General features: G+C 43.8%; 6 protein-coding genes across 8 annotated transcripts in view; 3 read left to right on the top strand and 3 right to left on the bottom strand.

Moving 5' to 3' along the window:
* ctsf (cathepsin F) overlaps nt 1–2,101 on the bottom strand; it is a 10,831-nt gene extending 8,730 nt beyond the window's left edge. For both annotated transcript variants that reach the window (XM_030107905.1, XM_030107896.1), the window contains exons 1-3: nt 1,713–2,101; nt 777–887; nt 192–273 (exon numbers count right to left, since the gene is read on the bottom strand). In XM_030107905.1, the coding sequence (XP_029963765.1) occupies nt 192–273; nt 777–887; nt 1,713–1,964 (445 nt within the window). In that variant the 5' untranslated portion in view covers nt 1,965–2,101. The remainder of the gene's footprint in view (nt 1–191; nt 274–776; nt 888–1,712) is intronic.
* Nucleotides 2,102–4,507: 2,406 nt separating this feature from the next.
* Nucleotides 4,508–14,380, top strand: aup1 (AUP1 lipid droplet regulating VLDL assembly factor). The gene is made up of 12 exons (XM_030107771.1): nt 4,508–4,704; nt 8,162–8,299; nt 8,778–8,928; nt 9,283–9,470; nt 10,328–10,400; nt 10,757–10,830; nt 11,147–11,213; nt 11,574–11,676; nt 11,792–11,929; nt 12,047–12,186; nt 13,330–13,418; nt 14,015–14,380. The coding sequence occupies exons 1-12, from the start codon at nt 4,664–4,666 to the stop codon at nt 14,058–14,060; spliced, it is 1,248 nt and encodes a 415-aa protein (XP_029963631.1). The 5' UTR covers nt 4,508–4,663; the 3' UTR covers nt 14,061–14,380.
* Nucleotides 14,381–17,099: 2,719 nt separating this feature from the next.
* Nucleotides 17,100–21,163, top strand: fnta (farnesyltransferase, CAAX box, subunit alpha). The gene is made up of 9 exons (XM_030107784.1): nt 17,100–17,272; nt 18,266–18,351; nt 18,447–18,561; nt 18,813–18,917; nt 19,005–19,131; nt 19,274–19,422; nt 19,553–19,615; nt 19,949–20,141; nt 20,231–21,163. Exons 1-9 carry the CDS (start codon nt 17,145–17,147, stop codon nt 20,396–20,398), a joined length of 1,134 nt encoding a protein of 377 aa, XP_029963644.1. The 5' UTR covers nt 17,100–17,144; the 3' UTR covers nt 20,399–21,163.
* Nucleotides 21,164–30,638: 9,475 nt separating this feature from the next.
* tmem271 (transmembrane protein 271) lies at nt 30,639–32,095 on the top strand. The gene is made up of 2 exons (XM_030107797.1): nt 30,639–30,810; nt 30,909–32,095. Exon 2 carries the CDS (start codon nt 31,081–31,083, stop codon nt 31,870–31,872), a length of 792 nt encoding a protein of 263 aa, XP_029963657.1. The 5' UTR covers nt 30,639–30,810; nt 30,909–31,080; the 3' UTR covers nt 31,873–32,095.
* Nucleotides 32,096–50,077: 17,982 nt separating this feature from the next.
* LOC115401383 (GPI ethanolamine phosphate transferase 2-like) lies at nt 50,078–128,248 on the bottom strand. Its single transcript, XM_030109530.1, is given in 14 exon segments — nt 50,078–53,747; nt 59,653–59,816; nt 64,999–65,308; nt 81,545–81,736; nt 84,632–84,653; nt 84,656–85,034; nt 92,012–92,296; nt 92,890–93,107; nt 99,149–99,361; nt 109,810–109,948; nt 116,302–116,490; nt 117,855–118,064; nt 127,379–127,584; nt 127,808–128,248. Coding segments are annotated over 14 exon segments (2,904 nt in total). The 5' UTR covers nt 127,962–128,248; the 3' UTR covers nt 50,078–53,524.
* Nucleotides 128,249–130,977: 2,729 nt separating this feature from the next.
* LOC115399876 (translation factor Guf1, mitochondrial-like) lies at nt 130,978–138,266 on the bottom strand. 2 transcript variants are annotated; one of them, XM_030107545.1, is made up of 18 exons: nt 137,871–138,266; nt 137,642–137,753; nt 137,257–137,405; nt 137,014–137,094; nt 136,862–136,939; nt 136,701–136,784; nt 136,558–136,622; nt 136,258–136,461; nt 135,885–136,024; nt 135,644–135,767; nt 134,702–134,834; nt 134,276–134,419; nt 133,396–133,529; nt 133,212–133,313; nt 132,480–132,599; nt 132,372–132,408; nt 132,116–132,278; nt 130,978–131,005 (listed from the first exon to the last, which is right to left on the bottom strand). In XM_030107545.1, the coding sequence occupies exons 1-17, from the start codon at nt 138,018–138,020 to the stop codon at nt 132,144–132,146; spliced, it is 1,992 nt and encodes a 663-aa protein (XP_029963405.1). In that variant the 5' UTR covers nt 138,021–138,266; the 3' UTR covers nt 130,978–131,005; nt 132,116–132,143. The 2 variants fall into 2 exon arrangements, with proteins under 2 accessions (XP_029963405.1, XP_029963395.1); XM_030107535.1 differs by lacking the exon at nt 130,978–131,005 and having other exon boundaries at nt 132,092–132,278.
* Nucleotides 138,267–144,179: the final 5,913 nt, after the last annotated feature.

Here is a 144,179-nt window from a genome sequence, read left to right as displayed (position 1 = left end):
ACCCTGGTCAATAAATTCTATTAGAATGAAAGAATATATCAAATCATTTTAAAGCTATCTGAATGACCCAGCTGTGTCGATGCAAAACAAACTGAGGAAAGTTAGACGTTCGCTGTAGGCTATAGCTGTGTTATTAAAGTGACAGAAAGTCACTGTGCTTAAAAAGAAGATGATTTATGGACTTTACTGACCTTTAGGCTGGCACTTCTGTTTGAGCAGTGTAGAAGTGCCCTGCCAAGGAATGTCCCACACCTCAAACATGCAGATCTCAGTCTGAAATCAACAAGAAATACATAAGAATATATACGATGGGGTAAAGAAAGTAGCTAAACTTTTATAATATGTATTAATTAAGTGAGAGAAACAACATAACACATTTGTAAGCTTTTTGTCAACAGCTCTATGGAAGTTCCACAAAAATGTGTTTTGTTTTTTTTTGTTGGTGTTTTTTTCCTGCCTGTCATGAAAATTAGAAGAAAAAAGTAAGTTTATGTGTCAGAGTTGCATAAGCATGCTTAAAGAATTATGCTTCGTGTCACTAAGTCAGAGTCAAGTCACAAGATCATCCGGCAGCTGACTTCACTGCTGAATAATGCAAAAATATTCGGCTGCAATAACAGATCAATGCTCAAATGGAAGCACGCGCAAAAACATTCCAATTGTCAAGGGTGTTGTTTAAAAACCACTGCCTATTTTTACACACACACACACACACACACACACACACACACACACACACACACACACACACACACACACACACACACACTCCCTACCTTGAGCTTATGTGACTCAGGATAAAAGTCACATGTCCTGAGCATAGCAGTCTTCTTACACTGAGTGTTGCTCACTTCCACTGTTAAAGTGTATTTGATTCCTTTGACCACCTGGAAAACAAACAAGCAGAAATGGATTTTGTAAATACAGAGGAGAACATTTTAATCAATCTTGAATCAAGCGTTCCATAGAAAAGAATACAAGATAAATACTTTATTAATCTCAGGAGAAATGTCTTTGTAGTACAGAGCACCAATGATAAATAGAAGTAGTAATATCAATGAGATAGAATTAAAATAAAATAAGCAATATTTAATATTAACATGTACAAGCATGGATTAATGAAAATAACAGAAAAACGCAACAAAAGACTGTTTACAGGAAAGTTGTAGATCAGATGTTTATCGGGTGTTAGTTCATTTTCACCACCAGTAAAGAGTGCATTCAGGTCACATTCGTGCAAGTTCATGTGTTTTGTTGTTGTGAACCCTGAATGGTCCTGCAGGCTGACTCTTTGTCCTGATAAACACCAGTCAAGCTGAATAAAGCAGGTTCCTGCGCAGTAATGTAACTTCCGCCCAAAATAAAAGCATGACTCAATCGGCTGTTTAAAATCATCTATGGATTATATAAACTCGTGATATTATAGATATCGATCAGCTTACAGATAGAATAAACTTAGTGAATGAGTTTTATTTTAATAAGAACACAAAATGTTGCGTCTCACTTTCGGGCTTGTACTTTTATTCTGAAGGCGAAAGGCCGTTTTCCGGTCCAGGGGAGCTCACAGAATTTAATCTCCCGGTCTGTCTGTTGTTTACACTCTTATAGCGATGTTATACGTGATTAAATAACTACAATTTAAATATCGTGTACATTACAAGAATGTAAATAAACAGAGGAGCTACTTTCGCCGCGCCGTGTCCCGCCTGTACCTGTTTGGTGGCGGAGACGAGCCGGCTGATTTTCCGGAGGTGCATGGCGTTGGAGCCGCGGTTGTATCGCTCCTCTGCGAAATCCAGAGCCCTCTTCAGGCCGGGGTCGGACTCCTGCAGCCGGATGGGAGAGCCGGGAGGCCCGAACAGAGGCCGGTCCAGGTCCTCGCCGAGTCCGAGCACAGCGCCCATCACGGCGGCCAGGGCCAGCCACTGGATTACAGGACCGCGGCGGCGGCGTCCGAGCTCCATGTCGTCCCGCTGCGAGAAGGACCGAGCTCCGGTCTGCCCGCTTTATAAACAGAGGGCGGCTCGGTTCGTGGAAAATAAATCGATCTGAAGTCAGCAGTGCGGTCAAACGGCTTGTTGCCAAACAAATGTAAGCGGCGGTGGGAGGAGACGAGCTTTTTATCCAGTGGGCGTGTCTAAAAAACACGCAGACTGCGCGCGCCTGTTATCCAGCAGCCATGCAGCTATGCATCTGTAATAGACAGGAACGACAACAATGCAGATCACATGGCACGCTGGGCACAGGTAGAGACACATCACTGATTCAGACTTCCAGGGCAACATGTAGAGAAAGCTTTTCTTGTACAAAGGCTAATATTTTGTCTTCTTAAAGGGATTCAGTGTATCTTCAAACATAAAAAAAAAGAAAAGAAAAGAAAAGCTATGTCTCCCTCCTCACGTCGTGCAGGTCTTGCAAACTCCTTCTCATCAGGGACAGATCAACTTTACAGTTACCATGAAAGGGCTTACAGTGTCTCTGCACTGCAGTTTGCCTTTTAGATCGCTTATATAGAAATATATACAACCACATATTTCCATCAATGCAACTGAAATAACTTAAAATAAAGTCTTTATTTAAAGTTACATGCCCATTGATCAGAGATGTTAGGGTTTTTCTTTCTTGAAGCCCACATCACTGTGCTTTCTCAAAACTGTATCAGAAGACAAATCACTTCTTTTGCCTCTGTCTTTTCCCTCTTCATGAAAGTTCCCCTTATTTCTTTTGTCAATTCAGTCAACTGTTAGAAGCCCACCGTGGCACTCTACAGGTAGGATTATATCATTCTGCTGGTCACAAAGTCCACATGTATTTGTATGTTTTCACTTGGCAAAGTGCAGCAGCACTGACTTTCATTTCAGGGCAACCATTTGCTTTTCAAGTCCTTGTGGACTAGCCTCGTAAACCAGCCCCACCCATTCATATCCACATTTGGATTTTGGAGCTCCAGCTCCCCAGCTCCAAAATCCAAATGTGAATGAGGAGTGGGCGGGGTTGGTTTACCAGGCTACTTGTGGATCACATGCAGGTTTGAAAACTCAGATTTGGCCCACAGGCCTTGAGTTTGACTTGTATGCTTTAGTGAAGTCAGTGCAAGGCCTGTGAATCTCTTCAGGCACCCAGTTGACCTCCAACTGCTATTTCAAACAAACAAACAGACAAACAAACAAACAGACAAACATAAGGCAGCCAACTGGATATCTCCTCTTCTCAGAGACAACAAAGATAGGAAGAGACGGAAGATTCATGATGATGTTTGTCTTACTAAATGTTACCTCAAAGATTTGTCACTGGTTTTGTTGTCAATAATGTCATGTCATTTGAGCAGGTGGATATATAATCAAGAAATGCATAGACCAAGACAAAGTGGTATAACAACTTGTTAAAGCAACACATTCTCTCATTTCACCACTGTCTCTTGTTCCCTACCACCACCACCACCACTCATTTGCGCTCCAAATCTCACATCCTATTTGGTAGGTGTGCTTCTTTTTCCACAGCAGATGGCAGCAAGATGCTAGATTGGAGCTGATGAGGAAGAATCCCAACCAGTGCAGGCTGCTTCGCTGAGATCAGCTAAATGGACCTCAAGTAAGAGGCCCCATCAAAATAAATTCCTGACACATTGCAATTGCTGAACATAACATCTATGTAAATGGGCTGTTTCATATTGTGATTGACATGCTAGCCCATGCTGGAGGCCCCCTTCAGCTATCTATCATCATCTGTGGATCTCAAAGTGTTTTTCATTAACACATCCCCTAAAGTATGTTTTATTCCCTTTGAAGGGAACACCTCTGCTAATGGTGTTTTACTGTGTTTTCACAAATAAACACAGTATTAGTCACAATCACCCCTCGTACATATCTATTCTGTGTAGACTAATGATATACAGCATGAATAAAGTATTTCTATTCTATTCTGTTCTATTCTATTCTAAATTGGATGCAGCATTTAGAAGACAGATGGAAGGGTGTATAATAAAAGAAGCGCAGCAGTTTGAAGGAAGTGTGTTGGACTGTTGATCATCAAATTCAGTCCATGTTTAAGCGTGACCTCAATTCAACAGTTCAAGCAATGGAGCAAAATTAAATGCTCATAATTTTCCACAGTGGGACAATTCAAAAGTTTCAATCTCATTAAGCAGTTTAAATTCTACAGACAGTTTAAACTGATGCCACAAATTGGTGTGCACATCAAACACCAGATGGAGACAAACTACTGTTTGTGGCTTGTTTCTACTTTTAATCGACTTTTATCTTGAAATTAGTAGAACTACATTGGCATAATAAAACACGAAACACAAAACAATTTTTCCACATAAGTAGAGGCTATCCGAAAGTATTATAACAAAGTGCATATATATTGAGTTTTGGGGCAACAATTGTGCACAATTTCACTGATTTAACAAGGATTGTAAGCACATTGAGCCATTAACACTTTTACTGCAGAGGAGTGTTTCCGGAAGTCGCATTGTTATTTCCGGAACAGGCTAGCACTGCTAGCTGATGAGCACATCTGTTGCTAAGCTAACGTGTTTCACCACAAGCCTCACACAGGAGGAATAGTTAACCAGCTAATTACCGCGACATGACGACAGTGCCGCCGTGAACGGTATGACTAGTTTATATCACGGACTGAGGCTGAATTCTTAGCGGCAGACATGGAGACTCGGGGGATTGAAGACATGTTTGACTTTCGTCGGTAAGTCAGTTAGCATCGAGCTAACGCTGAGCTAACGGTGTAGTTAATCGGACGCTAATGCTAATTAGCCACATCAGCGTTAGCACTCCTTTTTTGGGAAGCTTAGCTTCAATAAATCGATTCAGTGCATAACATCTGACGGTTGTTAGCGAATGTACAAGAAGCATATAAACGGAAAGGATTCCATTAAACGACGAAATATTCCTCAACGAAAACATTATGACGCTAACAGTAATTGTATATCGTACATAACAGCTAATTTGAATATATAGCAGTTCACGAAGCAGAAATAACTAAGTTTTCACCTTTTGATACCCACAAAAGAAGACTAATGACTCGTACGTGGCGTGAACGAATTGATCATTCGCTATAGATTTACGTGATAGAACTCAATTTTCATCAAATATTGTGGTAATGGTCCATGTTTAACTGACGGGGGATTTATGGCCCGTTTTGAATCAAAAGTGACGTTTCCTGGCAAGTCAACCCATAGATGACACGTGTAATAAAGACAAAAACGAAAGTTGAGGTTGAAAGGGGGACTGAACTTGCTACCATTGTTGCAGACGTTTTCCTGAATGAGGCTCTGCATTTTGATTCAGTAGTTTGCAGTCACCTGCAGGTATGCTTACATTCACCCCAGGAATATTGTGCAGTTGTTATTAAACACCAATACATTAACCTGTGATCTCCCAAGCTGGGCTTGCTTCAGTCTCATCACTGTGCATTATGTATAGCTACACAAAACAACCCCTTGAAAATTTTGTCTAAATGATGTGGTTGATGATTTATCAGATAGCTTAAAAGTAGGGTCAATGTCCACGTTTCTTCACTTAAGTTATGTAATGTAACCAATTACCAAAGTAAGATTTAGTCAACACTGAAAGCTGCGTCCTTTGTGATTACTATGAGATATCCAGAAATGGCAGCACAAACTGTTTGTGTTTGGGAGTGAGTCTTCAACCATCAAGTTCAGTTTAAATCACATGAAGGAAAATAAGGGCACTGCTTGACTAGTCTTCCTGATGTTTTCAGGGCGATATCATCACTTACAGGATTTTTACAGTTTAAAAGTTTGTGTTATTTTACAGTGAAATTTACTTTTTTAAATGAAAAAATCCACTAAACTATCTTTATTCACACTGTTGTACAGTTGAAGAGATGTCTTTGATGGCAATGCAGTTTGTTTTGCAGCCTCATTCCTCCGAGAGTACTCTAGTTTTTTGTTTTTTTTTGTTCATGATATGCACTGACTGGCCACATTAGTCACACTTTGCTTTTCACTACCAGATGCTCTGAGATTTGGCTCCATATTGCCTTGACAGCAATCATCCAACTTCTGCAGATTTGTCTGCTGGTCTGTTTCAACGTCTGGTCTCCCACTTAAGCACATTTCCACGGTGCTCTGCTGGGATTTACATGTAGTGGCTTCAGACCAATGAAGTCATTGTCATGTTTAAGAAGCCTGTTTGCCACAATTTATGACAGGATTCATTACTGCGCTGGACGTAGCTATCAGAGGAACATTATTTGTGGTCATAGACAGACAGAGCATGGTTAGCAACATGGTTCAAGTGGACGGTTGGGTTTGAATCCTGCCCAGTTATTACTAATGACAATAAATGTCCCTCGACACTAGGTCTGCTTGATATCAGGTGAATATTAGAGGTGTGCTGATACATCGATTATTAGATTAATCGTGATGCGACACATAATGATTCGATTACGATTCATAAATATTTAAAATCGATTATTTTTCATAATAACTAGACGCCAGGAGCACGGACGCCACTTGCGGAACTAAAGTATTGTTCCTGCGCACCACCCGGACATCTGTAGTGACGGACCGGTTAATATGGCGACAGCTAGCTCTTTAGCTACAGTAACAGAGTGTGAGATTCATTCTTCTGGATTAAAAGCTAGTGCTAAATGCCAACGCTGCTTTTGGTAAAGAGAAAATCATTCAAAGTTCTCGTCCACAACATATTCATCCAATAGATATTCGTCCATTTTACGCTTCACTGGAACAAAAAGCACCGTGTAGCCTCATGTAGCCCCGGAAACAATGAGCCGTACTGCGCATGGCGCGGCGCCGTAAACAAAGCTTTCAGTTCAGAGGTAAACAAAACAACCAAAACATTTATCTCTGTAATATGCCTGAAAGAAGTCCAGAGGCGTTTGGCAGCGTGACGATGTTTATTCCAAGAGCAGGGATCAGAAACATGCGTTAGCATCGGCAGTCGAAAAAACACGCACACAACAACACTGCAGCTCCCGTAGCTCCCGCTGACGTCCCACCACCGCCTAGACATATAGACATAGATATCTAGATGTAGGTGTCTAGATATGCTGCACGCCAAGTAGTAAATTCAAATTGCACATATATCTGCATATATGACATATCTGCTATTGTTTGCACTTAAGGGAGGTAACTGTTGATCTTTTGTCAACAGGGGCAGCCTTTTGTTGTATTGGCTCTTTAGGCCACAGCTACAGGCACAAAGTTTATGCCATGGTTGCTGATGGACCACTTGACATCAATAAAAAATACTTTTTTTGAATTTGTTTGATTACTTTGATTTATGTATACCGAGAAACAGCTGTACATTGTTTCAAAGTATGAAACAATGTACAGCTAACATTAAAATCTGTTCGGATAGTAAAAGGCTACAATCATACAATATTGCCGCCCCAGCTGCCGAACAGGACAAGGGGAAAAAAAAAAGATTTATGTATACCAAGAAACAGCTGTACATTGTTTCAAAGTATGAAGTGGGCACTAAGTGAGGGGGGAAAAAATGCACAAAAAATCATGATAATCGGTTTTATCATTAATATCGTGATAATCGTTGAATAATCGAATCGTAGCACCCTGAATCGTAATCGAATCGAATCGTGAGGTGCCTTAGATGGCACACCCCTAGTGAATATGCAAGAATCTTAGCAAGTAGTGTGACAGTATGATTTTTGATCAATATAAGAACTGGAGTAGATCATGTTTATGTCCTTTAGCTTTGAGATTTGTTCCTCCAAATAACTGTACTTTTGCATGAACACACCATGCATTAAAAGGTCAGTTTTCACAGTTCAGTCAGTCTCTTCGAATATCCCTATTGTAAATATTGATATCGGGATATCAATACGTTTGCTATTGTGCAGCCCTGCTTGGCACCAATAGGAGTATTCACAGCCATCGATATAAGGCGCGCTTGGTCCATGCTTTGAGTGTTTTACCACATTCTGAGGTGACCATCTGCTTGTAGCTGTAGCTCACCACATTGATTATTGGACTAGTGTCATCTCTAACCACTGTGGTCATTCTCCTCTGACCTCTTGTATTGTTACCCAGAGAACTGTTGCTCTCTGGGTATTTTACCCAACTCTGTTCATGCTCTGTTAAGCTCTGTTGTGTATTACAGTATAATGTTTTAACCTCTGATTATTTTTCTCTGCGCAGGTTTCCCAAAGATGCCGTAATTCTTCTGCTCCTGCTGATTTACTTTCCAGTTGGCATCTGTTTGACGTTAATACGGATTTTTGTTGGAGTGCATGTGTTCCTGGTCAGCTGTGCACTTCCGGAAAGTTTTGTCAGAAGGTAAGTAAAGCGGTGATCTCCATTCTGGTTGTGGCATCAGTTGCTGCAGTAGCAGTTGCATTTATGGTGTCATTATTAATGATAAGGTTACCAGTTATAATTGGGTTTCAGATAGTATGAAAACATCTCAGGGAAACATTGGTTTTTATGATTTTATTATAATGCCATTAAAGGTAGTTGATCTTTGGGTTTCTGTCATAGTTTCACACTTTGTTGTATTTGAAAACATCATAAGCTCTAATAAATACATATTGCTGATCAGTATGATGCGTTGTTCCTTCAATGTTGTGGTAATTAAAGGTCATTACTGACCCTTGCACAATGCATGTAAATAAAACATAAAACAGGATTTAATTCTTCCAGTTGGAGAGGATTATGTATTACACTTTAGGGTTAGGATGCTTATTACAATGTGTACCTTGGGTGTGATTATTAAGCTGCCTGGTGTTTACATCCACTCCTCCGGGCCTGCCTTCAGATTTATCGTGAGAATTATGTGCTCGGTCCTGGGGATGCATGTGCGACAGAGGAACCCCCGCTCCAGAGACAAGAACACCAAACTCTTCATATGCAATCATGTGACAGAGTTCGACCACAACATAATCAACCTCCTGACTGCCTGCAATACCGTGAGTGCTTAACTTTACACTTTGTCCTTGCTGAATCTGTTCTGCACTGCGTGCCTGTAGCTGATCAGGCTTTCCCTCGGGGAAAGATTGCAACATGCTTCTTGCACCAGTCAGTGTGAGTCGCTGCCAGCACTGTTAAATACAGCTCACACTCCTCGGTTTTAAACCTGTGTTATGATGACAATGACTGGATGAATATCTGTGTGACTGGATTTATACTGTACAGACCAGAACATCGACGAGAAATGGATTATCAAGTCAGGGTCAGGAACTACTCATGTTGTGTTTTGTATTTGATATTTGACTCTTAATTTCAGCGATCGGATGACCTTGTTGTTCTCGTGTGCTCCCCAGCCCCAGTTCGAAGGCTCCACAGGCTTTGTGTGTTGGGCGCGGGGCTTCATGGAGGTCCACTCAGCATCCGGACACGGTGCGATAGGAGAGTCTCTGCAGAGGTACTGTGCCACTGAAGGCACTGCGCCCTTGCTGCTGTTTCCTGAAGAGGACACCACCAACGGCCGTGCTGGTCTCCTCAAGTTCAGGCAAGTCCAAACACTTCTGTCGGAGGATTTCGTGCTCTCGTTCTTCTGGTTGAGGAAAACACACTTCTGTACTGTGTGGAGAAACAGTCTGGGCTGCATTACCTGGAAGTTTGACCTGCTGTGAGCCCAGAGCCTCCGTGCACATCGAAACAGTTTTGGCATCACACCACTGACTTTGGTTGTAAAGCGAAGCGGTGATTTAATGAAGCCAGCCATAAATTATCATTCCTCTTTCAGCACACTTTGAGATAGAGATGAATTACTTTGGCGGTTGATTCTCCACTAATTTCCCCCTGGAGTTGGAGGGAAATTAGTGTAACGCAATGAAAACTGCTCCAAAATTGATTCATTCCTATCATTAATGCGAAGTAACTCACATCCAAGAGTCAGTGTCTTTCATTAAGAAACATCAGCAGAAAAGGCAGGAGGTGAGAGAACCGCCGTGCTTTTATTTAAAACCGAGTTTGTAATAGACGCAGTCACACACCTTCACATTGTTTACTTCAATCTAACCTTTACATTCCCTTCCTGTTGCTGCTCACAGGATTTGGGATCCCTAGCTCTCATGGTCAGAATGGGTTTAAAATTAAAAAGCTCCCAGAGTTCACATACACAGCAATATGCAAGTTCTGGATCCTGAAACTTGAAATTACTTCATAAAATGTGGCAGAAGCACATTTGACAGTTTTACACATATTGAGAAATTTAGAATACATTTTTTTAATTTTTTGTAGATATAGTGTAATTTATGGGATCAGAGTTTTTATATTATTTATGAAATGTTAACCTTGTTCTTTAAGTTTTCTTGTAGAATGCAGAATGAACGCCATAACACCCAGAATGTTCTCTCTCTTCAGTTCTTGGCCTTTCTCACTGACCGAATCCATCCAACCTGTGGCCTTACGAGTGTCCAGACCTTTTATTTCTCTGGTAATATAATTCAATTTGAAATCAGATAAATGTTCACAGTTCAGGGAAATGTGTTTGTGTGTGTTATGTAACCAAAACATTCGCAGGAATCCATTTTGCCTGTGTGGCTGTGTGACAGTGTGACTGCGCTTCAGTGGTATATCATGTACCAGCTGTGGAAAGTCACTGCTGATTAAGAAAGATGTGCTCCAGGAAGCAAAATGCAGCAGATCGCTGTGTGCTTTCTGTTTATTTATTGATTTATAAGAAGTTACAGGATAGTTTTGGTCTGCAGGATGCCTCCACATGTTATCATGAATGCAAACTCGATATAATAAATGTAATCGCTGACTGTCGTGTCTTTTCTCACCCCACAGAGCACACCAGAGTCCAGCTGGCTAACGGAGCTCTTGTGGACATTTTTTGTTCCGTGTACAGTGTATCATGTAAGGTAGTAAATAATTTATGTCATTATTTCTCTCTTTTTTCCCCCCCCTCTGAAGGTAAATCTTGATGCTTGCAGTCAGATTTTACTTTGTTTGTGTTGCTTTGGTTGTGAATTGAGCTGGTCGTGTTTAGTTGTAGATAATGCAAATTAAAAACGATGAACTAATAACCTGGACTCCGTTACTTTAGCCAGTAAATAATGAAAATTGATTTAAATGGCTTTGAATTAAATTTGCAGACTCAGTTTTTGATCTGGTCTCTTGATACTTTTTCCACATTTCTGCTGCTGCAATTGAAATTTCTTCCTGTTTTCGTTCCAGTTGGCTCCCATCTGTATCCAGACAGGAGGGCGAGTCTACGCAGGAGTTTGCCAACAAAGTCCAGGAGGTACGGACTGTGTTTGCCAGCTCACTCGATTGATCCGAGTTTTAGGACTATTTACCTTTCAAAAGGTTGATCACAGTTTAAATAGACACAAGGTCTTCTTTCTCTCCAGCGAACATTTCTGAAAACACCAGACATCATTCAGATATAAATGCAGTTAAACCAGCCAGTCATGATTTAAAACAAACACGATAAACAGCTGGTGAAGTTGGTTCAATTAGGCAAACGTGCAATGACAACGTTAGAGTTTTGCGTAACGTAGTTGTCGTTATGAGCCTGTTACCCTGTTCCTGGAGTGTGTTGTAGTTTCCAAATTGTTCATCAGTGTCAGATTGGTGAATTTTCTTGTGTGTTCTCCTGGAGGTGCTGGCTGGTGAACTTGGCTTGGTCTCCACTAAAATCACTAAAGCTGACAAAGCAGAGCACATCAAGAGGAAAAGACATACGGTCCCACAGACGCCACCCAGTGAGGACATTTTACATTTCACACTCTGCAGAGGATCCACTTGAATTTCTTGAAGGTTTAAGCTGATCTCACTCTTTTTTTAATTCTTTTTTGTGTGTGTGTGTGTGTTTTGTAGATGTCACGTCTAGACCCATCGGGTTGGGATTCATGGTCCAGAGTTTGGGCACAGACGATCACAGGCTTGATAAAATGGCTCAGCAGGTGAAGGACGTTCTGCCTCATGTTCCACTGAGCGTCATCAAAAAGGATTTAGGTAAAACACTTTTTTCAACTTCTTCACACCCAAACACCCTGGATTACATTTCCCCAATATGCTGCACATCTTTTCAGTCGCTTTCAGCATGCTGACACTCATGTCTCCTCTTCACAGCAAAAACCGACTGCGTTGACACCACCATCACGAATCTGCTGGAGAACAAGGAGGAAGCTGGATTTGAAGCAACAGGGACGTCCACGTTTGGGGCTTCTAGAACGAGCTCTTACTCATCTGGTTCTGCTACAACCTTAAAGGTTTGACAAGTTTTCAGCTGTCTTAAAGGGGAAATGATCATTCCTGCTTCATTTTCAGAACATTTCAGCACGTGGAGGATTTTTCTCATTGGGTGGTTGAGCGACTTTCTTTTGTGTTCGTTGTAATGATTTTCTTCTGGCCCTGTGTGTGCCGTCTCAAAACCTTTGACTTTGCATGACTTTTGAAGCTCTCTGGAATGCCAGGCGCCCGTGTTGCATAAAGTTGTGCGTTGTACACACACCAGTAGCTGCTTCACTTTCACAGCACAGTGGGAGAGGAGACACTGAGGCTGACTGGGATCAGCAAACAAGTCTCATCACCTTTTCTCATTTCTTTCACATACAGAACACTAACGAACTTGACTTACTGTACACTGATCAACTGACATATTGGCAGCCTTGTGCACGCTGCCCTGTGGCAAATAACCCTTCAGATGTGATCTGGGAATATTTGTGGGGTACTTGGTCTGTAACTAGTATTTAAGGTATAATGGACCATTTTCTCGAAAAATTGGAAGCCAAACGTCTGTTACTTGCTTTTTGGAAAAACGCTCATGCGCCAGACCGTCCTACCTGCTCTGCTGCTCCTACGAGCTGCTTGACGGCGTGACGCAAGCATGTCTCCAGCGTGATTGACATGTTGGAGGACCAATAGTTGAGACTCGCATCACGCCATTCATTGGCTAAAACATCGTCCATTATACCATTAAGTTAGAGGTTTTGTGACATTCACTGACAACAGAACTCCAGGTTTCACAGCAGAACTTCCCCTGAAGCATTGCGCTGCCTCTGCTGCTTTGTTGGCGGTCCTTTCAGAACCAACTTTACAATCTGCAGCAGTTTTTGTTCTGGACCCTGTTACCATTTTCCTTCTTTCTGTTTAATGGAACCACTTTTGATTGATGGTTTCAGCGCTGCTCTGGCCATTACAACCCGACTCTTATCACACGTGTTTAGATCCTGGTAGTCTTATTCACTTCGTCCGTCCGTGGTCATAATGTTAAGGTTGATCGATAGATCTCCCAGAAGTGAGCATGTGCTGTTGCTGAAGAATCAAATATAATCACTTAAGTTATCAGTGTAGCACATTAATATGTATTCAACTGCTTTTTTAATTAATTGACTTTTTCCTTTCTTCCATAGTCTGCTGCCAAAACGTTTGGGAAATCACCAGCTGACAGACATCTGTCTCTTCAAGAAAGAAAAGAAGCGCTGTATAACTTCGCACGAAGGTATTTTTATTGAGTCATTTTGAGTAAGAATCTAATAATGACACGTTTATTTACAATATTAAAAATACATTTCACACAAAGAGGAACATATAGCATTGCCTTTAATCACCCAACGGTAAGTCAGGTGTCTCTGGGTCCCTCCTGACGCTCCTCGTCCGTCCTGTTCATGCTAACCCGACGCCTCTGAGAGCAGCTCGAGCCATCTCATGAAGCACAACATCCTGCCGCCGTGCAGGAGTCAACAGTCATGCAGTATTCATTTCATCTGAGATCTGCTCTGGATGTGTTTCCCGGGCCGTCGCTGTTGCTCAGTACTGATAACACGCTGCTGCAAAGCAGCAACAAGCAGTTTTATGTAAAAAGCAGTTCAGAGCCCACAGAGTGAAATCCAGCCTGTCGCTCAAAACATCTGCCATTAAACTCAGAAATAAAGGATTGTGTTGTGTTTTGAATAAAATGAAGTGGTGGTCAGAGGCAGAGCCAATCAGAAACAGGATGCTTTGGAGACCCTGTTTTTTTTTTCATGTCCGTGTGTTTGTGCAGCTGAAGTGAGATAAATGACTAAAACGCAGTCGATTCTGCTTTCTCTCTTCTAGACGCTACATCGAAAAACACGGGCTGGATCATGAGGACAGTCACTGAGCACACTTCAGGTCAAGCCATCATGGAAAGCTTGTCGGAAGCATAGTCAATTTGCATAGCGATCTAATTTTAAGGATGATTTTCTATCCTCTCCAGCAGTCATGTCAGAAACCCCCCCCCACACACAGATTTTGTTGGTGACAAGTATTCAGAACATGTATAAGTTCAAGGAATGGTGATTATGCATGTATTTCATTCTTCATTCTGGCCGACACATGATTTTGATAACAGTTTGTATTATGATCCACTGACTGTGAATCATCTATTTATTTTTATAATGTCCAGAGTTGTCGATGAAAATAAAGTTCAGCTTGACCTTGCTTTCAAGACCTTGTTTCAATCACGTGTGAGATTTGCTCTTTCTTGTGTCTTCGAGGTGTTTGTGGTGGTGACTGTGGCGCTAAGTATTCCACAATTGTGTAGACGGTTTAAAGAATGGGTGGCCCAAAAAAATAAAAATTTGTGCTCCACTTTGTATTTTAAATCATTATATTTAGGCCACACAGCAGTGTCCTGCTCTCAAGAGGGTTGTGCATGACCTGTCTGAGTGGCGTTTGCAAGTTTTTCTTTTACATTCTCCAAAACACAAAACTCCACAAGTGGTCGAGAAAAGATAAATGGCTGCATGGTCAATTAGAGAAATGCAGTTTTTCCTCCAGGTCTAACAATTACCTAAACCTGCCACAGGAGGGAGCCAAATACTACAAGGTATTTATAATTCAGAAGCTTCCCAGGAGTCTTTTATGACGGTTCTGTCCAAATTGTTTCTGAACAGGACTATATTCTTGTGCTGGTGTCAGAGTTCAGTGCCATCTCTGCTAAGTTCACTGAAAACCTTTTCGAGGTTCTCAGGATTTAAGGCTGGTGGATTCAGGTGGCCCAAGCAGGGGATGAGAAACCTTGGTATTCTCTTCCCCAACGCCTTGGTTGATATCATCACAGTGAACTTTGACCCTCATAGAGAAGTTAGGTGTTGATGTAAAGCGATGGTCATCACTATACTTGTCTTTATGGGGTAAAGTTCATGTTGTCAAAATGAACTGTATTCCTGGGATTCACTATCTGCTTCAACCTCCCCCTTTAGAAATTACTGGAAGTTAAGTTGGGCTGAAGGACAGAGCTGCCTGCTGGGAGTGTGGTCAGGATGAAGGTCCACTGACTCATGTTCTATGGTCAAGGCCCTGGATTAGTCACTGTTGGAGGAAGGTTCGTCATGCTTTGTTCATGTAGTTTGTGTTCTGTCCAGAACTCTGTTTTGGGAGACAGTCCCGTGCTGTCCAGTTTCCCAGAGTCAGTGAAACTCCGGACACAAACTGTGAACATGAAGAGATCATAAAGAAATGTAGACGACCTGCTTCTCAGGACTGGACGACTGAACTGGGCAAAGTGGCTGCTTCTGGAGGAATGACAAAAATAAATAAATAATGTCAGTAATTTAAAGTCTCCAAGAGGAATGAAGGTGGACAGCTGAAGTGTGTTCCTAGGTGGGAGGGGCATGATGATGTTTTGCATTTGCAAACCACACTGAGTCTGTGAATTGTTCAGTGTGAGTGTTGTGTGTTTGTGAGGTTTAGGCACAGTTTTAACTCTGTATTTTTACTCCATATTTGTGCACTATGAATTTTTCTCCAAACTCCACTTGGAGACGCTGATGTTTCGCCTCTATGGGAGAAGGAGATCGTGTGCAGGGAGAATCTACGAGGCTGGAACAGTGACCTGCAGGCCATTGATGAACAGAGCAAGGACGGTAATGAAGAAGACGTGCAAGCACAAGATCAAAGTAAGCATTATTAGGATAATATTATCTGCAATATTATATTGCAATAAAAATAAATAGGCTAAAATAAGACATGTATGTCATGAAGATTGATAATGATTAATATCACCTTTAGAAAATAAAAATCTTATTATGACAACATTGAAATTATGTTGTGAAATGGACTCGTTCATGGAGTTTTACAGCCTGCAGCTACAGATAGTAAACAGGTGGTTCTAGAAAGAACATGGAAAAGTGTTTTTGTCACTTTTTTTTTCTATCTGTAACATATGAAGTGGTGAAATGGTGCTGTGACCAGCTGCAGGTTTCTGATTTTGTTGTATATTTCTTTCTCTTTGCTCGTTTCATTTGAAACAAATGGAAGTTAACTTAATCTATTACACTTCACTTTTTTTTCCTGTTTTGAAAATTTAAAAAATAATAAAAAGAAGACAAAATGTTCTTTGGGGTTTATTTTTCAATACAGATGCATTTTTGCTGCTCGTCAGTCATTTCATGTCCATTTGATGACCAGCTACTCTGGTTGTTTTCGAGACGGGGGTCCTGACCCGAAAGAGTGGCTTAAGAGGAGCCGTGGAGCTGAAAATCCAGACTATTATTTTTACACTAATAGTTCTGGTACCCCCAATAAGTGATGGATCAACATGTCTTTCTCTTTTCTTTTCTTTTCTTTTTTTTTTTTTTTTAATAATCCTTTAATTGACAAACATACAGACATTTTCCAGGAGTAGTAATTCATTGTCTGATCTGATATTTCATGTCACATAGATGCTAATACTACTGTGGTCTGTTGCAAAAATGTTAATACAGCTGGTAGTATCAAAAACAAAATGAGCTGTCAGAACAAAGCAAGAGAAAAGTAGCACAATAATATGTTAATTCTACGGTGTGTAAAACTATGTTCTTATAAATGTTATGAATTCATATCCATATGAATAACGTCATAATGGGACCTTTATTGAAACTAACGTGGCAACTGGAAAATCCGAGCTTTAAAGTACTGTTTCAATCCACATTATCTGGACCGCGAATGTTCCATCTCAAGATGTGTATTAACCACGCACGTTATGAGCAGTTCTCCTAGGACAAATGTGTGGACTTTAACATAATAATCCAATATAATACCGCATGTTTTATTTTATACAAGCTAATGGTGAATGCTCTTTTATCTAAAGGAAAAGAATTTGATAGAGAGCCATTACTCCCGACGGTCCGTGAACGCGTCAGTCCGCCCCACCGGATGAGCCGTCAGTCAGTTCCGAGCTTCAGGAAGGAACCAGAGCTCCGGTGGAAGTAGCCTGCTAGCCATGTCATCCGCGGAGGAGGCTGCAAACGAGTCAGGAGAAGTCAAAGAAGACAAGGAGTTTGATGTAGAGGCGGAGGACAGTCTCCAGAACGACTACGGCGTCGACCCGACTCGATACATCTTTTACAGGTCGTGTGTGGCTCCCCTCTCAGAGGCTAAGTTAGCCTCGGTAGCTTCTTCTCCCTTATGAACACCGAATCTGCTCATATTACTGTATAACTTCACAGATTCAGCGAAGCGCTCGTTTGATTAAAGTGTGTCAGAAAATACGAACAACCGTGTTTTTTCAGTTGAAAGTCAACGATTTAGAACTGTTAACAGGATTATGTACAGGATTAGCGTTGTGCTAACATGAGAGTTCAACCTCCAAGTTTCTGTTTTCTTTCTTTTCTAAAATTATTATGTTAATACACAGTATTGTATTATTACACATCATATAAACCATATTTTAACGTGTTACACCAGGCTTGCCATTATCGCAGCAATTTCAACTTGGAAGAACCAGAATTAGTGTAAAAGATTAGTGGTACAGTAGTTGTAGCTAGTTTTGAGTCATAGGTGAAGAGGATAAACCCTTTTAAAAGTTTTACAAAATGACAATTTACAAAAAGTAGATATGGAACAGTTTTTTTTTATTTTATTTTTTTAAATTTTCTATGTTCCGATTAAAACAACTGTTGTAATCAAAATTCCATCTCTCCCTCGATAGTTCAGCAGAGCTTTACATTCCATTCAGTGGTTTTGGTTTCTTTTTTTCTACAGAATTGCACAATTGAGACTCTGTTAGATGAATCTATGTGTTGTTATTTATTGAAATTTTGTGTTATTGTGCAGTTCAGAAGTTTATCAGAATTGCTACTTTGACAGTTGCCCAGAAAGTAAGGGAATAAATTTGTTTACATTATTTTGAAGCAAATATGAGACGACATAGTAATAGACCTTGGGATTGCTTTCATAGCATTATTGTATGGTCTTCGGTTACCTATGTTAAATTGGGAACATAATTAATCAAAGGATGTAATGTTACCAACATAATGTAAGAGATGCATCACAGACCAAATTCCTTTGCATGTTGGATATACCTGCAGTTTGAAGAATAAACGCCTGTTGTTTGTGTTGCAGGGACAGGAAAGAGTGGGCGGACCTGGAGCCCGTTCCACAGGACGATGGACCGAATCCTGTCGTGAAGATCGCCTACTCAGAAAAGTGTAAGAAATAATAGTTAATTAGGAACAACTCAGTTGCCAAAACGCTTCAGCCTTGGAAGAATCTAATGACGGACTTCATGTGTTTCTGTCAATAGTCTCCGATGTTTATGACTACTTCCGTGCTCTCCTGAAGAACGACGAAAGAAGCGACCGAGCTTTTGCCTTGACGGCAGATGCCATCGACCTTAATGCTGCAAACTACACAGTTTGGTGAGCGCAGTTTTTTATCAGCGTTAAGTGAGAAATCGCTGTCAGAACATGACGGAGAAAGCACGGCAGAGTGATCTCTGATGGGAGGTGTTGGTCTTGAGAAATCATTTACATGTTGAAGGTTGAGGCTGATGATGAAAACCATAAAATGAAGTAACTGATTATGTTAAAGATTCTTCTGTGGGCTTTGGAAATTAACTACTTGTGCTAACGTCTCCTCTTTAACGCTGAGTTTTGGGATTATTTTACAGGCACTACCGGCGAGTCCTGCTGCAAGCCCTGTCGAAGGACCTGAGGGAGGAGATGAGGTACATTACCGCCATCATTGAGGAGCAGCCCAAAAACTACCAAGTGTGGTGAGTGCCGGCAGAGCGTCAGGCTTAGCGTGTCACAGGCGATGCTGGAGATCTGAGTGACTGGAGGTTCGGACGCCGCTCTTCCAGGCATCACAGACGTATGGTGGTGGAGTGGCTGAACGACCCCTCGGAGGAGCTGGAGTTCATCGCCGACATCCTCAGCCAGGATGCCAAGAACTACCACGCCTGGCAGCACAGACAGTGGGTCATCCAGGTAGGCGCCTGTTGGCTTTAACACCAAAGAAGAAGATCCGGAGCTCTGCCCACGGCTCTGCAGCCGCTCTGCCAGATACACGCCTTCTCTGCTGTGTGTGTGTTCGTGTCATTTACTACACACCGTCTGATCCCACCTGCAGGAGTACAAACTGTGGGACGGAGAGCTGGAGTTTGTGCAAAGTCTTTTAGAAGAAGACGTGAGGAACAACTCGGCGTGGAATCAGAGGCATTTTGTGATTTCTCACACCACAGGCTTCTCTGACCCCGCCGTGGTGGAGAGAGAGATTCAGTAAGTTTTTGCTCAGCGGCTCTTTTGTACCTGATTAGAAGCGACCGGCTGATCTGGTCGAAAGCAGAGTCGTCCTCACCGCTTTGTTCTGTTGAACGCTTCGACTCATCCCTCCCTCTCCTTCTGTCAGGTATTGTCTGAGCCAGATCAAGAAGGCTCCTCACAACGAAAGCGCCTGGAATTATTTGAAAGGGTGAGCTGTGAAAACACACCGCGGATCACAGGAAGTTTGTCACTCGCTGTTAAAAACGGTCAGATTTTATTTGATGTGTGAATGGATTGGAGTGCCATTCAGAAACTCACTTTCTAGTAAAAATCCTGGTTTTGCGTCTGTATCACCTCCTTCTTTTCCATCTAAAAGCTTTCTTAGGTCACACGGTGACTGACAAAAATAAATGTCTTTAAGAAATACTGCCAGATTGAAGTGATGTAGAGTTCAATCGAACTGCCACTAAGTGAGACCAGGTGGAGAGTTGAATGTTAAAGACGGAGGCGCTGGCTGACGGGATCCTCTCATGTCCTCCAGGATGCTGCAGGACAGAGGCTTGTCGTCCCAGCCGGGCCTGCTGCAGAGCATCCTGCAGCTGAAGGAGACTCACTGCTCGCCGTACCTTCTGGCTTTCCTGTTCGATTGCTACGAGGACGCTCTGGAGAACGGCGTCCAGAGCGCCGACGGCGAGGGCGAGGAGCAGAAGGAAACCCTCAGAAAGGCTCTAGAAGTAAGTCTAATGCAGACCAGCGTGCATGAGTCAGAATCTGTCTTCGCCTCGTTAAAGCAGCCGCTCTCCGTTCTCCCTCTTTTAAAAAGATTTGCAAACTTCTGGCGGAGGAGAAGGACACCATTCGGAAGGAGTACTGGCAGTTTTTGGGACGTTCTTTAAAGAGCAAGTTCGGAGACGGCGGTCCGTCTGAAGAACCGGAGGCAGAAAGTCCGCAGGAACCGGCGCCGGCATCAGAACCGCAGGAGGTCAGCTAGACCGCCAAGACTCGGAACGCTCCCCGTCAGCAGGGGGCGCCGGCGGAGAGTCATTACTGTGTTATAATGTATATCAGTTGATGTTTGGAGGAATAACTGACGTGTCTCTCACCAAGTCCGTGCAAGTTTGTTCCAGAAACTACAGAGAGCTGTGGCAGCCTGAATAACCACTGCAGCTGTGTTACACATCTGGATCACTCCCGCTCCATTAAAAATCTTTTTTTTTTTTACCCTCTCAGCGTCTGTCACGTTTACTGGCCCACCTCTCTGACTGTGTTCGCACTTCGCGCGCCGACTTCAGTCCTGGTGAGGTCGAGATCTGCTCAGAGGAAACCGAGAATCCCGCTCTCTGCTCAGGTTTCATGATTGAGCGTCCGCTTCAGGTCATCAATTCTGCCAGTCAGCAGTTGGAGGGTAAAGCACATGCAGCTAAAATCAAATCTGAAACGAGCCGCCCCTCGCTTTGAATCAATTTACCAGAAACACACATTTCAAATTGCATTGCTTTCCAACATCAGCCTTTAATAATTTAGTTTATATTGATTATAACTCTGCATGAACTTCAACTGGATTCAGACTCACTTTTCACTTAATTCCACAAACATCCGCCTTCTATACTGTTTAAATCTGCCAGTAGATCTAATCGGTGGATTTATTTACTGACTGAATGAACAGAGAGGAAACGGTCTGAAGCCATACTGATGTCAGTTTGTTTTTTTTGTTTTTTTTTTTGTCCACTGGCAATAAAGTACTGGAGAGACGCCACCGCGGCCTGATCAATGACTCACACCGTCACAGCTCTTTAGAGAGTTTACTGTGCACACACGTGCACGCAGCCTGGACTCCCTCTGAGCAGAGAGATGGATTTCCTCCACTGGATGCAGCTGGTTGTACTTGCAGGCCCGAAGCGGGCGGCCGCTGTTCCAGTAGAGGGTAATTACAGCTTGTGGAGCTGCTTCAAGCCGGAGTGGGGCTGCGCGCTTTTCTCTTTTTGGCCTCGAGGACCGTCAGATTGTCGTCATCTTTAGTCGTGACACCATCGTGACACTTTGATATTTAGTTTCCTCAGCTGATTCAGTGCTATTTACATAACTGATCAACAAAGTTCAGGATCTAATAGGATCAAAATTTTTGCCAAATTGTTGCAGAAGTGGCTTTTTTGTGTGCAGTTTGCACGTTCTTCATGTTTGTGGATAGAATTTCTTCTATGCTTTCCTCCCACAGTTCAGAACCATGTGTTTTATGAGAAACAGTGACTCTAAATCTGCAACCAGATGACTTTATCACACTAATTTCCACTGCTGTGAAGTAAATGGTTTGCATTTTAATGACCTATAGTTAACTCATGTTTCATTCATACCCAGCCTCAAACAGCATTTAAACCAGAGTGCTTTTAATTAGATTAAGCAAGGTGCTGTGAGTAAAGGTCAACAGTCTGCTGTGATGGTGAAAACAAACCATTTAGATGATGTTTGAGTTAATCTAATCTTATCCAGATAACTTAAAGTTGCTCACTGTCGGTGAGTTCAGAGAAAGAACTGTTTTAAATGAATAAAATAGGAAAAAAAACTAACTTTATTCATCCAACTGAACTTACCATTAAAGTTTGCCGTCCAGGTTTTCAGGGTGTCACAGTGAGGTGCGGGTCGCCTCCAGGGGGCAGCAGACACTTCTGGAGTATTATGTCTCAGAGGCTCCAACGCCACAGTGTTTAGATCAGTCACTTTAACTGTAACGAAGTACTAACAACCTTCAGTAACTGGTAGCACATGTAGTGATGTGTCAGCCTGGATGGGGTCAAAGGTCACTGATGGGAAAGGCGAGCTCGTGATGTCCTAAAGCTGGGGTCTAGAGCAGCAGATGAAAAGAGAAGGGTGAGTTTGGATCAGTTTGAGTGAGGAGCTGCAGTCGGAGAGCCTTCAGTCCACTGATCAAACCCAACCCATCAGCTGCCTGCAGTGCTCCCTGGTGGGGGGAGTCCGGAAGAGACGCCTGTTGGTCCAGACACCGAGTAATTAAAAAACTAATTAAAGCCAGCACAAGTCCAAACAAAGCGCCTGGGCACCAGGGAAGACTGCATGAAGGCAGGAAGCTGCAGCCGAACGCCGGGCCTCGCTTCCTGCTCTCCACGTACCTGAAATGACGGCGGCGATCGCGGAGGCCCGAGCCGCCACGTCCGGCGGGACACCGGCAGGAGCCTCCTGGTGCAGAGACATCTGTCTCTTCTCACCGGTGGAAAGTCCTCCGAGGGTCCGTGTGTTTATCCAGACGTGAGCCACATGTTTGTTCAGCGCCCGCAGGCTCCTCGGCTCATGTTTCCACTGCGCAGCATCAGAAAGTAAACAAGAGGAGGCGACAGGAAGTTTGCAAACAGGCCTGACATTTCTGTCAGCCGCCTGCTGTTTTAACACTCTGGAAGAGACGAGGCCGTCACATGGCGCTGCTTTCCAAGGTTTCCTCTCAGTCCCCCAAAAAACCGGCCTCCTTCAGACAGATATGCTGAGGAAGCAAAAAACTGAAGGCAGATAGAGAAATGTGTCCACATTAAAGATCATTCCTGGAACTTGAGAAGTTATTCTGATCATAAACTGCTTTTTTTTTAACTTCCAGCTACATGTGGCCAAATGTTTTATGTCTTTGAAGATGTAATTATCAACATAATGAAAATTCATGATGGTTGTGAAGAACTGAGGCGCAACAATGTTGAATTTACTGTTCTGTTATTCAGATTTCAGGTTTTTCATGTTTAAAAAGAATAGTTCATTAACTGTGAACTTCTAAATGATATTTTAACAACAAAGCAAAGTAATCTGCAGTGCTTTACAGGAAAGACCAGAAATACAATGAAACAAAGCAGGGAAGAGAGACAGCAGCTCTGCAGCTTACGGACAACGAGAATCTGGTTGAGGTTTAGTTTGCCTGCAGATTTCTCTTCTGTGAGAATGAAGCGGCACAAACACATCTAGTTTTTATGTATTTGTCTTTCTGGTGTGTGTGCGGAGGTCGCAGCTCAGGCAGACATGCTGAAGCAGTTTGATTCCTCCGTCTGAGACGTGGAGAGAAAACGTCAAAGTCCCCTGGAAGTGATTCTGTTTACATTTTCCAGTGGAAATAAATGGAAAGCATTAGCCCTTTGGATACATTAGAGAAGAAGAAATGTAAATGATCATAATAAATTAGTAAGAGGATTCATTAATAATAAACCAAAGTGTGTGATGCCTGGGGAGTGTGTGTAGAGAAATGCCAGAGAGAGGTGTTTGTCACGAACTATATGAATTAATGAGCACACTGATCCATACATGCATTAAGACGGCTCGGCTCACTGTGACACACCGAGTATAATCCCCACATAAGAGATGTGGATCTTAAAAGTGGCTTAAGGAATTTAATGCTAATGATTTTCATAAAAAATGCTGGACGGCTTTTCTAGCAGTTTGGCTGTTTGAGCAGGCTCGTGAATACAAATGTTTTTGTCTCTGTTGTCATTAGTATGCAGGAAGGGTGAAAGCAGATCCTACGCACCACACAAAGATGATATTTTCCCTTGTTTATGTGCTGTTGAGCAGGAGAGAGGAGCACACCCCATAATTTCCTTTTTCTGCCGCCGTCAGTTTGGAGCCGGCCGTCTTTCACTGATCTGATGAGTGTAAGCTCTCACCCACCTGTGCCCACACCGTTTCAGCACTGACAATCTGCTGCCTGTGTTTTCCTAAAATATGTCCAGAGAAAAAGCAAATACAAATGACGGTGCAATCAGGAAGTAACCGGGAAAGGTGGGAAACTGGGAGACTTTCAGGGAAAAAGTGGGAAATTTACAGAACTGGTTTGATATCGCTCATCAGTTTCCATTTGAAAAACAGGCCATTTCATAGCACAACTTATATTCCAGATGAAAAGTCACACTGGTTTGGTGTTGTTGGGCTGGTTATGTGACGTATTCTACAGAAAGTCTCCTCTGAGTCTGGTTCTGCAGGTTTCTTCCTGTGAGAAGGCATTTCTTCTTATCACTGTATCTGTATGCTGCTTATGTTGAATTTTTGTGTTTTTCTCTGTAAAAGAACCTTAAAATCACTGATCACATGACTGCTCACCATGAGAGTCATTTTTAAAAAGTTTAATTTCTAGAGGCTCTTCGCTCTGCTGTCGTGTAAACGGACGATCGAAAAGTCATTTCAGTTTTACGTTTTCACTGATAGACTTGGTCTCGTCGGTCCCTTTATCCTCGTTTGTCTGTTCGGTTTCTGTATCTCCTGTACAGCAACCTGTTGATCCCTTCCCTGTTTTTCCATGACATTTGTTGTATCTCTTGCTCGTGCTTTTACCCCGGCCGATCGTTGACTCTGGTCTCAGCCTTTTCTCCTGTCTGCTACTCTCTCTGAAACACTGTGACTCCCTGAACATTTCACACTGAGCAGTCTCATCATAATGGCCTGAATGAACCCTCTGGCGGACCAGTTTTGACTCATGGGCCATATGTTCCCCCCCTTCAGTGGACTGTCTGTTTACCCTGAAGCTTTCCTCCTTCTCACTAATGACCCTCATAACGGTGTGATGACCACCATCATTACCGTTATCATCATCTCGTTGAAAGAGATATATATATTTTTAATCTTAAAGACTATATATTCATAATCACTTGAAAATACACCATTATCAATCTCATTTAAAGGCACAGCATAGCAGGCACATTTACGGTTGGGAATGCAGTACAATTGTACATTTAAAGTATTAATCATGTTTCTACATCTACTCTTTCCAGAGCAGCCATTCAGAGCCTGAAGGCTGATTTGTAATTGACTTCAATTTTTTTAGGCGTAACAGAATAAAGTGAGCAGGAGAGTGAATCGGAAGACACTGCTTCAGCATGAACTGTCATTAGTATTTATGATTTGAACCTATTTCCCAGCTCCCGAACTTGGTGCCCTTTTACTTTTTTTAATCTTTGAAAAATATAGTTTTGATTAAAAGGCACTTCATGGAAACCAATTAAAAATATATCTAGTTGAGCAATGAAGTCTATTATTACATGAAATGGTGCAAATTTGAAAACCCAGAGGGAAAGTTTAAAGTGACTTTTGATTTAGATGAAAATTTCACTGTGGTGAAAGTAACTCCTGAGAGGGTCGTGATGACGGGATAACGCTGGCCATTCAAAGAGAACAATCCAAACACAACTTCAAACAGACAATTTGTAGCACTTCAAGTCGAAAACGCTCAAAACCAATCTAAAATTTAATCACATTTTTGAAGAGAAATCTACTGGAGTTCAAAAGCTACCCAGCTGAGAACACTCCAATCAGTCATGCATTACCAGATCCTTCCACAAGGCGGTGCAGCGAGTCTCTGACACTCTGTTGCTTCATTTCAAGACCAGAAGAATCATCAACAGCAGATTCCAACATCAAAAATCATAAAATAGGATCAGTGTGTGAGAATCAATTTACTTACTGCTGCCACCTAGAGTACAAAGCTGGCATTACACGCTGTATCTTTAAAGGAAAAAGTTACTCTAAATATTATAATCCAATGAAAACATTGTGTATTTAACATAAACCTGAACTTTAACTTAAAATTACACTGATCTAGTTTTTTTCTTTACATTTTTGCTCAAGAGATAATTATATGGAGTAAAAGTAATGCAGGTGGATTTTTAGCTTAAGAAGATGAACACGGCAAACACTGTACAACTTTAGAAAATCCTGTAACTTCTGTGTTTTCAAAGACCCTTCACTCCCACCACAGTTACTTCTGTAGTCAGGGTGAAAGGTTTTAAAAATGGGCCCAGAGTTCAACATGAAAAGTGTCTGTTTAAAGGAGATTTCTGCTGCTTGGTTCTATTTTTCACAGTAACTTGGAATATGTTTAAGAGAAAACGTCATGAACAAAGAGTTGCTGCTTTGTTATCAGTGTTTCAGGTTCACTATTGTGCTCATCACAGTGGGCGAATCTCCTGAATGTTCAAGTCTTCTTCTCCATTTATGTTCATCTCATAGAAATGTACTCATAAACACACAAAGAATTGTCTTTTCTCAGAGTTTTCGCTTCATTTATCCAGGGAGAAATCAGCATTGATGCCATTGCCGTCAACTGATTTCTCCAGGGGCTGAAATTCATCCCAACACAGAGTGAAGGACAAGTCCATTCTGGGCTGATTTCACTAAAATACAGGCTCTAACATATTCCGAATGTTTTTAAAGTGCAAACAGAGCGATGACATTTGACTTGTCTTGAAATGTTGAGAGTGAAAAGAGAGAAATACTTGTGGAGTTTAAGAACTGTTGGCCCAGACCTTTGGACAGTAAGCTTGATTCCCACTATGGGTGGGTCAGCTCTGTGGGCGTCTCCCAGCCAACAACAGCACAGACTGAATCAGGAAGGTCAACCTTGAGCCGGATCAGACATGTGGATCACGTGATCGGCTGCACTGAGAAAGCAGCAGAAAGCAGCGGGATGACACAGGAGTGTCTGATGCATGATTATCGGAGAGATGCTGACTTCAGATGACCCTCTGGGGCTCCAGCAGCCCCCGTCTCCAGTCAGACAGGTGTGCAGCCTCGGTATTGATCCCGCAGTTTCTCCTCGGGATGAACACTGTCTGAGTCTCTCTCCTGTTCCACCGCTCCACACTGGAAGCTGCTTTGGGTTCATTAATATTTATGGACTAACACGGGGTTTTACAGGCTGACCTGTCACTGCTGTTGTAACTGCTGCTGTAAAACTGCATCTTAGATGCTGGAGCAGTCCCTTCACAGCTGAGGCAACGCACCAGGAACACTCACACACACTCACACACACGTACGCACACACGTACGCACACAGTCACATCATGTTTCCATGCCTTGGTTTTTGTTAAACAATATTTTTCCAGCCCAAACTTAAAACAAGCCATAGCCTGACTTCAGACCATGCCCCCACCTCAGAACTATCAGTTCTTCTTCACATAATGGCTTCATCTTTCTCTCCCAAAGTACAACAATCCACCGACCTGTGTGTGTAAAGGAAAAAGTGATCCCTTATGGTGTTATCTTTGCGGGGCCTTTCCACTGATATATTTCTTTCAACTATTTGGAGCGTATTACATTTGTGAGGCCCAGACTACCGTGTGAGGGTCTGAGAAGTACACAAGCATGAAGACATGGCTTTACAGCCAGTGTGAAGACTGGGATGAGGTTAGAGTCAGTGAAACGCTTCATAAAAACAAAGGCATGCCTGAAGATTTAATCACTTTCATCTTTGATTTTTGTTCCCATGTTTCCAGACGTCTGTGTAATGTGACTGTCTTCACAGAATTTGGTCTGTGCACTGTACAGAACTCACTCAGCAAAACACAACACACACACACACACACACACACATGCTGACTTACACTGATAAATCATTAGATTTCAGTACAGTGTGTGAGCTCTGTATTATTCTGGCTCCCTCAGAGCTGGCTAGAATTTTTTTTTAACTTGGAAAGAAAACCAACACACTGGACAGCATAATGTCCTCCACATTAAAATTAAGCCAGTTTCACATAATTCTGACACCTCCAGCCCTTCGCCTCCTGCATGCAGCCTTGTGCAGCAGGGCCACATGAATTACCCGGCTCCTCGGGAACACTGGCTTGCAGCTTTGTGACCATGACAGAGAAATTGCCTGTGTTATGGAGGTGAGCAGCGCTCTCCTCTGTGCCCCGATGAAAGACATATGCTGTTAACAACTTCTGCTTCATTACATTTGTTGGGCAATTGAATCCCGCAGCCCTGCCGGTGATTCAAATGCCGGCCACGTCTGTGTGACAGCTCCCACTGAGAGTTAAACTGAAACCATTCTCTCCGAGTCGCCCTGGTCCAAGTTTATTTGTATATCTTCTTAATCACAGTTCCAGTCTCAAAAGGCTTCACAGACGCCCACAATGTGGAAAAATCTAATGCGAAAACCGGTTTGAATCTGCTGCCGCACAGAGCGGGGATGTTACACAATGCAGTAACAGAAGGGAGGTGACAGAGCTGCGGGTCTTCCCGCTGACGCCTGAGCCCCTTTGGGTCGGAGGGTGTGAGGAGACGGGGCCCAGATGGCTGACGGTCCTTCACATCCACAATGCCGCCAATTAACTGGCCCACAGTGCAAGCCAGCAAGACTGACAATCAATCGGCCAATCAGCAGGTCATCAGCTCACCATTTACAGCCCTGTCTTCTTATCTGCGAACCTATGCAAAGCAGTAATGATCTAATTAGACTGGCAGTCACAGTTACTGGCAGCTGTACCGGGGCAATCAATGAGGTGGCTCATTGTGATGAATGGACGGGTGGGAAGGCTTTCCCCAGTGTAATTCCCCTAACCTGCACCCTGTCAGGGAGTCACTTAATTAAGACAACGGCATTGAGAAAAGAGACCATGCCTTCGGACGTAAACCGAGGAGGACAGAAGTGGTCAGAATGTGGTATTTCTGAAGATCTGAATATTAGTCACATGTTTGACTCTCTGTCTAGTTTCAGCTGTTTCTTTATGCTGATCTGAATGTGTTCACCCATCTTGTACTTATTTTTCCTCCTGTAGTTTATCGTCATCTGTGATGTTTTGTGATGAGTCCAGGTAGCGTTCACTCTCCCCGCAGCACCAGTGCTGGGTTGTGGTTGTGGAAATGGCAGATCCGAGCTGGACTAATCAATCTAACATTCGACGTGGATATTCACATGAGGTAGAAGCTGTGTAGAGAACTGAAGAAAAATCATTGAGCTGTTCCTTTCAGCACATTAAGAATTAATGGAGAATCCCTCTCATCTGCCTGCTCTATTTGTCTTTTAATAGGAACCATATTGGAGTTCACACTCAAACATTTACTTTTAGACTGTGGGCTGCAGCTTCTGTCCGGCTTTTCAGCATGGACTCTGGATGACTCACTCCGCGTGTCCTTCTGCATTTGTTTTGAGAATAAAAGGCTATCTCCAAACAGTAATCCACCCTGTACTCCTTCAGACACACGGTTGTTTGGGTAGTGAGCTCAAAAAACACAAACTTGCCACCACCTACACAGCATATTATTGCATCTGTTTGAAGTAAAAACAAGACAAGTTTGTCTTACATACATTTCCAGTGTGTCTGTGAGGAATGAAGCAGCGGTAAGAGCGCTTCATAAATTTTTTCCAGGACTCATCAGAAATAGACTCACAGTTTGGTAAAATGATTAGATATTGATGAGGTATTTAGTTAGATCACATGTGAAACTAATCACTGTGCCAAAAAGCTGCTGTCTCTCTCTGCTGTGCATCAGCAGAGGCGATCATCTCAACATTTACTGATCCTCTTCACTGTTCCAGTCTGATCTGGTGAGCTGAATTTGCACATGAAACAGTCTGTGGTACTATAATGACTTTAAACTCTCCTTGAGATATTTATTTCTCTTGGGCTATAAATACAGTTGAGTTGAGGTGGCTGGAGGAGCTGCCTGTCATTTCTCACACAACTCAGTCCCCATGACAGCAACATGAAGGATTTTCCACCGTAAACTGACCCTGTATCCACAGCAACATTCCACAAAAGATTAACTTCATGCATGTTGGTGCTTCATATGAGCTGCAGTCTTTCAGATTCCTTTCACTGCCGTCAGTTCAGGCAGTTCAGCAGCACGCCAATGATATGCGCACATTATTAGACCTGGGCTGGTAAGTGGTATTAATATTATTTATCTATTTATTTATTTATTTATTTATTTATTTATTTTCAGTAACTATACAGTTTTTGAAGCAATAACGACACATTACTTCTCAGTGCCCTGAGCACGCGTTCAGCCTGTCGGATGTTTCAGCACCACGGACAGCGCACACCGCTGCTCGTTCTCTGGTTTTCGGGACTTTGCAGAAGGATCCGCCTGACTGTCACACAGCAGCACTTACGAGTTATCAAGCAAGGACGACTCAGACTCATCACGTCCTGCAGGAATTTAGTGAATTATAACCGTAAAATTGAAATAAAACCCCCAGTTTTATTTGGGAAAACACGACTTTTACGCGTGCGTAATGAAACGGCCACATCCATCAAACTGCCTCCGCTGCCGGCCCGGGGGGGGCTTTGAAGGCTGTGCGAAGAAATTAACGTTCCTGAGAGCCAAATTATTTCTCCTGCTGCCGGGGATTGTTTGCTTGATTGCCAGGCAGAAGTCGTTAACACCGCCTCGCCGTGACGGCTCCGGGCCCCGGTGGGAGTGTTCTGGAGCCCGGTGGGTCAGCGGCCATTGGTTCACGGGACCCCCAGGCTCCCCCGCCTCCTTCTCTGACACACAAACAGCACGCAGCTCTCCGGCCGGACAGACCTGTCGGACTGCAGATGAGTCTGTCTCCTCCGGAGGAGCGGGAAGCGGCGGATAAACTTTTGGTCCGAGGAGCGCTTCAGGAGAGCCATGGGCGGTTAGGGGGGATCTGGGCTTAAAGTGGCTCTTTTTTCCCCCCCCCCCTCGCTGTATGGATTACCGATAAGTGCAGAGAGGATCTCGTTCTTTCCATTAATTATTTATATCTTCCCGTAAAGCGGCGGGGATGCGAGAGAGACGCCGCAGCGGCGAGCATCGGCCGCTGTGAAGCGGAGGAGTCACCGGCAGATGATGTCCCGATGTGAGAGCGCTTCCAGAGGAGACGGAGGAGAGGACGAAGGAGGATGAAGAAGGGGGGAGAGGGATCGAGAGCGGCAGAGGTGGAATATAATGAAGTTGAGTGGGAAAGGACTGTGCACCATCTTCTCCAGCACCCTCCTCTTCGTGTGCGCCCTGAGCGAAGTTGTGGTTGGATTAAGATGCGTCTCTCTGGGATCTACGGTCAAAGCGCATTTCCACCTCGGCGCCGCGGCCGGGGCTTTCTACTCCGGGTTACTTGTGGGCATCGGGCAGGTCCTGCTGGGCGCCGCGCTGCTCTGCTGCATGGAGAAGCCCGGCTGCAGGAATTTCTTTCTCCTGGGGGTTGTGGTCTTCTTGTTGGGGGTCCTCACAGCCTTCTCCGGCGCCGTGGTGGACGGGGACACCGCGTCTCTGGTGGAGAGGAAATATTCCCACTACTGCTTCCACTCGGTGGTTGTGAACCCTGCCTGCGAGCAGCTGAGGGATTACCAGCGGAGTCTGGTCATCTCCACTGTTCTCAGCACCCTGGAGTGCCTCCTGGGGCTCATCAACCTGCTGGTCATCAAACGGTACAAAAGCACGCAGTTTTCCCGGAGCCGGCAGTGTCCGAGGCCGAGCGCCGGGGCCATCCTCTTCAGTGAGGAGCGGGACTGCTCCTCCGTGGATTTCCACCCGGTGTCCTACATCAACCTGGGGGTCTTCGGCGTGCTGGACGAGACGGGCGCGGAAGTGCAGTGCGGCGGACACCCGTCCATCGAGCTGCCGGGGTACTCGCCCGCGGACCCGGAGCTCAACCACTGCTTCCCCTTCTCCTACCCGATCCCCAGCGAGCTGCCGCCCGCCTACGAGGACATCTTCCCCGCGGTGGCATGCAACACATAGCCGCTCCGGAGCAGCGCGTCCGTGCGCTCTGACAATCACTGACTGTGCGCTTAAACTAACCCTCTTCCTCCACTTCTTCTCCTTCTCCTTCTCCTTCCAGCGAACAAACAGTAAGTTGCAGAGGAGGACAGCAGCAGTGGATTCCTTCTCATTCTGATATTTTCTTACCTGGTAGCTCATGTTGAACATCCCCAACCAGACTGATGTAGACCAAAAAGGAGGGAAAAAACGTCCAGATAGTGCAGACAGAACGAGGCTCATAAACGCAACAGCTTGCAAATATAACAAAAGCAGAGTTTGTGTTTTTGAATGTTTGCTGTCAACGTTTCTACCTGTGAATAAAACGTGTATTTAACCTCATCTCAGCAGCTGCTGCCAGTAGAACTTCTTTGGTTCAAGATTTATTGATCACTTTTATCAGCCTGAAGCCCATCAGTAATATAATAGACTTATTTAAATATCTGTTATGTCATCCGACTTCAAAAGCTGCGTTGTGTCCACACTCCAGTGACTTGTTTCAGCTTTATCATCAAGCTGGGGGAAATTAGAAAAGACAGTTTAAAGAGAATTTTTTAAATCCGGTGAGCACAGTGAAAAATATACCAAATGTTAGCCTCCAAAACTACAGAAAAGTGTTTTTTTTTAAATTAAATTCTCATTATTTAGTGCTTAAAAACTACATCACTTCTGTAACAACAGCTCTCAGCAGGGAAACTGTTCTCTGAGACTTGACATCGCCGTGACGCCAACTGATTTACTGTTTCAGACTTTGGAAAGTCTCCCTCTGGATGCACGATGCAATTGTTCCTACAGGCTGAGTAAGCTCCTCAGTGTCATGTGGGAGAATCAGAGACATTTAGTGTTTAGAGAGAATGACACAGCAGATCACGATGATGATGAAGATCATGATGATGATGATGATGATGATGATGATGATGATGGTGGTGGCAGTGGTGTTTAGGAGGGTCTGAAGCATGTGTGAGTTTGAATGAGCATTTTTGAAGTAGCCAGGGGAGGAAATGCTGTGAAATTAAAGCACTGCCAAAAGGGTCAGCCACACACACACACACGCACAGTCTTGTATTTCTATCCTTGTGGGGACCGTCCATTGACTCCCATTCATGTCTAGCCCCTAACCCTGACCCTTACCCTAACCCTAACCCACACCACAACAAAGCCTAACCCTAAAGAAATGTTTTTGCACTTTTACTTTTTTCAGTAACAACAACATGGTCAAGAAAACACTGTTTCTCCTACTTAGGACCGGAAAAAGGTCCCCACAAGGCACGTCGTTTCACGTTTTGCTATCCTTGTGGGGACATTTGGCCTCGACAAGGATAGAAATACAAGAACGCACACACACACACACACACACACACACACACACACACACACACACCCTACTCAGCACGGATCCTCCCTGAACCATGAAGAGCTTTTCAGCCTCACTGTCACTAATTTCACTGAACAGTCAGAACGGCGGCGGCAGACAAAACGATGAATCCGCCTCTCATTATTAAAAACTCACCTTTAAACAAACGCAGCTCTGCGGTGAATTTATATTGAAATACTTCTTTTTTTCCCCTGAGAGGAGCATCCGCGGCACGGATGCCTTTCTCCGGGCACTTTTTTGCGGAGCACTCTGTGATGAACAAACTTTAAGAAGTGCTTCACAGGCTCAGCGTAATAATCCCCCTTTATCCCTTTCAAAACTGCGTGATGATGGTTTCCACTCAGTCATTCTGCTTCGACTGGGCTCAAAGCTGAATACAGAAGAAGAGCCAGGAAGAAGAAGAAAAAAACACAACCCCGCTCTTCCTTTTTATTCTTACATTTTCTGGCTGTTAGAAATCCAGCTCAGATTAACTCAGCAGCTGACCAGAGAACAAAGGAGGTCTTCGGGGAGTCGGTGTCCTAAAAGTTTCAAAGAGAGATGCCTGAAGTAAAGCTAATGGTATGTGCTGTGCAGCAGTCTGCATCCAGACAACATCCGAACACAGCAGAAAACAGTTAATTGCTTCAAAACAAATGCTTTGAGCAGCACCAGTAGAATCCAGGTCAACGGTGTCGAGTTGTGTTCCATTCTGGGGGTTTTGGACACATTTAAATGTTCATTTTGAACAGAAATGATCTGAAACAAGCACTTTAAAACGGCACATTTTGTGAAGATCTCACACGCAGGGAGCTGCTGCGCTTCCATCACTTCTTTAAATATTTTTGCATGCGGTTTGTTATTTGGGAGAAACAGTCTGACGTTCAAGAAGTGAATCTGAAATAGCAGAGGTAAACAGGCGTCATTTGGCTTTACTTCAGTGCTTTTAAATGAGATCCTCAAGGAAGCTGGATGTGTCATAAAGCTAACATTTAGCCAGTGGAATAAACTCGGGTTGAAGCCGCAGCCTGTCGGTACAATATATGATCTCTCTATTAAATCACTGGACCTTCAATACCGGCTTGTTTGCATTCAGAGTTATTGGACTGAAGGTATTTCTCAGCTCCCATTTCCCCGCTGATTGTTTGGTTAAGCGAGGCGCAGAGTTCCCGTGTGTTTTTCCACATCGCTCAAGGTCACATAATATTACACACTTTGAAAAGAGTCAGAAATCTCGTCCCAAAGCCGATATTTTACAGCTGCAACTTTGCGGAAGCGTCGTGCGACAAAGAGGAGGGATTGTTTATCATATTTTCAAACCCGAGGAGAAAAAGGGAAGGAGACAAATGTGAAGACTTTAACCAACGTTGAAAACTCAACTTTCTATCATAATAGATTTCCATAGCAACTCTGCTCTTAGCATCCACCTGTGTGAAATTGATTATGACTCTATTACTAATGCAGTTGACTTTACTGAAATTTGATCGTTCTTTTAACATAAGAACATTCAGGAGCTGCTGTCTCATTTTCCAAACTCGTAATGTTCTGTGCATAATCACAGAAACATCACAAACACAGAGAATGAAATGACAATAAACAGGAGCAATGTTTGGAGGAGTAAATATCAGTAAAGATTCCTTCTCACACATCACAGAAAGGTTAATCAGCTTCAAAACTCAGGTCATGTTTACATGAAGTCAAGTGAAAACATTAAACTTTCTGAGCATTGTTGGTGTCCGTTTACATGACAGTGGAGGTCGAAGTCCCTGAAAACTCCACTTTTTGAAAAAGCTTATAAAGTGGAGCTTTTTGAAACTTTCTGATTCCATCTGTGTGGGCACGGCGGCTCACGCCACTCTTCTGCACACATCCAACACAAACAAGTTTCCTCCAGAGTGTCTTGACTCCAGTCCAGTGTTTTCCTGGACTCAGGAGGTTTTGAGTTTACAGTCGCATAGAATAGACACGCAGCATCGCCGTCTGTCCACATGAGCGTTCATGTTCTTGTCATTGTTAATGATTATTCTGCAGAGTTCTATTTGTGTGACTTCCTCACATAAACACCCAACAGCGCCAACTCGTGGCACAGCATGCTAACTACATCTATTTCCTCATTTATGCTTTCTCCGTGGAAACATAGATCGCTTTTAAAACATTTGTGTGTCAAACAGAAACATAAAAGCGATACATTTTTCACCTGAAACATTTCTGTGTGAACGGGGTCTGATGCTCACCTTGGTCTGAGTTACGATTTTTTCCTGATCTTTGGCGGCTGATTACTTTTACTCCATCAATCCCAGAAATCTGCAAAACTGTCCCAACATGTTGTGTTTTTCATTAGTATACATGTGTGTCTGAGGGGAGAAGCCAGCCGGAGAACATGCAAACTCAACGAAGAGAAGCCCCAAAACCCCGAACAGAGCTGGGGATTCCTGTTGCTAAGCAACAGTGTTAATCAGCACGCCACAACAGTGGTAGTTTTTAAAGATATACGTCGTACCACCTGTTGATTTCTGTATGATTCATCAGATAACGCTGCAGTACAACTGCTATTCATTATGAAATGTTGTGTAGCGACACTGCGGCGTCCCACAGGGACTCTGCTTGAGTCCACTTTGAGTTTTGATTTAAGGAATTAAAAAAAATCATATATTTCTACATAAATGGATTTACAGTTGAGTTTTTTCAGTGACTACTGACATACTATACATGCTGATTTTCTAAGTAAATGTCAGAGAAACTGCACTTCAGTCTTCTGTGTGTTGAAACTCCTGACACGTTTATGTTTCTCATCCACCTTTCTAAAAGTTGCAATGGGAACTAAACTCAAGATACTGAATGTGAAATTACACAATTGATCATTAAAGCGCCTTCGAATGGAAATAAAACAGCACAAAGGAGAGGTAGTGATGGCCCAAAAATATTTAAAACACAGTCTAAAAATGAGCTGTAGCAACTGTTAAAATACTCTTATCTGTTTATTGATCAATACAGTTAATTAAACTTTGAATTTGTCTGTTAAGCGCAGAAGTAAAGGTCATTTCAGAAAGATTTATTAAATTAATCAAACATATCGCTCTTTAGTTAAAGTAACCAAGCCCCTCATTCCTGTTGCAAGAACAAAAACGATTCTATAAAAGTCCCTCAAACAAATAATAAAAGGAAAGAAAGAAAACACTGCAGTGTAAACAGCCCCGTCATTGAAAAACCTCCATCCTGCAGATAACCAGACAGATCGCACTCAGCTCAGACACCTGCAGCCACTCCTGTCTTTCCAGTAAATCATTATAATACTGATATTTCCATAAAACACACTTTGTTTCTCTTTTTTTTTTTTTTTTTTGAAGTGGCACAAACATGACGCCACTTTTCAGGTCAGGCTCAAAGTAGCTCCCAGTTGAAAATGACTCACTTCGCTCGGCGTGTTTCACCACGACGCAGCGTTTAAATATCAGCTCCATCAGACGCAATTACCGAATGACAAAGAGCGCCCACCCTCACGAGCATCGGAGGGAAGAGATTAACTTTCTAAAAGTCACCAGTGTGGGAGCGCCGCCTGCCTCGTTAACAAATGTCACCTGAAGGAGAAAAAAACACACCAGTCCGCCATAAATCTGGTCTGTGTTTATCCTTCAGAGCTGATTGAGGCTGTGTGTGTCTCCTCCAGCACATCACACACACATTAGATCTGAGAGTACTTGGAGGAGGAAGGGGGGACGGGGTTAAGAGCCTTTCTGGAGCCTTGCGACCCGAACGCCGCCCTGTTGTCCACTGACCTGCTTTTACAGCTTCCAACACCTCCCTCCAGCTCAAAGCCAGCCGCTTCAAGAATGTCAGGAGCACTTTATTACCAGTTTGTTGCGACTTTTAATCACCAATGAAATGCCAGGAGGGCTTTAAAACAGGCCGCCTGCGAGCGGGCGCTTCCTTTAATGTGGATAGATCGGCCTTTGAAGGCGGGCCGTGGTATCGGGGAGATCCAGCTGCTTCAGAGGTATAATCATGACTGATTGCACATTAAGTGAAAGTCCGAGCCATGTCAGGCTGTAATGTGGGCCAGTCCATTATCGCAGGATCAGTGTTCTCTGCTGATTTTTTTTTTTTTTTTTTTCTCTCTTCTTCTTCTTGCTAGTAGCAAATCTTTTGTTGGATAGCAGAGCTGCATTAGTGTAATGACAGCCTGCAGCTCTGGTCACACAAAGTGGGGAAAAAAAAAAAAAAAAGAAAAACAGAAAACGCTGACTCGCAATTCAAAGTTTCCCCGCTCCATCGAGGCTTTTGAGCAAGTGATTACTCTGCAGATACCGAGATGAATGATGTACGAAGACCGGCCAATGTGAATGGTGGATTTAAAAAAAAAAAAAAAAAAAAAAATCATTTTTACTACAACTTTGTCAATCAGCTCATTACTGTGTTTGGGTGTCATGAGGTTTCACAAGGAGTCACTGAAAAAGCAACTTTTTGAAAAGCGCTCCTGGAATATCGATCTACTGTTTGTGCTGTTTCCATGTAAACGGACACAGTCTTCAAGATGATGCCACTCTTAACGCGAAACCTTTCTGCAGCTAAAACACAAAAGCGATGCGTTTTCTCTTTGTTGTCATGTAAACGAATCCTGAATATATGTCGGGGATAAAAAGTCCAGCGACACGATCAATACCCCCCGAAAGCCTTTAATTAGAAACGTGGCTGCTGCCAGGCTAAGTTGCGTCTGGAAAAGCTCCAGTGGCTTTCAGAAGAGCCAGCTCTGGACCCGTTTCTAACCAAAGCGCGCTTCATTAACCTCGTGAGGACTTCCAAGCAATTAGACTCTCTGGAAAAGCTCGATCCATCTTTATGATCTGTGATTTATGGCTTCAGAAGTTTGTCATTTTTTACTTCTCACACCAGGAGCTGCAGAGTTGGGCTCATAATAACGGCTGAATGCACAGCGAAGCCCGCAGAGTTGCAAATAACATGCTATAAAATGTTTGTGCGAGGGTCTGCAACATTTATGAGCAAAGGAGCCACTTTGCACCAAATTAAATTAGATGGAGCCAAAACATTCTCAACATGGAGATGGCCTATAAACCTGTATATGGAGCGCTGCTTTATACAACAAAACATTTATTGCCTTTATGAAATATAAGAACTTCTGCAGAACAACTGCAGAGGTTTTCAGCTGTTTGGTTGAATAGTGTTTTAGCCATTTTAAACCCATTTCAGTGCTTTCGTTGCAGCCATATTGCCTGTTTTAGCTATTTCAGCAGTTCTTCCTGTTGTACTTTTTAGCTATTTTCCTTTTTTACCTGTTTTCCTGACTGTGTTACATCTGTGTCCTTGAGCTTTGTGATAAAATCCCTTTTGAAAGATTTTTTTTTTTTTTGTGCAGCAAAATTAAAATCAATGTGTTAATTTACATGAAGCAGTTTCAGAGCTGCAGAGGGGCTCCAGAGGGTTGCAGGCTCCTGTGTTGGTATAATAAGGATCCACTGATGCCACTTTTCAAAGAACAAGTACACGTACGAGTATTAACCTTTAGTTTCATGCTGATACCGAGTACCGATACGAGTACTTGCCATAAGGCCAAATTCATAATTCATACAAAAACGACATAGACTCCCTCTGCACAGCCTCTGCATTGACGCTACACACACCTCCGACAGTCTTGAAGGCTCCAGTATCTGAGTGGCTGCAGTAGGGGGGGGGTGCAGACGATACGGATCCCCCTGTGGTACTGCAGAACTGAAAACTATGAACCACTAAATGAGTGTGTCAGCCGCACTTTAAACATGTTTAGCTTGTAGCATCACTGGTGTGTGAGCCCAGAAACTCTGTAGCATGTAGCATGTAGCATGTAGCATGTAGCACAGAGTAAAATCCTCCTGGAGCCACTGAGCAGTTCATCTACTGAACGACACCAGGCTAACTCTGCTGGTCCAGTGTCTGCTGATTGAGCTGCTGGTGTTGGACCAACTATATTTTGCCTCTTTTTGATATTCTGTCAGGACATAATTTACCGTCTGTCTCACTTTCATCATTCTCATTAATGCTGAAGAATGTCCACGTTGCTTGTTTTCTCTTGACTACCTGCAGAAGATGTTGCCGTCACATAACACTGACCGGGTCGTATCGAGGATCTTTTCCCAGTAGGAACAGGCAGTTAAATATCGGACTCGATACCTGAGGCTCCTATCAGTGTATCCTTATAAATACTATCCGTTTGGGCTGAAACATGCTCGCAATCGATTGTTGTTATGAAGTTATTCCTGCAGATATAATGACTGAAGCTTCTCCGGTTGTTCTCTGGTTTCTTTTGTCGTACATGAAACATTTTGCAGAGACGCTGTTTCACTGTTTGCTGTTAGCTTCAGCATCACTGTGATTGAGAGTATAATAAAATCCTTGTAAGTGAAAGAGCAAATCTTTGGTAATTCTGAACGAGGTAACTCAATATGCCAATGTTCAGTTTTAAGTGGCATTAGCATTTAGCAGATTTACTACTTAAATGTTTGCTTTTTTTAAATATTTTAATTCAGCTTCCTGTGGTGGTCTGAGCGTTTTCAGTTAATCTTAACTCAGTTTGTTCCCTTTGAGTTCAAACATCCAGATCACAGTGCATCGAACTAGCTGAAATAACTCAGAGCTGATCTGATCTACGAAGCTCTGCTTGACTGAACCTCAAACTTCCACTGGAATCAAATGAAAACTATTGTCATTGTTGGCTTCATTACATCCAAAATGGTCACATTTTTATAGCCCTTTGGGAAAATTTGTTGCCCAGCACACTAACACTAACATATATGTAAGTGTGCCTGAGCAGGAGAATAAAGTGGTGCAGGAGTTACTTTCCCGGAGACTGGTTCTGCCTTTGATCCCATTCACTGTAATGTTCCAGAATATCACAGTGGCACCGCAAAGTATCAGGATGAATGAGCCTCACTTTGAAATGCATGGAGTTTAAAGTGCAGGGCAGAATTCAAAATGCAGTTTGTCGGGTTTAAAATAATAATACAATGATTTATGCGCATCGCTAAATTAAAGCCGAAAGCCTCTGGACACCTGGCTGTTGCTTTATTAAGCATCACAAACAAACCCTGGCATAAGTAGGCCTGTTGTGTTTAGGTCAGCGCTCTGGGAAGGTCATTCACAGACAAAATATGCTTTCAGCTGCTTGAAAATCAATTTCTTCTGGCATCTAACGAGCAGACATGCTCGGCAGGGTTCATGATAAGAGCAGCCCCAGACTTTAATGTTCCATCTCAGAGCAGTCGGCGCGGCGTTCGGCTGCTTTCTTTCCCCGCTCAAACTTTCTGCCATCAGATCCGGGAACTCATCTGAAAATTACACACGTCTCCGAAAGCTGTCGTCGTCTATTCTCCCCGCGTTCTTTTGCTAATTTAATCCCGGCTGCCTCATTCTTTGAGCTTATGAATGGCTTGCTGCTATCACTCCCCCTCTGTACCCTCGTCCATTGATCCACATTTCAAATGTGCTGTGAACCGGTTTGTATCTGGTGATCCTCGCCGCCACTCCTCGCCGCTTCTCCCTTCATTTTGCTGAAAATTATGCAGCGGATCTTTTTCGGGTGTATTTGTGCACCTTCTTTTTCTCTGTCACAAATCCCTGATTTATGAACTTTTTGGCGACGCGACCTGCTGCGGAGGACGAGACGTTTTTTCCAACATTTAAATGAGCTGATCTCCTTTGTTCCAGTAAAAATGCTTGACCTTTTCGCTCACCTCCTTTCACTCGTTCTTGCTATTCGGGCCTCCTTTTCTAACTGAGCAAGGTCACTGATGGGCCGTGTTTCCAGTGATCCATCGGAGCATTGCTTTGCATTTGTTCTCACATTATGGCAACCTGAAATGAAGTCGTCAGGCTCAGTGAATCGCGTGAAGAGGACCTGCAGTGCTGTTCCACAACTGAATATGTTAATAACTCAAACAGAACCAAAGTTTTTAATGGTGACTCTAAAGTTCATCCAGTGAGACGTGTCGGCCCCTCGAGCAGGCTGGAAACCCGCCGTGGCCGTACAGACAAAAGATGCAGGAAGATTACTGGTGACAGCACCGGATCTGTGTTCCAGCAGGACAAGCTTCAGTGACGACAGTCACAGAAAATAAACCTTCTTCATGGTCTGCTCAGGGGGTCCTCTGAGAATTTGTGAGAAAAAACATAAAATCTGTACAATATCTATACGATTAGACATTTGGTCTGTTTAAAAAAAAACTATTGTGACCAGATGTTCTGCTCTGCTGCTCCACGCCTGACGGAACCACACACTGTTGAATCTTTTAAAAAGGGACTAAAATCCTTACTTTGCAGTTTTTATCAATTTTTATTGATAGATTTGTGTTTTATTTTGTTTCCCTTAGCTTTGTTTTGTTTTTACAATTTCAGATTCGTAAATGTAAACTGCTCCAACATTAAAAAGCATTAAAATCACTTTAATTCCATTCATTTGGCTTCTTCACCCCTTCTTTCAACTGAAGATGGGCGACAACAGGATACGCCGATGCCTTTCACCGATGAAGCCTTCGGGATTGGCAGAAATGGCGGTTATGATTGTCATCACCAATGATTTATTATGTTTGTTGAGTTTTCGGCTTCCGTTCAGCGGCTGTTATGAAGGTGCGGCGCCGCCAGCAGCAGTCACCTGCTGAGGACATTTGGACTCTCAGAAAAAGGGTCGATCGTCTTCCTGCTGCTTTCCCAAAACAGATTTAAGAAGGTCACGAATGCCTTAACGTCCTGTTAATGACAGCAGGGCTCCTGCACCATCGACCTGCGGCTGCTTCATCTCGCACGGCGACCCGCTGAATGAATACTTCATGAACGCTCCTCCACATCGCTGCTATTTAAATATCATTCACGCTCGGTGTAGGACGAACTCTCGGCAGCAGACGCCTGTTTATTCCATTTGTCTGCCAAATTATGGGCTCCATTTGCTGGAAATGTATTTTTACATTACAGCAAACTCTCGACTGCTCTGTTGAGATTCGTACTTTAACTGAAAAGCCGATCTGAAAGTTCTCAGATAGAACTGCATGTTGGAGCAGGCAGTGGCACTGACTGACTCGGGTTGGGTCTTGGCTTCGGGGGCTTTCTCTGCAGAGTTTGCATGTTTTTCCTGTGTGTGAGTGAGCTTTCTTCAGCTTTCTTCACAGAACTTTAAATCTCATGTGTGCATGCTCTGTGTTCTTTCCACAATGTGTCCACAGTGAGCTGCAGCATCTGGATGTAGACTGATTATGAAAGTGGCCAAACCTCCTCCCAGAATCCCCTCCACTGCTTCTCACTGATTGACAGAGAGTAAATCCCAGACCAGCCAGTCTCTGACACACTTTAACAGTGATGCAGATGGTCAAATGGAGTTCAGCGAGGGTTAAACAAGCTACTTTTCCACCGCTGTGTGAGTCAAGCCAATAGTAATTTTATGCAAACAGCAAGTGTTTCCCTTCAGGCTTCTTGACAGCGGAGCAGGGTTTTAGTGAGCTGGATTCCTCTCAGTAGCTTGGAACAGAGTGTGTGGCAGAGATGCAGTGAAGGGAGGGAGAGAGAGAGAGAGAGAGAGAGAGAGAGGGAGAGAGAGGGAGAGAGAGGGAGAACAGGGGGAACCCTGGCAGCGTCTGCAGCCACAGAGCGAGCTGCGCGTCAATCAATGGCTCCTGCAGAGGCTGTGTTTTCACAGCGAGCCAGCTCCAAACTTGCAATAACCTCTTTGGCTCGCTGCCATCTGCCACTTAGCGCACACAACTCCTGGAGCATCAAAAGAGCGCAGCGGTGCAGCTGAGGTGAGGACGCTTTCACGAGGGAGAGCTCCAACTCAAAGGCACAACTTCAATTTAGCTCTCCAGCTGCTCTATTTCTGTAATTAGTTGTGTTTTTTTTTTTAGCTGGACAGACAAGAAAAGCTACTTTGCTAGCAGAAAGAGCGGTGAATTCTAAAATCTGGTGATGATGGAGGCTTTTTGAGTTCAAGGCAGTCACTGACATGTTTTTCTGACATGCTGTGTTCGCCAAGAAGAAGAGATGGACCTCCACTCTTCTGTGGTCTAGATTTGGTTCCTGTGTGAACTGTAGCCTCAGTTTCTTGCTCTCAGCTGACAGAAATGACACAATGGCGATCTTCTGCTGCGGTCGGCTCACTGTTATGTAGTCACGGGCGATTTTTCTGCATACTTTTCGCAGCACTTTCGAGCTACTCTTGCCTTACAGTCTTCTCCAATCAGTCTGTCACTTCTCCTCCAGATTCAACAAGACATTACCACCCGGAGAACTGCCGCCCACTGAGAAACTTTCACCTTTTTTCAACCATTTTCTGAAAAGTTCAAAGATGATTGTACATGAAAATCATAATGGGTGAATAGCAGTCCCGATAGCACACCAGCATTCCACATTTAAAGTGGTTTTCTGTTGTTTTCTGTCCATTCTCACACTCGCTTTTATTTTCACCAACAACATGTCTAAATACATCAAGTTCCTACCGTGTTGTTGGCTAATTAGCCATTTGTGCTAACTTCACTGCTATCTGTCAGGTCAGCTAACAGCAGCAGAAATTCAGATATTGAAAAAAAGAAAGCAAGCGTGAAAAAGTACAACAATCCGTCTCATGTGTTTGCGTCTTTTTGGCGGGGGCCCGTCGCGCTGATCCGCACATATCGGTTCGATTGTAGCGTGGCTGTGAGTCAGTGGCTGAGCTGTCGGCGCTGTGTGGGTCACTTCCACCATGATTCACTCATTAAGCTCGGCCGAAGTTACATAAGTCAGTGGGAGGAAGATGCTCTATAATCTGGAAGTTAATGCTTCCTGAGATAAAGGGCTTTATCAGCTGTTTAATTACAGCTACTGTGGGTAAAGATTAACGTTGCCGGAGGTTACAGAGCAGAGATTTTCTTTTTATTTGCAGGACGAAGTCGCTTCAGGATTAGTGTGGCTTGATACAGTAAACAGGACTTTAGTGAAATAGTAATCAAGCAGCTGTACATCTCTTGAAACGACTTTATTTTAGAGGGATATTATTCTTGAGGTGAGGTGAGCCAGAGGTTAGAAACTGGAAGTTCTCAGATTCGCATCCCACCGGACCCTTCAGCATGACCCCTGACCCCGGCAGCTCCCGAGCGCCGTGCTGCTCCCAGTGTGCGCAGTGCAGGTGAACTGCGAGCAGAACGGGTCAGAAAGGGGATCAGTTAAGCATCTGTAAAAACTACACGGCTACATGAGGAACTCTCCCTCCTCTGCTGCTCCCGTCACTGCAGCGACCAATAATTTCCTTTAAAAGCAGGTTTGAAATACGAACAGATGCTACATGATGGCGGATTCTTTTGAAAGCAGTTGATAGGCTCCAGAAACAATGATGATGATGATAATGACCCCGACCTTTCAGCTGTTCTCGGGGTCATTACAGTGGGTCAAGGGTCTAAAGGATTGACTTGGTTCAAGTATCCGCAGCCCTCTGAGGGACCTGAGCTATCAATCTATCTATCAATCTGTGTGTAACACTAGAGCAGTTTGTAACACTGGTATTGGAAGGACATGAATCCAGCTCAAATGACAGATCAGTTAAATCAGGGTTTGATTGTTCCTAAAGGTAAATTGATGTACGTGCACATCAATTTAAATTGTCATATGGACACACTGATGGTGACAGTGATTTTTATGTCCGTCTGTCAACGGAATAACAAGAAAATATGCAAATTCATCTTGACCTGGAAACAAACTTGTGCAGATGAATGACTGAAAATCCAGAAATACAGTTTATCTTCTGTGTTGAACCATTTATCTTCACATCTTTACATTTCTGACTTCGGCACGCAGAAGAAATGTAATTTCTCATTGTCGGTGACGGGCCATTAGAGGCGAGTAATGATGGTTTCATGAGCTCAATTAAAAAAATAAATCCTGCTGGAACAGTTCTAATAATAGCCGCTTCGAAATGGGCTTAATTTAAGTGATTGTGAAAATGTCAAATCTGATTTGTCTCCCAACACTGGAAAGATTCAGAGGGGCTCGCTGGTTTATGAAGGATAATGAGCTCAGTTATGAAACACGTTTTTAAATCAACTCCTTCAGACAGAACACACACACACACACACAAAGAAAAGACTTCATGAAGGAAGTCCAGATCTGTTTCTTAAATCCAAACGATAATCCTGGACACCTTGGTTTCCAGACGTGCCCGGGGTAAAGCGAGCAGCCAGATGTAGGAGGATTCATGAGCTGAGCACTGCGGCACTGCGGCTCGTCCCAAAAACAAACAAACACGAGTTTCACCTGGCAGTGACAGTCAGAGAGAGAACGCCATGAAAACACCCTGAAAGCGTCCACTTCCTGCGGGTCGCCCACGGGCCGAGCCCCGGACGCACGGAGGGGTCCTGCTGGAGACGCTCCGGCCGACAGGCCACATGCTCCAGCTGTGACGGCCAGCCCAGAAAACATCCTCTGCTGGACAAAGGCTTCAGTCTGAAAAGGGTTTTTTTTTTTTTTTTTTTTTTGGCTTTAAAAACAGTCAGAGAAACTGTGTTTGGTGGGAAGTCGCTTCATCTCATCGCTGTTGGTTTGTTTGTTTGTTGCTAACTCAGAAGCTTGTTGACGGATTTTGATGAAAATTGGAAGACGAACAGAAACTCTGCAAAGGAAGAATTTGAAAAGTCAGAATTCTGCCGGGAAAAACGTCCTGTGCCATATTAAACTTCAGTCACATCCTCTGACACTTTTTAAACGACCTAATTTTCTGAGCATATTTTGGTTTTTGAAGGAGTGCTTTGACCGTGTTTCATAATCTTCTGCCAAAAGTCTCCAAACCTGTTGGGGTGTGTATTGTGGAGCTGTCCAGCGTGTTCCTGCCGTTTCTTCCCATCGCCCCGGCTGTGGATGATTCCTCCTCCTGATATGAGATCAGGCTTCCATCGACTCTTCGTCACTGTGAGTGGAACGAGCGGCGCCGCTGATGTGGAGCCGCTCCTGTGTTTCCAGCCTTCTCTGGACGATCTGAATCCTTTCATTCAGTGACTGAAGTAAATAACAGCCTGCTGGACTCGGAGGCCATTTTTAGACCGCGGAGCTCCCTGCTCAGTCTGCTCACATTACTGTTGAATTAAATTTAGGTGAGATTAAAATGTGTGAAGCTGACGGGAATCACGTGTTTCTGAGAACAACAGCAACAAGGTCAGAGTGGGAATGAGCACGAATCCCGCTGAAGTCATTGTTTACGGACTGATTTGAAGAAGCGAAAGCTGCGAGCAGATGAGACGAGGAGGAGGAAAACATGCTGGTGACGTTGAAGTGAACAACTTCTGCTCCCACCAGAACCGGATCGTGACGACGGAGCAGTGATGCAGCGCCAGCGGAGGAGACGCCATCCGATACAGGCTGCGTGTCACACTTAATGGACGCGGCTCCGGTTTGTTTTGTCTGTGCATTAATGTGGCTTTAATCTCTGAGATATCAGGCGGGAAATCAACACTTCTTGAGGTAAATAAGACACACTGTTGTTTTCATTCATACAAACAACACAAATAAAATGTTTCTCATGAGGTCATAATAATGATTGAACATAGCGTCAACACAAAGCTGCATTTCACCACCACACAATGTGAGATGAGTTAGAATCTAAAAATATAAACCGCTACATAGTCTTTATTCATCCCACATGGGTGGGTTTAGAACCACAGCAGTGACACAATGTATGAAAATGTTAATTTAGAATGTCTCCATTTGCACTGTATCTCTATAGTCTGTAACTGTCGCTCCTTTTGTTTTGTTTCTCTACGACACTGAACATGAATTTACTTCTAAAAATGTCTTTCAATGAAAAACTTCAACTTCTCAAAACTTAAAAGAATAAATTTATGCTGAGTTTCTTCCATGACACCTTACTGGGTTAGTGTAGTCTGGAGGCTTCAGGAGAGACTCCTCATCGGGACGGTTCCTTTAACGGCGCCACCGAAGCTCCTGAAGGCATGAAAGCATGATTCAGTGGGTGGAAAGCAGATAGAGGGATGATTACCGAATTATCCTCCACCTACTGCTGCGCTGTATGGAAGGACGGTCCGGGTGCAGCTCCACAGATGGCGGTCCGGCTTCACTACCGCAGGGGGAGACACTCTGACAGGAGGGACTCCGGCGAGGGGAGCATCATATGCCGCCCGTCCTCCGGAGCGAGGACAGATGGCCTCCAACCAGGCCCGGTCCGAGGACGGTTCGCCGAGCGGAGAGCGTGCTGATTATGATTAACGTGTCTGCTGCAAAGCCGAAAATCACCCTTTGTAAGTGGATTAAATCACACGGAAACCCTCTTTCTGGCGTGGGTTTAGTCCTTTATTTCGCTTTAAGAACATAGAAATGATTTTGGTAAAATCGCTCACTTGTCATTTGAATCAAAAAATTTGCTGCAGAGTTTCACAGCAAAGTATTCAAACCCTCAAACCTCACAAGAAAAGACAGAATTCACAACAGGCAAGAAAACAAGAAAAAAAAAACATTTCAAGGTAATTCGTAGGAATTTAAATAAATTTGACAATCAGTTCAACAAAAACACGGAAGAAACCAACAGAAACGGAACAAAACGACGGTGAACTACAGAAACACAGGAAGGATGGAATCAGCGGCGACTTTAAAAGTAAAAGAAGAACATAAGGAGCTCGTCCTTCAGACAGATCTTTGTTTTCGGCCCCGTTTACACGTTTCAAATGAAAACGCATCGTTTTTACGTTTTGGTTTCACAAAAGTTTCAGGCGCCATCGTTTTGAAAACGATGTCCGTTCACCCAGAAATGCTGAAGACGACTTGGTTCACGATGCAGCAGCAGCGTTTCAGAAAAGTTCTGCTTTCCCCCGTTTACACACAGACGAAGTCGGAGCGTTTTCAAAAAAATGACGGGATTTCAATGGGACTACCGCTGATATTAGTGTCAAACTAAATCTAGAAAAACAAAAAACAAACCAGTTTTCACAGAGATCACGGGGCGGCCGAGTCAAAGCTGGGAATCAAACAAACAAACCAGGCTTTCCCCGTGATGTACGGCCGCTCGGCTCTCAACATCATCGACAAAACAATTATTCTGGTCCACTCCAAGAGATGGCTTCACGCTCACGATGTTCCCCAATTAGGTTTCAGTCTTAGAGGCTCCTTCTTGCACCGGTAAACAGATGTTTTACAGAAAATATATGACGTTCAGAGAGAGAGAGAGAGAGAAAAAAACCATTTAAGAAAATAATGACTCCTGATTGTTGATGGCCTTCATTTCTACTAGACAGGAATTTCTAATTGAAGGGAAAAAAAAAAAGAGAAATTGTTGTCAGATGAGTTTATTAGGCAGCAGAAGAGCCAAAGATTAGCTAATCACAGATCAATCAGTGCTGAAAGGTAGTTTGCTACTAATCAATCGAAAGCAAGAAAATGAAGAAAGTCGAGAAGATCATACCTATTATTTCAGCTTTTTAATGCATATTGAGAAAAAGATAATAAACACCTGACTAAATGCAGCTGAATACACTGAAGCACAAGAACACACACTGCTCTTCCTGTTTCGCTTCACTTTGCTACTTCAGGAGATTTTTCACCTCCTCCTCTGTTTGTTCGACCTGAACATGAATATCTGTCATTTCTCATCACATCTTTAGTCAGAGTGAGTTTATAAAGAGAGGCAGGATGAACGGCGATCAGGGAAGGTTTCTGAACAGTTCACTGTATTTAGCGGCTTCGTTATAGTTGTTGAAAGAGGAGTCGTTTTCCGTAGTAATTGTTTGGTTTTTGTGAAAATAGAAACATTTCCATCATGCGCTCTCTGCACCACTACGGAGAAAAACTTTAAAGTTTATATCTGAAAGTTATTACGGCGGTGTGTGCACCTTGCAGCCAAAAATGCTGCTTCAAAAATAGATTTGTGCATCAATAAAGACGAAAATTAATTATTAAATATTTATACATTTTTTGGAAACCATCAGAGTGTATCTAATGAAGTGGCCGGTGAGAATATACAAACTAATTTAATTTCCTTCCTCGCTCAGACCTTTTGCTGAACATTATTCCACTCATAATGACTTTTCTTCACTCTGCATAAAAAGGGGTCAAGATTACTAAGTGTTCTCCCGGATTTTTCATTTTCAGGGGGAAAATGTTGATGAAATGCAGACGGCTGTAATCCTGCGGAGCGTGACTCATTTGAAACTCCGAGAGAAGCGACGTGTTCGTCTGACGGCACAAAATCAATCTCCACTTCACAAAACTTACAGCTAATCATTAAATATTTTTGTAAAACAAGTATTAAAAAAAAAAGGGGGGGGGGGGGAACAATGGGCAGGAGAAGCTTCCCGGCTGCCAGACGCCATCTGGAGCCGGAGCGGCTCGTTTTGTAAAGACGCTGGGAAGTGTGTGTTCGACAAGCGCGGCGGTGTGAAGCACACCCAGCGCCGACAGAGCAATCCTCCCGAGTCATGCAGATTATTATCTGCTCCATCAACTATTTACGTCGCACTTTGAAGTCTCGGTGAGATCACTTGTTCGGCTAAAGCGCGGGAAAGCGGCGGTTTGGAGGGTTGGGCTACCTGGGAGCGGAACGCCCGGCGCCTCCAGTGTTAACCGGCAGGCCCGCAGTGATCCGAATGCAGCGTCTGTCTGTCACATTCAAATGCAAATCCTCTTGTTTGTCTGACTTTCCAACGATGCTCGGGACATTTGAATTGCATTTCCCGTCCGCGGCGAGGTCCCTGTCAAGGTGAGACGCCGCAACGGCTGCGAAACAAAGAGCCAACCTTGTCTTGCATCACAGGAAATCTATTCCAAAACACAACCGGCGCTTTTTCCTCCCCTGCAGATTTTTTTATTTTTTATTTTTTTCCCCTTCTTCTTCTTCTTTTACCCGGGCTGGCGCCGGCGCCTGTGGCGGCCTGGGGGACGTCAGTGATCCTCAGCCCCAGGGCGAGCAGCCGTCTCAAAGCAGACAGCTCATCAAGGTGAGTGACAAGAGCCCGGACGGGAACTTACGTTTCACTTCTCCGCCTGGAGGTGAAAAGTTGCAACACTGCGGCTTTAATGCTCCATCTTTCAACTCCACTTTTTGTTCTGCTTTTTCTTTTTTTTTTTTTTTTTTTTCCTGGTCAAATCTCAAAGGGCCTCGATGCAGGAAGTGAAGCCTGGCAATCAACGCAAAGCAGGAAGACGTTCGTTCAGCAACTTTGTCAACTTATGGTTTTTACCACTTGGAGAAAGAATAAACCCACCAGTTCACACCATCACGGCCAGAAGTCTCAAAAACACATTCAGGTCATGTTTCAAAAAGAAAAACGAAGTCAGTGTTTTCAAAAAGTTCCACTTCGGGAGCCGTTTTCAAAAAGTTGCACCGTTGACGTGTAAAGCGAAACCAAAAACACTATGAGAGTTTTACGTTTTCACCTGAAGATGTTTTCGTGTAAACGGGGCCTGAGTCGATCTGTGACGGTTCACCCGGACCAGGACCAGGATCAGAGTCTAACTCCACTTCGATAGTTCAAAAAACTAAAAACTGAAAAAAAAAAAAAAAAAAAAAAAATCTCCTGTAGCAATGTTGAACTACATTATGAAACACATGAATAATTAATAATTCCCAACCTAAAAAAAATGTGGTTAAAGTGGTAGTGTGTTTACAAGTGACTGATTTCTGAAAGCTTTTAGCAGAGTTGCTAATTAAAAAAAAGAATAAAGTTGAGTTCAAAATTATTATCTATTTCATTAAAAAAAATAGATGAACAGGTATAACAAAAACAAACAAAAAACAAAACAAAAAAACCTTCACATACCTCAGATTTCAGAAATACAACACACACTTCCTTTATCAAGGATCCCAACAGCAAATCTTCTATCATGAAATCTGGAAGAAAGCCTGATGCTGACTCCGATTTTCTTCTTAGTAAACTAATATCCATGCCGTGTCTCAGCTTATTTTAGAGTCTGAGTGTTTCTAAGATGAGATCCTTCTGATCAGGGTTTTCTGATTCATTTCTAAACGATTACATTAAAGTTCAAGCGTCTGAAAATTGGTAGCTTCAACTCTAACTAGGATCTTATTGCAGAACAGAGATTATTGCCTGAAGAGAAGGAAAGGTGCAGTCTCCACTTTAAACTGATTATATACACACTCGCTTTAAAGCTGAGCTTGGCTGAATCATTGCTACATGAAGATCCACAAAACCATTCCAGTCAAACCTCTTCATATTTATCCTCGACTCAGACAGCTTTCAGCCCATTGTTCCCAAACATCTCTGATCTCAGCTTATTTAGTAAAAGTAGAGTAATAAAGACATGTCAGATGTAATGAGAGGAGTCCCAGCTGTCATGAGAAGCAGCAGCCTGGAGGCTCAAAGTCATTTTAAAGTTGTTTTTAAACCCAGCAGTAAAACACGGCGGAGCCTAAAAGCACCTGGACGGAGACTCTTTGCTCTCTAGCTTGGCCTCACATTTAAACTTATTGCTTTGGACGGAGGCCAGCTTCATTTGCCAGCTTTACTTTGGTGAAACTGCAGAAGCAGATGGTGAGAGAAGGTTTTGATCAAATCCCAGGATCCCAGATCCAAACGACGACGACCGCAGAACCGGTGAGGATGGTTTAACGGGTTACTTCCACCGACTGCACTTCACTTCCCTTCGGCCCGTTTACAGATTTCCAGTTAGAGCTGGTGAATGTCAGCAGAGAACTGGAAGGTTAATTACCGAGGCGTTTGGCATCCACATCAGGAGGAAAGAAAAACAGCTTTGTTGTTTTTGCATTAAAAGATAAGTTTTCATAAATAATGAGATCGCATCTGAAGCGGCGCAGAGTTTCTGATCCCTTCATTCTGACCTTCACCAGTTCAGGGAGCTATGCGAAGGCTTTGGAGTTCATTAATGTGGCGGGACGGAAAAGCTGCTATTTCATCCTGCATTAACAACACAAAGGCTTCTTAACTGCAGCGGAATGTAAGACTTAAACTCTTATAAAGTACCATTTAATGGTTCAAAGACGAACTGAGAGCTGGAAGTGACGGTCGTCCCTCACAGAGTGATGAGCTGAACATTTTGGGATTATATTAACAAAAAGGAGAACATGAACCTCCTCTCCACAGAAAACCTGCAGTTTGAACGATCTGCGTACAGAGTTACTGAAAACAAGTTTACCTAAAAGAAGCGATGCTTCCTGCTTCCTTCCTTGTACTGTTTTTTTTCTCCAGGTGCTGCGATGTCGTCAGCTCTTCAGGTCGTATTTACAAATTTTCAGTTTTTGTTTTGTTCCTAATCAAAAAAATTCTAAATTTATTCATTCTGGAAAACAGAGCAACTTTTTTTTTTTTTTTTTTTTTTGTTATGCAGATGCAAAAACACTTTTCTGGGTAGCAGAGATAATTTGATAAACGGTTTGTCGCCCCGTGCTCATTAAAACGTAGCAAACACTAAAATCCGTACTTTCGGGACGTTAGAATCTCGTGTTTTCGTTTTTGCAAAGTGTAGATTACTCAGTGCCGCTTTGTGGCGTGAGAGACGGAAGGCTTCAGCTCTTACCAGTTGAAACGGATGCATGAGGAGAAAGGCGAGCACATAATGTTTTACCTAATGGTCTGAGCAGCGTATTGGAAACGTTCCAGAGAGAAATGGCTGCAGTGTCCTGAAAACACCCACCGCTACGCCCACACTGCTGCCTGATCAGACCCTTCTCTCAGGACCGTGTGGGCTTCCACGCCGCGGACTTGATTGACGTCCCCATCACATTTGTGCGAGTCCCGCCGCGCCAGGAAGTCGTGACACCGTTCGGCGTGCTGGAGTGGGAGTCGCGCTCGTAACAGTTTTAACAAGTGTCCCTGTGAGACCCAACGGTGAGCAGAAATACTTCCAGGACTCTGAAACTGAGGCGGCGATAATCAAATCCACTCGTTTTATTCCCCCCCCCCCCCTCACCTTGACAAAAAGCACATTCTGTCAGTTTCTTTTTTTCATGAACATTTTTGGATTGATCGAGTAAAAAACAGATGACGTTCCCCACAGAAAACTTTGCACTCGTCCCTGAGGTAATATCACAGCATGAAAATGCTCATCGTCTTCCTTTTATTCATTCACAACCTTTTTTTTTCCTTTTCAATCAAATATTTAAATAAATTGCTCAAAGATACAACGCCAGAGCTGTTTTTTTCTTCTTTTTTTTTTTTCTTACAACCCACACAAATCAGGGTTCGGATCAGAGACATCTATTCACACACTGTGAACAGAAGGGAGTAAATCACTAAGCGAGGATCGCTATATTTCAGGGTGTATCAGTCTGAGTCCTCCACGCCCCCCCCCCGACCTCCCCCTCTACGACTTACTGGAGCCGTGGCTCTGCTCCATGGTGTTGAAGAAGAGGCAAACGGCCGCCGTCAGCAGGAGGTGCATGGACTCGTAGAGCAGTTTGGGCGAGAAGACGCTCCATATGAAGAGGTGGTAGCGCAGGACGGTCACCAGCACGATGTAGGCGGCGGCCGGCACGGACCTGAGCAGCGCCAGGCAGTAGCAGCCGTGGCCCAACGCCACCGGGCTCCTGCAGGGGGGGGGGGGGACGACACACCTGAGTTAACGGCAAACCGAGGGAGCGGCGGCCGATCCGGTGACGACGCAGATTGTTTGGTGATTCGCAGCGAAGGCCACATCCTCACATTTTCACCCGCCCAGGAGGAGAGCCTGATCCAATTATCTCCTCACAATAATGCGGATTGCTGCCAAATTCTGATAAAGAAGTTAATGACTTTAAAAACCCGGCGTGATGGGAAGCGGGGAGGAGATTAGGAGATGAGTATGAGAGGCCAAACACACACACACACACACACACACACACACACACACACACACACACACACACTCACACGGATTCGCAGAGAGTCGCTGCTCAGACTTCATCGGAGAAACATGTGTAATTCAGACGTGGTTTCTCACAGCAGGCAGAGTCCCAGCTGAGGGGGAGGAACCTCGAGTCTTATCCCAACACATGGAGGCGCCGAGGGAGGAGGAGGACTCGGGGCGGGAAGAACAGAGCGGAGGTGGAAATGCTGGCCGTCAACGGTTTACTGACGGACCAATGATCAGGAAATTCTTCTTTAATTCCAGTGAATATCTGAAAAGAAATGACTAAAACTGCCTGAAACACTGCTGATAAAATAATACAGCAGTGGTGGATTTCTATTAAAATAACAATCAGTCTGTGCGAGGGTGAGCATTAAGGAGAGGTGCTATACTTCACCGGGCCTTCATATAAAATGTATAATGTTTGTTGTTATTGCTCATTCTTGCACAGACTGATGTAACTATAGTTTTCTTCAACAGCTCCAACTTCAGCTTTGCATAAAGAACTTTCTTTGCTGCTCAGGCACCTCGGGGACTTTCCACCACCAGTTCACTTGCAGCTCAACACGATTCTCCCCAAGAACTGAAACTCGGGGACACATTTTGGTCCAGTGAGGCTGAGGACTCAAGAAAAGCAATGGAAATAAATACGTATGTAAGTTTGAAAGAGCCCACAAGAACTTTGGACCACAACGTGGCTCATTATTTGCGAAGGAGCTGCAGCTGCAGACCTCACAGGTCCAGACATTCACACACAGTTCGGGTTCTGGTGCTGGATGAGAAAATCCTGGCTCCTGATCTCCGCTCCGTTTCATCCCAGAGGTGCTGGAAGGGGTTGAGGTCCAGGCTGTGTGTGAGACTGTCTCGTTCTGAATGTCTGACTCCCCAAGAGGGAAAGAAGGCATTAACTATAGGCTTAAACTATACTGATCACAGCAAATTCCCCCGAGGGTGATGGAGGGAATTACCCTCCCACTGGTCTGTTTCTTCACCCAGATCATTCTCACTGGCAGTGGGAACAAAACCTCCTCAAGCCGTATGAACACAGGAGAATATATATTTAGAAATGTTGTCTTGGTGCTGCAGTTTGTGATCAGTCTAAAGGTGAAGTGGGAGGTGAGAACGTCCAAAGTCTTGCATTGTTTTCCTCCCAGTTCTACATAATCGGTGTAATTCACCTCAGTGATGACTGTTAACAGTAAATAGCTGCAGACGCTACATACAGTAATAATGGATTTACAAATGGCCGGTGTAAAGCTGTCCGGATGACAAGCTGCACTTTGCCTCTGCTGATATGAGAGGAAAAATGATCATTATGGCCGTTCAGTCAATAAATGTAGTCTGAAACTGCCGGCACACCTGACTCATTAAAAACAGCAGGTCAAAGCAGGAGCAGTAACGCCTCTGTCTGCTGCGCCGAATGCTTCCAGTAGACCGTTTGGATGATAATATTAATACGGAGGGTTTTTAAAGTCCGAGCCGGAGAGGGAGGCGACGCCCTGAAACTCGCTCATGCGGCCCCGATGGACTCGTTTGTAGAGCCGTGACTGACGAAGTCTCTGCGCACCCGGATGAGGAGGAACGCATACAGGGAGTAAAATGTCATGTCACAGTAACTCCGATGAAAGACACACCGAGAGCTGCAAGATGACACTGGAACAAAAAAAAAATCCCCACAAAAACCCGGAGCACCACGCTCCGTTAAGCTCCTGGAGTGACGCCTGCCTCCACAGAGCTGCTGCTGCTCCTCACACAGCTGAAGCTTATTTCTGTGTGCTGATAAAACATTCATGAAGAACCTCACAGGTGAGTTACCGGGGTAAACAGCCAGGCTGTAAAATCCTGAAGAAAACGTCTTTTATGGCAGGAGATGTGCCACAAAGTTTAATATCGGCGCTTAACGCAGCTTCAGCCGGCGGCCTGCCGTCTGAGACGCCCGGTTAGAAGCCATGTGAGGAAAGGAAGTGAATGACCAGACAATGACCAGCGTGAACGTAAATAAAATGAATTCTGCCGTTTAAAAAGTGTAGAAATGAAGGAACAAAGCAGGTATGAAACATTGTGTGTCACACAGTTAATGTTTACGACACGCAGGAGCCACGGAGGCTTTTTCCATTTCACGACCTGCAGGCTTTAGCCGGACCCAAACAATGAAATCCGCCTCGTTAACGGCGACGCGGCTCCGAGCAGAGTCTGACGGCGTGGAGGGAAACCCGCCGAGCGCCGATCGATCAACGTCCATTTCCAGGACTCGCCCTGCGGTCGAGCTGCTGACGCTGCAGAGTGAATCCTAAATGAGTTAGGACTATTTTAGCCTCATCTGGACCTCTGAGTGCAGATCTCAGCCCCGTCTGTGTGGAAAGCGCTGCGTCATGAGTGATAACACAACGGAAAGATGGTCCTGCGCTGGAGTCGCAGCAGTGAAGACTGAAGTTTGGGGTAAACAAGATCCCAACGCCAACGCTTGTTCTAGTAGACGGGTTGGGCTTTCCTCACCAATCACATAAAGTCAAATCGACTTGATCTCTTTAAAATTAAACTCAAATGTACAAATTAAAAGTCCAAACGGACAAACAGAGATGGGGTCAGCTGCAGTGCTTTCAGCACATTTCACAGATGATTCACACAACTTTCAAAGGTTAAGTGTAGCGTGGAAGTTTCACATCCACTCTAATACAACAGGGGTCAGCAGATGTAGGTTTGAACCTCATATGAAAAGATCCATGAGGCCTAACCAGTCTTTTCCACTGCACCATGACCCAGCACAACATCAGGTTCTGGACTCGAACCTGCTCATGGCGGTTGACATCTGAGAGGCTCTCAGAGCAGAAAGTCCTGCTCATTCCTTCAAGCCTCTATGGAAATGGCAGCGTTTTACCCTTTTGAATTTATTGGATGTATAGTAAAGAATCTTCTCAGGGTTCAGATCTGAGTGTGTTTCACATAAACTTTACACTCGTGCCCCGCGCCAAGCCTCGTATTATCGATCCGCTGTTCCGGCCCGTGAGCTGGCTCAGGCCGTCTTTGTGTCGGTAACCTCTCTGAGGACAGAGGATCCCGGCTGTCGGACCAAAGCTTTTAACGGCACCCCGTACTGGACCTACTGTAACTGCTGGCTTGTTTGACCTGATGCAGGGGTGAAATTAAAGGACGTGTTCAAGCAAAATGCCACGAAAAGCTGCGCAGGAGCTCCTCCAGACCAGAAAGTGTGAAATGATTGGATCACTTGTGTCCTCCTTTAAACCCGCCGCAAGCGGCACAAGTTTAGGATTTAAAGAACTTTTTAATCAAGAACTGTCTGCACTAATGAAATGCTAAATCTTTAAATGTGGAATAAAAGAGATTATTAAGAATATAAATCATGTCTGCTTATACTCTGCTGTCTGAGGATATCTTTAAGCAGCATTAAGAAATAATATTATTTTTTGGGTTTCTGAGCATAAGGCTTCACCTTTTGATATGCAGCACAGGCACGTTAAACAAACCCACGCCAACGGCGTCCTTTGCATTAAAGTGTTTCGGTTTTGGCTCAATCAGCAGGGCAGCTGCCGCCCGGCCGCAGACCTCATCAGTCAGCACTGCGCTGGGGCGTCATGCTGAGGGGGAAGCTGTGCTCGTCGGCTGCGTTCGCACGCATACAGCAAGCCCGGCTCCTGGCCCCGCTCCAGCTCAACTCTGCGGCAGGTTAAAGTGTTTACACGCATCTCTGCCGCCCTGCGAGCCACTGGCCTTGTCGCCACCCGCAAGATATTTAACAGAATATCAGTGTGGAGCTGCGCCCCGCTGCAGCAGCGGTTCGACTGAAACACATCCACTCCGCCGCCAGCATGTGGCTGCGGCGCTGCCGGTAGAGTGGTCGACTCAACTGGAAGGTTAAAGGTTCAATTCCCTCGAGCGAGACACTGAACCCCAAACTGCTTCCCACTGGGAGGACTGAGCGCCTGGTATGTGTGTGTGTGTGAACTGCAAACACAGACACACACACACACACCCCTGCTCAGGCAGTGGAAATGTGCTATATAAGAGAAATCCACTTATAGATCATGTGCTTTAATGACTGGATTATAAACGTTAATGCTACCCACTATATCAAACGGAAGAACAGCCCGTCTGGTCCGTAGTAATGAGCCGTCGGTGTAAACAGTGAATAACTGCTGGGATTCCAGGTACAAATCAAACTTCAGTTACTACTCAATTAGTACATCAGCTTCTCTGCTGGAACACATTTTAAAGTTTTCACGCATTTTTCTTCACAATCAGTGTTAAGAGTAAAGCGTTACTGTTGCACTTGGTTTCTCAGCACGGCACATTGTTTTAGATTACCTGTCATTGCAATGAAATAATAATAATCAATAATGAAAATAAACAGTCAACAAATGACTTTTTCACTAAACTCCTGTTTCTACTTATTATCACTGAACTCCTGTCAGTAACAGTAATGATGATATTCTCATGGATTCACTGCCCTGAATAAACATTAGTTTCCTTTTTTTAACCAGCTGTCTGCACGTTGGGGTTTTAACTGCGATAGTTCTTCACACCTTTACTTCAAAATCCATTTCTTTCATGAAAAGTTGGTTAAAGTTTTACTCATCTGCCAAAAACCTCTTCCCATCTGCAGGAGCAGTGGAACATTTGTAGTCTAATAAACACCAGACAGTTTAATAACAACTGCTTAATTCAAACAGACCAAAATAATGTGTGTGAGTGTGTGTGTGTGTGTGTGTGTGTGTGGTTACTGTTTATTTTCCTCTTCTAGATTATGAAGAGATGAATCTAATTAACATTAAAAAAAAAACAGATTTCAGTAACAATGTTCACGATGAGCCCACACTGATAAGTAGCCTCCGACCTGTTATAGTAAAGTTATCTGTTCTCACTTGTTCCATTCAAACATGAATCAGGATGTTTGGACTAAACCAAACCACCAGGAAATCATGCAGCGATGCATTTATAATAAATGTAATACAGGTAGGTCAGCTCTTCCTCTAAAGCCATATGAAGACTGCTGATCCACCGCAGCGGTTTGGCCGTAGAGGAGGGGGTCGTCTTCCAATCCAAAGGTTTGTGAACTCCACCTGCGCTCGTGTCAAAGTGACATTGAATAAGACATTAAACCCTGATTTGCTCCTGTGGGCAGGCCAGCACTGGTCCCATTGATGTGTCAGCAAAGAGGTGAATGTGGCTCATCGTGTAAAGTGCTTTTAGACGGGGGGGGGGGAAATACACCATTGGAGTGATTTATAATTTAGCAGTGACGCTCCACCTCGTCAGTAGCGAGAGCGGCACATCGAACATTCACTATGAGACAATATATCTGCTTCAGGGGCTGGAGTGCATTTAGTTGGGGACCTTGACCACAGAAGTCTGTTGCTTAGTTTCCGTGTTATTAGATCTACTCACAGCCGTATACTGCACTCTATTAGCACACTTTCAACTAATCCAGAGGTCTTTGAAGTCTCAGAACCAAGAGACAGGTCTGATTGACAGACGTGATGCAGCCCAGTTACATTATTTAAAACGACTTTTCATACCGTTGGGCTATAGGTTCACTACAGCTCACATGCTTGAGCTAAGCCGTGAACGAGCGGCACTTCCACACTCACCTGTCTCTCTCTGAGCTGAGGTAGCAGACCAGGTGACACGCCCACAGCAAGGGGCCGGCGTAAGTGCTGAGGGCCGTTAAAAAGATGGCAGGCGCCTCCACGTAGCTCTCCAGTCCCACAAAGCCCACCGAGATGTCCACGGTGCCGATGTTGTTGGAATTGCCCTGCAGGTGCAGAAACAGATCTTTTTTAAGCATTGTCAAGGTGCAGAAGTGACTTCTCAGACTGTATGCAAAAAAAAAAAAAAAGATCTCTGCATGAAACTTTCTAAGCACTTCAGACAGTTAAAGGAACTGTTGGGATTTGCTTTATCATCATAACACTGCTGGTGACTTCCTACTGGTTGTGTTTTCCAAAATATACTAAAAACTTAATTCCCAGTATCTCTTCAACAACTTAAAAGTGCTCACAGTTAAATATGAAACTTTTTAAAAACTTGCATTCTGGTCTAATCTCTGCAAAACTACTCAGAGTTCAAAGCCGTGAGTATAAACACAAACAAGACGTCCGTACAGCATGGATAGTCTTCACTCAAATGTAATAACAAGAGGCAAATCAAAAAGTTTGGCTAATGTGCTGTAATACTGAAATCACCTACTTCTGTCCTGCCAATAACTCAGACTCCAGAGAAACGCCGCCTTGCCTCATCACATCTTCACAGCAAAGAGCTAACTTCATTTAAAGTTTGCAATGTTTGTTAGTCTGCCTCCTCCATCTGCGTCTGCACGAACGCACGGGCAAAGAAAAAGGGGAAAATCTGTGGGAAACGGCTCAGATCAAAGACGGCTTTCTTGTTAAATGTGAATGCAACGATGATCCATATGCAGCAACACATCAAGAAATGGTTTCTTTCCCTTCTGCGCGCACGTCTCTGATCACAGAGGAAGAAAACACTAACAGCTGGCTCCCATTTTAAACAGACAGCAGATATCAGAGGCTGCCTGTGGATATTTGCTGCTTGCTTCCTTGGTTGAAATCCTGCTGTGATCTTCCAAATGTCCTTTAGAGCCATAAAACAAACACACCAAAACACAGAGGTGATAGAAGACTTTTTTTTTTTTTTTTTTAAATGGAAAAACAAATTTAAATTTCAGACCAAATTGAATTTCATGAAAGGCGTCTGGGAACAGAGACCGGGTCAGGCGGAGCTTTGATGGAGTCCACATTATGCAAAAAAAAAGAAAATATGGCGAAACAGATTGGAAACGTTTTCATCTGAGAAGATTTTCCACTCGTGGCAATGGCCACTTGGTCCAAACCAGAAGACGCTGAAGAAGAAAGAACTGCACTTAGATTAGATTTGCATGTTCAGCACTTCGGCAGCAATAGATAAACATCTGTGAATCGTGTCCCATTCTGGTCTGATGCAGGATTTTAGCTGTGTAACAGTACCGTGTCTTTGCTAGGATGTTATATTTATGATGAGCCCAGTGTTTTTTTAATTGGTGAAAGACCTGGACCGCTGCTGTAGTTAAAGCTCAGGTGAAACCTGTAGGTTCCTCCCTGAAGGACATATAGTCTGGATGGGAACAGATGTTGCTCTACAGTCCTTTAATACTCTATTTGCGTGGCTTTGATTGTTCTTTTTATTTTATTTTTTAAAGATGCATCAGCAGCCCACACCACGGGCCAGCAGAGCTGCAGGCTGTCGGTCTGCTGATAACAAGCTGGATGGTCCCTCTCCCCATTAATCACCAGGACATGACCAAGGCTTCTCCAAAGAGTTTAAAATCTTAATTAATCTCACAGAATAGCTCTACTTTGCCCAAGACCACTGGTCTAGAGAGGAAGGTTCAACTTTTGGTTCCTTGCGTGATACAAACTTTAACCTGTATCTGTGGACTGCATGATGGACTGCGGTCACAGCCAGTGATTTATGGAAGTGTTCCTGAAGCCATGCAGTGATATTCAGCACGAATCATGTCTCTTTCTTGACTTAAAGGCCCAAAAATCACCTGTCCACCGAAATGTATCTCCTGTTTCTCTGAAAGTTTTAGGATCATAAACTATTGAGTCTGAGATTTTAAGCCTTTGAGATTTGTGACAGTTTCACAACTATTAAAAAGCTTTTCAAAGCCATGCAAGCTTCAATACTTTTTTCCGATACATTCTGTTCCTCTAATGACAATGTTTTAAAGTGAAAACACATTGGAAAAGTTTTGCATTTACACTGCGACATTTTGAAACCACTGTATATTATGTGATTGGAAGTTTAAAAACATCAAGTGCAAAGCTGAATATGCTGGGATCAATGCATCAGTGGGATTAAAGCTGTGGTATTTCATCCAGGAGAGAACTCAGCAACAGCCTATAAATGTGTAAATAAGGTAAAACGGAAGAGTTTCTTAGCTTTCGTGTGAGGTTTGCACTGTGTTATGGTTTGGGTGAACTTGTAGCAGTGAAGCGTCCTGCCATGATAATCAGGACAGAGATTCATTTGTAGAACGGTTACTGTAATGGAAAACATCATGAAAAGTGGTGATTTGCTCCTTTGCGGAAGCTCATTTCTGAAATGTAAACACCTCCTCGCATGCCTTCATCAATGATCTGAGCCTGGGATGATGATAAATCCTCAGAAAATCCACCAGGAAGCGGTGAGTTGTCCATCACTCCCAATGAAGAAGACGACGGCTAAATACTGACAGCTGAGGGAGGTGGAGGAAAAAAAAAACTCTCCTGAGAAAGTTAAACTGTTCAGTGATATGATTTTACTTTCCAGTGACACTAACAAAGTCTGCAGCTGAGGTTACCTGGAGTATTTCCCATAATCCTCCTGCCTTTTGTGCGTCGGGCTGCCAGAGAACAAGGACACTTTGAGAAGTGCAGCTTTCTGCCAAAACTTATAATGAAGCTTCTGAGCAGAGCAGCGGTTTTTCTGGACTTTAAACATCTCACGGCTCCGATCTGCTCGCAGCCCAGAGCTCACCAACCGACTGTAACTGTACTCGCTGATGACATTTTAATTGAGCCTAATTTTGATTATTCTGGGCAACGCCAGGTTTTGTTTCAGAGGGGTGAACCTAAACGGCACGTGCCGCCACTTTACACATCCATTACATGGTTTATAGCTGCGTCGAGCGCGTTATGACTCAGAAGTCTGTAATTACACGCCTGGATGCATGGAGGGGAAAATTGTTTGGTGGCGGCCTATTCCCGAGCCCATCACGGCATTAATGACCCCCAGGGTGGCGAGGGCTGTTAGGCAGTCAGAGGCTCCGGTGTTGACGGCAACACGCAACGGATAAAGCAAACAAGAGCCGCAGGTAGAGGTGGAATCAAAGGACAGGCGTCACATCTGCATCGACACAGCAGAACACTGCCACAGCCAAACAACCAGCGTGCATGAGACTGTGGAATTGTGTGCATGCTGATTTATACAGCAGACCCTGTTTCTTCACTGTTGATAAACAAACACATCCCCCGCCACGAACGGGCGGCGGTATCAGTTTACCAGCGGAGAACGCTCCTCAAAACGCAGCTCGTCTCCGTTATTAAATTACAAATCTTTTACAACCACGTGTTGAAACTTCAGTGTTTTTTGTTCTCTTACATAAATAAGAAAGGTGACTGGTCTGGTGACGCACAGACTCACACAACTTTTGAATTACACTCCCACATACTCCAAAAAGTTGGTACGATGTGTAAAATGATGAGAACATGAAGTGCAGATACACTGAATGAGTGGCAGGTACCTGCAGATCCTCCGTGAGGCGAGTGTAACCTGGATTAATCCATTATAAATGCTTGACTCATTTAATTCCCTGCAGCAAGCAGCATTTGGCTTCGTTCTGCTAATCTTACACCGGTAGCTCATGATGCGATAACGCCACAATGGACAAATATGTGAATCGATCTGAAAGCTGCAATGCTGCAGCCGCGCTTTGCATTTCATAGTTTAATAGGTTTTAAAGGTGACTTCAGTTAAATGGCAATGATTGGTTTTACTGCGCTAATTAACCTTTTCAGGCAAGAAACCATATATGGCCACTTCCAGCCTTTTCCCGTTTCCTGAAAACTGTTCCTGCTCAATAATAAATACTGATTTCATCACACAACACCCCACAATGACAAAGTGAAAAATGCCTTCTTTATCAAATGTATCAAAAATGAAAAACTGAAATTCAGTCCTTTTATTCAGTATTTTGTTGAGGCACTTTTGACAGTGACTACATGATGCTGCCACCGCCATGCTTCACCAGAGGGATGGTATTTCTTCAGATGTGACGCTTGGCATTCCGGCCAAATGGTTCAATGTTGGTTTCATCAGACCAGAGAACCTTGTTCTTCATGGCCTGAGAGTCCTTGAGGCGCCTTTTGGTAAACTTTAAGCTTTTAAAAGCCCACTTAAGGGAGTCCTGCAGAAACGGTTGTCCTTCTAGAAGGTTCTCTCATTTCCTAAGATGATGTTGGAGCTCTTTCTGTTGGGTTCTTGGTCACCTCCCTGGCCAAGGCCCTTCTCCCCTGATTGTTCAGTTTGGACGGTCAGTCAGCTCTAGGGAGGGTCCTGGTGAATGATGGAGGCCACTCTGCTCTTTAGGACCTTCAATGCTGCAGCAATGTTTCTGAACCCGTCCCTACATCTGTGCCTCGAAATAATGCTGTCTCTGAGGTCTACAAACAACTCCTTTGACTTCATGGCTCTGTTTTTCTCTGACATGCACGTTCAGCTGTGGGACCTCATAGATGGGGGCGTGCCTTTCCAAAGCAAGTCTAATCAATTGAATTGACCGCAGTCAAGTTGTAAAGACATCTAAAGGACGATCAGTGGAAACAGGATGCAGCTCAGCTCAGTTTTAGGTATCACAGCAAAGGCAGTGGATACTTATGTACGAGTGACATTTTCGTAATATAAAATAAATTTGAAAAAAATTCCGGAAATCTTTTTTCACTTTGACATTATGGGGTATTGGTGCGTAGACTGATGAGGAAAACGAAGGATTTAAGTCACTTTGGAATAAGGTTGTAACCTAACAAAATGAGGTAAAAGTTAGGGGGGTTGAATACTTTGCTGAGGCAGTGTACATCTGGATGGGAGATGGACGGCTGTTAAAGCATGCTGTTCTTAACATGAATCCTGTTGCATCCCTCTCCTTTCTCCTGAGGTCGAGGTGCTGATGGTCCCAGGCCTCGTCTCCCCCACAGCCTCCTCCAGCTCCAGCAGGAGACCCCAACCTGCTCCCAGACTAATCCTGAGGTATAACCTCTCCACCCGACCCCAGGGCCTGGTCCCAGTTAGAAACCAGGGGAAATCCTAACCAGATGACCGAACCACCTCCCTCAGAGCGCCCTGCGACGCTCCACCATGCCTGCTGCTTGTGTCTGTGAGAACACGTGTCTGTTGCCCACCTGAAAGTAGAAGAAGGCCTGACCGAACCAGTAGTGCATGATGGTGGTCTGCGCCGCGTCGTAGTGCAGCCTCTTCCAGATGAACTGAGCCATCAGGGTCTGGATCAGCAGGCAGCAGCACAGCACCGGCAGGTTGTGCGCACGGAACAGCAGCGACGCCAGCAGCACCAGGCCGCTGTAGATCTCCCACAATCCCCTGCTCTTCAGCTTGGCGTCCGCCGTGATGATCTGCGATCGCAACAGGTCCTTGGTGCCCGTGAAGAGGATGCCCAAGACGAAGACGTAAACGAAGCGTGCCTCCACTGTCCCCCTGAAACAGACGGAGGACAGGCTGTGTCATTTTCACCTTTCACAGCGAGGCGGTATCGATTTTCTCCCCGCGCAAACCTTCAAGCTCAATATTCAAGTAATTGTAGCGAGTGACTCTGAGAGGCAGACTCCTGCTGTATCTCTCCACTTGTTCAGCAATTAAATGTCAGGAGATGGATTTTGGAGTTCGAGGAGAATTATGTAACCCAGCTTCTTCCAACGACTTAACACGATTCCAAGGAGCTCAATAAGATGCATCAAGAAGAAAAAAAGAAGCTTAATCAAACTTGAAGAGATGTCGGTGCTGGGTTTGGCTCCGTCGTCTTAAATTAACAAAAGAAAGAAACAAAAATAATGGGACGACGTACGTTTCCTGGCAGAGGAGCCGTCGCAGTAACACACGTGTGCTTCATGCACATCTCAAGGACCTTTCCTTATAATAGGCTTCCAGAGTTCACTGCTTTAATTAAATCCTTCTTGGCGCGTCGTGTTTGACAGGATTCCCCATATTACTGTGACTCATAACCTGTCCTTCATTCGGCATGCAGGGTGTCAATGTAACGTTAATAATTAAAGCCACGAGGCTGGGAACAGTAGGACGAGCTGCAGGAAAACACACTTTTTCACACTCGTCGCTTTGTCTGTCTCTGCCGCTGCACTGTCATTTAAGAAACGATGGCAATAACATATTTATAGTACATTCTAAGGTCACGTGACACCAACGCCGCGGGTGCTGCGGCTCGTAACAAAACAACACAGACTGCATGTCAATCCTGAAATTTGCTTTGAGAATTAAAGACGGCTGAGGTGGAAAGCCGGGAAGTTCCACATGAATAATTTGAGTCTTTTTTTTTCAATGCCATTAATGGCAGTGAAGGATCTCGGCTCACGGATTCATTATTCAGGCAGCCTCACCGACCAGACTCCTGCTGCAGCAGGTTTGCTTTTCCTGCTGGATTACACCGACTCTGCTGTTTCCTCCTGCTCAGACAGGCGCCGCCGCGGCCAGACGCTGTAGTCTGTCACTTGTTGTTAACAGAACATCACTCCCTCCACACCTCTGACCTTGTTTGTTGTGTGGTCAGAAAAGCAAACGAGCATCTCGGCGTTGAGTTATCTTTGTCTCCATCGGCTCTCCGGCTCGCTGGGGTTTTTTTTCTTTCCCCCCACCTGTTCTCTTTTTAATCACTCAATCACTTGTTCATCCTGAGACTTCTCCTGTCCACCAGAACAGACTCCGGGTGCTTTTGTCTTTATTCTGGAAAGTGGCAGGTTGTTGTGCTTCTCTCCTTTCCCCTCTGCGTAACAGACACAACAAACCACAGAGACGAGCTTGTCGGTATCGCGGAATAAAAGTCGTTCCTCTGTCTCTTCACCCGAGGACTGTGTGTTTGCCAGTGTGTGTATTTATTTTGTTGTGGAAAGCTAAATCTGTTTAAACATTCACATTATCGAGACTAGCCTAACAAAAAGTCAACAAAAAACCCCCATGAGGAGGATTTGCACCCTTCAGGTAAAGACTGTTTTCAGGTGAGCCAAACAGTAGTTATCTGGAGTTCCCATCTTAGACTGATGCCACTTCCCCAAGTTAACGTATTTGCTAAGTTCTGGGTCATTTTGACTTTGCGAGTCTCTTTGCGTGTGCTATTTTAGAATTTTTGAATTACAGATTACAAGTATTCATACAGTTGATGCTGAATGTAAAAGTGTTTTAACTACAATAACGTTGGTGCAGACATCACAAAGTTCAGTCAATACAGTCTAGAAGCTGCTTTATAGCGTATTATTTTTTTTGTAGTGTAACCATCAGTTGCTTTGAGAGGATCCTTCTCTTAATCCTGCATCATAAAAAGTAAAAACAACTGGTTGTCAATACGAAAATAATAATGCAAGTAAAGATGTGTTTTGGAATTCAACCAATGCATAAGTGCACCAATGCAAAAACGGATACACATTAATATTACAATGATATGTTTCGGTGGTGTATTGAATCCAAAAAACTACGTATAGATTTTTAAATGCAGGGTGGATTTATCAGCACGGCGGATTGTTTTGTGACTCAGCTTCCAGGTTGCTGATGGAGCTCATCTTGGTAGAGTGGCAGCTTGACTTCCTCTCTGGAAGAAATGGTCGTATAAGTTACAATTTTGCCACCTAGTGGTTAGAAGGAGGAAACACACTTTTTTTAATATAATAGCAGCTGTTTTCTTTTAGTTGCACAAAATGTGGTTCTGCTGGATGTTTGATCGAGACTTTAAAACAATAAAAAAGACTTCAGTGTATAAGACTTCACAAAAACCAGTGCTGCATTTTTACTTTATGTGAGGAGAAGTATAAAATGAAATTAAAAAAAAAAAATTACCACAGAAAAAACAATTTCAGCTTTAATTTTGTGTAATTGTACAAATATTATAGCCCAAATATATAAATATATTTAATATTTTATCTGTAGGGGATGATTATCAGAACACTTTAAATGATTTACATGTTTTAGTTTATAACTTAAGAGTGTAGAAACCATGTTTGGGAGATATTCCTTCTTTTTAGATGCTCCTGCATGTGAGTCAGTTTATTGGATTTTTCGAGTTAATGTTGTAAAACAAACAAAATCAGTGTATGAATGTAATTTCACTGCACCACAAGTAACAATTTCAAACTTAGAAGACACTGATGAAGAGAAGCGTTTGAACAGATCCGGTGTTCTATACCAATACAAGTGATTGAAGCAGCGTAAACATCGCTGCCTTCGTACTCCCACATCTCCACTGGAATGAACATTTGGTATTTGACCCATCAGATTGAGCCAGCCTCGTTTAATATACTAGACAAATATCAAGAAGAAGATCTATCTTTCAGAGAGAAGAAGAAGGAAGTCAGTGATAACTGACATGGAAACTGCAGGAAGTAGCGCTAATGTTGCGCTAAGAGAAGAGGAGACAGCTGGAGGCAGCGTGGAGGTGGTCTGAGGGCGGGACACTCGTGACGATGGTGAATACCGTCGACTCACACAGCCGCGCTCCCAAACTTCAACCGTCAACACTGCCTCCACCACTCCCAGCGGCGCTGCAATGTTTGGCCGCGATCCGGAAGCTTCCAGTAGACACAGAAATGTGGACTGATGGAAAGCAGAGTATGTAGAAAACAGAGAGCTCTGTGCATTTCATGTCAAACATAGAAATTAAACGAGTCCTCAGAGTCCAAGTAAAGAGAGAGTCTGAGTTACAGCTGAGGTTCGCCTAACGCCCTGTTTACAGGACAACGTTTGAAGCAACACCACAACATTTTGAAAACTATCAAAAATCGCAATAAAATCACAATAATCTGCATGTTTAGATTTCCTAACATTTTGTCCTGATTTGATCTCGGTTTCACTACACCTGTTATCAGACTTCACAGTCAGCGGGAGCCACAGACGTCAGGACCTTAACGTATGTCCTGTGGTGTCAAACGGCAAGTCTGTGTTTCAGATCTCAAGTTACTGAAAGGTTAAAAACAAGTTTCCATGAACTTGTCTTCTAAAAAGCTTACACCACAGAAATCCCTCTACCAGCTATCAATTATTTATATACCCAAAAAGTCCCAAATTGAAGCTTTAAAGGAAAAGTGCTTTCGATTATGAAGGCAATTACATTTAGTCTCATTTCCATTTTAGGCATTCAGCACATACTCGTATCCAGGGAGGCTTCAGCGAAGAGTTTTCCCATTCACCCCTGCTCTGTAATTAACTTACACTTATTAATGTTTGTCCAAAGAAGAGAAGCAAGTAAATTATCCTTTATGTAAACAACAAAGAGCCACCGAAACCTCCATGAGACAAGCGAAAACAACAAGATGCAGGATCCCGTCTCATAATGGATCGAGTGGAAATAAAAGGCATTAAGAGGTAATGAAGTTAAGAAAATTACTGCACTTTCAAGGAAATATGACCTGAGGAGAATGAGACCTAATCGGATTCTCTGCAAACATAAGCACAGTCGTTTACAACACAGGGACTTCTTACATTGTCACCTCTGGATTTCTCTCACAGCAGATAGTTTTAATTATCAAAGAAGAGAAGGAACACGCTTCAACCAGCGGTGAGGGGGAAGCAGAGAATCAAGTTTTTATTACAATCAGTCGTGATTGCTGTGAATCTCTCTCTGTCTGAATCAAAGCAGGAAATCACAGAAGACAAACTTTCCAACAAAACCAAGAAAAATGAACCTTTCAATCACATTCCAGACGTATTTTAGGGGCCTCCAGTAAATTTAATGGCGGAATTTAAAATTTTATTCCCAACTCTTAAAGCTCACGGGATTTGTCAGCCTTTCTGACCCAAATCTTCAATCACTACCTGATGTCCTCAAACAGAGCAGTACTGGCGTCCCGCGGGCCGACGCTGAGCTCCGGGGTGAGCGGGTCTCTTTTGTTTGCACCACAACAACACCTGGAGGATATTACACAGCCGAGCTCTCCGTCTGCCGTCACCGCTGCCTTTATGTGTCTTTATGAGAGCTCCTTTATGAACGTGACCCTGTGGTCTCCGTCGTATCGTTTAATCTGTTTTACAGTAACAGCTGCTCCGAACATATCTTATCGAGCTTTTATTGTGGCTTTACTGAGTCTTTTAACAGTTTCTGTTATGTTTTATTCAGTCCTGATTGCCTTTTATGTGTCTACTCTCAATGTGAAGCACTTCATCTGGCGAGGAGGAAGAACATCAAAAGGTTTGTAACAAAACTTTAAAAAATATGAAAAATAGAAGTCAGAGCTACAGTTTTGTAAGAGGAAATGTAAGAACATCTCTGACATTAAAAAAAAGAGTTGATTTTTGCCTTCTTTAGATTTCCAACAGCATCCCCAAACACCTTTTACCTGGCTGAAGTCATGCTACGATCCACAAAGAAAAATTAGACTAAATACTATTATTAAATATTTCCTTTTTCTTTCTGTGACGATCCCACCATCTCAAGAGAAATGTATGTTCAAGTGACAAGGTCAGAGCGAAAATCTTCAGGCCCTGGGGTGTCTCGGCAATAAAAACCAGTAATTTTCCCTACAGGATACCACTGCTGAACACTTGAACACAACAATCCACAAACAAACATGAATCTGTGTCATGTTGGGAAGAAGCCACATGTAAACACAATCCACAGACCTTTTCTTTCTCTGAGCAGATCTGTGTTCAATAAAACTGAAATTGTTTTGGGAGAACGTGCGTTATGCTGATGGTCTTATTTACCGGTAGTTTTTGAGTTGGAGTCGTCTGACTTGGTGTTTTTTCTCCATTCAGAAGCAGACGACGACGCTGTAAATGTAAACTGGGTGAAACTGTTGTTTCTCATTGTGAACTGAGGCCACTGGACACCTAGAGCCATAAGAACTATCTGCATTAATATATGATGTTTCTTGGAGATTTCTAGAAGTTGTTCTGAATCTGCTGGAGCGGTCAGTTCTGGAGGGTTGGCAGGTGTTTGACAGCGTCGGCTCCACCTGTAGGCACGGTGACAGAGAGGACTGAATGATTCATGGTCCAAATATGTCAAAGAAAGGCAACAGTTTTCAAGGTCTCCTCTCACTTTCTGACACTACTTGGAAAAAGCTGTTTGGAAGACAATAAAAGATAACGACTGTCGATCTCTGTGTGGAAAAATCATTTATAAGTAATGAAGCAAATATGAGGTTGCAGTGACTTCGACCTTTATGCCACCAATCCTTTTTTTAATGAGATTAAACAAGCGTCCCACATTTGAAGACGTTCCTTCAGGGCAGTGAGAGATAAACAAGAGGAAGACGTTGATGGACATCTCTCTGAAAACCATAAAGCCTCTCTCTGACCTCTGGCTGACTCCGGCATCATTAACCTCACAAATGGCTCAGCACCAGTAAATATCATCGCAGGCCGTCCAGCCTGCTTGTGCTGTAACACAATATTCCCAAACCGGGAAACCAACTGAATCCATTTGCACTTTCCCCACTTTGTGAAGTCTGCCCCAAAGAAAGGTCGCTTCACCACCAGAGCCCGAGACAGCCTTCAAAACAGCGCCTCACCTTCGTGCAAAGTCGTCTCTGCATATATTTCCAACAAGTCCCTTTGTATGTTCAGAAAACGTTCTGCTGAAGAGTATGACGTGTCTGCAGTCAAAGGCAATCACACGGTGAAGGGGCATTTCTTTTTCAGCAGGATGCAGACAAAGCTGCAAAGGTGCTACAGGATAATAGCTGACCCTGAAGGAGTTCAGCAAGTATTGGGCATGTATTATTAATCACAGTGGTTTATGGAAACCTGTTCCAGGAGAGGAAAGGACGAGAGTGATACGCTCCACACAGCACGATTCTTTATTATTCAAAACTCCCCTAACAATATGCCAGGGATTGTAGTCATCATTATTCTATGCAAAGGAAAAGCAGAAAATCTGAGTCCAGATTTGATTTTAATGCAAGGACAGCGATGAGTGGTAGCTGCTGGGTGTTCATGATAACTACTGGCCAGGATGGAAAATGACAAACTCATCCTGCTAACCAGCACATGGCTTGCCAAACAGCCGCTATGATGCATTTAATGTGACGGCTATCTTACAAATACACTGAGCAGAGTAGGCAGGGTGGAAAATATTACTCATGGGACACAATTTTCCCCGTGAAACCTGAAGCTGCAACTCTCAGAGACTGGAGAACTAATCTACATCAGACTGAAACAATAAGCATCTTCCCCTGAAGATTCTGTTTGCTGGAAGGCATCTTGTTTGTTCTGACGTTGCCAGAGCAGAATGCATAAGCTGTTCTCTGTTTCTGAGTAATAAAAGCAATTTGCAGTTTATGCAATTTCTCCAACTGTAGCCGCTTATTGAGGGGCTGCAGTTTTATCAACAGGCTCCTGATGAGACTGGATCACACAGCGCCTTGGAGGTGACGGCGTGAAGGAAGCCGCCGCCTGCTTATCAGATCCCTCTATATTTGTTGCTCTTACTTACATTAACCACGTAGCAAATGTAGCCTTGTTTTATCTGCAAGCACCCAGCAACCCAGACGGGCAACCGCAACCAGAGAGCATCATCTCTGCCCTGATATTTTTCCAGTTGGTTTGAAGCACAGTGGTCAACAACTTTATGAACAACGAACAACTTTTTTAGGACGTTGAAACTCAAAACACTCCGCTGTTTGCATTGTCGACTCAGACAAATATTGTGTTTACATGGCAAAACCAGAAAAGTTGAAAACAATGTAGTTTTCACGTTGGGCCACTAGTGGGCGCTGTTGGCTGCTATTAAAACCACACAGGCATACAGAGAATAAAATGCTATTCACATTAACAAGGGTGAGCAGCAGACATTCATACAGACAGACGACCAAGGTGAACTGCTGTTATGAGAGACTCCACTATAAAACTACCAAGTTTTACCAATAGTTATTCTGCACATGTGCACAATAGCTATTTACTACAGCTGTGGTGCAAAAGCGCAGCCGGGGCATTTTAAAAAAAGATGTGCTTCCCACACTTGGAGGCAGTTTTACAAAAAGTTGTGACTTGGGAGCCAGTTTTAAAAAGCTGTGCTTTCAGTTGCTCTGAACACCGTCAGTGACCAGTGTCGAGTAAACAGAGGGTGGAATTTACATACTCCATGAATTCACAGAAAACGGGAAAAAAATGAAAAACTAATAAATCAACAGCAATTATGCCTGCTGAGAAAAATACATGAATCTATTGCACCACTGAGTAAACAGGTTTCTGAAACACCCAATGGGAATGATAGGCCGGCGGACTCATCTGCAGAACGTACGGCAACATTCACTTAGAAAACAAGGACTACAATTAACTCAAGGAGCCTTTTAGTTCCTGTGGAAGTGGCCTTCTGAGGCAAGAAGTCCAGATTATGAGAGGAAATGCAGCTGAACAGACATCAATAGAAAGTTGTGGTTTTCCAAAGGAAACCTCCGAGCTTGCTGAAAGCCTGTTTAAGAAGCAGGAAAGTCTCATTGTAAATACTTTTTATTACTCCAAATTATTGCTTTTAAAAGTTGCATTTGCAGAGTACATGTTGAGTGGTGGCAGTATTTCAGAGGACTTTTTTTAATATAACAAGACAGCGAAGTCAATCTACTGCTATTGACTGGTTTCAACCCTCGTCAGATTCATTGTCACTTTCAGTGGAAGGTTAGAAAATTTTCACTTTTGCCTCCTACTGCTTCTAACCACAAAGCTTTCAGGAGCTGTATGAAACCAGAAGCAGAAATATGGAAATGCTGCTCAGCTGCGTTTCCCTGAGCAGCACATCGATCATTAAGAACAATGCTCAGGAAGCATTTTGCTACTTGTTGCTTGATACTTGTCGATATGAGATTTAAAGATTTGCTCGCTGGACTTGGAAACACACCAGAAAAACTATGTCAACCGAGGGAGCCCCTATCAGATTAATAAGGCAAACGGGGCATTACACATTCATTAAAGCAGATACAGCAATAGTGCAGCCTCAGTGTTTTCATTAATCAGTGGATCAAAGTTTATCTTGCCAAGCGAGCCCACATGGAAAATTACTCTGCTGAAAAATGTGCTCAAATCACACCAGCCGTCTCTGCAGTCACTGTGTAATAAATACCATTCCTGGTTATATATTTTTGTCTTTAATAGCTATTGATCAAGGTATTCAGTGTTCTTAATCAGATCCTTATTGTGGGGGATTTGAACTACGTTAAGAATGTTGGAGTTTTAACCCAGGATCAGGAACTGTCAGAGGAACTACTTTCTAAGACTATGGTGCACAATCTTAGCGGCAGCAATACAAAGTTAAGGCTGACTGAAGATTTAATGCATAAAAACATTTGAAGATGCAACTCGTCCAGTACTACCTCTAAATTGAGTTACTCAGTGATTTTGAGTTGTCATTTCAATCAGTTTTTGTTCGGATTCTTTACGACGGACACCAAGTGGTTCACTTCTCAATAACAGCACTATAAACCCAGTCCAAGGTGCACTGCAGGAGTCTTAATATATTCATAGAATAGATGGAGAATCAGAAATGGTGACTATTTTAATGAAAAATCCCCGTGGGTTGTTTTTTTTTTTCTTTTCCTTCTTTGTGTTGCCAGGCACTCAGAATGGAATATTCTCACACCAGCTCTGCAGAAGAGCATCAAATTAAACTATTTATCAATAACACCATGGGATGTTTACTTTTGATTGTCGCCTCTTTATTCATGAATATTTAAAGTTATAGGGGGGAAAAAGTAGTCAGACTGAATAGTTCGGGGGATGTTTTGGGAGCATCCCTTCGCACTGCTTGGCTTTGACTCGCACCCGGTTGAATCAATCTTATCTTATTTGCTGCATTTTGAAACCTTAATAGCAGTAACGGTGGACAGAAAATAGTATCCTGTCAAACCGCAGAGCTGCCCGGATCTCATGTTACCTTGGAAACAAGCGGTGGTGCTCCAGCGAAGTGAATAAGAAAAGGTAAGTCTGTGTCCAATCCCTTTAGCATGTTTGGTGTATCCCCCCCTTCATCAATCACCTGCGTCAGGCGAACACTTACACTAAATCAGCCAAAACAAGTAATTCACTGCCAGAGGAGAGCTCCGGAGCAGACACCTGAGGAGGAGGAGGAGGAGGAGGAGGAGGAGGAGGAGGTGTCTGAGCTCTGGTCTTCTGCAGGGATCAAACTGGGCACGATAACGTGGAAACTATTGAAATGTTGCTGGAGCCGAGTGGAAAAACAGCAGCTACAGACTGAATATCTAATTAAACGAGAACCCGCTGGATCAAGCGTCTGCAGCTTTACACCCTAAAGACCTGCTCTGGTGTTTCCTCCCACGAAATAAAATTTTTATGGAACAGTTAAACACATTTAACCTTCAGAGTGAAGATTTGTTTGATAATTTCTCCACAGATATCAAACATTCATGTCTGTCTAAACAGTCTCAAAGGTCATTTGCCCCCCAGACTTTTCTTTTTGTCTGGGTTTAGTCGTCTGAGCTTCCTGGGAAACTTGCTCAACATTAATCACCTGCAGTGAAATGGGAGCAAATGCACAAAATGTACAAAAGTGGAATAAAAGTAACTTTTCACTTCCACGTCTTTCTGCTGAAGCTATAGAAGGTTCCCACAGAGAGGCTCCCTGCATGAGAGGCTTTTTTAGCAGCTTAATGTTACATTTTGAAACGTCTGTTTGCCGTCACATCGCTTCCAGAGATTCAGTCTGACAGAAGCGTTTTTCTTTGCGTCAGCCAGCGGAGGATGATAATTTGTTAAACGTGACCACTGACACGTTGCGCTAACTCTGAACTGACTTTGAAGAAGGGTTACAGGACAGCTTACCTCTGGGGTAATAACGCTGAATTCTATTTGTGTGTCGGAGTGTGTGTGTGTGTGTGTGTGTGGCAAAGGTTCACAGGTGTTTTGAGACGAGTCGGAATACATTTCCATTTTTAAAGCGGGATCGGTATGCATGAATATTTTTAAATGGAATAACTGCACAACAGCCCCTCTCCACATCAAGCACAGCACGATGAAATGGGTCACGTGCGGCTGACACACAGATACGCACGGCGAACGTAAAGAATGCATATGTTCCTTTATGTTTGGCAAGGTGCGGAGAAGGGGGCGACTGTTGGGGGAAACTTTGGCGGTGATGTGTGCAGCCGGAGACGGGTCTGGCAATCAGCCGGCTGCTTTGATGTTGAGCTACTCCCGACTGAAGCATTCACAAAATCTTCATTTGCCTCCTCTTATGATCCCTTTATTGCAGCTTTCTTTATGCGTTTCTTTTTTAATTTAACGTCACTCTCAGGTGATCAGTGATCACTCAATATCCAGTTAACTACAAATTATGCAAAGTACAAAACTTGCCCTGTCAAACGCCTTTGCCTGCCAGTCGCCTATTTTTAGGCTCACGCCTCTCGCTGCCATACGGACGGGTGCGCACGGGGAGCCAGAGCAGAAAGGAAAAGGACAAACCACATCCACACACACATTAATCCAAGTGAAACCTTCGAGCTGTTTAAACTGAGGAGCGTTGGCTGTCCTCAAGCCCATTAGCCATTTCTGAAAGATGCAACAGCGCAATTAGGCTGCTGGCACAAAGGGGAAGTGAGGAAGGAACCGGGGAGCTGCTCCGATAGAAGACACACACACACCAACAAAAAGACAGGCTGACTTGAAAAGGAGTTACTATACAAAGTTGCTCTCTTTTACATGCACAGAACAGCATGAGAAAAAAAGTGATGTGAAAAACTAAAGGTTATTTTTTCTGAGCATGGCTGTTCTGAGACGTGATTTTCATAAACTAGTTGTTTGAAAATACTAAAATGATTCAAACCTCAAAAGTAACCACCCGCTTACAGACCAATGAGTGACAGCTATTATTAGTCCACAATAGATGAACTGATTGTTATGAGATCGTTTCTTTTTCATTAAATGTGTGTGTGTGTTACTGCTCTGTGTTACGAGAAGGTTTTTGTTATTGCTGTTTACAGAGTTTATGAACTGCAGAGTCAAACACACAGCTGAGCGGTCCTGCAGCTTCACACACACCAGCAGTGCTGAAAGCAAAGCCAACTTGAGGGGGAATATGTGAAAACATGCAGATATTGTTTGCCCTGAAAAGCAACAGCTTATCCAGACGCAGCGGTGGGGTAGTGGATGGAGGAGTAGATTTGGGATTGGAGGTTCATGAGTTTGAATCCCACTGATAACAGTAAATCCCTGAAGAAGACCTCTGACCCCGGGACCCAGAGTTCCTACAGTGTATGTAATTAAGCACCTGTGTCTAAATTGTACGTTATGTATCGCATATATTGGTGGCAAATCGTGAAAACAGCTCTTTTGGTCGAAAGGGTTACAGAACCCTGGGATAGGCTGAACGCAGAGAGGAGATTTTAACCAAAAGGGATCAATACTTAACAACATTACAGTAGATACAAAGGCTGGAAGAGCAAGGCATTGTTTTAATCTCAAAGTAGCAACAAAAACAACAGATGCGGTCAGAATATTTCATACTTTACGAGAAAGTAAAGTGCAGAACTCCTGAGAGAAGCTAACAGCACGCCAAGGCTAAAATGTGTTCTTCCGTCCATACGTTCTGTCCGTCTCCTGGAAGCCCAAAGGAACAGTACCACTGCCACACATTAACATGAGTGTTACATCCTGTCATTGTGGTTATCGCGGACTCCCTCCGTGTTTCTAAGAAAGGAACTCTACTCCTTTCCTTGGCACAGAATCAGTCTGAATATATGCTGATTAAAAGCAACACCCTCCAGTAGAATAGCCGCCAAACGTTCATTCCAACGCATGGAAATATAAAGAGATCGCTGCTTTTACCATTTAAAGCAGATGCATATATCAAGGATAACTGAGCATTTAGCTTTTATACATGATTCAAGATCACTTTAACTTTCAGAACAATCAGACAACAGTTATTGGACACAAAAAAGAGAGTGAATACATTTCTCTGTTAGTCATAGTATATACAGACCTTCAGTCTGAAGAAAAGCACAGCCACAGACACTTCCTATTGAAAAATTGGACAGCCAAATGAAGCACAAAGTGAATTAAATGGAAAAAAATGACCGTCGATTTAAAGACTTTTCAGTGCAATCACTAAAAACGCCGTACTGTTGAAACTACACTTATTTTTCTTAATTTTGAGGTTGTTCATGTCTTATGAATAAGATATTTAATTAAATTTTGACGCTTTTTAGAATGTACTCGCACTACTTTTCCCTGAGACTATAAAAATGTTCCATTACGGTTATAATCATTGCCTGGAGGTCAAACTGGGCTTCGTGTATTAAAATGAGCTTGGCACCTCTGGTTTAGTTGACCTCACACTCTGACTCTGTCTAACACCACAATAAAATCACACGTCATAAATCCCAACACTAAACTTTATAGTACATCAGTTAAGGCCAAGAACCGACACTGAAGAGACTAAAATAAGTCCTTGAGCACAACTTGAGCAGTGACCAGTGCGTTGAAGTCTGACAGCAAGCAGCGAAAGGACTGAGTCGACCGTCGCCCCCGTCAATCACTCCGGTCGTCGGAGGGAGCCAGCATCCCTGCTTGGCTTTCGTCAGGTGTCTTTGTTCTGTTGAGGGTGAGAGGTCCAGCTTTTAATTAGGCGGGCAGGTAGAAGAGACGACCGAGGAGAACAGGAGAGGCGAGCGAAGGCCGGGTTGTGGTGGAAGACGAGAGGAGGTCAGGAGCGGGAGACAGGAGAACCGAGCGCAGACCCGAGCACTTATTATTTTCTGGCAGGGGTTAGTCGTGGACGACTCTGTGCCAGGCAGAACGAAAAATCACCACAGGTAGGTGCAACGCCGTTCCCAAGTCCCTCCCTTTTTAGGCAGCACTGAGAATTATTACACAAAAGCATCTTTCTTCAAGAATACTGAATGAACTTGATTAATCAATATGCAGAATGAGTTTAAAGAGGCGCAAAACATCCCAAATGCTCTGGACACTGAAGGGCTGGCCCCGGACAAACTCTTTAATCATGCGAAGTGAACGTGATTATGCAGCTCGTGTGTTTGATAAGGATTTGTGAGACCAGTACTGAGTTTATTTCCCTGAGGGCTGCGCCCAAAGGGTTTCACCACGTGCAGCTCTGTTCAGTCAGAACTCCTCTCAAAATTAGCTTTTAGTGACAGCAGCAGCACCTGAGGACGCTCTTCTGAACCGAGATAAGACAACCAAAACCTTGCCAAACTGAAAAAAAATAAAATAAAATAAATCCCACCTGCCTCATTAAGTGGTACAGTTGGAGGCAGGGTGTCTGGATGTTGAATCTCTGCAGTCATTTCCATTTCGGTCCGAACGCCTCCAACAGAGACTTCTCATACTTGTTATCTCGACTCTGCCAGCAATTTGATCTGATCCTGATACGTGAATTAGTTTGACACGGTGAGCTGTCTTGTCAACGAAAATCGGGCTCTGTACTCTAAGAATCCATGCTCCAGCGTGGAGTGGAGACTGCAGGTTCCTTCAGCGTGGTTTTAACTCACGGTGGTGTTTCCTCAGGATGTGGTCATGTATTCACACCTGCTGAGGTCCATAAACACCACAAGATCCCCTGGAAGGGCTGCATGTTTGATCCACTGGCAGTGTCCTTGAGCAGAACGCTGAAATTCCCATTGACCGGTGAGCGTGAGGAGGCGCTCCACAGGCTGCTGCAGCAGGTCAATCATTCTTGATTTCACTCTTTCCTTGAAATGGATTTCTCCGGTTCAAACCGGGGCCTGATTTTACATGTTCAGATACCAATTAACCCAGCGGTTTTCAAAGTGTGTGCTGGCTCAGGGGGTGAGCAGCAGCAGGAAAAATCTGAAGATCAGAGAGATCCTGTGTCCAACATAACTGGTCTTCTTCTAGGTTATGAGAAGAAGTCATTATCAAAAGAAGGGGTGAAAGTTAAACGTAGTAATTATTCTTATAAAACACGTTATTTTACAGCTAAATTTATTGTAGGTGAGATTGACGAAGTAAAATGATGAAATAAGCTCTAGTGCAAAACGATAACTGAAAAAACTGCCGTGTGATTGCTGGAAACATGATCTCTAACATGACTGAAACTTTGAATTGAAAGCATCTAAGAAGCACAAAAAAGTGTAAATTTATTCAAATTGGCTTTGTGTGTTGAGATTGTGGTCATTTTCTGTAGTAACTTTTATACACAAAGAAAAAAAAATTGAAGGCTTTCAATGGAGCCGTTTCACTGGTCCAGCCACTCAAGATGAAATTGTGGTGAATGTGGCCATGAACTAAAGTGTGTTTGACACTCCTGCATTAGAAAGTCAAATCCAGCAGAAATAACATCTTGGTGTGAGACAGAACAAGCACTGGGTGGGATTTGGGGGCCTGAGGGGGCAAAGTGATGTTCACACTTTGAAAACGCATGAAATGGATCAATAGACAGAGTGAAAGTGACGCCACTGGGACCCGAGGCACCACTTATTTCATATACAGGAAACTGAAAAACCGAGTAGAAAGACAAGAATGCTCGTTAATTACAGTGACTTCTGCAGGACCGTCACCTGTCACAAACACTGTTTACTCATGTGCCACACATTTTTAACATGTACAAACATCAGAAGTATCGTAAAACCCCAGTATTGAAAGAATGTCGGATATCAAAAAGTTAAAATGATCCTGGAAAAGGGAGCCGAGAGGATTTCACTGAATAACAAGTACATTATGTACTTTATACACATTATGTAGCATTGACTGAATTTAAAGGCAATATATCGTCACGTTAGCTAATTTAAGGTCTCAAATGGGGAAGTTATGGTATTAATTAATATAATCTACTGAATATCCTGGGCTGACTGTCTGAACTGCAGCTCACTTTGTTTTTCTAGACACTTTTTCTGCCCAGCGTTGGAGAGTTCCAGGTTTTATTTTTCATCAATAAAATCTAGAAGACAAATGGTGAATGAAAATACAAACACCTCCAGTATATTACAAGGTTATATATTACTGCTATAGTCACTGGCCCAATTAGCTGGCTGCTGCTCGGCTCCTGCTCGGCGCTGTGGAAATGTGGGTTTGATTTCATCAGTTACAGGAGACAGGCGGGGCGGGAGGGGCTGCGCCGGCGCCTGACACCGGGAGAAAAGACCTGCCGATACTGCCGCTCACTCCTGCTGGCGGCCGACTTTAAAGTCCCATATTATCCTAAATTTACTTTGAAATGGGTTTCTAACAGTAACCGTCGGTGTAATGAGGCGCCGGAAGTGAAGAAAGTTTGTCATCTCCCTCGCTTGCTCGCTGATAAAGGCGAATCAGAGGTTTTCTCTTCATGGCATCAACTGTTGAAATAACCTCTTCCTCTGGGAGTGGATGCTCCCTTTGACCCTCTCACAGCTCACTAGAGGGACTTTTAGACTGGCTGAAAATCAGGACCAAGGCTGGGTTTGGGGCAACACATTCTGAACACAATGCTTTAAAATACGGGACCTTTAATCCACCATTCCTGGATCGTGCTTCTTCAAAGCACTTCAGCTATTTTAAGACTCCGCTGATCTCAGTGGAGACTGAGTGAACAAATTCACAATTGGTAGAAGTCAAATTGTAAAGACTAACAATAAAAGGGAGAGCGGTCCGTCATCGTCACAGTTGGCGGCGAGGTCTGAGTGTTTGTCCCAGAAGAGTCCGCACGCTCATCTGCACAGCCGCACTTTAAACCAAGGCGCCGTCAGGGGACCGCGATTTGCCAACTGTTATGCGAGTGGAATCACACAGCCGGCGCCGGGATTCACGGGAACTTACTTGGACGTGGTTCGACCGGCGTGTTGCCAGGGAAACAAGACATTGCCGACAGCTGCCCGGTAGCTGTAGACACCCAGAAGTCCGAGGGCAAGGGCGACCTTGGAGACCCACGAGCAGCGTCTTTGAACCAGGAGGTAGATGAGAACCAGACAGAATGCAGACAGCAGGGAGAGGACCAGCTTGTGCTCGGAGCTGGGAAGGAAAAAAAAAACAAAAACAAAGAGTCATGACCTGCCGTCTGATACAAGACGGCTCTTTGTACCCAACGTCATTCAACTTTAATGTGTTGGCAGCAATGCACTTCCAATGTTTTTAAGACCCCTTAAATTTAAAAAAATATCTATTTGTACAGTGTTATGAGGGCTTGCTGTTGATGTAACTCTTGATTCCTGCCAAAAATGTATCAATAATTGAAGTGTTTGAGCACCAGATCCCCTTTATTCCTTCTTAATTACTGCTTATCGCTGCTCCTGGGGCCGTCCGCTAATCCTGCAGCCAACGGAAATACACACACAGCAGGTGTTTCTTCACCACTAACAACTCCGTCAAATCCAGATACCGTCTCGAAATAGAGGAGTTACTACATCGCACATAATTCACACAACCGACCTCTGAAATTGATCTGATTGATTACACTGTCAATAACCAGAAATCGATCTTCTCACCCAGTCCTCAGGTTTAAACAGCTGAATGCAGCTGTTTTAGGTTAATTTATTTGAAAATAAAACAAAGCTTTATCATCAAATTCAACATCTTGATGAGCTGAATCTCCATCAGTCAGATCCTCCAGCACGGGTTTAAACTTTAAAAGACTTGGATCTTCGATTGCTCCCGGGTTTAGGGCTGCATGCAGCTTGAAATTACGCCACTCTGAGCTCAGACAGGAAATAATAAGACCTCAAGGACATATCAAAGTTGAATAGCAGCCATGTATTTAGCCATTAGCTGGATTAGACAGCGGAGGAAGTGGGTCTCTTTGAGACAAGATGAGGCGCAGCGCTACCTAGATCTCATTATCCAAGAAACAGGGAGTGGAGGTAGGAAGAAAGGGCAGCGCTGGACAGGGAAAAGGTCAGGATCCACATCTCTATTCCACAATGCGGTGCATGTTAAAGAACAAACTATAATCCCACTGGCCCGAGCTGTTGTCAGAATACTAATGGCTCCCAGACAGTCACAGTTTTTGTGAGAAATCACAGTTTTCTTACAGTCTGAGTCGTTGACAGACGGCTGCTACTTTCCCCCCATCTTCAATCTCTTCTACAAAGATGCTAAATGGGGGCTCCTGTCAGCTCCGCAGCCAGAAAAACCATCTGAAACGGTTCAGTGTGGAACAAAAAAAAGGAAGATTGGTGTCGTTTTAGCATGTCTGTGAGGACCAAATCGGTCCTGTTGCCGTGCCGGGTATTGGTACGACTGCAGCACGCTCCACTCAGTCAGCTTCACGGAGAGATCCAATATCTTTCATGGCATTCAATCTTCCACGGAGGACAGGAATCAACTTATTACACTGATCGGTCACACTCGGCGGAAAGACAAGTGGAGACTGAGAATGTTGTTGTTGGATTGTATCCTTGTCCAGAAAGTACACGTTCTCCAGATAAATCGCTAACACTGGCCTTCTGTAAGGAATTTATCCGTGATAAATGTTGAACTTGCGTCTCACTGAGTAAATCAATCCCACTCACTTCAGAGGTGTTGACTGTGTGCAGAAAACCTCATGTTAACCACATTTCCCTTCGTATTTGTCACGCTGAAGTGCAGCGGTACTGGACTTCATACCACAACCGAGGTCTGCCATCTTTATCGTTAAAAGAGATGTTTTTCCCCTAACTTTACACAAAACACAGTTAGTCTGAAGATGCAAAATAGGACTGAGATATACAGAAATGTTTACAGATTTTAATATTTTTGTTTATTTCAGGCATTAGCCGTTACCGTTGTAGACATCTTGATTTTTAATCCTTTTTAGGCCATTTAAACAGTTCTATCAGCTTCACACACACCCTCTTTTAAAACAAGAAAACAACATTTTCAGGTATTTGTAACTTAGAAGAATTTATTCTATTTTACCATCCTTAACTAATCGTGAGTCTCTTTAATGAAAGGTTCCTTCCAAAATTTATAATTAATTCACAAAAATTAAAAACAGCTGATTAATTCATGCTTAGTGAGCGCTTCATGGAGCCACTACAGTGGGAATAAAGAGCCACATGCGTCTTCAGACAGAAGATCAATAGCCTTTCATTCAGTGACTCGATTAAAATGGTTTATCTCAAGTAAAAAAAATGAAACAAAGAAAGAAATGAGCCAGGAGAGTGAATGTTAGGAGCACCTCAGAGATAGCACAGGCACTTCACAACACGGCTGTATTTCCTGTTTCTGTCAATTGACAAAAAAAAAAAAAACTGAGAGACACACCGCCCCACTTTTAGCCATTCATAGTCGTGCATCTGCTTTTTGCAAGTCTGCCAGAGAATTCTGAATCACCCGGGTTAACAGTCTCTCCTCACGCCGCTGCCGACGAGCCCATGAGCAGGGCTCACATCACGAGTATCTCCAGCTACAGGAGCTCCATCAATACCGGTGCAAAAACAAGAAGGGAGAGAAGGGATCTTCGAGCGAATCGCAGCCCAGAGATTTACTGATTTGGTTGACTGTCCCTGCTTTCATGCGGCGACTAAAAGTCAGAATCCTCTGAAGGCCTGGCTGCTGACTCCCGACCACTTCAGCATTTCACGCCAGCAGCTGGAATCTAAACAGCATGAAAATGAAACGCTGGACTCACTGTCTGTGGCTGTGTAAAGGCTGTTAGCAAATGACTGCCTGCTAACACAACTGCCACGCCAGCTTTAAACGGTGCTCATATGTCAGCGCTGACATTTAAGGCTTGATACGAAGCCAGGCTGCACAGAGCCGGGAGGCCGGCCACCAGCTGTGGGGCGGGGAGGTGAGCACTGCTGGCAAATACACACTCATAATAAGCTCCAATAAAAAGGCTGTTTAGGCGTAATATCATCTCTTGAAATATCACCAAGTAGAAAGTTTTGAATGTTTCTGTAAGTGTGGAAAATGAGGGAAGCCAACCTGTTGAGCCAGTGTCCGACATCGGCAGATGAGCCCACTGCACCCCCGTCTGGTTGAGGGAGCGCAGCAGTCCTGCAGCACAGCAGGTGAAGGGCGGCGTGGCTAACGCCAGCCACCTCTCCGAATAAATCCCCGCTGCGGGGCGAGCGGAGGAACGGCAGTCTTTGGACGGGAGGATGGGCTCTTCATCCCCCCCGGGCCCGCGCTGCTCTCTGAAGTACTTGCGGCAGACGTCCTGGAAGACGACGAGGCAGAGCGTGTTGAGCAGGAAGTACCAGGTTTGGTGCTCCTCCTCCACGAAGCTGCTGGCCGCCAGGCTGAGAGTGTGGCCGACGGTGCCGGCCAGGAGCAGCACGTCCAGCTCCGACAGCGACCACTCGCCGTCCCCGCTCTTCAGTGGAGACTACGGGAGAAAAAAGGTGAAATCAAAGAGGAGACTTAGAAAAACTGCATGATTTTAGTGCTCCTAAAGACGATTTTAGAAATACGGGACACCAATTTGTAAAATAACCCTGCAAATTACAGACCGAAATGCTGATTTTGATGGTTGCTGAAAGTTCTATGAGCACATAATCTGCACAAACACACAAGTTAGTGAAGAGGCTACAAGAAACACAGAAGCCAGACTGCTCGCTCCATCTCTGTCACCTCTGTAGGACGGCACGACAATTCTCCGTGGGATGATTAGCTGGAACAAATGACTGCCGGGGTGCTTCATGCCAATATAGCTCAAAATTAAAAAACTCACTGAATGGCCCATGTGCTTCACGATAAAACAGTCCAATCTGCAACCACAGCCATCCACTGCTGTAATGCAGCAGTTTATGAGGAAGCATGTGTTGGTGGTATTGAATTATTCAAAATAACTCAGAGATTACAGTCTATGTCGGGCCTGGAGATTATCCATCCGCCGCAGTGTTCTGCAAAGGATTTGGTCTTGTTTTGTGTCTTCCAAGTGTTTTTCCCTAATCTGTCAGTCCCTCGTGGTTCCGGTTGCTGTTTTATCTCGTGTCTTGTAGTGTTTTGTGGTCTGTTTGAGTCTAATCCTGCACCGGTTTAATCTGACCTGTCATGTTTTATGTTTTGGCTCCGTTCACTATCACATCTTTCTTCTTAGGCGCCTCTGACTCTTCACTTTAATTGTGTTTCAACAAGTCCAAACTCCTCGTGTGCTGATATAACTTTGTTTTTCAGTAAAAATGCATGGCTTTTACATTTTTGTTTCAGAAAGGTTTTTGCATTTATACTGCAACATTTTGAAATTGATGTCTGTTATATATTGTTGACATTGTTGGATTATATTTACTACAGTCTTGATGAGCATGCGCAGTAGCAGCGTTTCCAAAAAATTGCGTTTTGCTCTGTTAATACTGTTGAAGCATTTTTAAAAAAGTTGCGTTTTCCACCGTTTACACAGAGGTAGAGTGTTTCAAAAAGTTCCACATGGGGAGATGCTTTGAACAAGCGCATTTTCAGAAGTGCTGTGAAAGGATCCTCAAAACGCAGTGGAAGATTTCCTTTTTCAAAACACTGTCCTGTATTCAGGGCCCCAGTCTGTCCTTTCAAATTCAGTCCTTCTGTTTAATACCTGGATCTATGTCTCCTGTTCTGCTCAGTTCTGGACTCTTTTTTTTTTTTTTTTTTTTTTAAAGAGCAAATCTTCAATAAAAGGAATCTATTTCTCCTGGTTTTCCTCCTACGTTTACAGCTGCACCTGCAGTTGGCACCACAGCCAGTGACCATGAGCCGTCATTCATAAATCACAGTAATCTGCAGGGAGCTTCATCCCATCTCTGAGATCGGTGTTTGTCTAATTGTGTTGCTTATATGCAAATTCTTTTATTCTTTGTGCAGTAAGTTGAAATAAAGTTCAGCCAACCTCTTAGCTCTGCAGAAATACTTTAACCCAACAAAGAGCAGGCGTGCATCTCTGCTGTTTGACCTGAAGCCACGGCACTCAGGAGGAGATGGTTTTAGTGTAAAAAACCATTTTAAGGTTTTCCCTTGTTATTCATTATTGTTCTGTCTCTGTTCACTTTATGTGTCTTGCTGCGACACTGTATATTTGCTTCATTTAGTCTCCTAAAAACAGGAAAAGATCCGTCATGTGTGGCACATCTGGGTTCACACATTTTCATACATCAACAGTATCTGGGTTGCTTTTTTTCAATTCTCTTTCATTTTCTAGCTTTTATGTAGCTATATATTCCAGAGTATTGACCCATGTTTTGTCAACAGCCCAACATTTTAGATCTATTCCTCATTTTACCCCATTCAAGCCGTTCCAGTTGATCACAGTCATGTTTTTATTCAAATGAAGACGGCTTTCCTATTTGAGGTGCAGTCGCGTTGTGGCTCAGCTCTGCATTATTGACAGGGAGATCAATACTTTTAACAATGTCCTTGTTTTTGAATAAAAAAAGAATTTCTCAAAGGGAGCAACAAGAGGTTTTTACAGCAGAGCACGTCAATGTAAATTATTTCTTTATGGAAAATTGCATAAAAGAAAATTGGGTTCAGGAAGAAGTCAGTTTTCATTCAAGGCTGATTAAATAATATTTTTGTCATCTTTCACAGTTAGATGTCATTGCTTCAGACATGCACACCCACTATAAATGCACAGTTTAAAGAGCTATGTAGATGACCTGCAATTTAATTTCAAATTAGACAAAAGTAACATCTTCCATTCTGAAAATGTTAAGTCAAGTCAGGAACCTGAATCCTCTCTGGTGTAAAAAAATCATATAAAAGAATTTCTTTAAAGAAGAACTAACAATCCTGACTCATATTTTCTGTGAGAATTTATCTGTTTTCCAGTCCCTGAACAGATTTTCCAGCTCCATCAATAACGAACTGGGCCAGAAAGTAGGTAACCCACTGCGTTATATTCTCATCATGCTCTCGCCGTATGAATCATCTGAAACATGAACGTCCTGGGATTCCTGTCTGCAGACCTTTCCTTAAAGCAGAGAATTGAAGAAGTCGCTGATGACGCCTAACACAAAATAAACTACATGAAATACCAGCGCTGACTGGATTAGTTTGGAGCTTGGCTACCTGCAGCTTGCTGTGGTCGAACATTAATCAGACAGACGTTAACAGTACTGAGCTTCTCATTAACGCATGAAATGAAACGTGTTTCCCAAAATGTCACAATAATACTTTAATTACCACGACTGCTGAAACTACCAGAAAGAGCCTCTGCATCCTTCTGTGTTGGTTTGACAAGTTTACATGGATCAGTAAAGTAAAAACACATGGATCCTCCATGTACAGCGGGATGGGTATGTTGCCTGCTTTACCTTGAATAAACAATAAATGAATCATTCTTACAGGCAAAATTGACATAAAATTAATCAAAACTTGAACCTAAAATGAATTTGCTTGAGGAGAACATTGATAAGACGAACCGGCACTGTCATCCTCAATGGAACATTCACACTCAGTCAAAAACTCTCATCAAATTATCACTTTGTTGTCAGAATTATGTCAAATCTTGATAAATACTAAGAGGTCAGAGAAGCTAAATTAAATAATTTAGTCATTGTCTTCATAAGAGTGGTATCTTATACTTTCTGATATCCCCGGTTTCCCTCACCAAGTACTCAAGCCCCTTCAGAAGACTATTCCAGGAAACTCAGTACACTCACCTTAAGGTCATTAAAATTCAATCAGGTGGAACTTTAATCACATTTTGTGCTCAATCTTCAACTTTTTCCATCTCCAGGAGAAACTAATCAGGATACCACTAATAAACATTTTGGAAGCCGCCCATAATGCAGCCATTCGTCAAGCCAGAGCAGGCACTGCACTGCACTTAGATCCAGCAGGATTCCAGCGATTATACGAGAACGACATTGGACCCAAAGATCATTTATCCTTTTTCTAAGGCTTTTTGGAAAACTGTACCCTCTTTTAAATAACTACTTTCTTGCTTTCCTGAAATTTTAAACACTTGTAGAAACAAAAGGATGGGTAAACCCAATCAAAACCGATGACATGCTACAGAAGCATTCAAAGCAAATCCACAAATTAACCGTATTGTAGTGTAATACTGAACCGCCCATATCTTCTGATCTCAGTATCAAAATGAGTCTGTCAATCATGGCCCAGAGGACGCACAGTCCACTAATTGTATTTCCTCACACAGGTTATTAAAGAGAGATTTTGGCCGTGAAGATAGGCCATGATCGGAGAGGCTTCATCATCCAGGTTTGGAACAGAATATGCAGCCATGGCATCGTATAAGACAGCTCCTCTGTATACGTTCTTTAGAAGGCAGCAAGGACTAATCCATAGTTTAATAACACGGCAACTTAAGGAATTAAAAAAATGGAGCTGGCTGGATCCGTTTGTTTCTTCTCATCACCGCAGCGCTTTAAAAGTGTTGTTTTTACACTGTTCTGTTCAAATGCTTGATCTATTTAAAGCTTTCATCAAATCCCTTCATCACTTGTGTTCATGATACTGGTAAGAAGGGCAATTACCAATACAGCTGAATGACGCTCATTCGTCAATAGACTTCACGGGTGCAATCATCGAAAAACCAATGCCTGTGAAGAATAGAGTAAACAGCCTGAGCTTAAGGTTTGACTGAAATATCGTTGGGTCAGTATCAAGATGCTGTTTCTAATATAAACACTGAAATACTGTCGGTGATGATGTCTTTGAGCTTTGATATCTGCTCTACAGTTTTTCTTGACCTAACTTTTCTTTAAGTCGGGGTTTGAATTAGCACAGCACGGTGAATCTTGGGAAACTTGTGACAGTTGGGTTTGCTGAGGACGATTCTTTATGGTTGCTTCACATTTCAGAGGCAACTTCTCTAAAACTGTTGCAGCATGAGGAAGCACTCCCCGATCATTACCTGCCAACTTCAATTTCAGTAGTTTTTATTTTATTTTTTTGTCATTTGTGTGCCATTCAGACTCAAAGGAAAATATCGTGCAGAGTTTTCAAGGAACTGGGAATCACAGAGAGATCTACAGCTCGATTTAATTACTCCACACGCTCCAGTCTATGGATTGGAAGTTTTTTCCTCGCCCAGGCTAATGGCCCAAGCGGATTTCTTCTCGACTTTGTCGCCGTATCAGCACTTTCTCAAAGTTCCCAGAAGGGAAATGAGATGTAACCCTCGCAGATAAATTATAATGAGCAAAGAGGTGCAGCGGGAAACAGGACTTACCTTTTAGGCCATTTAAACAAACACTTAAGACTGGAAGTCTCCACTACGACTTCCCTCCGAATAACCACGGCCACTACGGATGATGAATTGCTCACATTTAAAAGAGCGCTGCTGGCAGTTACTTTAATTAGTTGAGGGAAAACTCACCACTGATGTTGGAGAGAGACCTAACAATTCAACAGTTCATAAAAAGAAAACCGAAAACATCAAAAACATTCAGGGCGCCGTCACAAAATACAGTATTTCCTGAGAATTACAATCTCCCTCCAAGGTTTTATTACCCTCTCTTCTGACTGGTTAAATATTTTTCTATGTATTTAACATGAGCAGAACGGCCTCTTCTCTCTAATTACCATTTTCTTATTGTTTCTGAGGCAGCTGAGTAATGCGCATGAATGGGTTTTAAACTGTACAATTCATACTGTATTTCATTAAAATCACCTGGAACTTAAAACGACTGTATTTTCATTAACTTGGCCAAAAAGCCTCATCTGCAGGTTTCCCTCCTGCTGGCTTGAAGGAAATCATGACAGGGTGGCTTTATGTTTGGTTGCTACACTGTGGTGAAAAGTTTTCCTGTTTAACAAAGAAACTCAGAGAAACGCTCAGATCCAAACATTGGATCTTAGTCTACTTTTAACAACTTATAAGTCACGACTACTGTGCTTAGGTTCAACTAAGATGTGGAAAACACTTGAAAGGTTGATTTAGTAATGCATTTTTTACTTTAAAGATTATTTTATTTTTTGGGGTGAGTGGGAAGTCAGCTGTCTCAGTCAGATAAGAACTACGGTGGGTGGGTGGATTTTATTGGCTGAGTGAGTCTGGTATCGTTCTCTTGTACGGGCAAAGTGAGGAACTTTCAGAGGAAAGACCGACGTTATCTCCCATCGGTGACCTGCCCAGGAAGCACACTTCTGTTTTCCTAATGTGTAAAAGGTACACAACGCAAGATAAAGGAGATTCTCCCGTTAGGCACTGGCTGACAATGAATTAATTTAATAAGAAACTCCAGCTGAAGTGAGATTATCGCACAGGGTGTATTCATCTGATGCAGGCCTGATTACCGATATTGAGCGACCCTGACATTGGCATCGTTTTCTGTTTGTGGCCCTCGGCCAAAAAAAGTTTTGCCAGTGCTGCACCACGGAGTCGTTTAAGGACATTTCTATAAACTGCATATGAAGTTAATACAAGGACGCATAATAACATGACAATAAAACAGTGGAATGCTTTGTGAAACGGAGTAAAACTGAGCTGAATGCAAAAAAAAATTCTAATTTGGAATTTGGTTAATAACACAACGTCTTGCTTTGTAAAGGACAACCAGAGAAATGAAGGTGGATGTAGCTGCACTTAAAAGTCATAATTCTAAAAGAGGGGAGAGTTTCAGGAAGGTTTCTTCAGAGCTTGTTGAAATGGAGATAAAATTCTGGCATCATTAGTAAAGTTGTGTATTTTGAGAAATAATGTCTTACAATGACTCCCAGCTTCACTCCTCAGGGAGGGAGATGGTCATTTTCGAGTGTATTGCCATTCCACACTGATCCCGCGACTCCAAGCGGCTCCTCACTTATTAGCTTATTGTTTTCCAGTGCGGTGCTGCAGAATAATTACAGAGTAATTACAGTCTCTGCAATCTGCGATCACAAACATGACAAGGTGAGCGCGGAGCAGGCCGCTGCTGGATGAATAGAAATGCTGCTCATCGTCGGACATCGACTAACAGACACACTTCTTTCGGCCGAGGCGGTTTCTCAGCTGTCACTGACCGACGAACCACCGGAGCTTTTTATTCCCAGGCCTTTGTTTCACAAACCATTCCAGTGATTTAAAGTGGCATTAGTGAGACTTCTCTAACTTCGCTGAATCACAGAATGGATGTGGAAAAGACACGAGGGTGACAACACCCCCAGAGCCGCGCGGAATTTACTGGGTTTGTGCTCATATATATATATATAATCGGAGGATCTAAACGGTAATGTTTCTCTACCCGCAGCAAGTAATAAAAATTAAACCACGAGGGGAAAATCTATCTTCAAAGCAGAAGTGAAGTTTATATTCGGAGAAAGATGGATCCTCCGACTTTAAACTGCATGTTATCGCCGGCCCTTTAGATTTGCTTCTAAGCTATAGGAGCCCAGATCGACACGTCTGCCACATCTGTTGTGGTATATTTGGGAGTTGTTGCTCACCTTTCCGTGAATCTTCGGCCCCAGGGGAAGCCTCCGTGTTGCTATGGAGACCAGAATACAAAACATTGCCGAGGAGAAGGCAACGGCGGCGAACACCAGGCCCCAGGAGAGGCTGCAGAAGTAACAGGAGCTCTCGGCAGATGTGCACACCAACACGTGCACTGAGGCGAGGAGCAGGCACAGGAGGTAGAAAGGCAGCGAGAGCAGGGCTGAGAGGACGGGGAGGTCCACCGACGCCGCGCCGCTCAGGGCTTCAGGCATAGCCAGCAGTAAGATCAACAGGAGCTGAAAGGCCAGGAGGCATTTTTAAACCATTTGGGCCGAAGAATGATGCAGCATACAAACACAGACACCGGACGCTGGAAGTTGTGTTCATTTTGGCTCTTAAAAACCAAGAGACGTGACTACAGACTGATGTATTGGTAATAATAAGTCATCATCCCGGAGGTCTGTTGAGTTTTTGTAGTAGGTAGTCAGTTCATCCATCAGAGTGGGAGGGTTTTAATAAGAAATGCGCGGTAGATTGCCACAGTACTGCGATGATCCACCAGTTCTGATTCCAGTCCGGGAGTTTTGAAACTTCTCGATGTGCTAAATTCTAACACACAAACTAACAAAAATATGCATGATTGTCAACTTGTACTCCTTTCATCATACAAGACTTTCTAACTCATTTCAGCTTCTTTCACTTTGTTAAGCTTCTGACATTCATCTGGAATTTGAGCATCATTTTTGTTAAGTGTTTATTTCATTCAAGAGCTAATAATAACTGATGCAGGCAATCTGCTGATAATATCTCTACTTCAAATCAACTTTCACTTCATTCTGTCACACCTGTGGCCTCACACAGCACTCGTGGACGAGGGGAAAACACTCACCTGAAACACAAACACCATCCCTGCGACCATGGAGTACATGTCGTACTTCCCCAGCTGCTTGCTGAGGGCAGAGCTCATGGCGGCCAGCGCCTCCAGGTACTGCTTCAGGACCTTCTTGCCCATGTTGGTCAGCACTTCTGAGGTGTTTCCCTCCAGGTAGAGCTTCATCCAGTTCCCATGAGCCTTTTCTGCCACGCGAAACTGCTCAAAACCAGGATCTGAGGAAGAAGAGGAGGAGATCAGGGACTTCTTAATCCATGAAGACGCGGAGAAACACAAATGCAGCTCTTTCCTCCAACAGGTTCTTAGTTTTTTTTTTTTTTTATAGATTCATTGTCTTCGTCTTCATGCGCTGCATCTTGTTAACACGTTGAAATGAAGTCCAGACCCTCAACTCAAACAGTTCTCCACACGTTCTGAACAAAAAAGTGAAGAGAGATTTATTTTTAAGCTGCTTTCAATCACTGGAACAACGTGAAGTAATAGAACCATGTTGAACAGTGGTTCAGTCCACAGGACACTGCGGGCTGTGAAGTGAGAGACTGCTGCATTGATCTGTTCAAAGTCAGGATGACTTATCAGACATTACTTTTTAATCCTTTTCTTTCTGTGGTTCCAGGGTGAAATTCTCCATTTCCATTATTTTTGCGCTTTACTTTGAAGGAGAGCAACTCTAAGAGATTCTTGAATGTCAAAGGGAAAAATCTTTTCACCGCACCTGATTGTTCATGAGTTGAAAAAAAAACAAAACAAAGCTGTAAATTTTTTAATTGACAGCTGGATTTATCTCTAAAATATTCAGTCAATATCTGTTTCCAGCGACGTGTACTAATAATTGGAGGATCAATACAGCCATGTATAAAATCAGTCAAAGCTGTCCTGTGTTTAAATGTAAGATTTCATTCTCTACAGACAAGATGAGACATTGGACTTACTATTAATGTACAAACCCAGTTTGTTTGACAAGAGTCCTTGTTGTAGCAGCAAATGGATTAAAACTGCAGCACACAAACAAAAAAATCTGCAGTAAAATAAATTGTAGGAAGTTCTGAATTGAAATATGCTTATTCTATCACCAAACAGAAAATATCTGATGATTCCAGATTCACTCTGAAGCAGTGGTCAACTGTGTGTCAGAAAAACATCCTCCAGAATTCCTTCGCAAAACGTAACAGAGTTCAAATCAAAGATATCATTTCATTTAGGCTGGTCCGACTATTTCTGACAGCATGAAAAACAAGAAATTGTTGAACAATTCATATTCTGCATCAGATTTCTAGCTTCACTGCGAGCTTGGCTTCCAGAGTTGAATCCACATACAGAACCTCTGAGTGTTGTTAGCTTGATAAAAAAAAACGGAAAGACACAAAAAATGTCAATGAAAAACAACTCAAAGCCTTTGTCTCACTTGGAAAACAAAAAAAGAAAGAAGCCTCCTCATCCTCCAGCCCACGCCGCGCTGTCTCATCGTGACGAACGCCGGCCCTCACTCACAGTTTGCTTCCTCATGAATGAGACTCCAGTAATCCCATTCATGGCTTCATCCATCACTCTGATGCGTGCTGGATAGTTTTTAAAAGGGGGAATCTATCAAATGTCAGTGTTTTCTCTTTCCCCTGTGTTCTCGTGTCAATAATGTTCCCTGAATTGAAAAGACAGAGCGCCTCCGGTGAAGCCATCCTGCTAACTGCAGCAGGTCTGTGACTCACAGCCATGTTTACTCAAGGAAGATAAAATGATGCCCCCATTCATTTCACTTCAGAACTTCAGGAGCCTGTTCAAGGACAAAGCAGCGCGGAGGTTTGATTTGCGGTACACATCAGTGAAACACACACACACACACACACACACACACACACACACCTAAAGACAATATTTTGCAGTGTAACAGCGATCTCAGCAGCCTGGGCGGAGAGGTGATGAATAGTGACCGAGGCTTCTCCAGACAGAGGGCCTGGTAGAAATATTAGTACCTTAAGCCATACGCATGAATCACGCGATACGGACGGCCCTGGCCATGTTTCATCTGTCTGAGAGTTGGGGGCTTTGGTTAATGGCCCTCCAAGATGCCTGAGGTTACAGGCACAAGAAAAACATGATATGAAAATTGAAAGCAGGCAGACAGGCAGAGAGGGAGGCAGAACAAGGTTCTTCAGACAGCGGCGACTTTAAAAAATGTTCAGCTTTGGAGGGATTTAGAAAAAAAAAAGATGATTGCATAACAATGGCAAAATCAGAAAATTTTTAACAGGAGCGTCGTAAAAACCCATGCCAGTAAAGTGCTTTAAGTCCCCCTGATGAAGCATTTGAATACTGAAATCAGAAATATATCTCTTTTTTTTTTTCCACCACCAGAAAGACCCGAGCCCAACAGGTGTCCAGAAGACACACACCTTGAAATACCTTCCCAGGCCATTTTCCCAGCAGCCACAGCCATTACCTTCAACTGCATAACAGCTCCATGATTACCCCAGTGGACAGATTAGAAAAAGAAAGAACACACATCCAAATGTAGGTCTGCTGAAATAGTTTCCATTTCATGCCATCACTATGGAAACCGGGGACCGAAATAGAGCGGAAAATGTACTGCCAGTGCGGTAAGTTTACTGATGTGACAGGAAGTAGTTTGTTAAGAATAATAATAAAAAAAAAGCAACATTTTCTTCTTGCTCAGCAGTCTGTGTGGGAAAGATCGTTTTATATTCCAGCTTAAGATATGCATGACAACACACACACAATATGTTTCCTGCTTTGAAACAACAGTTGGAGTTTCAGGCTGGATGTTAATCTCAGCCACAACAAATCCACCCTGGAAACCCTGACGCCTTCCAGTCAGTCTCTTAACTTTTCATTAAAAGCGTCGCCACAATTACTGAAGGATCTTAAGCTTGCAACTTGTTGCTTGTGCTGTACTTGTAATGTATTTGTGTCCATAGATGAACATCAGTTTCCTTTCACAGCTTGCATGTTGATAAATCACCTCATCTTTCTTTAGTTTTTTTTTTTTTTTCTCAATCCATTCTTCTCCAGAACAGGTGTTATGTCAAGTTCACATGACTGCTGGTATTATAATCCCCGTGTGAGAGCAGAGGCAGTTCAAAATGTGATATTTTATTAATAACTGATGAACCCAACCGCCCTAAATAGCGTGCGTGTGTGTGTGTGTGCCGGATGACTCCCAACTAACGCTCAGATTTTCAGCTTAACTGAAAGAGAGACTGAGACACACAGCGCCTCACGTTCAGCTCCAGTCCAGTACTTTAATAACAAGATGTTAAATACAAAATCTACAGTATATTATGTTAATGTCTTTGTATTTTCTACATTGAGATTTGTTTTTTCCAAATAAGAGTGCTCCTTGTCTACTATAGTTGTTGTTTTTTGCTTGTTTTCCCATCCTTATGCAGACGACACACAGCTCTACATATCAGTGTCAGTGAATGACCACAGTGCAGTAAGAGCTAAAATGACATTAATGAGTGGAAGTGTCAAAACTTTAAAAAAATAGAACAAAAGGGAGGTAATTATCTTTAGTCTCAAAGAAGAAATATTAAAAATGTCACTCAAGACAAAACAAGTGGGAAATGTTTGTGCAATTATGGATTCAGACCTGAAATTTAACACCCGCATGAAGACCAAACAAAATCAGCTCACTACCAAATATTGCAGAAAGGATTAAAGGATTTCTGACTGAACGAGAAACAAGCAAAACTTGCCGATGCATTTGTTTTCAGTAGGTTGGATCATTGTAACGCTGCAGCTCATCCAGAGATCCTCACCAGCACAGAGGAGGAGGAGCACATCACACCTGAGCCTGTGTGTCAAAAGATCCACTTCAAACCGGATCCCTGCTGCATGAGGCTGTGGACGGTCTCACACCTGAGGCCCGCCGACACACTCTCCTCTTTAAAACACTACTATTTGCTCCGGCTTTCCAATAAACAGTAGTACTATACTTATCCTATTACCTTTATCTCAGTTTACTCTTTGCATTTCTTGTTTGCTATTTTGGTTCTTTCCTTCTAAAACTCTGAATTACTGCTGCATAAATAACCCGGACTTTCCCTCTGCAGTTTTCTGACGTCTGCCCTGTGGCCACCGCGCAGTAAATAATTAGGCTGTGATTGATTAAAATGTTCTAATGAGTGGTGCAATTTCTGTGAATTACAACTCTCAACACACACACACACACACACACACACACACACACACACACACACACACACACACACACACACACACTCGCTGGTACTGCCAAACTGTAAAACTGAATTGTACTGCTTTTAATAGTGTTACTGTTATTGTCTAGTTTTGTGTTTTTTTTGTTTTGTTTTTTTTACCTTTTGTGTGTCTCTTATTTTGAAGACTGCTCTTGTTAGTTTGGTTACACAACTGTTGTTGCTGTTGTTTAGGTTGCTGTCTGAATAGCTTCCATCTCTTTAATCTTTCACTGAAAACTGAAAGCGTAAAAGCTCGGCCAGCTGCAGACCATGAAGAAAGATTTCCCAGAAACAAATTAAGGCCAGTTTTCAAGTGAAAACGGAAAACTTTCATTGTGTTTTGAGTGTCAGAAGACAGAACTGAAAAGGTGGATCTTTTTTTGAAGCAAGACATCAGAAATCAATAGAAACATCATCTGGGAGCCTGGACTGCCCGAGCCATCCACCTGGAGCTGTGCTGCTGATTCATCTTGGAGCAAAGAGCCAGCAATGAAGGATTCCTCAGTGCTCCGTCCATTCATCCAATCATCTCACAAATAGCCCTTTATTTATTAAAAAATAACTGCCCAGACAGATAGATGTCTCTCAGCTCTGAGCTCATGGTGAACAAAACCAAACCGTCACTGAAGTCATTCATGAATAACTCTGACAAACAGCGTGACCCCGAGACGGAGCAACGCCGCGTGGGGAAATACGTGCATGCATCTACACCAGTAGCAGGCAGCGGCGTGTTCAACATCACAACGCCGTCTCCGAGCCTCCTGTTTAGAGGCTTAATCATGCTCCTTCATCATCTTTAACTCTCTTGTATTTTAATAACTATATATGGTGTCATGTTTCTGCAAACGCACATTTGATCAACCGCAAACACACTGCAGTGAAAAACCCCAGAGGATTACATAACCTCCAGATCTGTTCACTGTCATTAAGCACAATGGAACAATCTTTTCATACGTGCATGTTTTCCGTCCGAGACTTGTTGAAATGCTGCATTTCTGAGGTCTGTGTTTCTGCCGGAGATTACGGCATTAATGAGCTTTAAACGAGTGGAATCTTTTGAACTTGCGGGATGACTCTGTCCTCATTTTAATCACACTGCTGCAGGTTAAATGCTGCGAGAAGCTGCTTTGATCCACTCAACAACATGGAGATAAGGCTCAGAGCAAACCATTTCGGAGACGTTAAGTCGGTACCATCTGCGATTCCTTACAATCAATTCTCATGTGCACAAACTGAGGCGTTGATGCAATTAAACAGCAGTTAGAATAACACCGATGCCACGACTCTCCGTTAGGTAACTCCTTAAGTTATCTGATCTTACCACTTTTTAGAAAGCCCTGCCAAAGCAACCACATTCTTTTTCCTACTTAAATTAAACCTTAATATCTTTTTACACATCCTGCAGACCTCCGACAGTGACACTCAAGTCCACTTGGCGATAGCAAAGGCAAAACGTTCTCTTTCCTTAGCTTTATTTTCAGTCTCGATCAGCTTTTCAGGGAAATTTTAGGGTTTTTTTGCTGCTAAATGCACCACAAGTTCAACACTCAATGTGAATTGCTGTCTGTTGTGACACGTTTTTCACTAAAGATAGCGTCTGCAACACATTGAAAAAAAGAAACGGAACCAAAATGGTAGCACCGAGATGTGTTAGTCAGCTGAACGTCAATGCAGGAAAAATCAAGTCTAGAAATAACTCCTCTCTTAGACTGAAAATAACAGGGGAGCAAGCAACATCTGCTATAAATAAAAGCATGTCGATCTACAGAAATCTGCATTTCCATGCTGCTAATTCATGAAAATCAATACAAAAACACCTGTAACTATATCTAATTTCATTTGATATTCAGTCTGAGACATGATGACACACAGTCTGCAGTCCCCTTTAGTCCATGACGTACTTTAAAACTCCTTCTGGACAGCACTTGAAGAAGCGTGAAACACTTTCCACACTGCAGAGTGCATGAAGGTAAAAGCAGGCACGGAAGCATCCAGCATGATGATGAGACGCGGCCCTCGCCCTCAGAGGCTGAACCCACCTTTCTCGTAGTCGGCCACGCTGTCTTTGAGCAGGCAGCTGAGCTGGTGGCCGTTGAGATGCAGGAAGCGCAGCTGATCTCGGAGCGAGGTTTCCTCCAACACGCCCGGGATGACGCGGCCCACGCTGTTCTGAGATATGGGCAGACCCAGTCCCAGGGCCAGGGTCGGAGTCAGGTCCACCTGCTCCACCACTGCTGGCTTCTCCATTCCCACTGGTGGCACAGAGCCAAAAAAAAACACACACACACACACACACACACAAGGTAGAAAGAGTGAGACATAAAGCAGAATGTTTCATCTGCTTTTCACCAGCAGCACTCTGATGTCTTCACAGACACATCTCAATGAATCTGTTCACCTCCAATCTACCGATCTTTCAGGTCATTCCAAAAATACTCCAGAGTTAAGATGCACTTCCTTCTGATTGTCTCTGTGTTTAAAAAGCCACAGTGTCAGACACAGAAAATGGAAAAGCTTTCAAAGAGCCGGCAAGTGCCGAACCGCAATCGTCTTCCATCAATCAGCAATAGCGGGGAGCAAAATTGATATTTATTTATAAGAACAAAAGTCACATTTTATTACTTCAATTTCAGTTCCCAGACAAAAGCTATTTTCATGATAGACACACGGAAATTGTTTGATTTTTTTTCCTCATACTGTCTGTTTTGAAAGGATTTCTTGCTTCTCATTATAAGAGCCAGCGTCAAAGAATCTCACAACACTTGTCAGGATGAATCTGAAAAACGGAATTCCTTCGGCTTAAGCCTTAAACCCAACGCAAACAAAAACAGAAATATCAGAGTCCCGCTGCTCGGCAGTTAGAGATGTGAGGGAGATATTTTAATGTTGCTCTAATCGCAGGAGCTTCTGCGTCTCGTTGACGCTGTTCCTGCTTTTCCCTCCAGGACAGACAAACAGCGGACACTAAGAAGCAGAGGGAGAGTGAGGGAGGGTCTTCAAGCACATATCTGCAGCTCAGCAACTTCTACCAGCTTTCATAAGAATCATGGATTTTCATTCGCTACGTATCTGCAAACACACAGACGCAGACAGAAACACAACTGAAGCAAATACTACATGTTCTTCCTGATAATGCTCATTTGTTTCCTTTGGATGTGCAACTAGTTAAAAGTGAACCACCCACTCAGCCAGAGATGACTTCTTTAAAGGGAGCCTTAGAAAAACTAAATGTACTGAAAAGAATGAATGGACGGAAGAATAAAAGTCAAAACTTTTTTAAAACTGTAGCATTAAAGTTAATTGAGAAATAAGGAAAAAAAAATGCAAGAACTAGAGTTTGTTTACTTCTTCACACACACACACACACACACACACACACACACACACACACACACACACACACACACACACACACACACACACACACACACACACACACGCCAAACCCTCTCTGTTTGGCACCAGATGTTTTACTGCTTCACTGTCACTCACCCTCCCACCACTAGACGGCGCTACAGAGCCAAAGGACGGCAGTCACAATACCAGAGTGAGCACTCCTTTGAAAAGAGGAGATTTTATCTCACAAAAAAAGACTTTTTTTCATACAATTTTCATCTTGAACGTGAAAACAAGGTAGCCCGTAGAGTTTTGTAAAATAAGCGGCATGCTATTGTAAACAACCAGCTCCATTTCCACGTTTCATGTGAAAACCCATTGCTTTTGAGTTCTTGTTTCAAAAAGTTGTGTGTTTAAGATAGATGAGGAGTCGAGCAAATACAAACAGGGAATCAGCTGACAATAATCAAGAGCAAGCAGGGAAAGGAAAAGGAGCAAAGACACAAACAAACCAGAGATGTACCCAAAAAACTAGAAAGCAGAAGAAAATCTAATACAAGGACATCATATTGACAGTAACATGGGGAAGAAAACTATTAAACTATTAAACCAGTTACGATTACAAAATGGAAAAACCTGACTCTTAGAACTGATTTATGTATCAGTTCGCTGTTTTCATTCCACGAAAGTTTCGTGTTTACACATCAACGTTTTCGAAACGATGAACGTTTTGAACAAAATGGGAGAAACAGGAAAACGATTTAGTTTTTTTTTTTTATGTTGGGCCACCAGTGGGTACTATTGCTTGTATTCGTAATGAAACCACACACACACACGGGTACAGGGAAAAGTACACAACAAATATGGACTCGGAGTCATGTCCTGGAGGCCGCCACTGTTGTATTGTGCAGTTATTCATGCGTTTGCAGAAAAACTACACGCCCTGGCATGCACAGTTGGAGGAACTTTTGAAAAGTTGATATTTTTCCATTTCCACAGAGGCAGATCTTCTTCAAAAAGTTGTGTTTCAGTGTCTCTGGGCACCACTGTTGTGTAAACAGACACCAAAGCTTTGTGTTTTCACTTATAAAATGTTGTGTAAATGAAGCCTGAGATCCACTGGACGGTCAGCCAACAGAAGCTGGTATAGCAGGTGAATAAACAGAAGCTGCAGAAATAAGCCACATAATTACTGCCGTATAATAAGCCATCGAAATGAACCTGGGATTACTCACTAAATGCAAATCAACCACAACAAACGAGGAAAAAGGAGAAAAAAACATTAATCACATCATCATTATGTTTCAGGTGGATTTCATTTTCAAAGCTCTCCTCCTGTCAAACGGTTTTATATTGACACCTGCTTTCCTGCGGGGAGCGTCTGTGCGTACAAACAGAGAGTGGGAGTCTTTTCCCAGACTGACTGCGCCTCAGTGAAGTTTTCAGATTGCAATAACGAACCATACTGCTGCTCAACATATCTGCAAATGAACAATCCAGCTCAGCCGTTGTGGGGAGATGGCCGGTCGCAGAAGAACGGGACAAAACCTGCCATTTGGAGCTGACTGGATTCAATGAAACAAGACGGGGAATTATGAATCTTCTAATGATGGCGGTATTCAAGTGAGACGAGGATTTTGCTGGATTAAGCTAATAGTTATGCAGGATGATACCATGAACCTACCAATTATTCAGGAGTGATCAAACGTGCTACTGAGCAGTAATCATAGCATTTATTTTCAATTTGGACCATTTTCAGGCCGCCTCCCAGAAAATGTGTTTTACCAAATCCCACTTCAGCTGCACATAAATTATATTGTTTCTCCCTTTGTAGTTGTACAATGCAGCGATTTGAGCCACGACAACAGGCTCAGGAGTTAATCACGGCGCACGCGCCTGCACTGCCGAAGCTCTACAGAGTGAAGCCGGCCTCATACCGGGCGGCGTTTGGCTCTCACGCTCGCCGCCGAGCGACTCGCTCCCCGGCAGAGCAGATGTGTCATAACTCAGCTGAAGGTTACACACGCTGAATGCTGATTCACGGATGAGAAGACGACAGCCGGTGACGAGGCCATATGCACTCCGGTGTGTTGAGCTCGCTGAGATTATCGCCGACGTTTAAAGCCGTTTTCGGAAAGCTTTCCACAGCAGGCCAGCTCCCTCACATGAGTCAACCTTTCTCATGAGGTTTGAATATCACATACAAGAAACATGTTTATAGCCTTGAAAATCACACACTCTCCATTTACTGACCATGCAATGTAAAGTTCCTAAAGAAATAAGTCGGGGTGTCTGAACTTCACACTCTTTAAAGTTGCAGCACATGAGTATTTTCAATTTATCACAACTGTGAGGTCTGATTTTCCAGTCTCCGCAAAGCATCCCAGATTAAACCAACTCAAACTAAGTGCTTTTATCATCATAAAAAAAATACTCCATCCTCAGCCAGCTCTTCCAGAGGGAAGTCAAGCAAAGCTGAACTGATGAGCAACCAGTCAGAAATGAATTCATCAGAAAAACTTCAAACCAAATTATTAATCCAACTTAAATTAAATAAGTCTTTGCAGAAATCAATACATCAAAGGCGATAATAATACATTTAAGTGTTTTTTATTTTTGCATTCACGATAAAGATCGTGCTTATTTTCAAAACCTTTTGATTAAGATTTTACTTTACATATTAACTTTACTCATGACTCATACTCATATCTAATTAAAATATTCATAAGAAAAGTTTTTCTAATTTCAACTTTTTGTAGCATCACACTGAGAGGAAAAAGGTGCAACAGCACTCCAAGCATTCCACAACAACCTAAAATTCAATCTGATATGACCAGGGAGAACTCTTCACTTGTTTTATTCGTATATTTGGTAGATCACATGTGATGTTTCTGCTTCTGAGGATTAGAAAACTATTTTTCAATGACAATCTCAGAGCATATGCAGTGAAGTTCAGAACAAATAAAACAAAAAAAAAAAAAAAAAAAGATCTGGGCGTGACAAATGGTTGTAGAGGCAAAAAGAAATAAATAACAGGATTTTTTAATACAGGGGCTGATTAAAGTGACATTACATCACAAGGTTTTCTTCGCAAGGTCAATTAAAGTGCTGCTGATGTGCGACAGCGGGTCGTTTCCTTAGTGACACGTTGAGATTACAAAGTGAGGCTCAGGTTGAACTCTGATCCGCCGCATCATGTTCTAATGAAAACAGCAGGCGGGGGGCTCGCCACTAACGACCCCTCAATCCTCACTACCTCAGTTATCGCCGGCTTTGCAAATAAAGCCACTGATTACAGTAAGTGAAGCATTAAATACAACACATTCCCATGTCGACACGTTTTCAATGTGTTCCACAGACTCTGCAGCCTTTAGAATGACTGGATGTAAAACAGCAGTTTCTCACCCAATACGATAGAAACCGAAACACTTTAAAAACTTAAAATGTGTTTTATGTAACGAGGCCTATTCTATGTTGAGCTTCGGGTCTTCCTTTGTACTAGTCTTTACATACCAAGTAAGATTTAGCCTCTATATACTGATCAATATCTACACTCAACAAAAATATAAACGCAACACTTCTGTTTTTGCTCCCATTTTTCATGAGATGGACTTAAAGATCTAAAATTCATTCCAGATAAACAATATTACAATTTCTTTCAAACGTTGTTCACAAATCTGTCTAAACGTGTGATAGTGAGCACTTCTGCTTTGCTGAGACAATCCATCCCACCTCACAGGTATGCCACATCAAGATGCTCATCAGACACCATGATCATCACCAGGTGAGCCTTAGACTGTCCACAATAAAAGGCCACCCTGAAATGTTTAGTTTTGTCTCATAGCAAAATGCCACAGATGTCGCAGGCATTGAGGGAGCGTGCAATTGGCATGCTGACAGCAGGAATGTCAACCAGATCTGCTGCTCGTGCACTGAATGTTCATTTCTCCACCATAAGTCGTCTCCAAAGCGTTTCAGAGAATATGGGCGTGTGTGGCGTCGTGTTGGCGAGCGCTTTGCTGATGTCAATGTCGTGGATGGAGTGGCCCGTGGTGGTGGTGGGGTTATGGTATGGGCAGGCATCTGTTATGGACGAAAAACACAGGTGCATTTTATTGATGGCATTTTGAATGCACAGAGATACCGTGATGAGATCCTGAGGCCCATAGTTGGGCCATACATCCATGAACATCACCTCATGTTTCAGCAAGACAATGCACGGCCCCATGTTGCAAGGATCTGTACACAATTCTTGGAAGCTGAAAGTGTCCCAGTTCTTGCATGGCCAGCATCCTCACCAGACATGTCACCCACTGAGCCTGTTTGGGATGTGCTTGACCGGCGTAAACGGCAGCGTTTACCAGTTCCAACTAATATCCAGCAACTTGGCACAGCCTTGGAAGAGGAGTGGACCAACATTCCACAGGCCACAATTGACAATCTGATAAACTCTATGCGAAGAAGATGTGTTGCACTGCAAGAGCCAAATGGTGGTCACACCAGATACTGACTGGTTCTGAGTCCCCAGACCCCCAATAAAGCAAAAAAAAAAAAAATGCCATGCGGCAGCAGGCCTGACCTGGTGAACAAAGGAACCCCCTTCCATCGGGTGGTGGCCATTTGATGGTCCGAACATCTCAAAATGGCCGCTTATTTGCCCTCACAGCGGGAGGGAAGACTGGCATAAGGATGCAATACCACCGCCCCACCTCATGAGGGCGCTCGTGAGACCGAGTTTGAAGATAGGCGGGATTACCAGATCCCGCTGTCTGATTGGCTGAGCAGCCATCACTCAAAAGAGTGAAACTCCGCCTAGAAAGGCAGTCTTCCTGATTTTTTCCAAGTGGACACACCCTCTGCTTAACGGAATAACCAGGACCGGTATCGAACTGACCCCGCTGGCCGGGACTTTTTGGGACCATCCTCCTCTTTTTCACTGGTGACCCTCTTTCCCCAGCGGAGGAGACGGAAGCTGCCCTCAAGCGGACCGAACTCCTGCAGCCGAACCGGAGTATCTGGTCCGCACAGACTGGACCTCTTCCTCCACGTGGACTTCCCCAAATAAGCCAAAGTTCTGCTGGACGCAGCAGAACCCGGCCGATCAGAGCGATCGACCGATCAGACTCTGATCTCCCCGCCAAAATCACCGTATTTCGCCAACTGCAACACAGGCTGCGGCCGCTGCCGCGCCAAGCTTCCGCCACACGCCCGGCGGCCAAACACTCCTCGTCCGGAACACCATAGGTGAGCTCTGGGCAGGCAGATAGATAAGGAGTGTTAATGTTGGTGCTTCTTTTATTAATGAACGGACTGAAGTGTGTTCATTATATTGTGTGACTGTTTCTCTTCTTCATTCTCTCTTCTCCTTCCGTGTGCACGGTCCTTCGCTTCTCTCTCATATCAGACCCGCAGAGCAATACGGCCAGCGCCGCCATTTTCATGCGTTTGAGAAAAAAGAAGCTTCATTCTCTCTTCTCTTACTGACCCGAGATTAGTAAATTCGAACCAGCGCGGCAGACCTGGTGTCGGGAGCACGCACGCGCGTCACTACCACGCCTCCCGCTTCTCCCTCCTCTCCTGCGCAGGCGCCACATCGCCAGACTCCCCCTTCGCTCCCAGCCTCCCGCTCTCCGCCCTTCTGTTCTGTTCTGTTCTGTTTGTGTTCATTAGATTAGTTAATTAGTAATAGACATTGTTAATAAACGCTCATTAACTGAACTGGACGATTCATTCTTCTGTTTTTGGTGGTCATGTGACAAAGTTCATGGCTGGACAGTCTGTGCTTGATCTCACACCTTCTCTGATAACTTAATGGTTGTTTATCCAAAAATTAACAACCAGCTTCAGGGGGTTCTTCACACTGGGAGTTGGTCCTGGTCCTCTGCTGGGGTCACTGCGCTCGAGTCCTCTGGTCCAGGCTGGCCTGGGGGTTTCCACACTTCGGTGTGTGGGTTCCCCTTGGGGTCGGGGGTCGAGCGCTGGGGCCCCAATATTAATGACCTTGGCCTTCTCCTGGTTTGAATGGCCCCACTGGTAGTGTTTTAGGGCTACACTTTGTTTTGGTGTGGGTTAGGGTTAGGAGTTCGACATGAATGGGAGTCAATGGAAGGTCCCCACAAGGATATAAATACAAACATGTGTGTGTGTGTGTGTGTGTGTGTGTGTGGTGTATATTTATTGATGGTGCAGTTTTTAGTCTTTTGTTTTTATGACTGTTTTTACTGTTCAGCACTTTGCGTTGTTTTTATAAATATGAAAAAGTGCTCTACAAATAAAGTTTGATTTGATTTGATTTAAATTATCTTTCCATCTTTGAGACTGAAAATCGGTAATGAATGCTCCTCTAATGAGGCGGTGCCCCGGAATTATTGATTAAATAACCCACAGGTTTATTTAATGCATATTCACAACTTCTCTCAGCTCATTTTCTGTAATTTACCCATTTCCAGTAATTGGTCATTTGTGGCATTATTGATTAATTATTAACACCTTGTTAATCAATAATGTAATGATTAAATCACTCTGTGGTCTACTCCATTCCCAAATAGCTGATTATGTAACATTATTAACGAATAAATAACCATTTATTCTGATTAATAATAATTGATGTTGGGTTAAATGACTTGGTGCTTCACTTCAGTGTTATTGCTGATCCATTGTTAATGACCTGCAATTATTAATTGGTAAATCAAAATTTACTCAAATTAATAAGTAACTAAATTACTTAAAGTAATCAATTACTTCCAGTCATCAATACTTTAGTAATTTATTCCCAATTACCAATCGTAAACCCCAACATATCAATCAGGATTCAAGACTTTGTTTCCAAACTGCAGTAAAGATTTAGATGTACCACACTAACAGGGATTATGTTTTAAAGCACTAATCAGTCAATCAGGATTTATGCACTGATCAGATTTCATTCTCCTCGTACTAATCAGGAGCAAAGTTAGATGCTGTAGTTTTGCAAACATATGTTGGCAAGGCACCGGGGGTGGATGAGATTCGCCCTGAGTACCTCAAGTCTCTGGATGTGCAGGGACTGTCTTGGTTGACACGTCTCTGCAACATCGCGTGGCAGTCGGGGACAGTGCCTCTGGATTGGCAGCCCGGGGTGGTGGTCCCCCTGTTTAAAAAGGGGGACCGGAGGGTGTGCTCCAACTATAGGGGGATCACACTCCTCAGCCTCCCCGGGAAAGTCTATTCCAGGGTACTGGAGAGGAGGATCCGACCGATAGTCGAACCTCGGATTCAGGAGGAACAATGCGGTTTTCGTCCTGGTCGTGGAACAGTGGACCAGCTCTATACCCTCCATAGGGTGCTCGAGGGTTCGTGGGAGTTTGCCCAACCAGTCCACATGTGTTTTGTGGACTTGGAGAAGGCATTCGACCGTGTCCCTCGTGGTGTCTTGTGGGGGGTGCTCCGGGAATACGGAGTCCGGGGCCCCCTGTTAAGGGCCGTCCGTTCTTTGTATGACCGGAGTAGGAGTCTGGTCCGCATTGCCGGCAGTAAGTCGGACCTGTTCCCGGTGCATGTTGGACTCCGGCAGGGCTGCCCTTTGTCACCGGTTCTGTTCATCATTTTTATGGACAGAATTTCTAGGTGCAGCCAGGGGCCGGAGGGGGTCCGGTTCGGGGACCACAGGATTTCATCTCTGCTTTTTGCAGATGATGTTGTCCTGTTGGCTTCATCGAACCAGGACCTACAGCATGCACTGGGGCGGTTCGCAGCCGAGTGTGAAGCGACAGGAATGAGGATCAGCACCTCCAAATCCGAGGCCATGGTCCTCGACCGGAACAAGGTGGTTTGCCCTCTCCAGGTAGGTGGAGAGACCCTAGCCCAGGTGGAGGAGTTTAAGTATCTTGGGGTCTTGTTCACGAGTGGGGGACGGATGGAGCGTGAGATTGACAGGCGGATCGGTGCAGCGGCTGCAGTGATGCAGTCGTTGTATCGGTCCGTCGTGGTGAAGAAGGAGCTGAGCCGAAAGGCGAAGCTCTCGATTTACCGGTCAGTCTACGTTCCCACCCTCACCTATGGTCATGAGCTTTGGGTCATGACCGAAAGGACAAGATCCCGGATACAAGCGGCCGAAATGAGCTTCCTCCGTAGGGTGGCTGGGCGCTCCCTTAGAGATAGGGTGAGGAGCTCAGCCACCAGGGAGGAGCTCAGAGTAGAGCCGCTACTCCTCCACATCGAGAGGGGCCAGCTGAGGTGGCTCGGGCATCTGTTCAGGATGCCTCCTGGACGCCTCCCTGGGGAGGTTTTCCGGGCATGTCCCACCGGGAGGAGACCCCGGGGAAGACCCAGGACACGCTGGAGAGACTATGTCTCTCGGCTGGCCTGGGAACGCCTTGGGATCCTCCCGGAAGAGCTGGAGGAAGTGTCTGGGGACAGGGAAGTCTGGGCATCCCTGCTGAGACTGCTGCCCCCGCGACCCGGCCCCGGATAAGCGGCTGAAGATGGATGGATGGATGGATGGATGTTGATATAATTTTTAACACATACATTTTTTTGCCTTAAATCACCAAAAATAGGTTTTAAATCATAAAAGTAGAACTTTCCCCTGACTCTAACCAATAGGGAAAAAGGGAATAAATAAATAAATAAATAAATAAATAAATAAATAAAAAAAACTAAAGCAGTGCTGTATAAATATCACTCTGCCAAATTCTACCCGGTCCACTTTATGCCAGCTTGAGGTTCAGGTTGATTTATTGTTTTTTAGCAGTCAATGGCACGTCGACTCATTTTCATCCCAGAAATGAAAAGTTTATAAAAGAATATTTCTTCTTCTTGGAGTGACATTCAGATAAACAGCTCTGAATGAGTTCAACAATTCACTCAGATGCCCCTGAATGTACATCACTGAAGAAAACACACACTTTGCCATTTTCCCTTTTGGCCCTTCAGGGTTTGGTGAAATGTTCCAATTCCTCGACTGAGGAACGCCATTCAAGCTGCCGCCGCACACAGGAGGCATCAAGCCACAAGGCCGGAAACAACAACTCAATCGAACTGTAAATGATTAATTACCATGAATGGAATCCTGAAAATTGAAAAAAAAAAAAAAAATCAACACTGTAAAGTAGATGTTAAAAATAGCCGCAGCTGAGAAAGAAGTAATTATCACAGTCACACCTTCACACTCCGCTACGCTCGGCAGAGTGGGGAGAAAGTTTGGATTTGCATGGATGACACTGCGCCTAACACTGAAATTAATTGAGCATCATGTGTGAGCCTGTTCGAAAATATTCTCCCTCACAAAGCCTTTTCAAGTTACTTGATCCATGATTGTCATAAAATCTCTGGAGCAGCAGACGGAGAGTGTGGAGTCCCTCCAGCTGACGGCCGCGCTGCTGTTTACCTTTTCTCTTGAAGGCCGGGCTGATGAGGACCAGAGGCGTGTTGACTTCTGGCTCCGAGGAGCCGCCGTGGCTGCCGGTCTCCGACATGCCGTGGTCTCCGCACAGCACCAGCAGGTAGGGCAGCGACCCCTCCGCCTCCTGAGAGGGAAGCAAACACCAAGGTTAATGGACTCCCGCCGCATGCACCGAGACGGGAGGGCAGGCCTCAAAGCTCCACGTGTGAATTATTCAAGCCTGAAACTAAATGCTTCATGTGTCAGGAGATCCAACGAGACCGGTTTGGTTTAAAAAGAATTTAAAAAAAACACAGCAATTGTCCAAAAAATGAAAGCTTCTGGGGTAAAGGATCTCTTCTTCAGTTATTTCCTAAGGCGGTTATGCAGGAGGAGACATTCGAGAGTAGCGCAGATAAAATACATTAAATCATTACTTCTCAAAGGGGAAGTCATGAGAAAGGCTTCCTGGCACAGTTTGGTTCCATCTCCGCGCTGGAAAAAGTACTGAAAAAGACAGCAAACAAATACAAAGAGGGGGAGCCGTCTGTTGGGGATGACAGACTTTGATCAGGCTCGGTTTCTTCCCTAAGTGATTCCCTTTCAACTCCACTTGCAAGAACGTACCGTTGGCTATGAATTCAACAGGGAGGCTTTATGAGTCAGAGCAGCCAGCGCCGACTTTTAAAAATACTGATGTTAACAAAACAAAAACTCAACGTTAATAGAGATGACCATCGTCTCAGAAGGTTTCAGAGGACAATAGGAAACAGATACAGAAGAGGGAACAGAAGCCTGGCCCGATAAGGGGTAAATGAAACTTTCCCACCATCAGGTACTGATGAGCAGACGAGGTGAATCCTGCCTCAGACACCAGATTCCTCTTCATTTGACTCGACAAAGCGGAGGAGCAGAAAACGGTGAGGTCTGCACATGTTTATTTTGCAAATGGAGGTACAGGAAAGTATCGATCGCTTGTCTGTTCTCACAAAGCCGGATAAAAAAAAAAAAAAAAAAAAACTGCGATGGATTGGGAGTGGGGAACGCCGCAGGTGCCAGGCGAGCTGCAGCGCCGCGCTCGGATGACCCATTATACCCGCCGCTCGGCGCACAGGGAGGAGGAAGACTATCCTCCGCCCTACATTGCACCTCTTGGATGCTTGTTATAAATGGCAGCAGACGCTGGGGACCTGTGGAGGAAAACAAAACCCTGAAGAGCGACACTAAACACCAGTGAGCGCCACGCTGAGCGAGTCTCTGTCTGCTTGGGATAAGTCCGCGTTTACTCCGGTTCCTGGAGATGAAAGCGCCAAGCGCTGCTCTTCTGGGAGGTTTTTTCTTTTTTATCCACACTTCATAACAGCCTCCTCAGGTTTGTTTTTTTTCTTTTTTCTTTTTAAACCAACACACAGCTCTGAATCAGATTGCAGCTCATGCTCCCCCCCAAAAAATATAACAAGCACAATGCTTTCCTTTTAAATGTGAAATCACGCTATTTTATCTGGTGAATCAGAGATTAGCGAAGGGCCCAGGGGATCGAAGTGAGGAGAGAGTGACAACAGCAACTCAATAACTCCACTCACACAAAGACAGGTTTAATTGAAAGTACAAACATGAGAAATCCAGGATACTTTTCCAAAGCGCTCTCCTCTGAACAAATATAAACTGTGTCTCACCTCTCTATTGCGTCTGTTTTTGTGAAAGTTGGTGTCAATTTAGCCAAATGTCTGCAAACTCAGACGATGCAGGTGATCGCTGGTCTGATGGGATCTAACATCCATCCTACTGTCTCATGTACCACCAAAAACAAGGATCCATTAGCCATGAATCAACAAACACCGCACGGTCGCATCAAACCTAACCTTTAGTTTAAAACTTGACTGGGATTTCCTTTGATTTCTAATTAGACCTATCTTTTTGTTCAAATGTGTCTGGGCGATGGTATCGTCTGCAGACTCTTGCTTCAGTCTCACTGATGACAGTTGTTGAGTTTGCTGTTTTGTTGTTATTGTGTTTCAGTTGTTTGCTGTCAGTCATTGGTTGTTTTTGTTGACTGCACTTGTTTGTCGTTGTTTTTTCTGTTTATTCTGATTTGGTGGTTGATATCACTGGCATTTTCTGTTGGTATTGTCATTACCCAAAGTTATTCTTTTCTGTTAGTTGTTTAATTTTTCTGTTCTTTTTACGAATGTTGTTGTTTTGTAATGATATTTTTCTGCTGTTATCATGGCTGTTTTGTCCAATACCACATTATTTAACTTTTTATTGTATTTTTCAATAGGATATCATGAACAGAACAAATGAAACCCAGATCACTCCAGGAGAAGTGAAGCTGCTCACACCTCTCATACTTTATGGAACATTACTTCCCCGAATTCTAAACATGGAATTTGATTATATCTGTGATATATTGATGTACAGCTCGTGGACTGACTGGAACTGTCTCCTCTTAAACTTTATTTGACCTTTTTTAATCTCTTTCTTTATTGGTCAATCAGTGGAACTATAAAAAAAAAAAAAAGATTTATTTAAAAATGAATGAGTCATGTTCCAACCTGAAGTACAAAAAAAAGCAAAGTGCAGGAGTTGTACGCAGTAAAAAAAAGTTTCAGAGAGTAAAAGTGTGGAATAATATGAACAAATACGAGCCTATTGTTGGGGCGCGCACACACACACACACACACGCAGCTCTATGGTGTTTCGAGTAAGACTCTTGCAATTTACAGTGACTGGAGAGTAACAGCTTCTCGGGTATCGTAAACCCTTTTAGTACAAATGTGCCTCAGCAGAGCAGGCGGTGGGATGAAGGCGCTGTACGGCTTTTATTTCAAGAAAAACCACCGTCTTTATTTCCAGAAATGTTGATGTTTCCTCGTAATGAGCCGAAGTGGAGTGTGGCTGCGCTCTTTGTGTCTATTCACCGGCTTCTTTGGTGAACCCATCACGATGTCAGGGAAACGTGCTCATGTGGCAGTAGATTAATATTTAATCACATATTTATGGTCTTTCTGCTCTGAACTGGAGCCACCGGCAGCCAAAGCAACTTTTTCCTTCCATCATGCTCGAACTGCAACCTCACACACTTCCATGGACGTCAGGGTCAGACGTCCAGGGTGGCAGGGCTCAGTCTGATTGGCCAGAGCATGAATTCAGAGGGCGAGAAACATCTGTGTGTATTTATGTATGTCACTTTCACAATGCGCTTTGCACCAAGTGTTACAGAATCCTGACTGAATGCTCTCTCCTCACCAGCAGCACTGCTAACAGCAGGTTTCAATTTAGTTTGATATGCCAGCAATCTCTCTGACTGAACCCACTTTCTTTCCCTCAGTTTAATGATTTTTTTAAAATGCTGATTTGAGAAGAAAAGTATGTCAAGTATTTTTTCTATTTAAAAAAATAGGAAAAAAATAACAGAAAACTAATAAACTAATGTGTTGACATTATTCTTGCCAATTGGTTATAAACGATGTGAGTAGAAGGATAAATCATTTACTCTTTTCCACTGAGCTGATCCACAACACGAGGAATTGATGAAACTAATAGAACCCAAGAGAACCCGACATGACAAACCAAGACTGGCGACTGTGGAAAGAGGCGAAGGTTGAAGTTACTCGCGACACATCTTCCAGGACAGAACAGTCCTGTAGCTTTACTGAAAGTTTGGTTGAAGGTTGAAGTGAGGAGCTTCCTGAAACTTCAGTGACTGTAATTGATTCACTCACCTCACAGTATGTGTTACTACAAAGCCACGGGACAAAGCAGCGCTGTTACAGTAACCGTAAATCCCAGCGCTGCTCTCGGGTGTCAGACCACCTGCGGAGTGTGGAGGTCAGATTTTCAGATACTTCACACTTCAAACAGCCGACCCGAGGCTCTGAACTCTCAAGGTGAGTGGATTACTGCCCTGAGCTGTGAGATCCCGTTTTCCGATCACGTTGTATTGAAGAGTACTGGGTGGGTCGGAAGCGCCGCGCCGCTGGCACCTGGCGCTGCAGCGGTAAACAACACCCGGCGCCTGCGTGCTGTCAGGTGCACGGATGCGAGGAGATTACACCCCCGACATGTTAAGAGCATGTGCCGATCACAGAACGCGCGCCAGGTTTTGTGTAAAGTTCTGAGGGATCCTGCAGGACCCCCACTGGGCTCCTTCTATATTTAGGTCGCACCGCTGCTGTGGAAAAGAACAGAAGCGCGGCGCTTTCCATAATGTGACTTTCAAAGATTTTCAGGATCTAACAAGGCCGATTTAACAAGTCTGAGGAGTGTGATGAAATGCTGCTGCCGCATATTCACAAAAAGACTCAACCTCCCCCCCCGATCCGTGAGAGGAAGTTTGGCTCCTGTTCTCTGGGCCGTGCTGGGTTGACAAAAGGGATGATGGGTTGTAACAGATAGAAAAATGAGATTGTTGTCTTGTGTAGACATGACCTGACAATGTAAACACAGGCTGCATGGCTGAGTGGCTGCGAGGCAGCGCCAGTTAGCAGCTCACACAACACACACACACACACACTCTGCGAACACAATATGCATGCACAGCTGTCAGACCACGAGGGAGGAAAAAAAAAAAGAAAACAAAGGCAGAGGACCTGCACTCTGATCAAAGACAAAATTAAAGATAAGAGAGCAGCTTAACAGTTTATTAAATCTCTGCGGTTGCCACAGCCGATAACATGCCCAATGCTGGAAACGCCACAAATGATCTGTGTAATTAAATGACTGCCCAATAACTGATCATGCTAAAAAGCCACTGATAGCATCGCTGCCATTTACGAACTGATGCTCATTACTACATATTTGCATACTACTTTGTCGTGACATTGATTTCTGTTACAGAAAAACGCTTCAAATTTAACGGAGGCAGATTGAAGAAGTTGTTGACTGAATTCAGCTCCCTGACTGAAGCACACAAGTCAATTCAGTTAACTCAGACCTACATTTAGCAGCCCAGGTATTGTCGTCAATCTTTTTGTGTACTCAGAGCATGCTATTACTACTGTATTATCTGTTATTTCTGGAAAAACCTGTTTTTTTAAATGCTTTAAAAACTGATGATGGTTTCATTATTTATTTGTGAAAAAAAAGCTCTCAAAACCTTTGAGAAAAAAAAGTCAGGGGGTGTACACCATGTTTTCAAACTCAATTGTAAAAGAAAGTGACAGATGTTGACGCAAATTTAAATTACTTCCACTTCTGCAGAGAGAAACCATCCAATCAGCTCAAATCAGAATTCAGAGGCCGAGTCGTTGTGCTGAAATACCTCCTAACACAGCCGCGCTTGACGTCTTACCTTTTCATTTAAATCTCTGAGAGTATTTACTAGCTGTAATTGCTTTTCTCAATAATACTTTTCAGCGTTGGACTCTCAGGTTGGAGCAGAATTAATTATGCGGTTGTACATTATCCCGGTGAGAAAAACTCTTCTGTTCTTGAAATGCTCAGTGAAGGCTGAACAACATCAAGCGAAGGTGCACTGTGAGATAGTTCTGCTGAGTATCTCGGTAACGGTGTGATCTGTGTTAACAGTGCTCTTTCTCTTGGCTCTGATTTACACTGGCTGTATTGAACTCCATTTGATTGCCTGAATATGTTGAGTGAACATTTCATTACAGGCTGTTGTCTCAGTGGAGATCAACACTATTTTCCGAGGTTTAAGATGATTTATTTAGTCTGCTTGTATTTTGTCACTGGTGTTACTGAGGTTACTTAAAATTGTAACAGCAAATAGAAATCATGGACTTGAGAGCTTCAACATGCCATATTTGTTAAAACATTCTTGTAAAATGTGAATACTTAAGTCATCGGTTTTGTTATTGTCATAACAGCTGATCAGTCAGTCACTCTGATTTGACCTTTAACCTTCTCCTAAAACAAAAATCCAACTGGGCTGTTCAGCAGCTCTATCCTTCATCATGCATACTGAAGTGTAAAACCTTGAAACTTTCAGTAACACAAAAACTGTCCATCATGTAATAAAATAGCAATAAAAAACAGATTTTTGCAGAGTATGAATCTTAAATAATTGAGCCTGAAAACTATACCATCCTCTATGTCTATTTTTCATGAGGAAACTGCACAAAACTTTAAAAAAGTAAAATAAAATGCAGCCCTATTAATGCAGCATTACATTATTTTCTGCAGTTATTACATTTAGAAAGGATCTTTTAATGCTACATTACTCAAGTAATAACTTAAGACAGTATTGGCAAAATGTTTTTATGATGAAAGATGAAATATTTTATTACGCTATTGGAAAGTTATTACATTGGAAAAAAGGCCAGAATTATTAGCAATTACTACATTCGTGATTGCTACAAGCCTTACAACTAAAACAAGAGTCTGCTGAAGTCAAAGGACATGATGAAAAATCTTCTTTAAGGTTTTCCTGATCAAACTCTTCTTGTCGTGACAACTGTGAAGGCACATTTTCATTTAATGAAACAAAAAATTCCCCTCAGGTTTAGCTTTGAAACGAGGTGAAGGGCAGTGAAGTACCTTTGAGACGAGCGCGCTGTGGATCTTCTTGAGGATGTCGTCCATCTCCAGCAGCTTGGGCTGGATGAGTGAGCTGTGGGGGCCGCTGATGTGGCCGATGTGGTCCAGGCCCAGGTAGTGCAGGATCAACATGTCCCAGTCGTCCCTCTTCAGAGTGCTGTCCAAGTGGCGGGTCACGTTGTTGTCAACCTGCGCAGAACCCATGGACGGATTCACATTTCCAAAGTGATAAAACCAAAATTTTAATGAAATGTTATTGTTTGGATGTTTCACTGAGTTTTGCACCAGAAGGTTTCAGTGAAATAGGCTTAATGATGAGACTGCAGTAACTTTTGCCAGTTTTCATTTTGTGTGATACGGTTGGAAAGTTATTATTACGTTAAATGCTTTATCAGATTTGAAATGGACAAAATTACTCCACCGCTGGCAGGTATTACGTTACTATTGCAAAGGTGATGACAATGAATATTTTGAAAATATTACTGTCACCATCAGTAATTATGTAAAGCATTTTCTAATGGAAACCTAACACACAGGTCTAAAAGAAATCCTTCTACTTGCTTCACTGCAATTTTTTTAACTTTTTGTTCTCCTGGTTTAACGAACTTTTGACTTTCATTGCTTTTTTCTCTTCATATCTTGTTTTATTTCCATGATTTTAAAGGTGATTTTATGCGTTTCTTTGCCTTTGTGCTTCACAGACAAACCTGAATTGCCTTGATTACAGCAGCAGGAACACGGACCAAACCATGTGGGAAGATTTGATCTCTTTCAGATTAAAAATGAAGACTTTAATGTATATTACTGGCAAAAGGTGTTCTCGTTTTTCATTACGTTGACAGTTGAAATCGTCCAGCGTTATCTAATGTTCGGAGAGGGTGGGCGAGTTCTGTGTTTTTGTGCGGACGTGTGTCCAGACAGCTTTCTCCGTGCCTTTGCTGCGGCAGGTAGAGCTCTCAGCGCTGTGGATGCAGAAACACGAACAGATTGCGTGCGGTCCCACAGAACATTTGCAGCCGAGGCATATGGAGCTAATTGATGAGCAGTTCTGGTGTGATCTCAGCTCTGTGCCTCCCCTGTTGATCAGCTGCCACTGTGCATTCAGCGCGCATCGCCTGGCCTCTCCACGGCGCGGCGGCTGAATCACTTCCAGCGGTGACACGCTGTACAGTCGGGAAAACAATGCTTCGAGAATAACTAGCACGACATGCAACGCCTTCGAGTGCTGGAAGATCTGTGGTGTCATTCAATCTGCTGCATGATGAAGGTAAAGCACTAAAAATTCAGGGATAACCCTTTTTTTTTTTTTTTTTCCTCCACCAGAAGCAAATCTGTCAATATGACAGCCGAGATGTGAGTGAGTCACTAATGCTGCAAGCTGTACGCCTGGGCACTTTTAGTTTACACATCCACCTCATGACTAACGCAAAACAGGCCTTCTCGGGTTTCTCTCATCCCTGTCTCATGTATCGTTTTGACGAGTCGACCGCTAGGCGCTTTAATCCTTTATTCATATGAGCAGGAAAAAGCTTCGCTGTTGGGCTGAGGCGTACCTCGGTGTAGTCCGACACGAAGAAGGAGGTGGTGCCGTCGTACTCCATGAAGTGTTTGGGGAAGAGGCGCACCCAGGTGTCGTCTCCGTAGAAGACGATCCTCTTCCCCGCCGTTTTGGCCTGCCAGATGAGGTTGTCTTCCAGCAGGGCGGGAGAATTCAGGTTCATTACCACATCAATGAAGCCTGGGATGCTGCCAGTGGTGAGGGCCTGGGGAGGAATGGGGTTTTGTCATTGTCCTTTGAACAATAATTGTCTTTTAATGGTGTTACACAACCGCACAGTTTCATCATAGCGGCGCGGCTAATCACCATGTACACCACAGTACAGTGTTCAGTAAAGAAAAACACATTTTTATTATTATTTAAAGAAGAAAAAAAAACATTAAATGCACCAACTAGATCAGTGCCCCTTTTACAGGATTGCTGCCCTGATCTGGCAAACTAATTCCCACATCCCCAAAAGTAATCTTGCTTTCACAAACGGAAGCTGAAAGCTGAATCAGGTGGGTAGATGGCTGATACTTATGAGGCACAGTTTCTACTGATTTCATCACTGGAATGAAAAATAAAAACCACACTGGCCTGGATTTGACTGACAAGGAAAACACAGCCTGTTTTGGAAGTCAGGAGAGAGGGGGAGCGCAGGGAGGACAGGAGCCGTCTGTATGCACCGGAGGAGAGGAGGGACTGAAACGCCGTTATCTGAACCACGGATGGTGCCGAACAATCCCGGCTGTGATCCAGACAGTGACCAGCCTGAGCTGTGCGACGGTCCCGGGAGCTACAGATCACCCCGGTCCCGATATTCTCGTCATCACCTTAGAAAATGCTTCTGAAGCTTTTTCGGGACCTTTAATCACACTGAACCGCTGACATCCGAGTTTCTGTTCATCCCAAAAGAGCCATTTATGAAGTGATGCTGTTGTTTAATAATCAGTTCTGAAGTCTGGTTCGTGTTTCAATGAGATCACATCTGATCGAAGCCATATCCAAAAAAACAAGAGCTCCAGGCCTACTCAAAGATCCCGACAAGAGGTCAATGTATTTACATCTTCAGATTCATCGTGTTAAGATCATGTTATTTAAAGTTTAACACATTTTTTTTCTCATTATAGTAGAAACAAATGTTATGTTACAGCCTGGAAATGTTACATAACACACTGCGCTGATATGTCTCTCATTTAATGTGACAGCAGTCCAATTTTTCTTATGCTTCCACAGACTGTTTGTCGTTATCAAAAATTTACATTAAAACAAGAGGAACTAAACTATTCTGTTAATTTTCTTGTGTGTAACTGATAACCGTGTTCAGACGATCTACTGGCAAATCTAAATCAATCCTCTTTGCCTTTCATGTTACATCGGTGTAATCTTTGAGGGTTTAAGAATAATTTATACAATGCAGGAAATAATTATTTGGTCCTCTGCTGATTTTGTAAATTTGCCCACTTTGACAGAAATTAACCGACTAATTTTTTAATGGCTGCTCGCTGAATTTACAGCATAGACAGAATATCAGTCAGAAATGTATCGACAACAAACAGTATAAAAGTTATAAATTGCTGTGCATTTTATAAAGTGAAATAAGCATTTCCTCCCTGATATGGAATAATGCTTTGTCTCCAAGTTTTCAGGAACACGGTGCGAAGGCCGCCCTGTGTTGTCTGAAGTCAGGACTGTTGCTCTGAGAGCCGACATGAGAAATAACATCTGCTAATCTCGTGAGATTTGTCTATATGACCAGGCATTCTCGGAAGTCATGCCAGAGCTGGGTTGGATTCTCCTTGGAGCGGCAGCCTCGTTCTCTATGCTGATCTATGCGTGTTTCCTCTCCCTGTGCAAGCGTCAACACCTTGACTCCTCATCTTTGGCTCTGTATCACCAAGAATTTAACAACAATCCCAAAAAACTCACCCAGACAGACTGGCTGGTGCCCATGCGGAACACAGCATTGCACCATCAACACCTGATTATACCTGTCTTCTGTATACAGCCAAGCAGCTCCAGGAATCAGTTATTCACATTACAACGTCTACAGCGCCAGGGGCAAGACCAAAGAGCTGTCTGGAGACGCCAGGGAGGAGACTGGCTGGAGCTTCCAGTTTCCTACAAACATGAAGGATGAAGAGACGGACTGTGAAGAGAAAAGGGTCAAAATCCCTCCTGAGCCGAGAGCAAATCTGAAGACCAACTACAAGAAACGTCTCATTGCAAACAAAGGTTTCTCTACAAATAATAAAACACCTTTAACCCTTTTTTGATTAGACTTGTAAAACAGACACTTTATCTCGAATGTTAAACTCATTCTGGTTCAGATGGTTCATTTTGAGTTGAACTGTGCTGGACTGATATGATAATAAATTAACAGTTTTCCTTTGTTTCAGTGAAATACTAAATAATCTTTGAACAGAAGAGAAACAGTCTGAATTTCTTTGAAGAAAAGTAGGTGCAAGTTAACCTTATTTTTAACACAAACATCTATTTTAGCTTTGCCACCGTTAAAAATGCTTTAATTGGCAGGCGGAACCTGCAGGTTTGGAAGAATGATTCTTGCCCGTTGGATCGGCCGCTGTGTTTGACACCACCGCCTTCAAACAACACAGCACTGTGGAAGTGACTCAAAAAAACACCGTTCTGGCTGCGCACTGCAATCACTGGCTGTCGTTTCAAAACAGCAACACACCTGAACACAGTACAGATAAATGGCAAGAGACAGACAGGTTCAAGTACTACTCACAAAGTGGGAACTGGATGGAAAGACAACAGCAGCACCGTAGCAGCAAATTCAGCTCACAGCGTGAAACAATCTGACTTTTAAGTACCTGCTTTACAGAAAACAACAGATCACGCTCAACCTCCAAAAGGCAGATTGCGGCACACAAAGCCTCCCTTCCCCGTTTCCATCGAGCCTCCATAAATGGCAAAAGCTCACCTCTGACACTTTGAAAGTCTGTCCCATTTAATGGTGACAGACTCCGCAGCCGGCTCGCCTCAGCAGCCATTCAGACTGTCAATGGACTCGGACGGGTAATAATGAAGAAGCTACTACTGGAAATCGAGGTTGAAAATTGAAAACCCATCTTGTGATCTTTGTTTTACAGCTCAATTATTTACCACTTCCTTCCCCGCGATTGTTTTGCTCCTGCCGGTGCAGATGCTTGTTATGGGGAGAGATGGATGACTCGGCTTCAAAAGCTCCTCTTTCCTGCCTCTTCAGGCTCGCGGAGGTCCCCCGCTCTATTAATAGAGACACTCCCGATAATGAAAGGAGTGGTCCGGACAGAAAAGCCGGCCTTTGGCAGTAGCGTGGGGCACTCTGCTGCTGTAAGCACAGGGGCATGTATGGATTATTTGACAGTGGAGACGGGGAGGCCGGTCCACAGCTGAAACGGGCTTCGGCTCTAAATTGCTCCGGTTGCCAGAGAGCCAGCGAGGAGCTGCCTAAATGCATCAGTGACTCATCAACATACTAATTACTGGGCCGCAGTATGAGGCCGGGCCCGCGATGTGCCACGGCTTAAATGTCAAATACAATATCAGCGGGGGGGGCGCAGACGCTTTGCGGCGCGGTGATGAAAACGGGCCAGAATTCAGACGTGAAGAGGTTGTGATTCGAACTCCTCAACTCCGGGAAGCAACATTTATCTGCTTAACAGTCAACTTTCTGCTCAGAAAATGACTTTTCTTTCTTTCTTTTTTAACCAAACACTCCGAGGCGTCTCAGTCTCCTCAAGCTTTATCACCAGCCAGCACCTACAGGGATGGAAAAGAAAGGATCTGTGATGCTACTCAGGCAGATACCAGCCTGTTAAAGACCCACAGTGCACTGCGGCTATTAACTGAATTCACTGTCCAAATCCTGCATCTCCGTAATGTGGGCTGACTGCTGTGCCGGCTACAGAGCGGGACCGCCACGCCAGTACAGGAGGAAACTTCTCTTCTCAAATGACAAACTCAGTTTTAACAGTCAGATTCAATGGAGGGATCCCAGGGTAGTGCTCATAAAAATAACACAAAGAATACTAAAAAGCCAACTCCGAATCCCAAGAGGAGGAGTTTAAATCTTCCCGGAGTTAAAGCTGCATGAAGGCGGCTTCATGACTCGACACGGTGCCGGCGGAGCTGCCTCCGACCTGTGGAGGGACTGACGGCCGTGCCTCCGTCAGATTATCATTTAGGTTAGTTGGCTGTGTCATACCACTTAATTGGGTGCAATGCAGTGATAGTGGGCAGCAGAAAGCAGCTGGTCTATAGCGCCCCCCACTGGTGTCCACGCAAGGAGACGACTCACTGATGAGAAAATCAATAAATGGGTGGAAGGAGTGATTCATCTGCTTCATTCAAGCAAAAGTATAAATGAAAAAGATCTCGAATGGATAAGAGTGAAACGGTAGGTATATTCAAAGGCAAATCTGCATCCTGAGCATCTGGGATTTGGGGATCTTGCTCTGAATAACACAGTCGCCATACAAACCTGTGTTGGCATTGGCTTTATCAAAGCTCCAGTAACAAAAAATACAAATCTTGTCTAATGACTTCCCCGCAGGTTGGATAAATGATGGCTGTGCAGCTGGTTCATTGTGTTTTCGTAGCTGAGCTTCTGACTTCAGGGTCAGGAGGACCAGCGGCTGAAGGCTGGAAGCCACCGTGACTTGTTTTGGAGACCAGCTGCAGTGTGACGCTGTGCCAACACTGTGCAGTCTGTCAGTACAGTTTATAACACTTCCTCAACCTTAGCACAAAGAGCAGTTACAAATCGTTAGTTTTTTTTGTTTTTTCAGTGTTGCAGAGGGTAAATGAGGGAGAATATGAAGTATTCCAATTATTCATTGGGCCAAAAGCAGAAGGTGCGGCGCTTTAAATCCACAGTAACTGCCAAGTCCTGTGAAAAGTGATTAACTGGACGTCGTGCAGGACTGCGGATGAACCTGTGTGTGCGCTCGCCGAGCCCACAAATCAAACGTACACATTTCTGGACAGCTCAGGAAGGGCTATATTCCATTTTTTTTCGCCCCTCCGTCTCATACATCTCTGCTGCGACATAAACCCTTCATGTGTGCTTCTAAATCAGGTTTCAGAGTTTTCTCTACGGCCACGTCTTCTTCCTTCCCAACAAAAAATCTTATTTATCAAAAAAAAAAAAAACAGGCTGTTTTTCCTGCGCTGTCTTCTAAGCTCCCTTCCCTTCAATCATCAGTGCGTCCTCCTCTAAACCCCTGGATTAAAGAGAAACATCTGTCTTGCGGCGCTGCAGCCCCTCACCCGCGCTCATGCACGTGACAACCAGCAGCACCTCAGTGAAACCAGCAGAGAGACCCACCGCAACCTCACTCAGGAGGAACAAACACAAAAGAGAAACTGTCACGTTTGTCATCTTTCATGTTGGTGACTGGGCGGTTGGCACTCCAGCCTTGCAATGCAGAGTTTGCATGTTCTCCCTAGGCCTACACGGGTCTTAACTGTGTCTGTCCATGGCTGCCTCAGTTTTCCCACTCGGGCTGGTCATTCGAGATTGGAAATTCTGAGCTGTTAATGTTATTTTCACCAACAAACTGAGCTCACCTGGATGTGTCGCTTGTAAATGAAGTGTGAGAGCTGCCAGCCGGAGTGAGAGACCCTCCGCTGGAGTGTTACATGTGTCTGTCACACGTTATGATGTCTGGGAAGAAAATTCCTCTTAAACCTTGTTTTTATTTTGTGCGCTGAGATAATTCTTTGTCTTGCTGGTCCTGTGTCCACCCATGAGGATCATTAAAGCCGTTTCTGATTTTAGGCTGAGCGACGACAGTTTGTGAGGCAAAACCAACATGGCAACATACACGGACTGCTGAAAGCTTCAATGAGAAGGAACAGTATTTTAGAGAGGGAGGGAAAACAAGAAGAATCCAACAGAGTACAGGAGGCAGACATAATAATAGGATGATATGTGAAAGCTGGACGTTGCCAGAAATCCAGCCGTTTGTTTTCTTTATGGATTATTTTATGGCTGAGATTAGCAGGCCAGTCTGCTTTCTGTCTATGAAGACTAAATGCAAGGTGTCCAGTCGGATGAGGCTTTGCTGCGGTCTGTGTTTGTGAGCCTCTGCATCCCGGTGCTTTCTAACACTCATCCCGTCCGCTGTCAGCCGCCTCACGCTCTCTGCTACCCTCGCTAACCCTCACTCTGCTGAGTCGGCGCTCTCTCCGCTGCCATCCCGCCCGTCCGAGAGCATCCGTCAGCTGTCACCCGGGACGCTTCCGTCCACACTGTATCTTCGGCTCTCTGGTCCGCCTGGATTGAGCTTCGGCTCCGGTCTTCCTCTGCTTGATGCTGTCAGCACATCCCCGCTCCTCCTCGCCGCTACAGCATGCTGCCAGCTGTCCCGCGCCCCGACACCGAGCTCTTGGCTTCACCTGACAACTAATATCAGACATGTTTCCCTCAGCTCAGCCCAGCATGGTTGTTTTTTTATTGATCTATGCAACACCACTGACAACAGCGCCGAGTCTCCCCCGGTCAGGCCGCAGACGTGGCGAGGTGCAGCTCAAGCTGCTGTCATGAGAGGCGCACACGACGCCGCTGCAATTCCCTCCTGGCGCCGCTTCCAAAAATACTCTCATCAGCGAGACACATCACAATGTGACAACACACCGCGTTTTCTCACTTTTCTGAATTCTCACAGTCAAATCTATTTTCAGGTGAGCGGATGGAAACTTCCAGCCCGTTTCTTCTCTGACACGTCGTTCCGGGTTCGCTTGGTCGGGGTCTCTCTGTGCCACTGCGTGGGCGCTCGGATGCTTGTCGGGTTGACTGGTGGCTCGAAATTGGCCGTAGGTTGGACTGAGCGTGAAGGATTGTGTGTCGGAGTGTGTTAGCCCGGTGATGGAGCGGTGACAGGTCGCGGTGGACCCTGTCATTAAACTAATATCAGCTGTGATAGGCTCAAGTTCCCTGTGACCTTCTGCTGCAGTGGCTCGGAACCTCTTCTCCATGGAGACCGCCATATTGCTTCTAATAAAGACTGTGGAGCTCTGCTCGGATCTCTGCTTTGACAAAACATCACAGTGAAGTCAAACACTGGCTGAAACAAATACTCTCACCAAAATGAAAAGCAGAGCCCTTCAAAATAGAAACAGATAGTAGCTTACCCTGCTTGCAGATTATAGAAAGTGTCTTAATTTGGATTTCTTTGACATCGTCAGAGAAAACACAGCCGTGGAGTTCCCCGGAAGGGGTCGCAGACCTCAGGTTGGGAACTACTGCACGGATGAATTCACTCTTTTATTTATAAGTGTCACCCGATCTCCCTGGAAATGATCATTAACGGGGAAGGGCAGCATCGCTCAGCGTGGAGAGCATGTTGTTCAGGTTGCTGATGGTTCAATGCCCCATCTCACCCTGTGCATATCTCAAACTGTCCTTGGGCAGGACAGAAAACCAGTGTGTGTGTGTGTGTGTGAGACTGTGATCAATGTAAAGCACTTTGAGATGCCTGACGTGTTAAAAGCACTCTATAAAATTAAGACCATGACATTTTTGTACTTAAAATTTACATTCAATGACATTGTTGGCTCCATTCTCCTCGTTTACATTCCTATGTGTTTAATATTTCTCCTTTATTGTCCCTTTATTTAGCTTTCACTGGCTCTCATTTACTGTTTTCCTATTCTAATTTACTTTCACTTTTCTGCTGTCTTTTTGAACAGTTCCATCCATGTCATGGTATTGATCACGGTGCCCTTATTGGCCACTGAGCAGCTGCTTGTTATGCTATCAACCAATCAAAAAGCAGCATCCCAGTACAGTTGGGTGTGTAAGGAGCCACACAGGGGCTGCATTGAGTCTCACACTCGCCTTTTGGGTACGAATCCAGGCCAGGGCCTTTCTGTAGGGAGTTTGCATGTTCACTGTGAATTGACTGGCAACATGTGCAGAGTGTAGTCTGCCTCCACCCACAGTGAGCTGGGTTTGGCTCCAGCACCTCATGACCCTAACCAGGACAGAAGTATGGATGGGTGAATATGATCCATGGACATGTTCAAGACGACTGGTTGAAGGCTAAAGTGAGCATCAGACTGGGAATGAAATGTGTTTTGAGGTACCGCACAGCAGTTCTCTGGTGTAAGATGCCCCGCTGAAGGGTTGAAAACAACAGAAAGACAACAGGCACTCCAACATACAAGCAAGAAATATGTAAATATGGACACTAAAAGATGAAAACACTGGTTGAACTTGGTAGAAACTACAATTTTTTTTGTGGTTTAAACACCAAAGTCTACCTGAGGGCTGCTGATCATGTTGTCCCTTCTCTGAGCACAGTGTACCGTCCTGTGATGATACCCTCCATCAGGACTGTCTTCTATACCACATACGTGTTACAGCGAGTTGACTTTACTCACACAGCCTCTATCGTCAAAGAGTTTCAGTCAACATAGCCTCCTTTGGATGTGTTGCAGTTGGCATTTCAATTCATATATGTGCAGCTGACAAATCTGCAGCACCTTCAGAATACCTTTATTTCAATTTGGAGCAAAATCTCTAAATAATCTCTGAGAGACCACTGTGCTGAACTGAAGCCAGCTCTGAGGGGAAACGGAGCAGCCCTTCAAGTAAAGTGGATCTCAGCAAGAAGAGCTGATCTCGGGGCTGAGAGCCAGAGAACAACACTATAACTCAGGTATTAAAGTGTGAGACGGGCCTTCCCTGCAGAGCAGCAGGGAGTTCAACGGGAGCACAGCAGGACGTATTTAAGAATCAGCAATGATTTTCTTTCTCCCCTTTAGATTCTGAGAGAACATCCTAATAAAAATGAATAAGCAGAGGGTAAATCTTTTAATTATTATTACTGAAACAAACATTTTATAAATGATTTTCTTTTGCCACCAGTGTAGACAAATTCAAATGATAAAACAAGCTTTCATCCAAAACCAGAAGTGTAACTGCTGCAGAGGATGTATAAAGACGTACAAGATATTTCAAATTAAATCCAACTCGAAATTTCAGTGTCCACAAATTTGAAGTATTACATAAGAATTGCACAATGTGAAAACTGTACTTCTGTGTTTGTAAATGTACATTTTTTTCATGTTTTGTGGAAACTATTGAATGAATGTTTATTATTATACTTCTATCAACTAAAAAAGTTGGAAAACTTTTTTTAAAAGGTATATATTTATTCAGGTCAGGAATTATTAATATTTTATTCTGTGATCTGCCAATGTTTCATTCTATTAATATTCAATTTTTTGTGGTGTAGCTGCAAAGAATCACCTACTGGGATTAAAAAAATTCTACTATATCTTAAAGAAACTAGAATATATTCAGAAGTGTAGTTGTATATAGATTGTTATGCTGTCGCTTTACCGATTCAGTCCACTCCATAATAAATTTTTACTGCATATTTTATTAATTGAAATGCACATTTGGTCTGTAAACAGCCCCCAAACTCACTTTGACATTCCTGCACCTTCCCACAACCCTCCTCCTCTGACAGTAAGTGCAGAGCAAACAGAGGAGTCAGCTCTCACATCATGACACAGTACCTTGATCCTCGGCATGGTGACTGTCGGGGGTCTCGCCTTGGCCACAAAGCTCTGCGATGAGCCCTTCTCCACCAGGTGTCTGGTGTAGGGCATGTACATGCGACCACTGGGTCCCAACACAAAGTCCTCCCTGAGGGCGTCCACCAACATGATGACCACCCTCTTGAACAGGGGCTGGGGCAGCCGGGACGAGTTGGGGGCGCTGCCTGGGAAAGCAGGAGTAGACGTTAGGAGAGGAGGGGGGAGGGGGGCAGATGATGCTGAGAGAGGTTAATGATGCTGTTAGAGGGGTAAGATGGTGCAGATGATGCTGTGGGGTGGGGGGGCAGATGATGCTGTGAGGGCGTAGATGGTGCAGATGATGATATTAGAGGGGCAGATGATGCTATGACAGGGGCAGATAATGCTATGAGAGGGGCATGAGCTCACCTGCCAGCGGCTCCTTGGGCTGATCTGACAGACTGCTCTTGGACGAGAAGGAGGACTTGACAGGTACGGGGAAGAAGCCCCGCAGGAAGAGGGCGATCCCGACCACCTCGAAGATCAAAATGAACGAGGCGAAGACAGACGAGCGGACTTTCATGGTGTTTGACCTGCAGACGCTTTAAGAAAAGAATAGACTCAACATAGTAAGTTGTAAGCTAACAGCCGACGTGACGCTTTCTGCTCAGTTTCACGCGGATATCGGCTCTAAGTGGAGTCCATGGCGTCTCGTTTCAGATCGACTCACTGGCAGAAGACCTGTCTGACACCAACTAGTCTCGGTAGTGATATATGTTTGTCCGTAACAAGGACTAAAAACACCGGTAGCAGGTGGCGCGCTAACCATTCATAGCAACTTCCGTGTTGTGATAATGAAACTACGGGTCGCGGGTAGGGCCAAAAATAAGAGATGCGTTTAATCCCCTTTCAATAGAAATCACTGTTACGGTGCTTGAATGATACTCGATTAAAAGAAAAAGCAATCCACAGGAGAATTTAAAAAAAAAAAGTTACTTTTCACCCACATGTCACTGATTGGAGGTTTTTAATTCACCTTTATAGAAATCTATATTCAACTAGATGTTTTTAAACTTTTTTGGGATGTCGTGGACGTCCACATTAGAATGGAACAGAATAGATTGCTTTATTAATCCCACAAAAAAGTTCTTTGGAGTGTTGCTTCACACAGAAAAGAACACAGAATAAATAGAATAGAAATTAAAAATCAATAAGACTGAATAAAAATGAAGTAAGTAAAATTAAATATTAATATATACAAGGCTAAGTCATAACTGGTATATGCATGAAAGAATGGAACTAGCAGGAAAACATAGCAAACTCTATTTCCAAGAGGAGTTATAGTGTCCTATTGCTACATGAAGGAAGGTGCTCTGTCCATGTTTTGGTGATATGAGTCTGTGGCTGAATGTGCTCCTGCTGTTGACCAGGACAGGGCATGCTCCAGGTGAGCTGATTGGGGTCAAGGGTCCTGCTCAGGGACACACAGTGTTCTTAGTACTGATTTTAGTAAACCTCCATCATATATTTCCATACTTTGTTTAAACATATAGGTTTTGTTAGGTAACTAACTGCATCTTCTGTATTATGACTGCTTCACAAAGATCTTAATGAATGTACTTTATTTTTAAAGCGGTTATGTCATCTATTATGCCAAATGCAGATCAGAATAATAGACTTCTGATGAATGTGAAGAAGGAACCACCTGAAATGCAGCACAGACATGGCATCACGATTCTAAAATACAAGGACAATCGGTAGGCTGAATCTGCTCTGAGATGAAATCGTGATAGGTTTTTTTGAGAAAAGGGGATCAATAAATTTCATTTGCGTCATGTGTCACGCACAGTTCCTGTCACCCCACGCAAACCTCTCAGTGAGATTTCACAGCATACGCAGCAAAAGATCCATCGCCTGGAGGTGCGGGACAAACTGCCACAGGACATCTTTCCTCCCTGTGGCTATTGGACTCTTCAACAGACCCTGCAGAGCAGAGGAGACTCCTCACGCAATGACTTTCTTCTTATACAGTACACCAAAATCCATAGTGAAATTGTGACATTTTAGTATTTCACATTGAATTGCTCACATGTATCGTGTGATTGCAGTGTGAATGCAATACTGTATTGATACTTGTATCAATTAGCAGAAAAAAATAAATATTGCTGTTCTGTTTCACTAAAGACAGCAAAATAGATTTATGTGTGTTGCGTAAGTGCTTTAAAATAACAAACATAGGAAACAAAGAATGCCAAAAATTAACCAAACAGAAAAGCTATGATATTTGTGGATATGAGGAAAGCTCTGATACATCTAAAGGTTGACCTGATAAAAGAATAACTGAAACGTGTTTGTCATCTGCAGAGTTATAATGTTGTCATTCAGGATTGGAGGAAGTGGAGACATGTAGATGTTAAACAGCAGTGGGCCCAGGACAAATGCTTGAGGAACTCTGTGTGTAAAGTCCACCACAAACACGTCGCCATCTGTCAGATAGGATGTGCTGAGCCAGAGGTGGCCACCCACTGCTCCAGCTGTTATAGTGTTATGTAAAGATTCATCAAAATGAAAAATAGTAAAAATTAAATTAAAACTAGCGTTCAGACATTTGTCGAAAAAGAGCTTAAATATAGTTCTGAAAGGTTATGAATGAGTTTTATGAGCCAGAAAGCTATGTGACTGTTCCTCAGCGCTCTGTTAAAGCTTCAGTCATACAGTGTGAAAGAATGTTTTAGCATGAAGGTTTTAGTTTTGCAAACACATTTCTGCTAAGTGTTTGACAAACAAAAATGCCTCAAAATGACTTTTAAGCTGAGTGTTAAACTCTGGCGTCTGCACAGGGAAGATGAGGGTGGAGGAAAATATTCTCCTGCAGATAAAACTGTAAAATGTTAGTTTAACTGATTTCTGCAGGCACTTTCAGCTTGTTGCAGCCTGACACGATTTAGGAATAACAACAAACAGGACCAGCAGAAATTACCTGCTTATAAATGTCATTTTGCACTCGAGAGAATCAATTGCTACCGAGAGTTTAACTTCTTAAGTTCGTCTGAAAATGGAGCTTTTCATTGCCTGCATGAATGTCAGAAGCAACCGTATTGGCTTTGTTTTATTGCTTTTTGAAACTGATTTCTGAAATGTCAGGTTAAAATACTGTCTTCATCCATCTTCTACTGCATTTTCTTCTGTTCAGGATCTTCTTGAGGGCTTATTGCTTTATGCTTATTGATAAACTCGAGTTTATTAATGAGCATAACAAGCTAAACTTTATAAAGAAAGGCTGCAGAGTCATCTTTAAATGATATAGAAAACACTAAAGCATCAAAAATAGCCACAAATATGCAGATGTATCTATAAACTCAGAGCTTCTCTTCAGTCTCGGTGGGAGACGAGGCTGTAAAATCCTCCAGGAAGACAATGGATGCTGTGTTAACTCAGGCTTATTAAAGTTCAGGTTTAATCATCCTCCATTGTCCTGATTAATGTGCTGGAGAGTCAGTGTCATTAATGCGACCTGAGCTTTTCTCGATGTGGCCTGAAAGATCAAGGACACCAATCCTACGCGTTTTCACTCCAGCCAGAGGGGCTCCCAGGCTTTGGATGCTTTGCACTCTGCTGAGGTGCAACCTGTCAAAAAAAGAAAGAAAAAGTGTCCTTCCTCTCTTTCACTGCAGCAGAATGCCACTTAGTCCCTGAATCAGATTTGCTTTAATTTGCCAGGACAGCACTCAGGGACAATGAGATCCTTTCATTAAGCAGCTCCGACTGAGGGGGACGCTCTGCAGCGCTGCATGATTTAAGCCTGACATTAATGGGACCTGAGGCTGATGGAGTCTGATTGGAAATTATCCGGGGAGGGAATTAATTTCCGCTCTGCTGTGGTGCAGTGTTTGAGCTGCTGCCGCCCCCTAGTGGAGAGACCCCGGACTGCACGCATCCGGTCAGTCCATCTCCCTGCTCCATCAAAACAGTGAAAATATCATAAATAGCCCAGAAATACACGAAAAGTACAAGTTCAAGCATATGTAAGTGCTTTCAGTGAGTCATACTAAGGTACTTGTTGGTTCAAATCATGCAAATGAAAAAGAACATCGATGCATACCAGCTGGTAGTTTATCATTTACAGAAATTTAGTGAGAACTTAATCTGATTTAGAGGCTGCTTGATTTTCAAACAGCTAAATGTGTGAAATTCTGGTCTGTGCTGTAGTATAAAATGTATTTTATTACAGGTAAATGACTCAAAATTGTGTAATATATTGACTTTAATTACTGAAATATCCCTAAATGACCCTTTTACTGAGTGGGGTATTGCATTTGGAGGGCTGATTGGAGGGCTGAAACCAGCTAAACGCTGCCAGGGATGTTTGTCTTTCACACAGTCACAGAACAAACTCATTTTGAGATCGTTTCATTTCTGGGTGGAAATTCACTGCCCTGCATTGAAATGCATGTTTGTAACTGATCTGAAACCGTGTTACTTCCTCTCTCAAGTGGAGTTTTCACAACACATTTCTCCTAGAAATCTTCAGATTTAATCCTTCTTCAGAGATTTGGATTCAACTAAAGCATTTGTTTTTAATCAATGAGACCAGAGCCGCCGAATGGGTGAATGTCGGCATATTCAGGCACCAGAACTTTGGGGTAAAATGAGGATTAAGCTCACTGATGGAGGGTTTCATCCTCACACACTTTAAAAAAAGAAACCAGAATCTACACTTTATTATTTAATACATACTTTAATGTTGCCTTGATGGCGTCACAGTTCATTTGTCTTTCCTCTTCAGGACACTGATAAAAGCGTCTTTGGGCACGTCGATGTTTCCGATCCGCCTCATCTTCTTCTTGCCCTCGGCCTGTTTCTTCAGCAGCTTCATCTTTCGTGTTATATCCCCTCCGTACTGTCAGACAAACAGAACACAATCAAATCCAGACGTCTGCGGCAGATTTTGACAGCAGACGACTTAAAAGACAGGACAAATAGACAGACTTACACATTTTGCCAGAACATTCTTCCTGTAGGCTTTAATCCTGGAAGAAACACGCGGCTCGTAAATGCCTGAATCTGTATTTTCTCGGCTCAGTTTGCATTTTGTACGCACGTTTCTCTGGCGAGGATTTTGCTTCCGACGGCGGCCTGCACGGCAATCTCAAACATCTGTCTGGGGATGGAGTCCTTGAGTCGCTCGCACATGGCCTTCCCCGTCCTGTACGCTCGCTCCCTGTCAGGAAAACAAGAAAGCTTTTCTATTGATTGTCCTCATTATGCAAACACCCAAAAACTTCCCTGTCAACAGAAGTAGCTTTAATTTTCTCATCTAAACCTCGAAACTGGAATATTTATCTCTCTCTCTCTCTCTCTCTCTCTATATATATATATATATATATATATATATAACAATAGTTGGTTTTCCTTCCACCAAATGCTTCTCGACCACGTGTGGCGTCTCCACTCGAGGGACGGCATCTCGCCGGGTCCCCGAGTGACCGGTACATTAAACACAGGTCTGCCGCGCGTCGCCGCTTTTCCTCCCTCAGCTTCCTCCCTCACCTCGTCGCAGGCAGAACCAAGTCCTCGTCCGCGGTGTAAAGCGGCGCCGGCTGCCAACAGGCCAATCTCCTAACGTTATCCACAGCGCTGAATGCATTTCATGCTCCGCGGGTTCGGAGTAATTACAACAATAATGAAGGAGCACAGACTGTAACCTTGACAGCTACAATAACAATGAATCTGCTGTGACAGAGGAGGGAGAGCGGCTCCCTGCATCACGCCTCCGCGCACACACTCGCACGATCAGTGCTGGGCGTGCAGCCGGCGCTGCGTCTCAGCCTACCTGTGCACGATCGTGGTGAGTTCCTCCACAGAACGGCCGTTCAGCAGGATGTCCATCTTCACCAGATCGGCGGTCTGGTAGCCGGCGTTCTCATAGTCAAAGCTGTCAACAGGAAACGATGTGGGAGTTTAAAAAGAAACACAGAAATGAGTAGATACGTGATACTCCAAGGGTTAAAGGTCACCTGGCATATCCCGAGGACATGGACTTGAGCACGTCGTAGAAATCCACAACGATTTCATTCAAAGGGAAGAGATACTTCATCATGACCCGCTGGTCGTCGATGTAGATCATGTTCTTCTGGACCGCCCTGCGGTTCTGCAACAGTCAGCCATCAGTCAGTCAGGGCGTCAGGACGGAGGGAAACAGGGTGGAGACGCTCCTCCAAGTTACAGAGGCAGCTGTGGATCCCAGCTGGCATCAGCTGAAGCTACGAGAAGGAAGCTGGAATTCCTGGTTAAAACCTGAGAAGGTGCAGGGAGAACATGCAAACTCCACACCGGGGTGTTCCCCACTACAGCGCCGCTCCGCCACACACTGCACCTGATCCGACCGTTTCTCTTCTGTCGTATGTTTGTCTGCTGTTCTCTTCTTGCTGGAGGTAATGATGCCAACAGCTGCATCGCTAACTTTATAACTAAAACAGATTATTTTTTACTCTTATCTTCCTTATGAACCTTATCTTAAAAGTAAAACAACCAAATCTAATAAAGATGACTGAACTTCAAATTTTTTCCCACAACAAATAAACTGTCTGCTTCTCTAATTTGGGCGACCACTGCCCCAAATTCAATGTACATGATCTTTGATCTTCATCTTATTTCACTCATTTTCCTTGTTTTGTTCTAATCTTTTGGGAACTTGTGATATATTGCTCTGTGACTTTACACATTCAGAAAACAAACAAGTACGCCAGTAGGAAAGAGCGTGAGTGTGTCTGGTGTTCTGTCTCTGTGGGTCTGTGATGAAGAGAGATGGATGGATGGATGGATGGATGGATGGATGGATGGATGGATGGATGGATGGATGGATGGATGGATGGACGGACGGACAGAGTCTCTCACCAAGCAGAGAGTCATGATCTTCCCGGTGTACTCGTCTGGAGCCAGGATGGTCCCCAGCACCATGGGCTCCAGGTACTCCGACACCTGCGACCGGTCAGGGAACTGAGCCGGGTTGACGATGGTGATCTCCTCACTGCCGTGCTCCTGTGAGCACAAGAGAGACGTGGAATCTTCCTTTGAATCAAATCTTAAAAGAAACATTTGTACTGGAATTCAAAACGGCTTCAGAAGCTTGGTGGTGTAACGGCGTTTTCTGACATGTAGGAGGAAACTGTTCTTACATTAACAACAACACTGTTACCCAGCAGCACTCTGAAACAACCCAAGATCCCGGATCTGTCATCGACTCCGAGCTGAAACTTTGCCGAGCGTCTGAGACCGCCGTCGGGGCCGAGCGGCAGATTTACGAGCGGACGCGGCTCTTACCTTGATGAGTTTGGCGGAGGAGAGCACGGCCCTGTAGGGCACGGTGGGCGCCGTCACGATGACGGAGGCGTTGTACTCCTGCTCCAGCCTCTGATTGAACACCTCCATATGGAGGAGGCCCAGGAACCCGAGCCTGTGGGGGGGGGGGGGGGCGACAGGTGCGCCAGGTTTATAAACCATCTCCATTTTAATCACAAAGAGTCTCTCTGGAAAAGATTCAACAGACACTAAAACTCAGGGCTTTTTAGCAAAGTCTCTCACTTCCAGAACAACATGAAGCACGGCCAGTAACAACATCAAACCCACATTATCCGGATCCTTTTATGACCCCTGATGATAAACTATCTCTCACTTGGCCGCCGGCGCCGAATGAAGAAGTTGGAATTCACATCACAGGTGTCTGAAGGTTGCGTGTGTTTTTTTTTTCTCTCACAGCCAGAAAACACGATTTTAATTCTCTACATCGGGGATCTGAATGGAGTTTAAATGCGTTTCCTCCACAATCAGCTGAATGTGGCATTGAAAGGAAAGATGAATTAATGAATCTAAGAATTAAATCTAGCTTAAAACAGTTTCTAACTTCAAACGGCGTCAGTCCATCCCTGATCTGCTGAAATAGGACGATCCACATTAACAGAGCGGACTTGGTTTGTTTTGCAGATGGACTAAAATGTTGGACTGAGCTGCTTTGGTTCAAAACTTCAAATCAGAAGGCAACAAATTCACAGATTTAGGTGTTTGAGGGTTTTCTAGAGCACAAGAGAAAGTCAGATTAATGTGTTCTGTCAGAAATGCGGCATTTACTGGCATTAATTGGATTAGGAAAAAAACAAGTGGCATTTTGTAAATTCTAGGAACTCAAGGCCAACAAATCTCTCTATCCAGGTAAATTTAAACTGCAGGTTCTGTTTTCTCTGCGGTGCTCCGCTCATCGGTGCCGACCTCCACCCTGCTCCCAGGGCCAGGCTGCTGTCTCTCTGCACCGTGACGCTGGAGTCGTTCAGCGTCAGCCTATCGATGGCGCTGCGAAGGCCGGGATACTCCGACTGGTCCACTGGATACATGCCTGAGGAAGAACACGGAAAAAAAACATTTACATGGAAAGCAGCGGCCGCACCAATATTTCAGATCAGCTCGTTAAAAAGCTCGTGGTTTGTATCTGGAGGCAGGAGGAGCGTCTCACCAGCGAACACCATGGCTTTGGCCGGTTTGAACCCCGGCAGCGGCTCCACCGGCTGCTCCTGGAGGTACAGAGTGTCGCCAATCTGAGCTTCTTTCACGTCCTTCATCCCGGCGATGATGTAGCCCACCTGGCCCGCAAACCTGCACCAGAACAAACGCTTCGAATAAACAAGGAACAGCTGCTTCTTTGAAGGCTGCACAATATATTCTGACCTTATTTGCAACATCCGCATTATAGTGTGACTAAACTATGTCCCCATTTTCTTTCTAGTTTTTACGCTTTATAAAGCTGTATTCCACCGTTCGTTCTGTAAATCCCTGTGAGGTTCGTCAGTAGAAGCGAGGCGGCGGAATAGCGGATGAAAGCTGCTCACAGCCGCTGTGTCGGGTGCTCGTCTGGCCGCAGCAGGCCCAGCTCGTTGACCTCGTAGGTCTTGTTGAGATGCGCCGACACGATTCTGTCCCCTTTTCTGACCCGGCCTCCGAACACGGCGATGTTTGCCACCACTCCTCGATAGTGGTCGAAATTGGAGTCGAACACCAGGGCTTTGAAGGGGTGGTCGGGACTGGCCACGGGCCTGCAGAGACAAAGACACAGAGGACGGACAACAAAATCACCCTCTGACCGCAGCCGACCCGACGTGACCCGAATGAGGAAATGAAAGCCGTCTTACGGGGGGATCCTGTCCACCACCGCCTGGAGAACTTTCTCCACGTTCGTTCCCAGTTTAGCTGAAATCTGACGGCATAAAGAAACACTCCTCAGAAACGCAGTGAATGATGGAGTCGAGAGACGCTGGCGTGTCTCCTGCCTCACCCGGATGCACTCCTCTGCAGGGATATCAAACACCTTCTCAATCTGGGACTCGGCTCGCTCTGGATCGGCGTTTTTCAGATCAATCTGAGGAGGAAGGACACGGAGTTGCTGCCTCAATGAGGGGAAGGAGCTCAGGTGGAGCTCTGCGGGTCTGACCGTACCTTATTGATGACTGGAATGATCGCCAGCTGGGCTTCAAACGCCAGGTAGAAGTTAGCGACCGTCTGAGCCTGGATGCCCTTCGCACGACAAGCAGACGTTAGCGGAAGCGTCACGCGCAGAAATAACTGACGGAGAAAACGCCGTCCGGTACCTGATTCGCATCCACAATCAGCAGGACGCCCTGACATGCCGAAATCGAACGGGACACCTCGTAGCTGAAGTCGACGTGACCCTGCGGGGAGGAAAGACACGAGCAAGAAGGACTCTGACTCTGCAGCCGTGCAACAGAGGTGACACTCTGTCAAACATCTCAGATTACAAACTGAGTTTTTTAGGATTCTATGACCAGAAGCTGAGCTGCTGAGTGAAAAGTGAGGACGCCTTGACGCTGTACCGGCGTGTCGATGAGGTTCAGGAGGTACTGCTCTCCCTGGTGGCTGTAAAACAGCGAGGCCGTCTGGGCCTTCACCGTTATCCCTCGCTCGCGCTCCACCTGCAGCTTGTCCAGCACCTGCTTGTTCTTCTCCGTCTTTGCAATGGCACCTGTCCACGAGAAGACCAGAACGGAACCTGACCGGCTGAAACTGATGTGGATCTACTGTCAGCAGCAGCATACACTCCCTCTGCACCTCATTAGGACACCGCTATTAACACCTGCTTCTTATGTGTTACAATATAAACCTGTCGTGAAGGAATGTGTGAAAGAATGCGATTTGTGTATGTAAAGGGGGGGAGTCCTCCACACAGTGAGATGTGGTTTACAGTGAGTTTATGCCCACCAGTCAGCTCCAGCAGCCTGTCAGCCAAAGTGCTTTTTCCATGGTCTATATGGGCGATGATGCAGAAATTCCTGATCCTGTCCACAGGGAACTTGGACAGGTCAACAGTGTCCTTAAAAGCAACGGGGGGGGGGGGGGGGGGGGGGGGGGGGGGGGGAGAAGAGAGAGACTGAATGGGAAGCAGACAGCAGGGCTGTCTCCTCCTCCCTCTGGTGGGTTTTCATGCTACCTTGTCGGGCTGGCTGCTCATCCTCCTGATGCTGCTGGAGATCACGGGCAGGGTTTTCATCCAGCGGTGTCTGAACACAAAGGTTCCGCTCTGCATCTTCCTCCTGCACAGCTTGAACTGCAGCACTCTCCTCAGCAGAGACAGAGACATGCTTTCTGCTGCACGAAGACAGGACGGCGGGTAAAGGTTAGCTAGCCGCAGCCAGCTGCGGAGGACGTTTATCAAACAAACATGGCAGAAACAACACGGAGACTCCTGAGGCGTCAGAGGACCGTTGGGGGGATGTCCTCGACACAAAACACACGCAACTTAAACACAAATACTCCCGTAGTAACCTGCTGCATGAGTTCTCAGGGAGCTGACATTTTCGGCGACATATTAGCCGCGTGGCATTCTGGGAAATGCAGTGCGGGTTTTTACAGTCAGAGATGATGCACTTCAACAAGATGATGCCTCCGCAGTGACTTCCGGTTTCGTGAAGCAGGGGAAATCAAACAAACAAAAAACGACTTAAAGTTTTCAATGTTTTAAATTTAAAAAGCACGACTTGCTTTTGTTCTGTAATATTGAGATTTAAAAAGAAATAAAGATGAGAAGAAAAAGATAAAGCCTTGTTTCAGTGCGCAGAAATCTACAATGTTAGCTTAGAATTATCATAATGCATTTATTAAATATTAAATACTAAAGATATTGTGGGTTTTTTCTTTTTACAAAAATCTAATTCAGTAATTATATTAAAATAGACTAAGCAAATTACAAATTACACATCCCCTCACAAAATGGACATCTTGCTAAACTATAGTGGGTTCAGTCATAACATTAAATAAAGCAGTCTCTTCACACACATACAGAAATGTCTCGATTCACATGCATTGATTCACAGAATTCAGATGAGTCTTGCAGACTTCTCATGAAGCACATCTTTTCTGTCTTCACTATAAAAAATTCAGTCTCTCTAAATGTAGAGGGTTTGCCATTTCTCATGTCCAAATATTGTGTGTGGTTATTAGTTTCCACATTTGCAAAACGAAATTCTTCACAACCACAGGAATAATGGAACTTAGCTGCAGTTAAAGTGTCAGTAGGTGGGGAAGAGGGAAGAGGGAAACGTCTGCCGTTCATCTGAGGACCTCAGTGGGGCTGAATTGTCTTGCTGACAAGTCAGAATCATGAATTTTACCAAGTGATAACTCAAACTCTATAATCTGCTGTTATTCCAAGCACGGATTTGTATCTTTAAAAAAATATTATATAGATACATATACGTAAACATAAGTATAAAAACAGGCATACAAGTAGACATGAAATAAATAGGTTGAGCAGACTGGTGGGGGGCATCATCACATCTCACTACTATCTTGGGAAGCATCTTGCAGCAGGAAGTCCCGCCCACTCAGTCTGTCAGATGGAGGATAAAAATGGATATCAGTTGCTATGACGACGAAGCAGCCTCCTGCACTAGAATAGATTACTGTTTCTAGTCTTTGTGCAACCAGAGATAATAAGCTCCTGTTAGCCTCAGTTTCTGCCTGTCATGTGTCTGTGTCGTGAGATTTCCTGTCCAAAGTGAGGATTTTCTGTTGATTGAAGGGATCCTGTCCTCCTGGCACATGTCAGTGTTTAAAAATGTCTGACAGGTCACCATCATGCCTCATGTGAAGACAGCGCCTCATTCCTCAAAGACCCAGTTGTTGCTCTCAGTAGAGGAAAAAAAGAAGCTTTATTTTTAAAGCTTTCTGGAATGAAAAATTGATGAGTGGGTGGAAGCAGGGCAGGCACATTGTAAGAAATGAATAGAAAACATGCAAAATGATCAGAATACAGGCAAAATGAGAGTTGAGAGAGAAGGTGAATGACGGAGTTGGCTTTTAAAAACAATCCAGATCGAGTCTTTGAGGAACCTGAACGTTTATTGAAAACAAAGTTGTGACTGAAGCTCAGCCAGCAGAGCAAACGTCTGACGTGCACACAGTTCAGAGACGTACACGCTCAGGTGTTTACCTTCATCTTTCTCATTTACAAAACGGTCCTGTCACCAGGTCCCTGGAAATGTCAGCAGCTCCAGTTCTGTCTGTTTTTGTGGCTCCAGCTTTGTTGTCACGGGTTTCCAGAGAGGAGGAGGGCTCAGGTGCGGCTGACAGCTTCAAGGCGGACGCCATCAGAGAGGTCACCGGCAGGGTCCCGGAAAACCATCAGCAGAGGGAAACGCAGCCGCCGAGCTGAGACACGTGGAGATGCCCGTCATGTTAGTGAGACCTGAGAGAACCGCCGGCGTCTGCGGGCGACGAGCGGGCACGAGAACATCGCAGCCTCGTTGGACTGTTTTCACCAGAAACGCTAATTCCTCTCACTCAGCCCGAATTTGATGGTTTATATTTACTGTAGATCCCAAACAGGAGGGTTTCTAGAGGGTTTCAGGGAGGAGGGAGGCTCCCAACAAGTCCATTCAAGTCGTTTTCACTTATTCAGAATTTAACTTCTCTTCTACACCAGTAATTAGAAACAATACTTTTCAAAGCAGTAACTAGTAACTAAAACTGTCAACAAGTCCGACTGTTGGTTACTGGTTAAATCCCTCCAGCACTGGTTATTTTTGTGAGTAATTGTAATTAAGTACGACCTTCTAGTTAATAAAAAGTAACTCGACATCTGTCAGAAGCAGCAAATTCAACAGCAAGGACTAATCTTCTGTTTCTCATAAGGAAAACTACCAGTACAGTAGTTAAAACAGAAACTAGTGACTGAAACAGTAAACTAATCCTACTTCCAGTTTCTCCAGAACTATTTATAGCAATACATTTCACAGGAATTAAATGCTTGTTATCAAAAAGTAACTCCATTGCTGTTGTTTACAACTACAATCAAACACTAATCTTCAGTTAAAATATTTTATCCAATTTAACTGTTCATAGCGGCTGAGCATTAGACTAATTTTAGCTGCATTATATTAGCTGTTTGTTTGCTCGTCTGTTTTTTCTTTCTGAGCAGTTTTGGCCTTTATTGTAACATTTGCAGCTGTGCTGCCTTCTTTAGTTATGTTTAAACTTGATTTCAGATCATTTGTGAAAAACACCGAGGAATGCAAAGAAAAATAAAACTGAAGGAAAAACATATATTTACACAGAATGCTGTGGAGCTTCCAGGGCTGCAGACCCGGAGACCCGAGCTTCACTGTGCAGGTCTGTGATCTGGAAAAGCGCTCGTGACCCTCAATTATGAAGATTTGTGGACATGTATGTAAGCATCTCGGCGCCGCTGTCCTCCCACCTCACGTCCCTCAGCGCTGATCCCTGTCAGGCCTGTGGGCAGCGGCAGGGTGGGCCGAGGACGGAGGGGACGGGACGGGGACGGGGAATGCTGCTTCAGCACGCTGTGCCGCCCGGCTCGGCGCCACGGGGCTTTTCTGCGGGTTTTGCCCACACAGCGGTGGTGACAGTCCCTGGCAGTCGGCCTCTCCCTGCCGAGGAAGCCCGAGCCGCCTCTCACGAGCGCCGCCAGCCCACCGAGCTGTTGTTAACCCCGGACTGCAGGCCTGCTGACATGCAGCTCGCGGACGGGGAGACGCTCTCACGTGAAGAGTTACACTCATGTGGAGCTTCACTCCTTCAATGCTGAACGCAGGTCTCTGAAAAACAGCCGTAAAACACACCTTAAAAGACCATTTAGTTACTTATTTGGCAGTTCCATCATGGTCATGCTCCGGTTTACTCACTATGACATTTAAAAAATGACTGAAAATCAATACAAAATAAATGAAAATCGACTTTCTCATTAATTTGCTTTATAAAAACTACATTTATGGAAACTGCATAATATCAGATACGTCTGTGATGAAAGCAAGCAGGAACATTCTCCCTCAAAGTAACAGTGCTCTTTCTCTCGTCTCCATTTCACACCAGATTGTTTTTCAGTCTTTGTGTCTCTGCAGTTTCCAGAGCTTCAAGAGTGCAAAATTTTTTTGTTATAAGTCATATTTTTAACCCTTCATTTGCATTATCTTCAGCATCCAAAAACATGACAGCAAACTGCACATAAAGAATCAAAATCATGTGTTTTTTTATTATTAGAAACTGTGCACTGAGCCAAGCATCCACCTCTGTGAACAATCATTTCATCTGGAATGTTTTAAGTTCTACCAGGACGTTGGAGAAAATGTGAATTATACCTGACAACATAAGAAAGAGAAACCAAAAGAGAAACTCCTAGATTTAGTCTCCATGCAAAGTTTGACTCAATATACAAACCGAGTTTAAAATCAAGCTCAAATATGGATGTGAAGAAAGGTCGCTTCCCGACGAAGGAACTGAGCATGACTGCTGATATGGGGCTGAGCGGGAGTTTTCTTACACAATGTGACGCCGTGAGGACAGAGACTGTGAGGATAACCAGAAAAACAAAGCTGTAGTTCAAGAAGTCTGCAAGTGTTAAAACAATTTCTGTTCCCTGTCACCTCTAAAGATCTGCCTTTAAAGTTGAATTTCCTCCCGGTTTCCACACAGACCGAGTCGGAGCATTTGCAAAAAAAGTTGCATTTTCTCCAGTTTCCATGGAGACCGAGATGGAGAGTCTTGCAAAAGTTCCACCTCGGCAGCCGTTTTCAGTTTTCGTGTAAACGGTCACCGGAAACACGAGGAAAGTTTTCCATTTCCACTGTAAACGGCGCCTGAAGCGCAGACTGAGCGGCAGGTGAGCGATGTGTGTCTTTACATTTCACAGCAGCAAAACGCGCACATAAACTTTAATAATGATGGTTTATGAATATACAATAGAAGATAAAATGGAGCTTGTGACTGAATTAACGTCTTAAAACACCGTTGAACCATAACATTATGAGCTTCTGCCCAGTGATGTGTTTAATCCTCGTTTTGCCGCCAGTCCAACTTGTTTCGCTCCCTGTACGACTTCTGGCTGACCTGGACCCTAAAGAGCCACAGCTTCGTCCTCATCAACACGCTGGAATCCTCACACTCGCCCGTTTTTCCTGCTTCAGACACATCAGCTGTCAGGATGCAGTAAAGACCTGCTGCCCACCGACAGGCGCCAGTATGACGAGATAATCAGCAGCTGCGTCTCAGTTCAGGGGCGGCGAGGACGGTTATAAACCAGGGGTGTCAAACATAAGGCCTGTGGGCCAAAACTGTCCCACAGGAGGCTCTGATGTGGAGCAAATCAAATTTAAAAACTGTGGAGAAAGCATGTAATTTCTAACAAAATTCCTAAGAGTAGCAGAAACAACAGAACAGTGAGACCCGAGCTGAGACACTGGTGATGCAGCCATGAAAGCCTCATTGAGCAATTGTTCCGTTTTTTTTATTTTCATCATGTATACTCTCCCCCACATAGAAAAACTTTAAAGTTTAAATTTAAAGTTGCAACAAGTCAGAGATTTACTAAAGAAATTATTCAAAAGCTTCTCTTTTGCCGCCTGGTAAGGAACAACTTCGGTGGGCGGGGCTCAACTATCACTACTTCCTGGTTCCAGAGCCAATCATATGCGAGTTCCTGAGGTTGCCAAACAACCAGCGCAGCATTCCGTATTTCATATCGGCGTTCGCCGCCTGCAAACCGTCTGAACTCTCCTGAAGTGGCAGCATGAATGGCGCCTTCAGGTTTCCCCTGAACTGAAATGTGTTTGACACCCCTGGTCTAAAGTTCCATGGTGACACTTCTCCGATCACATTTAGTTTGATGTAAAATTTTTTTAGGAAGAATGTAGCCCTGAACACAGCTCAGTGTATTGATTTCACCTCTAACTGGTCATAATATTCTGGCTGATCGGTGTAGAATTTCACGTTGCTTCAATTCAGCGTATTTTCTCCCACCGCTGATTTTCTGATTGTTTTCGTGGTTTCATACTTTGAAGAGAATTTTCAGCAGCTTTCAGTTGTGCTTTAGCACTTTGTTTACCTTCTTTTATATTTTCGCTAAGAAATGGATTTAAAAACAAAAAAAAAGAAGCTCTGCTGTAATTCGTCTGGAGTCAAACGACGGTCAGACCACGTCAGCGACGAAGAAACCGCTTGAGTCCCTGATAGTTTCCTCTGAGTCGGCGGAGACCAAAGTGGAGCTAAAAACAGTGAAACATCCGATCGACACCGCAGAACGAGTGCTAATGCTCCTCCAGGTCTGCTGGTAAAAACTCAACCGATAGAAATGTCATATAAGGCGTTGCTTTTTCAGGTCCGTACGTCTCATCGAGTCAGATTCTACATATCCACGTTTAGAACAACTCATACGAAAAGACCCCCCCCCCTATTGTTCAACACAAATGCTACGATTAAGGGTTATAAAGTCCAAAATGACCCACAT

This window comes from Salarias fasciatus, chromosome 2, assembly GCF_902148845.1.
Source record: "Salarias fasciatus chromosome 2, fSalaFa1.1, whole genome shotgun sequence".
Classification (NCBI taxonomy): domain Eukaryota; kingdom Metazoa; phylum Chordata; class Actinopteri; order Blenniiformes; family Blenniidae; genus Salarias; species Salarias fasciatus.
This window is presented reverse-complemented; position numbering and strand designations above follow the sequence as displayed.

Excerpts from the sequence above, each read along its gene's own strand:
- fnta (XM_030107784.1), top strand. The coding sequence starts at position 17,145 with ATGTCATCCGCGGAGGAGGCTGCAAACGAGTCAGGAGAAGTCAAAGAA. Across the intron at positions 17,273-18,265 it reads ACTCGATACATCTTTTACAG|GGACAGGAAAGAGTGGGCGG; the intron begins GTCGTGTGTGGC and ends TTTGTGTTGCAG. Across the intron at positions 19,132-19,273 it reads ACAGACAGTGGGTCATCCAG|GAGTACAAACTGTGGGACGG; the intron begins GTAGGCGCCTGT and ends TCCCACCTGCAG.
- LOC115399876 (XM_030107545.1), bottom strand. The coding sequence starts at position 138,020 with ATGTCTCTGTCTCTGCTGAGGAGAGTGCTGCAGTTCAAGCTGTGCAGG. Across the intron at positions 137,095-137,256 it reads TGAACCTCATCGACACGCCG|GGTCACGTCGACTTCAGCTA; the intron begins GTACAGCGTCAA and ends TCCTCCCCGCAG. Across the intron at positions 136,940-137,013 it reads TGATTGTGGATGCGAATCAG|GGCATCCAGGCTCAGACGGT; the intron begins GTACCGGACGGC and ends TGTCGTGCGAAG.
- aup1 (XM_030107771.1), top strand. The coding sequence starts at position 4,664 with ATGGAGACTCGGGGGATTGAAGACATGTTTGACTTTCGTCG. Across the intron at positions 8,300-8,777 it reads CCGGAAAGTTTTGTCAGAAG|ATTTATCGTGAGAATTATGT; the intron begins GTAAGTAAAGCG and ends GCCTGCCTTCAG. Across the intron at positions 11,214-11,573 it reads TTGCCAACAAAGTCCAGGAG|GTGCTGGCTGGTGAACTTGG; the intron begins GTACGGACTGTG and ends GTTCTCCTGGAG.
- tmem271 (XM_030107797.1), top strand. The coding sequence starts at position 31,081 with ATGAAGTTGAGTGGGAAAGGACTGTGCACCATCTTCTCCAGCACCCTC.